The 144,179-nt window shown below is 42.5% G+C and overlaps 3 protein-coding genes across 7 annotated transcripts in view; 1 reads left to right on the plus strand and 2 right to left on the minus strand.

Moving 5' to 3' along the window:
* RNF145 (ring finger protein 145) overlaps positions 1-19,827 on the minus strand; it is a 59,985-nt gene extending 40,158 nt beyond the window's left edge. The window contains exons 1-3 of one of the 4 annotated variants that reach the window (XM_066342126.1): positions 19,700-19,827; positions 12,684-12,886; positions 2,384-2,492 (exon numbers count right to left, since the gene is read on the minus strand). In XM_066342126.1, the coding sequence (XP_066198223.1) occupies positions 2,384-2,492; positions 12,684-12,886; positions 19,700-19,716 (329 nt within the window). In that variant the 5' untranslated portion in view covers positions 19,717-19,827. Of the gene's footprint in view, positions 1-2,383; positions 2,493-12,683; positions 12,887-17,798; positions 17,819-17,930; positions 18,136-19,270; positions 19,608-19,699 lie in introns of those variants that run through there. The other 3 variants (XM_066342127.1, XM_066342128.1, XM_066342129.1) reach the window with 3 other exon arrangements.
* Positions 19,828-45,760: 25,933 nt separating this feature from the next.
* Positions 45,761-71,658, plus strand: UBLCP1 (ubiquitin like domain containing CTD phosphatase 1). 2 transcript variants are annotated; one of them, XM_066342772.1, is made up of 11 exons: positions 45,764-47,209; positions 48,985-49,179; positions 49,930-50,021; positions 50,407-50,492; positions 50,577-50,692; positions 51,669-51,767; positions 54,022-54,059; positions 54,526-54,624; positions 62,473-62,589; positions 68,820-68,947; positions 70,572-71,658. In XM_066342772.1, the coding sequence occupies exons 2-11, from the start codon at positions 49,026-49,028 to the stop codon at positions 70,597-70,599; spliced, it is 957 nt and encodes a 318-aa protein (XP_066198869.1). In that variant the 5' UTR covers positions 45,764-47,209; positions 48,985-49,025; the 3' UTR covers positions 70,600-71,658. The 2 variants fall into 2 exon arrangements, with proteins under 2 accessions (XP_066198870.1, XP_066198869.1); XM_066342773.1 differs by lacking the exon at positions 49,930-50,021 and having other exon boundaries at positions 45,761-47,209.
* Positions 71,659-84,470: 12,812 nt separating this feature from the next.
* IL12B (interleukin 12B) lies at positions 84,471-93,508 on the minus strand. The gene is made up of 6 exons (XM_066343028.1): positions 93,421-93,508; positions 89,871-90,146; positions 89,167-89,284; positions 87,461-87,678; positions 85,945-86,102; positions 84,471-84,590 (listed from the first exon to the last, which is right to left on the minus strand). Exons 1-6 carry the CDS (start codon positions 93,506-93,508, stop codon positions 84,471-84,473), a joined length of 978 nt encoding a protein of 325 aa, XP_066199125.1.
* Positions 93,509-144,179: the final 50,671 nt, after the last annotated feature.

Here is a 144,179-nt window from a genome sequence, read left to right on the forward strand (position 1 = left end):
AAAAAGCCTGCATGGTAACACCATAGATAAAAACAAGCGCTGCATGGTTTCAGGTATCACTATACCACAAACAATATGGAAACTAAGAAACCGTAAGGGAAAGGGCAGATTCATTGTTTGTTTGTTTTTTGAGATTTCTCTGATTAATCATCAAAATCTTAACTTTATAAAGCCATCTTTATATAGCTATAGCATGGAATATTCTGCCATTTAAAAAATCATTTTTTACCCTGGCTGGGTAGCTCAACTGGTTAGAGCGTCGTCTCAATATGCCAAGGTTGTAGGTTTGATCCCCAGTCAAGGTGCATACAAGAATCAACCAATGAATGTGTAAATAAGAACAACAAATCAATGTTTCTCTCGGTTTCTCTACCCTGCCTCTAAAAATCGATTTAAAAATTATTTATTAAGAACTAATGACATAGGAAAATGCTCATAAAACATTGCTGCATAATAGCGACATAAAAATGTCAGTTGAAATTTGCTGAGCACTTATTGTATGTCAGAAATTGGGCTAAGTCAAGACTTCTACGTGCTTTATGTTATTAAAACTTTACAACAGCCCTAAGATACTGTCACCATTTTACAAGTGAAGAAAACAGAAGTATTTTTCTGCTAGGGTGACCCTAAGGTTATGGATTAGTAAATAAGGACTGTGAAATTTTAACCTAGCCAATCACCTGTCCATTTATCCAAAAGATGTGGCAGTCTCAGGTGCTCAGGCACTCATTTACACCCTAAAAGTTTGACTTAGTGCACTATACTCTGCAGACACAATTTATGTTTAAAAAATGAATAATAAGATAGGGTGTTGTCTCTACTTTGAGCTTGAGCTGATTGTTAGGTGTCTGAGTAAGGCCACAGTAAGAGACTGGTGTTTGGGGGTGGTACTGGAATGGGAAGGCCAGCATGTCTTCTGGGCCAGTCACTGCCCTTGGGACCTATGATGGAGAATGATGCTACAGGCCCAAGTTGTACCCACGAAGGAGCCCAAGATACAGGGACATCTGTGTGACACCAAATTAGAAAAGTCACCGTCTCCACTTCAGAGTAAAACACAGCTTGATTTGAAACGTCGTCAAAATTACAAGGAATGCAGCACTACTCTAACAGCTCCAGTAAGTGCAACTCGGACGTGTGAGGACAAACCCTGGGCAAGACAAGAGTAAGTCACCAGCCTCCGGGCGTCACTCTGAGCAGAGGAAATCAACCAGACAGGCACAGAGGAGAGGAGTGTGAGAACACTGAGTTCCCGGGAAACACTCTGGGGCCCTTGAGAAGTAACTATTACAGACGAAATATTAAGGAGGATGACGCGGGACCCTTCCTGCTTCAACAAGGACCAAGAGTCAGTGACTAGCAATTATTTTCACTTTCTCAATTCCAAGGAAGTGGCGAAAACTGAAAGGTATTTAAAAAACTAGAAGGAAATACCAGAATTTTAACAGATCTATATCTCAGTGATATGATTGCAAGTGATTATTACTATCTTTATGTTTTCTATATTTCCCCAAAATTGTCTACAGTGAACAGTATTATTTTATTATAATCAGGGAGAAAAAAGAATTTTTTAAGTCAACCATTTGATTCTACTCATATGAAAATGCAATTTCTAAGATTAGACTTCAAGCCTACACCAAAATCTGTGTTTCAAACCTCTAGACAATTATATCTTGTTACAAATGCAAAGTAACTGTCATTCTACATAGACTTGGGAGTATATTTTATGGTTATACGTTTCAATCAAAACAGAAGAAATTAAACCCCTAAAATTTATTCTACCCCAATACATGTACTGTTTGGATTTCGGTTCATTTATATTTTAATATTCTTTGCCAAAGTAAGACACTCGTATTCATTGGCAGACCAGAGTCTTAAAATTTAGGATTAGCGGACCTAGACAAACTGTCACTCTTGCTAAAGAGGCAGAAGTTCTGAGCTATGTAATTAACCTCATCAAATAATTCCTATCATTCATCCGTTATACACGTGGTTGCATCTTATGCTGATTTTCAGGCATCATAAGCTGACTTTCCAAACCAATGAAAGTAATAAAGTCTGTAACTGTTCAAGTGTTCCTATAGCCTGTCTCTGGAGATTCTTTTCTCAGGTTATACAAACAAGCTCATGGACATCACTAAAAACAGAAGCTTAAGGCCTGTTTCATATCGATTGTTTTTAAAGCAGAAATAAAATTTGATGCAGAACCTCAGCTATTAATCCTATATGCTAATATTATTTATTTAGAAAACAAGTAATAAAATACTCTTTTGGGTACCTACCAAAGCCACAGTTTCTTAACAGTGTTCATGAAAAGTATTATATTGGTAAAGAAAAACTTGAAATTCAGTCATACATTTCAAAAATGGGGTCACACTCTTACCTGGAAATTTGATGTCCAGCATAGAGGAGCAGGGCAGTCAAAACATACAGGTAAAGCTGAACCAGGTACTGCCTGGGCAAGGTGAGTAGCACAACACTTAAAATATAGCCTGGAGTAAAAATGAAGAAAGATGTAAAAAAAAAAATGCTGTTCTAATTTAGTTTCTCAATTAATTACACCAATAAAAAGAGCTTGAAGTAATTTACTTGCCATTACGTTTTAACAACTTAAGGTTTGTTTGTTTTTTACTTCACTACCAAAGTAAGTTCAACACAGTAAAATCACTTCGGATATCTTTTTGTTAAAGATATGAAACATTTTTCCCTTTGTGGATGTTTCTCCTTTATAATCAAATACATCACACAAACATAGAGCAGACTCCTCTCATCATTGACCCTTCCTGACGTCGGCTCATCTGTTCTACACCGATGCTCTCATTCTCTTGTCCCAGGGAGAACTGGGCATCTTCACATCCCTCTGAGGCTGCCTTTCCATTCGATTCAAGATCTTACAGATTTTCCCAACTCCTGAGCCCTCTGTCTCCTCCACCTGCAATCATCTCTGACCACTGTCCTTATCCCTCTTTTCACAGCACCTGTATGCAGCGCTCTTTCCCAACTCCTAAGCCCTCTGTCTTCTCCACCTGCAATCATCCCTGACCGCTGTCCTTACCCCTCTTTTCACAGCACATGTATGCAGGGCTCTTTCCCAACTCCTAAGCCCTCTGTCTCCTCTACCTGCAATCATCCCTGACCACTGTCTTTACCTCTCTTTTCACAGCACATGTATGCAGGGCTCTTTCCCAACTCCTGAGCCCTCTGTCTCCTCTACCTGCAATCATCCCTGACCACTGTCCTTATCCCTCTTTTCACAGCACCTGTATGCAGGGCTCTTTCCCAACTCCTGAGCCCTCTGTCTCCTCCACCTGCAATCATCCCTGACCACTGTCCTTACCCCTCTTTTCACAGCACCTGTATGCAGGGCTCTTTCCCAACTCCTAAGCCCTCTGTCTCCTCTACCTGCAATCATCCCTGACCACTCTCCTTATCCCTCTTTTCACAGCACATGTATGCAGGGCTCTTTCCCAACTCCTAAGCCCTCTGTCTCCTCTACCTGCAATCATCCCTGACCGCTGTCCTTACCCCTCTTTTCACAGCACCTGTATGCAGGGCTCTTTCCCAACTCCTAAGCCCTCTGCTGTCTTCTCTACCTGCAATCATCCCTGACCGCTGTCCTTATCCCTCTTTTCACAGCACATGTATGCAGGGCTCTTTCCCAACTCTTGAAGAAAACTTTTCTTCACACTCATTCCTCCTCTATTGCCTATTTTTCTCATTCTGACAAATGTTATAAATGATCTGTACTGGTGTCTCTATTTTTCTAACCATCTATTATCCTCTCTTTATATTCTGCAATCTACAAATCCTCTTCCACTCCAAAGAAGACAGCCTGCTTTTCTTTGTCCCAGCATCTAAGGTTACTATTCTCAAAATTGTTATTTTTTGGCTTTGTGACGTGAATTTCCTTTTAACCTCTAAATTCTCCCCACCCACTTTCTTTTCACCCTCTCAAATGAACATAGAAAGCATAGTCTCTGAACAACTGCTTTTCTCTGTATAAAATATATAGCTCTAGCCTGACTAGGCAGTGGCACAATGGATAGAGCATCAGCCTGGGATGCTGAGGACCCAGGTTCAAAACCCCAACATTGCCAGCTTGAGCGTGGGTCACCAGCTTGAGTGTGGTATCATTGACATAACCCCATGGTTGCTGGCTTGAGCCCAAAGGTCACTGGGTTGAAGCCCAAGGTCACTGGCTTAAGCAAGGGGTCACTGGCTCAGCTGAAGCCCCCTAGTCAAGGCACATATGAGAAAACAATCAATGAACAACTAAGGTGCAACACAACTATAAGTTGATGCTTCCTGTCTGTCTGTCCCTCTCTCTCTCTCTCAAAAAAAACAAAACATGCAGCTCTAAGAATCTATTTTGTTGCTTCAAATATATCATTCCAGATGTATGTTATCTACAAATAGTTATTGAGAAAATAGTACAGGTAAGAAAAAGCTTAACTATTTCTTAATCTAAGTAAACATCTCATAGCACATGATGGCTGAGTTATATTCCAGTTAAATGTTCTCATACACAACAAGTACAAACTGAGCTCCCTCCTCTCTCAACAAGTGAGCTCACCCTCTCTCTCCTAAATCCCACTCTGACTCAAACCTGAGTCACCGTTTCTATTACCAAATCCTGCTGAGTCTTCCTCTGTGTCTGTCACATGTTACCCTTCCTTTCCAGTCCCTATGCCCAACCTAGTCTACCCTGTAATATAGCACCCTGTAATATTCCTCTTTCAGTCTCCTTTCATCTTCATGCATCCTGTATTTCATTACCAGGGCAGGAGTCTCAAAACCATCCCTTTCATCTAGACAACGCTCTTGTTCTAAAACTTTTAGAGATTCTAAACTTCTCAGTCTGACATTCTAGGTCTTGTAAGAACACGGTCTTAGTCTACTCTCTTGTAACTATTTTCAACTTGTGAACGAGTCTTGATTAGGACACAGATATCCCGTTGGCACCGAATGCCCCTCTCAGGCTGGCGCAACCTGCTTACAGCTACGGAAACGGGCAACGTGCTGGAGACGACAGAAGTAGAGTTCAGACTGCACACACACCCTCACTTCACGAACAATCCAGACCAAGCCAAAGATTAGTACAGTATTTCTACTGGCTTTTCATTTCTTACACAAATCACCTGAATTTATTTTGTTAATCCCTACCTCAAAGGACTTCAGAAGTGTTTTAAAGGATATGTATTATATTTAGCAAGCCTTTTTCATGTCTGTGCTTGAAGAATTTTTCTCATCAGTCTATTGCATAAAACTCCTTAAATTCTGTCTTTTAATGAACTATCAATTTCCTTCCAGATATGATCTTTCTCTTCTCCTGCACATCTTATAAAATCAGCTGTCAAAATAGCTAGACTGAACATTTTCAAAGAATTCATTCTTTCAGTTATCCAGTCACTCACCCAGCCAACATTACTACATGAAAAGTATGATCCTTATGTATCCCTATACAAGGAAGAGCCAAAGAACAATAGAGTAATACAGTCTAGTGAAATTATAAATATGGACAATACTATAATACAATTACTGGTGCTGTCATAAGCAAACATTAGATTAAGTGGTTAAGTTTAATCTAGACCTCAAAGGTGAACGGCTCTTTATACCAGGCTAAGGAAAGAAAAAACATTCTAGGAAAGGAGAATAGCAGGAACGAAACCATACAAACACACAGGATATCCTCAGGAGACAGTACATTCTATAGGCTGGACTAGAATGCTGTAAACTGAAAGGATACTGGGAGGGTAGTGGGGGAGGGTGCTGACGTACCTGGTGGCCACAAGAGTCTCAATACAAAGCCTTGGACATGACAATAAGGCGTTTAGACTGAACTAATAGTTCTCAAATTCTTTAGAGACCCATTTAGGTTAGGTAAGAAAACAAAAAACAAAACCCTGTGGCTCACCTACATACCATTTTCATACTCCACTGTAAAAACAATTGTGATAACATTATCGTACAAAGATCTTTGAAATTATGAGTACTTACGCAAAATGAGTATAGTACAAATAAGTCACATGAACTACAAAGACTAGATAATTCTGAAGTTCATATATAGAACTAACAACAGAAAAAACTTGGAGAAATCAAAAAATAATGAGGGGACTAACTCTACAAAACAGGAAAATATCTAAATCCTCAGTCTTTTTTTTTTTTTTTTTTTTTGTATTTTTCTGAAACTGGAAACAGGAGGGGCAGTCAGACAGACTCCCGCACGCGTCTGACCGGGATCCACCCGGCATGCCCACCAGGGGGCGATACTCTGCCCATCTAGGGCGCTGCTCTGTTGCAACCAGGGCCGTTGTAGCACCTGAGGCAGAGGCCACTGAGCCATCCTCAGCACCCAGGCCAACTCTGCTCCAATGGAGCCTTGGCTGCAGGAGGGGAAGAGAGAGACAGAGAGGAAGGAGACGGGAAGGGGTGGAGAAGCAGATGGGCGCTTCTCCTGTGTGCCCTGGCCGGGAATCGAACCCGGGACTCCTGCACGCCAGGCCGATGCTCTACCACTGAGCCAACCGGCCAGGGCTTAAATCCTCAGTCTTTAAATAAACCAAAAAGACAGGAAAAAAGTCTAGAAATGGAACAAAATGAATGTGATAACATACTATATTAGTAAGTAGTGTTTAGTACACATAGTACATTTATATATAATTTAGAATATAATAATCAAGAAAAGTTGGGGCCCTGTCTGACTGCCTCCCCGTTTCCAATTTCAGAAAAATACAAAAAAAAAAAAAAAAAAATTGAACTATACTGTTTGGTAAATACATCGAGACTACCAATTATCTGGAAAAAGATTATACCTATAACACATTGTACATGCATATAAATTACAAATGAAGCAAGGATTTCAACATAAAAAATAAAACCACAAAAGTTCTACAATAAAACATGAAAGAATATAAAATCAAGAGTAGGAAAGCTTTTCAAAATCCTAAAGCTATAAAAGTAACAATAAATTCAACCACATGAAAAGACAACTTCTACATGTCAAAAAAAATTTAGCAAAATCAAAAGAACTAAAGCTGGAAAAAATAATTTCAAAGGGTAAATTAATGTATACAAACTCCCACAAATCGGTAAAAAAAAAAAGGCTACCAATCCCACAGAAAAGTGGGCAGGGAACATTAACTGACACTCTCTCAAGAGAAAATATACATCTTTTTCTCAAATGTAAATAAATTAAATCTCACTCGTAAGAGAAACACAAATTAAAACATTTAAAAAAATCTATTTTTCACCCACTGATGTAGCTAAACATAAAAGTTTGCCAATACTGTTCTGAAAAGGCTATAGGACTACAAGAACTCTCAACCACTGTTTTTGGAGGTACAAAATAGTAAAACCCTATGGATAATGGCATCGGTCAATATTACAAATGTATATACTCTTTAATCCAGTAATTTTACTTCTAGCAAATTATAGAGGCAAATATAGCCTGATAAAATTATGGTTATACCAAGTTATTTAGTACAATTCTCAATGAAATATAAAAAGAAGACAGGAGCTATCTAAAATGTCCACTAATATGGCCTGGCCAAAAAGCTCGGTTAGTTAGTGTCATCCAGGTGTGCAGAGGTTGCTGGGTTAATCTCCGGTCAGTGCACATACAGAAAGAGAGCGATGTTTCCGTCTCTTTCTCTCTCCCTTACTCTCTCTCTAAAATCAATTAAATAAAGTTTAAAAAATAAAAATAATTTTTTTTAAAAGTCCACCAATAGAGGTCCAGGCCAGTTGGCTCAGAGGTAGAGCGTCAGTCCAGTATGTGGAAGTTCCGGGTTTGATTCCCAGCCAGGACACACAGGAGAAGCGCCCATCTGCTTCTCCACCCCTCCCCCTCTCCTTTCTCTCTCTCTCTCTCTCTCTCTCTCTCTCTTCCCCTCCCGCAGCCAAGGCTCCATTGGAGCAAAGTTGGCCCAGGTGTTGTGGATGGCTCCATGGCCTCTGCCTCAGGTGCTAGAATGGCTTCAGCGGCGACGGAGCAATGCCCCAGATGGGCAGAGCATCGCCTCCTGGTGGGCATGCCAAGTGGATCCCGGTAGGGCTCATGCAGGAGTTTGACTGCCTCCCTGCTTCTAACTTCAGAAAAATTAAAAAAAAATTAAAAAGTCCACCAATAGAGTAATTAGTTCAATAAATTATGGAACAGCCATACAAGGAAACTATGCTGCTATGAAACACTTACAGGGTGTGGGGGGACAGGGCAGTCTGCACATTATATCAGAATATTACTGTCTGGCAGAACAGAACACAAAGCTTTATTTCATGAATATCTAACACTAGTAGTTATAGCCCTAAGATATATCATTAAGTTAAAACAAACAAAAGGTTCAAGAGTACTATGCTATCTGTACAAAAAGAGAAAATGCAAACATTTAACCATACATATTTACATTTGTGTATCAATATATCTTTATATTTACTTATATATACATAAAAATATCTCTAAGATTATACAGAAGTAAATAAAAACAGCTGCTTATTGGAGTTCAAAGTGAGGACTTAATGGATGAAAATCTGATAAAGGAGAAAAATAGTTTCCACTGTATATTTTTTTTTTTTTTTTTTTTTTTTCATTTTTCTGAAGCTAGAAACAGGGAGAGACAGTCAGACAGACTCCCGCATGCGCCCGACCGGGATCCACCCGGCACGCCCACCAGGGGCGACGCTCTGCCCACCAGGGGCGACGCTCTGCCCACCAGGGGGCGATGCTCTGCCCATCCTGGGCGTCGCCATGTTGCGACCAGAGCCACTCTAGCGCCTGGGGCAGAGGCCACAGAGCCATCCCCAGCGCCCGGGCCATCTTTGCTCCAATGGAGCCTTGGCTGCGGGAGGGGAAGAGAGAGACAGAGAGGGAAAGCGCGGCGGAGGGGTGGAGAAGCAAATGGGCGCTTCTCCTGTGTGCTCTGGCCGGGAATCGAACCCGGGTCCTCCGCACGCTAGGCCGACACTCTACCGCTGAGCCAACCGGCCAGGGCCTGTATATTTTTTATGCTTGTTGATTTCTTAACTATATTACCAATTTTAAAAATTAAGAAATTTTAAAATGGGCCCTGGCCAGTTCGCTCAGTCAGTTAGAGCATTGTCCCAAAACGCCATGGCTGTGAGTTCTATCCCGTCAGAGCACATATGGGAAGCTACCAATGAACGCACAACTAAGTGGACCAACAAATGAATGCTTCTCTCTCTCATTTTGTCTCCCTCCCTTTAAATCAATCAAGAAAAAACTATTTTTATTTATTTTAAAGAAAGAGAGGGAGAAGGTGGGAAGGAGCAGGAAGCATCAACTAATCAGATAAGCCCAGGGTTTCAAACTGGCAACCTCAGCATTCTAGCTAGGTCAATGCTTTACCCACTGTGCCACCACAAGTCAGGCTGGAAGATTTTTTTTTAATGTGAGAGGAGGGGAGGCAGAGGCAGATTCCCGTTAGTTCCCCAACAAGGATCCACCTGGTGATGCTCTGCCCATCTGGGGCATTGCTTCATTGCTCAGCAACAGAGCTGTTCCTGGTGCCTGAGGCAGAGGCCACAGAGCCATCCTCAGTGCCTGGAGCCAACTCACTCCAATCGAGCCATGGCTGTGGGAGAAGAAGAGAGAGGTAGAAAGAGAGAGGGAGAGAAAAGGAGAAGCGAGAGAGGGAGGAGTGGAGAAGAAAATGGTTGCCTCTACTGCAGGGGTCTCAAACTCAACTCAGCATGTGGGCCGCGGAGCAAGATCACAGCCGTTCGGTGGGCCGCACTAGGTCTACAAAAGGCAACTGTTACGCAACACTTTTCTCACTGCAGTTGAAAACAAAAAAAAATCAGTACAACAAGCACAATCGTACATGCAGTTTACTCAGTGTCACAAAACGACCAGAAACTGTAGTTCCCATCACAACTGCTGTTAACTAAGCTAATCTCTAGCTAGGATGCTAGAGAAATGAAAAATACAAGTAGACCCCTAGGCTTACTTAATTTTATCCAAAATATTTTGAACTTCGTGGATTAGTCTGCGGGCCGCACAAAATTGTTCGGCGGGCCACGAGTTTGAGACCCCTGCTCTACTGTGTGCCCTGATCAGGAATCAAAGCCAGCACATCTACACACCAAGCCAACGCTCTAGCACTGAGCCAGCGGGCCAGGGCCTAATAACATTATTCTTAAAATGTGTTCAAGGATAAAATTCTGTAAACAAGAATATTACGTAAAACACTACATAATAATTTTAACACAGAGGTTTCTCCAACCAAAACCCTATACAAGCTGAAATTACCTACTTACCTAATCTCTAAGTTTACTCTACCACAGGGGTCTCCAAACTTTTTACACAGGGGGCCAGTTCACTGTCCCTCAGACCATTGGAGGGCCGGACTATAAAAAAAACTATGAACAAATCCCTATGCACACTGCACATATCTTATTTTAAAGTAAAAAAAACAAAACGGGAACAAATACAATATTTAAAATAAAGAACAAGTAAATTTAAATCAACAAACTGACCAGTATTTCAATGGGAACTATGGGCCTGCTTTTGGCTAATGAGATGCATCCTGTGCTCCTCTCACTGACCACCAATGAAAGAGGTGCCCCTTCCGGAAGTGCGGCGGGGGCCGGATAAATGGCCTCAGGGGGCCGCATGCTGGGGACCCCTGCTCTACCATAAAGCCAAGTTAAATTCACAGTTATGTCAGCCAGCATAAATAGCAACTGTACTAGAACACATTCAATTTCTAAAATTAATGTTTCTGGTTATTAGGCAGCTGTTTTTATAATAATATTTCAATCTATTCAGAAATAATATATATGGATAAGCACATTTTTAAAACCACTGTATAAATTACTTTGCTGATTAAGTTAAACATCTAAGCCAAGTACTCAACTGTTCTTTTACAAAAGACTGGAATTATTTCCCATAAATTGGCTAACATACAAACAAAGCCTTCAAAGGGCTGAGAATTACAGTGTTTTGCAGCATAAAAGAAACTTCTTATTTCGTACTTTCCCAAGGTAGAGCCACCAAAGGGAGATGAGTTTACAGTTCAGATGTTCTGCATCCAGGACACAGTGTCTTTTCTACTAGACCTTCGTCCCACAGTGACTTATTTGGTAATTTCTTAGAGCTGAAACGGGTTCTCAGGGCTAAGCTCTGGAACCCAGGAAGTCCTTATATAGGTAAAAATATATCTCAGAGAGAGAAAGAAGAACCCTTCACAATTTTATAAAAGATACAGTTAATAGGCAATTCTAATAAAAATATTAATAAAACTATTACAACATCATTCAAACCATGTCTTGACTTATGCAATAGCAATGTTAAATAAAACATATTGCTGCTATCATTACATGTAAACCAAAATTAACCAAAAAAATTAAGAATCATGACTTTTTTTTTTAAGATTTTATTTATTCATTATAGAGAGGGGAGAGAGAGAGAGAGAGAGAGAGAGAGAGAGAGAGGGAGAGGGAAGGGGGAGGAGCAGAAAGCATCAACTCCCATATGTGCCTTGACCAGGCAAGCCCAGGGTTTTGAACCAGCAACCTCAGCATTTCCAGGTTGACACTTTATCCACTGCGCCACCACAGGTCAGGCAGAATCATGACTTTTATTGTACATAAATTTTATGTTTCCTGCCTGTATTTCTTTAATTCCTTTAACCTCTCAACATCACTTTTACCACACACTCCATATCATATCAATAATATTTCAAGGAGTAGTTTTAAAGAAAATATTATATTATCATTTCTCACATTTCAGTTAACTGAAATAAATGCTTTATTTTCTTTTATTCTTAATTTTTTTTTTTTCTTTTTCATTTTTCTGAAGCTGGAAACAGGGAGAGACAGTCAGACAGACTCCCGCATGCGCCCGACCGGGATCCACCCGGCACGCCCACCAGGGGCGATGCTCTGCCCACCAGGGGGCGATGCTCTGCCCATCCTGGGCATCGCCATGTTGCGACCAGAGCCACTCTAGCGCCTGAGGCAGAGGCCAAGGAGCCATCCCCAGCGCCCGGGCCATCTTTGCTCCAATGGAGCCTTGGCTGCGGGAGGGGAAGAGAGAGACAGAGAGGAAAGCGCGGCGGAGGGGTGGAGAAGCAAATGGGCGCTTCTCCTATGTGCCCTAGCCGGGAATCGAACCCGGGTCCTCCGCACGCTAGGCCGACGCTCTACCGCTGAGCCAACCGGCGAGGGCAAATGCTTTATTTTCAATTGATACTAATGTTTCGGAACAATGAAGAATATTACACTTCAAGAAGCTTTCTTTCGTCTGACCTATCTATGGTGGCGCAGTGGATAAAGTGTTGACCTGGACACTGAGGTCGCTGGTTTGCAACCCCAGGACCAGGTCAAGGCCCGTGCAGGAAGAGCAGCTACTACTGCTTCCCATTTCTCTCCCCTCTTTCTCTCTCCTCTCTCTAAAAATCAAAAAAAAGCTTTCTTTCTGAATTACTACCAAACCCCAAAATTAGAACAAGCTAAATGTCTGCAAAGGTACTTCTCATTATTTACATTTAATCATACTGAAATTTAAGATGTTTTCTTCTGCCTTCTAGCTTCATCCAGTAAAATAAACGCAACACTATCTGTTTTCCTCTACCCCTAATGTGCAATGGTAAGACTTTAACAAGATTCACAACCTTCACCAGAACTCACTAGTGAAGATGAGGAAAGACGATGGTGTAGCTACTTACCTACGTAATGCATATTAAGAGCCAAATACTTATACTGGAAAAGAGGGTTGTTATTGAGGCTACTTCTTTGGATCTGCTGGAAGAAGGAGCTGACATCCCATCTGTACAGGACATCCAAGAGCATGATGCTTGGCACCCTCAGGGCCACATTTAACATTGCCTCCAGTTTCTCCTTTGCAGCCATGTTTTTTCTTGGAACAAACCTAAAATTCAGGGGACACAATTGATAAAAACGTCACCTCAAACAGATTTTAGATACCTTCTTATGAATCTAATGGATTTTTGCCTATTATTATATATTCAATGTTAAGGTTTCAAAACTTATTTTAAAAAGCCCCTAACTCCAAATCTAGGCACTCAGGAACAAAATACCCTAAAAGAACATTGTAGTTTTTGTCCAATTAACTTGAAAAAAACAATTCATTTCCATAAAATTATTTGAGATTTACATAGCTCTTATAAAAGAGGGCAAACATGAAATATTTATTATGCAAAGAAACTACACCATTCAATAAAAATTTGATAATTACACATTTCGTCTGCCATCCTCTCATAGTTTACCCTTTTCCTTGTCACTTACAATCAGAATTGAAAGTAATGACATTACATGATATAAATAAAATCCAGAGAACTCGTGATATGTAAATGTAAAGGAGCCATTATTTACAATATTGCTTCCTGGAATCAGTCAAGGAAGTTAAGCTCTTAGTCTGAAATTCTCGTAATTTGCCTTCAAGGCAGGAAAATAATTCAGATTCTTCCTGTGATACACACACATGCTGGCACACGAGAGAGGTCAGGCGCTGTGAATCTGCAGCCCTGTCTTTACTGAGCTGTTGATGAGTAGCAGAATGAAAAACAAGAAAGAAATGAAAGACCTCCTGGACAAATCTATTTAAAAGTACACTGCTTTATATGACTGAGCTGAAAATTATTCAAGGAATTTTAAGAAAGAGAATAGGGTAAACAAAAGTGGGTAAAGGGCAATTTTAAGAGTAAAGATAATTCTGGATTATTGGCTCTGACAATATCCTTTTAAGAATTTTGCTGAGAAAGCTAAACACATTTCTAGCTTTGGCAGTAATTTCAGACATTACAGGACAAATGAAAACACTTATTTCTGAAGTAAATTATAGTGACAGATTGCTATGCTATGGTTAAATATTTGTCAGTATTTCCATTTTACCCTCTAATTTTCATTGCTTCCTAGCTCAGACAGTTAAAAAATGGGATGGGCAGGGCAGCTTAACTTGGTACACTGTTATTTCAGGTTTTCAGGCACTGAAAAACTGATAAATTTTACTGATTGTTAACTAATCATGTATCATTCCTACTGCCCACACACATATTATATAGATCCTATCAATACTGCGATATTAAGTTTTACAAATACTATAATTCTGATTACTTTAAATGAACAGGACCACTTTAATAACTTTCCTACATAAGAAAAAAATAATACTGTGTGAAAATCAAAATCAAATAGCTGTGTCTTAAGGGGAGAAAAGCATTGAAATATAAAATGTCTCAACAACATTTCTTGCAAATTACACGTTCAGGAACCTAACTTTCTCAAAGCTCATATTTTAAGAAGAAGAAAAAAAAAAGCCTGGGAAGAAATACACCAAAATATTCACACTAACATCCCTTCAACAGTGGGGCTGGGGTAACTTTTATTCCCTTCTTTCTACCTTTTCCTGTTTGCCAAATGTTTCAGAATACCCATGTGTTATTTGGGGAGGTGGAAAGATGCATTTAAAAAAAGAAATTCTTGATAAAAAGGTAATATGCTTGTGCATTTAAATGACTTAAGGATATATACATGAAATAACAGCCTATTCTGGTGGTTAACCAGTAACTCAGTGTGTTCTTGGGAGTTTAACTATGTATTTTTCCATATTCTAAAATCTAGTATAAATACTACTTCTTTCGTAACCAAGAACAACAAAGGGAATATTATTGAGTTAAATTTACTTCATCTGATTTGGAGCCTTCCTGTTTTTTAATGGTTTGTTATTTTTAAATGTACCCACTTTCATCAGTCACTATAGTTCTCAATCGGGTAAAGAAAAACCTTGAAACAAGTAACCAAACCTGCATTAAAAATCAAGGTCTGAACTGCAAGGGAAAAAAAATCTCCCTAATTCTTAGAGGATCATCTCTACAAAAGAAGGCCATTAGCACAACAGTACAAGTTCCCTCTGAATAACCTGTACTCCTGTCTCATAAATAGAACAGAATAAAAAGAAAATCTTGGATCGCTAGAGCTGTCAATATCCAAGTAGGCAGATTACTACTTACTACTTAATAAACTCAAGACTCAAGCATCTGAATTAAGAAGGACCTTATGTAGAATGAAATATATCCACTTAACAAAACATCTAGGCCTTGCCCTGGCGGGTTGGCTCAGTGGTAAAGTGTTGACCCGGTATGTGGAAGTCTTGGGTTCGATTCCCAGTCAGGGCACACAGGAGAAGCACCCATCTGCTTCTCCACCGTTCCCCCTCTTCTTTCTCTCTATCTCTCTCTTCCCTTCCAGCAGCCAAGGCTCCATGGAAGCAAAGTTGGCCAGAACGCTGAGGATGGCTCCATGGCCTCCGTCTCAGACACTAGAATGGCTCCGGTTGCAGCGGAGCAATGCCCCAAATGGGCCGAGCATTGCCCCCTGGCAGGCATGCCAGGTGGATCCCAGTTGGGGGCATGCAGGAGTCTGTCTGCCATCCCCCACTTCTCACTTCAGAAAAATACAAAAAAAGAAGTTAAAAAAAAATTAAAAACATCTAGGCCCTGGCCAGTGGCTCAGTGGATAGAGCCTTGACCCCCATATGGATGTCCCAGGCTGGCGTTTGGATGTCCCGAGTTCAATTCTGATCAGTGCACAAAGGCAAAGTGATCATTTGCTTCTCTCCCTCTCCCACAGCCAATGGCTTAATTGGTTCCAATATGGCCCCAGGGACACTGAGTATGGCTCCCAGCATGTCAGCCTCAGGCACTAAAAATAGCTGGGTACTGGAGCATCAGCCCTATATAAGGTTGCTGGGTGGATCCCTGCCCGGGCGCATGAAGGACTCTGCCTCACTCTTTCCCCACCTCTCACCTAAAAAAATAATAATAATAAAATAAATAAAAAATCTATTGCTTATTAAATGTTCCGTTTATTTCTGTATGTAAATGATATTTCAGCAAGTAACTGGCGTGCTGACTATGTATCGGGGCATGGAGAAAATAAAGTTAATATGTAGAAAACCAAATCTAAAATGTCACCAACAGTAGATGTGGAAGGAGAAAAGAAAAAAATATATTTTCCTTAAAACTTAATAATTTTGGCCCTGGCCAGTTGGCTCAGCGGTAGAGCGTCAGCCTGGCGTGCGGGGGATCCGGGTTCGATTCCCGGCTAGGGCACATAGGAGAAGCGCCCATTTGCTTCTCCACCTCCCCCCCTCCTTCCTCTCTGTCTCTCTCTTCCCCTCTGGCAGCCAAGGCTCCATTGGAGCAAAGATGGCCCGGGCGCTGGGGATGGCTCCTTGGCCTCTGCCCCAGGCGCTAGAGTGGCTCTGGTCACGGCAGAGCGAAGCCCCTGAGGGGCAGAGCATCGCCCCCTGGTGGGCAGAGCACCCCCCTGGTGGGCGTGCCGGGTGGATCCTGGTCGGACACATGCGGGAGTCTGTCTGACTGTCTCTCCCTGTTTCCAGCTTCAGAAAAATACAAAAAATACAAACAAAACAAAACAAAAAAAAACCTTAATAATTTTGAATCTTTCTAAAGCAGAAACGCCACATGATAGGGTGGTGACCAGCACAAACACTACACTCTAGTACTACAAACTAAACCAACACCTAAACAAAATGTTGAAATATTTGGCATGTTTGCAGATACCTAAAATCACTCACACCTGCCAAATCTCTATATTACAAGCATGCAGTAAAAATGGGGCCTTCTCTACTGGAGTAAAGAGAGTATTATACCTGTATGCTGTTCGGTTCAAGCCTAATTTATCATTTTCCTTAGATTTGTCGGATACTTTAATGAGCATAGCATAAGTCAGAGTGAGCTCAAATTTTTAAAACCAAAACAGTATCAAGTAACCCTCAAAAATAGCTAAAGGCAAAGAAACTAAACATAAAACTACTTCCTGCCCAGTTCAGTTACAAACATTTTACTTGCAATGCAAAATTTTTAAATTTCTTCTGTGAACTATGAAAAGAACTGGAAAATACTCCAAAACAATGTCTCAGCAAGTAACATACACTAAATGTGACTCAAATTTAAAGACGCAGTAAAATAGCTTTAAACAGTAAAATAGCTTTAAACAAACCAAAAAAAGCCTCTCTGTCCAATAATGACAAAAAAGGTTCAACAAATGCTAACCAATACCAGGACAATGATTTCATTAAATTACTTTCCCAGGCCTGGAAGCAGTAATCACTACATACACAGTAATGTCTATACAAGTATAAGTTGCATGGCTCACCATTCATATTTGTGGGTTAGGAAACACAAGGAGTCTCATTCTACACTTTCCTGAAAACAAATGCATTGTTTCTGAATATGAACAAAACAAACAAACTATCATAAACAATGTAAAAACAAAATTTTACACTCATTGCTCATCTCAGTTTAAGAATTATGGTAAATATCAGAAACAGAATATAATGTGATCTTACCCCCAAAAATGAACAGTATTCACATCTTCCAAACCCCCTTTTAAAAAACAAAGCAAAAATAAGAATGCTATATAACCCAATTTAAAATATCTCCGTACAATACTTAGATAATTTAAGGCTGAGAGTTTCTACTCCTTTTTCCATCAAAAGAAAAACAAACTCATTTATCATTAATCTTTCTTTGTCCCATTCCATGGAAAATAACATTCCCCCATCAGCTAAAACCAATCTTAAATCTGGCAGATTTTTCTAGCTGTCCATATGTTAAAATGATAAACTCTAAAAAAATGTGAAAAGATAAAGCTAGAGCCTAAAATCTTAAGTAAACTCAGCCAAAAACTGATACCGGGAGAACGCACTTCTTCGCACTTCTTACATAAGCACGGGCACATGTTTTAAATAGAGCTGGTCCTCCCCACTCCCACTCATTGCTAGCTAACTTTGTATGTACCTGATTTCCACTACTAGCAGCCCTGTAGTTGCTCGTCATCTCAAAAAACAGCAAAGATACAAAGTCCACTCCGAACAGAAGGGCCATCTTTCAACTTAAGCAGCCAGAGAGTGGAAATATAAAAACTGCTACCTCTGCCATTCAGCACTCAGCCTGGGTCACGACTGCAGCACCAACAGCTCATCCTCTGGGCATGATTCAAGATTCCGAACTGCACACTCCGTATTTTTAAAAATAAAAAGACAGACCTCTCCTTTCCTCTCACTCTAGTTTCCTGTTTACCGTAGACTACGACGCAAAGCCATCCATTAACCTTTGATGCCTTCTCACTGCAAAGCCCCCTTCCTCTTTGCCTGCACCCTCCTCCCCCGCCCCGACGCCTGCGGCTCGCAGACGCGTTTGAACTATAGTAACCCCAACTCAGCTCGCTGCAAAGCAAGCAGCGGCAACAGCGGCAGCAGCAGCAGCAGCAGCAGCCCGGCCGCTGCCGCCCCGGGGTAGGGGATTACGTTCACAAAAACTCTTGCCAGGAGAGAGGCCAGGCCCTGCCAGGGAGCTCCCCTCCAGTCTAGCCAAAGGGTGCTGGCTCCGCCACGCCACACACCAGAAAGCTTCCTTAAGAAAGACGCGGGCGAAGTTCTTCATCCCCCAACAGAAAGGGTCTCATTCCTTTTGGGTCTTGGGGCCCTTGGGTGGGGAAAACAGAACTGCAGCAGGATGCAGAAGAAATGACAAGCAAGAGAGGAAGCGACAGGGATGAAAAGGAAGGGATGCGGAGAGCTCTTACAGTTAAAAAAAAAAAAAAAAAAAAAGACTAACAGACGGAATGCAGAGCAAATGGGTCCCCATTCGAAGAATGGCTTGGCAGGCCTTTCCGCAACCCCCAGACAACATCAACCCGCGAGAAAGGGGGAGGACGAGTCTGGGCTGCGTAGACCAAAGAAGGGTAAGGCGAGAGGAAAGAGGGAGGGAAGCCTGGGATCCAAGTGGACAAAGACGCAAAAGAGGGAAAGTTGGAAGTAGGAACAAGAGAAAAGAAACTGGAAAGGAGGAAAAAGGAAAGGGCAGCCCAGGCAGGGGCTTACAAAAGGCCTCGAAATGGGATGCTGGAGCGGCGCCGGGGGGCGCGGGGGAAAGCGCAGAGCGAGGGCATCTCAGGAATGCCGGGGAGGAGGGGATCTCTCCAGGGGGGTGGGAGCTGGGGCTGGGGGCTCCGTCTGGGGCTCGGAGTGGGCGCAGGGTCGGAGAGCGGCCGGAGGACCGCGGGAGGGCTGGCGCCTGGGAGGGAGGGGCGCTCCCGGGGAAGCAGGGATGGGGACGCCGCCGAAGCTGGAGGGATGAGCGGGGGAAGGGGCGCTGGGGGAGAAGAGGAAGGCGCGGGCGACGGAATGGGGGAAGGGAGGAGAGAGGAGGGAGGATGCGGGCAGCGGACCGAGGGCGCCGGGATGGGAAGGGGCGGGCGGCCCAATCACCTCGGGCTGCGGCCTCCGTGCCCGCAAGGCGGCGCCGCCGGCGGGCTGGCGGGCTCCGCAACTCCCCGGCTCTCTCGCCCGCCCTCCCGTTCTTCTCGGGCGGCGCCGACGGGGGCCGGGTCCGTGGGGCTCACAGCGGCGGCTCCTCCGCGCCGGGCCTTGGTTGCTGCGTCTCGGGAGGCGGCGGCAGCGGCGGCGGCAACGGCCCGGCCCGTGCGGTCACCATCGTCTGCGGCAGCGTGCGCTCGCGGGCCGAGCCTCTCAGCAGCCGGCGGCGGCCATGGCCTCTAGTGCTCGCTCCTCCCGCCCCCGGCACTCTGCGGCGGCCACGGCCCGGCTCTCGCGTTCTGCGCCTGCGCGCGGCGCCGCCAGCGCGGCGCACCCCTCCCCGCCCCCCACTCCCGCACCCGCGCGCCCTCGCTCACTCACAATCGCACGGGTCCCATAGTTCCCGCGCCGCCTCCGGTACCTGGGTGGGAGACACGCTTCCAGCCAGGCCCTAGCGGCTATGGAAACGCGTACCGCGACAGCATCTGTCCGTGCACTGTGACACGCGCCATTCTGACACACGTGCGCTCTCACACTCCCCAAACACCAGGAGCCTCACGCGCTCACACCCACACTCACCTGCCGGGACCACGTGGGAGAATTGGAGGGGCTGATCTTCACCCGGTGCAAACGCAGTAGCAATGATGCCAGAATGTGTTTTAACTCCCTCAGTGACTGGACTTGACTGTCAACTCCATGGCGTCAGGGACCACGTCTGTGATGGCTCGGCAGCGCCTAGCGCAGAACAGGTGTTGAGTATACCTCCGGTGAATAAGTGAGTGGATGAATGAGTAAATGAACTGGAGCTGTTCACTGAGTATCCTTAATTGAAAAATCCCAACCCTTTGATTTAAAGAATTTGCTCAAAGAATGTTACCGTAGTATGAAATTAAACGATATTTTGTGTGTGTCTTGTCTTTTGGTCTAAGGTTCAAAACGGGTTAGAGTACACACACCCCTTACCCAAGGTCGAAGTTCTGCGGAGTCACTGGCACTGACCAGCATTACTACCCTAATTTAAATGTCAACACACCTTTTAGGACAGGAACTGGGCCCCACTTCCCCACAATACAAAGCCTGAAGCACATTACCTGTGCACAGAACGAATCAAAGATGTCCCTAGTCTTTTCGGCTTTGGCAGGACTGTTAAAAACCCAGTTTTTGTGTGTTTCTTTCTGTCCTGCCTTACCAGGACCTTCCACAAACCCCCTCACCCCTGCCCATCACCCTCACAAAAAGAAACCTACATTGTTCCTGGAATGCAGGTCGCTACTAGAAACCAGTAGCCTTTGACGTTGTCAGTGTCTATTACAGAGAAGATACAGACCCGTAGGTAAAATGTTGCAACTATACAGGATCATCCAGAAATTGTGAAGCCTGTTAACAAGAGAAATTAATGTTTTTCTGTCTAAATTTCTGTGTTGGCGGCCCTCTTTGGAAATTCACGTGTCTGGCCTCTGTGCTTTAAATGGTAAAACCCCAATTCTGAGCAACCTTTGCATCTTGATAAAATTGCAAAAAGAAGATCTACATTTTAAAAATGTGATTACTGGAGGTATCAGTGAATCAAATTCAGAGTAACCTCCCTTCCACTAGTTTGATTTTTATAGAAATCAAGGCCCTGGCCGGTTGGCTCAGTGGTAGAGCGTCGGCTGGCGTGCAGGAGTCCCAGGTTCGATTCCCAGCCAGGGCGCACAGGAGAAGCGCCCATCTGCTTCTCCACCCCTCCCCCTCTCCTTCCTCTCTGTCTCTCTCTTCCCCTCCCGCAGCCAAGGCTCCATTGGAGCAAAGTTGGCCAGGGCGCTGAGGATGGCTCTGTGCCCTCTGCCTCAGGCACTAGAATGGCTCTGGTTGCAACAGAGCAACGCCCCAGATGGGCACAGCATCGCCCCCTGGTGGGCATGCCGGGTGGATCCCGGTCGGGTACATGCGGGAGTCTGTCTGACTGCCTCTGGGTTTCCAGCTTCAGAAAAATACAAAAAAAAAAAAAAAGATTCACAAGGCAAATAAAATCTTATTTAGAAATCAAGAGTGTTTTTCTTCTTTTCCAAGTGAGAGGAGGGGAGATAGACTCCCCCCATGCACCCCAATGGGGATCCACCTGGCAACCCCCTTCTGGGGCCCCAGTCCTCTGCCCATCTGGGCCAGAAATCAAGTTTTTAAAGTTTCTGGGAATTGTGTTAATAACTATAGCCACCTTTCATCGTGGTGACTTGGACTACTTTAGAATAATCATTAAGCCTGCCACATCCCAGGGAGGTCGTTTTTATAAGTCTCTTTATATAGCCTAGTAAGAAGAAATTACAGAGACCACGTGACTCATGACTGGAATAGGAAACTGCCCAAGATAGCAAGGCCTTATTCCTGGGTTTCCTCCCAGTTTTAACAACTTTATTACTGACTCATTAAAGAAAACAAATGGCCACAAACATTACAAAAAAGTCAAAATCTATATAATGCTACATTCTAATTAGTTTTCTTTATTCTTTCAGGGTGAATTGCAGAATCTAAAAAATATTACCTTGGTTTTGTTACCAGGTTGGTGTGTGTTTAAATAGAGGGAAGGCCTACCTCAGATCTCACCTTTCCTTTTTTTAAGGAGGAAAAAAAAAGGCTTCAAAGCCAGATAACCCGCACTGTAAGTACTCTGGACTTCTAAAATCAGGAAAAGGCACAGGTCGTTTTTGGCTTTTGAATTTCACAGCAGCTGCCTGTAAATGCCGAAGTTCAAAACAAGTAAAGAAAATTACTCTGGTAATGAAAGGGTTACTGCTATTATATTGCTGCAGATCCAGTTTTGGAAAAGCTCCACATTGCCTGAAGCAGGTAAACAAATCAAATGAAAAAGAAAAATAGAGAAAAAAGAACAGGCAAGGGGTAGTAGAGAGGGCTGCTCAAGTGAAAGAGACCAATCACAGTGTCAAGTACCATCGAGAGGCACCCAAACCCACCCAAATCAGGAAAGGTCAGGAGTGAGATTTATGGTAAGTACCTGGAACTAAACTTAAGGAAATACCCAAATGCCACAGCTTAGTCATAAAAGGAATTAGCACTGAGTGCTAGAAAAGGGTGAAGTGTTTGTGACCGTGAAAAGGCAAACCATTCAAGATTCTAAAGGTTACCTTCCTGTTCACTAAATGTATTCAACATTGAAGAGGAGGTCGGCATAAAGTTTGGAAGTATGCATATTAATTATAGCTCTAGCCACTCCAAGAGACTACTCTCTGAAAAGTCCTTATAAAACCCACTATTGCTATTAATCACATAGAAATAGTCCTTTGTTGCAAATCCTTACATAACTGATGGTCAGTTTGTTATGCACTACGCTTTAGATCCAGAGATAAAGTCTTATAACAGATTTCACAGAATGAGACCAGAAACCAAAGAACTTGGCTAGCCAATATTGAAAATACGGGGGAGATAGGGTAGGAGAGACAAGATGGCGCTGGAGTAGGCGGACGTACCAGCATCTACCTCCCAGAACCAAAGTGGATTACAAACTAATTTTATGAACTATCATCTGGAAAAACCAACTTTGGACTAAACTAAAAGGACTCTTCAACCAAGGAATGCTGAAGAAGCCACACAGAGACTGCTTAGTGTATCCCAAGGTTCTCTTTACCAGGCCACAGTCACAGAGCTCCAGGGAAAAGCAACCTGGTCTCAACTATCCAGGCAGAGGAGAACAGAAGCTCCATATCCACGCATGCTGCAAATGGCTTTTTCCAGTGTATCTGAATCATTACCAGCTAGAAGCAGCGGTCATTGGGACTTGGACATGAGCTGCAAAATATAGAATGGTAACAACAATTCCAGTGCCAGGCGGACTTTTCCTGTGGGGAACTTTCCTGGACTCCTGCTCCCTGTGACAGCTCCTAACAGACTGAACTGTGGTTGGGTTGCATTTTTCAGGGATTTGGCATGGTGATGGGGCCAACTTGGACTTGGGGAACATGTTAAGGACACTACTCTTTTAGGGATTCTTGCTGTATTGGCCAAGAGTTTGCTTAAAGGCTTTTAATCACTGTAAAAAAAATAGAGGACTGGATGAAGAAGATGGGGCACATATACACCATGGTATACTATTCAGCTAGGAGAAATGGTGACATCGGATCACTTATAGCGGAATGGTGGAGTCTTGGTAGCATTGTGCGGGGTGAAATAAGCGAATCAGAAAAAAACAGGAACTGCAGGATCCCATACATTGGTGGGACATAAAAGCGAGACTAAGAGGCATGGACAGGAGTGTGGTGGCTACGGGGGGGGGGGGGGGGGGGGGAGGGAAGGAGGGAGAGGGGTACAGAGAGAACTGGATGGAGGGTGGCGGAGGATGATCTCTCTTCAGGTGATGGGTATGCAACAGAACTAAATGACAAGATAACCTGGAAATGTTTTCTTTGAATGTATGTACCCTGATTTATTGATGTCACCCCATTAAAATAAAAATTAAAAAAAAAAAAGAAAATACGGGGGAAAGGAGAATGTTTATGTATTCATTTATTCACTCATTTTATTAGTTCCTAATATTTTCCGGGCACTTTGAGGTTTTCTCTATCCAATTCAAAAATAGTTCATTTTGTTGAATAGGAAAGTCTAAATGGTATATCAATACTCACTCGACCTAGCTATCCTCATGGTTTGATTTGAAAGCTAATTCTAAGAGGAAAACTATAGCTATCTAACTGAATGGCTTAATGGCAGGATACTTTCTTTTTTTTTTAATTATTAAATTTATTTATTTATTTTACAGAGACAGAGGGATAGATAGGGACAGACAGACAAGAACGGAGAGAGACGAGAAGCATCAATCATTAGTTTTTCCTTGCAACACCTTAGTTGTTCATTGATTGCTTTTTCATATGTTCCATGACTGTGGGGCTACAGCAGACCGAGTAACCCCTTGCTCAAGCCAGCGACCTTGGGTCCAAGCTGGTGAGCTTTGCTCAAACCAGATGAGCCCACGCTCAAGCTGGCGACCTCGGGGTCTCCAACCTGGGTCCTCCGCATCCCAGTCCAACACTCTATCCACTGAGCCACCGCCTGGTCAGGCAGCAGGATACTTCCTGAGATATGCATTGTTAGGTGATTTTGTCATTGTGTGAACCTCATTAGTGCTCTTACACAAACCTACATGGTATAACCTACTACATACCAAGACTACACAGTATAGCCTATTGCTCCTAGGCTACAAGTCTGTATAGCATGTTACTGTACTGAACACTGTAAGCAATTGTAATGCATTGAGCTGTGACATTCCAAGGACTAGAGTGTCACTAGGTGATAGGAATTTTTCCACTCCATTATAATCTTATGGGAGCACCATAATATATACACAGTCTGTCATTAACTGAGATGTCATTATGTGTCACATGACTAGTTTTCTTAGGCAACAGGGATAAAATGAGATTCATTCTTTCTGAGATAAAATTCACACATCATAAAACTATTTTAAAATGTGCAAGTCAGTGGTTTTTAGTATATTTATAGAGTTGTCCAACCATCACCACAATCAGTTTTACTTTTTTGTAACTTTTGTTTTTGAGAGGAAGTGAGATAGTGAGACAGACTCCCACATGTGCCCCTACCAGGATCCACCTGGCAACCCCTGTCTATGACCGATGTTCAAATCAGCCAAGCTATTTCAGCACCTAGGGCTGATGCACTCAGACCAATGGAGCTATCCTCAGCGCCCAGACCAGAAATCGAAACTGGGACGTCCATACACTAGTCCAAAGCTCTATCCACTGAGCCAATCAGCGAGGGCCTTTTTTAACTTTTATGTATTGATTTTAGGGAAAGAGAGAAACATCGATTTGCTGTTCCACTTATTTATGCATTCATTAATTGCCCTGACCAGGGATCGAACCCTCAACCTTGGCATATTCTGACAACGCTCTAACCAACTGAGCTGCTGGCCAAGGCCACCACAATCAATTTTTGAACATTTTTATCACCACCTCCCTTCCAAAAAAACCCTGTATCCATTAGTAGTCACTCTCCTTTTCCTCCCCAGCCTTAGACAACTACTCTTCCTTCTGTTTCTACAGATTTGACTATTCTAGACATTTCACATAAATGAAGTCATACAAGATGTGTTTTGTATGTGTGTGTGTCTGGCTTATTTCTCTTAGGATAACATTTTTAAGGTCCACCCATGTTCTACCATGTATAGGTACTTCGTTTCTTTTTATGGCCAAATAAAATTCCACTTTATGGATATACCACATTTTGTCTATACATTCATCAGTTTTTGGACACTTGGATTGTTTCTACTTTTTGGCTCTTGTGAATAGTGCTGCTATGAGTATTGATGTACAAGCTTTTGTGTGGACACGTTTTCATTTGTTTTTGCTAGATACTTAGGAATGGAATTGAATTGATGGGTCATATGGTGTCTAACTTTTTGAGGAACTGCCAGACTTTTCCACAGTGGCTGCTCCATTTTACATTCCCACCAGCAATATATGAGGAGAGACTTGCTCTTAGATCCCGATGGCCCCTTGTTAGCTGTGGGCCTCTGTGCCAATTGGACATGATTTATAAACACCTCTACTTGTCATCTGTGAAACAGGAATAATGGTAGTATCTACTCCACAGATTATAGTGAAAAGTAAGTGAAATGTATGTTAATAGTCCTAGTACAAAGTGAACCCTCAATAAATGTTGTTAGTTCCCTTCCCTTGTCTTGGGTATTTGGTTGGCAACATTTATTCTGTAGCAAAGTCCAAGATAAAATTATAACTCCATATTAACAATAAGAGATGTATACACATAGTTGGTTCTAAATAAACTTTTTAATGGATAATCAGAAAAGCAATAGAACTAAAACTGTTTTAATGCCAAAATAAATTTTCTTTTTCTGCCTTCTGTGGAATAAATACCTAGGTCTACAGGAGGAAAAAAACATAGAAGCAAATCAGCTTTTGTTTGGTTTGGATTTTTCAGATTTCCCCTAAGACTTTTTTTTTATTTCCTCAACTCTTTATTTGGAAGAGTTTCAAATATACAGAAGAATTAAAAGAATATTACCGTCATCACTCATATATCCACTGTCAAGATTCAACAATTGTTCAAGCTTTGAATATTTGTTTTATCTAAGTGTGTGTGTAAACTGTGAAGCTATTTGAGATAGCTTCAGTTGCAGATAGCAAAACACTGCCACCCGAAATACTCTAGCCTTCCTCTTCTAAAAATAAGAGCTCTCTCGGCCCTGGCTCAGTGGTAGAGCATTGGCCTGGTGTGCAGGAGTCCCAGGTTCAATTTCCCGCCAGGGCACATAGGAGAAGCGCCCATCTGCTTCTCCACCCCTCCCCCTCTCCTTCCTCGCTGTCTCTCTCTTCCCCTCCCGCAGCCAAGGCTCCATTGGAGCAAAGTTGGCCCGGGTGCTAAGGATGGCTCTATGGCCTCTGCCCCAGGCGCTAGAATGGCTCTGGTCACGGCAGAGCATCGCTCCCAGGTAGGCATGCCTGGTGGATCCCGGTCGGGCGCATGCAGGAGTCTGTCTGACTGCCTCCCCGTTTCCAACTTCAGAAAAATACAAAAATAAATAAATAAAAATAAAAATAAGAGCTCTCTCCAAATTACCAACGCCATTACCAGACCTAAGAAACAGAATTACAATTCTCTAAATCTTTTACTGTCCAATCAATATTCAAGTTTTCTCAGTTCTTCCTCAATTATCTTTTACAGATAAGTTTTCCCAACCAAGATCCAATCAAGTTTCCCTCACTGCCTTAGTTGTTATACCTTGCAAGCCAGCTTTGCTTTTAATCAACCTGAGTGCTTGACTGTTTTGAATCTCTAACATCAGCAGGGAGGGAAAAAAAAATGTATTGCTGCTGTTGTTTTTCCAATTTAAGATCAGTTGCTGTACCTCCATCCTACCCAGCCATTTTCTTTGTCTTGCTTCTGCTTAAGCCTGAAATGGGCAGTAGTACAAAATTGTGTATTGCTTTTCAAGCATGATATTCAGCAAAATAGAATGAATATTGATTGTCACAGACATTAGTTAGTTGCCTCCCCAGTATCACCTTGAATGATCTAGCTATATAGTCTATTGGTCATTGATCATGGATGAATCAAAGAGTTTATCCTCTCCCACAGTGATTAGTCCAGGGAAAATCCCACCACCCATATCAAGCCTTCACAATCAGGGCAAGACTCAACACCAGGGCTTTTGGCTGAACTGTGAAGGAGAACAAAGTTTCTCTTTTCTGCTCGACCTAAAGACGAAATCCTATCATTTCTGGGACTGCAGGCAGCCATCTTAGATACAAAAGGGAAGAGCCAACTTAAAAATATGCCAAAGCATGTAAAAGAACTCAAGACAAAAAATGAAACCAGGACCTGGTCACAGTGTGTGAGTCCTAACTTAAGCCTCATCTGAAGCCAGCATGTTCACCCCCTATTCTGTAATTATATCAGCGAATACATGCCTTTTTTTTGCCATAAGCCAGTTTGGGTTGTGTTTTCTGTTACTTGCAATTAAAAGAATCCCAAGGCATCAACACTTTTCATTTGCTAGTCAGTGCAATATGCTGTTACAAAGACGAGGAAGTAACTAACGACATGGTGATAAGTGCACAGAAACACAATTGTACAATTGAATGAATTGCTATTTAAAAAAACCATTTAACCACTATCCAGAAATAGAAGCTTGCTAACACCTCAAAAGCCCACCCCACATTCTTTTTTCACTGTCTAACCTGACTTTAATGTTGTCGTTTCCTTTTCTCTGTTTGACCACCTAAATATGAGTCCCTAAATGCGACAGTTTAGTTTAGCTTGTTCTTGAATTGTATGTAAGTGGAATCACACAATATGCATTCCTTCGTGGCTCGCTTTTTCTTCTTAACATTGTGTTTGAGATTCAGTTATGTTCTTGTGTGAAACGGCAGTTTCATTCATTTTCACTGCAGTATTACTTCATACGAATATAACATTATTAATTTACTCATTCTGCTATTAATGAACATCTGGGCTAACAAATACCCAAATTCCAGTTTGGGTCTACCACAAATTATGCTGCTATCGGTATTTTGGAACTTGTCTCTTGGTGCTCATGCGTACACATTTCTCTTGAAGAGAGCTGCTGGGTCACAGGGTCATAGGTATTCAACTTTCTTTCTTAGAATACTCCAACTGTTGACCAAGCTGTCCGCAGCAATATATACACCCCCCAACAGCAATTGGTGAGATTTTCTATTGCTCTGCATTCAAGCCTACCACTGGTATTTTCAATTGTAGCCATTCTAGTGGGATTTTTAATTTACATATCCCTAATTGCTAAGGAGGTTGAGTATCTTCTCATGTTTATTAGACTTTTAGACTTCCTCTTTAGTGAATTGCTCAAATCTCTTCCCCAATTTTCTCCTGGGTTGCTTATCTTTTACTTTTTGTTTTGTAATCCTTTGTATACTCTGAATGCAAGTCCCTTGTCAATTACATATGCTGCTAAAATCTTGCTCTATAGCTTCCTGTAGGGCCAGTAGCTAAGACCACCATCACAGCCGCCTGACCCGTGTAGGTTCCCATTTAATTCAGAGAGATCGTAAAGAAACTGTGGAGCCAAAAACTGGTGGGCCATTCTCCTTTATTCTAGACTTGTACTGGCCAACGAGTAAAAAACTAACACACGGGCACCAAAACCCATTCTTTCTGTTTTTTTTCCTAGAATCAAAGGCTCCCACCTCTGTTCGCCTCCATTTTGGCTACCTCCTCCTCTCCAAAAACATGGCCTCTCTGCCCTGGAACAATGTGGTCTTCTTCCTTAAAATGACCTCCTAGCTCCTTCTTTTAAAATTTGTCAGCGGGACAGCCCCCTCCTCCAGCACACATTAGCATAACCAAGCCCCTTCCCAAGCAAGAAGGGCAATTAGCTGTATCACGTGAGAGCATCACCACGTGAGAGCAGTGGCCATCTTTGACAATAAGGTGAAGGAAAACCAGAAAATACAAATTTTACAACTCATTCATCCAACACTTCCCTTTTCATTCTCTGAGTAATGAATGTAAAATTCTTAAATTTAATAATTTTTAAATGTTTTGATTTTTTTTTTTTTAGAGAGAGAGAGAAAAAGAGAGGAAGGGTAAAAAAGAAAGAAGAGCATTCATTTGTTGTTCTACTTAGTGTGTACTCATTGGTTGCTTCTCATATATATTCTGACCTAGTTTCAAACCGCAAAACTTGCCCTGGCCGGTTGGCTCAGCGGTAGAGAGTCGGCCTAGCGTGCGGAGGACCCAGGTTCGATTCCCGGCCAGGGCACACAGGAGAAGCGCCCATTTGCTTCTCCACCCCTCCGCTGCGCTTTCCTCTCTGTCTCTCTCTTCCCCTCCCGCAGCCAAGGCTCCATTGGAGCAAAGATGGCCCGGGCGCTGGGGATGGCTCCTTGGCCTCTGCCCCAGGCGCTAGAGTGGCTCTGGTCGCGGCAGAGCGAAGCCCCTGAGGGGCAGAGCATCGCCCCCTGGTGGGCAGAGCGTCGCCCCATGGTGGGCGTGCCGGGTGGATCCCGGTAGGGCGCATGCGGGAGTCTGACTGTCTCTCCCTGTTTCCAGCTTCAGAAAAATGAAAAAAAAAAACAAAAAACAAAAAAACAAACAAACAAACAAAAAAACCCAAAACTTGGTGTTTCAGGACAATGCTCTAATCAATTGAGCTAACCGGCCAGGGCTTTACATTTAATATTTTTATGCATAAGGATTCTTTCAGGACTGTTTCCCCCTGCTTTACAGAGCCATTTTATCATAAAGCAAGTGTGCATATCCAGGTAATCCTGTTTCTGAACTCACTATTCCATTACATTGTCTAGCCTTGTGCCAATACCAAACTGTCTCAATTACTCTAGCTAAATAAGAAATTTCCATATGTGGTAGACCAAGTCCTCAACTCTGTCTTTGTTTTATTTTCTTCATAAGGATCTTGGGCCCTGGCCGGTTGGCTCAGTGGTAGAGTGTCAGCCGGCATGTGGAAGTCCTAGGTTCAATTCCTGGTCAGGGCACACAGGGTGAGGGACCATCTGCTTCTCCATCTCTCTCTCCTTCTATTTCTCTCTCTCTCTCTCTCTCTCTCTCTCTCTCTCTCTCTCTCTCTCTCCTGCAGCCATGGCTTGAATGGTTTGAGCAAATTGGCCCTGAGTGCTGAGGATAGCTCTATGGCTTCGCCTCAGGTCCTAAAATAGCTTGGTTATAAAGCAACAAAGCAGGTGCCCCAGATGGGCAAAGCATCCCCTGGTAAGGGGCCTGCCAGGTGGATCCCAGTTGAGGCACATGCGGGATTCTCTCTGCATCCTCCCCTGTCACTTAATTTAAAAAAAAGGAAAGAAGGAAGGAAGGAAGGAAGGAAGGAAGGAAGGAAGGAAGGAAGGAAGGAAGGAAGGAAGGAAGGAAGGAAGAAGAAAGAAAGAAAGAGAGAGAGAAAGAGAAAGAAAAATAGATTTTGGCTCTTTGCATTTCCTTATTAATTTTGGAATCAAATTTAAAATTTTATCTTGACAAGTTTCTCAAGAACTCATTGAGACTTTTAGTTTTCAACATAGATATCTAGCATATTGTTTATTACATTAATTCCTATTTTCTGTTTTTAATGCTATTGAATATTACTAATGGTAATTTAAATGTTCTGTTGGTTTTTGAATAAATTAACAGTAAATCTCCAGAGTTTCTGTCCCCAAGAACTACCAATTTCTTGGGGTTGAGGACAGACACATAAATGATTTTAATACAAAGTAGAGTGGATTGGTTATGATAACGGTTTCCATTATTGGTTATGATAATGGAAATACAAACAGGAAGGATTAGTCTATTCTATGGGATCACAGGACGGAAGGAAAGGAAAAACATCCTAGGTGTTGAAACATTGATAGGAGTCAGTAAAGAATGAAGCACAGAGGGGGAGAATGGACACACAATTCACATACACATTTTAGGGGACGTTAACATGGGACACTTTCTGCCTCATTGTCAAGTGAAGCACCAAAACAGTAGATTCAGATGCCAGCATGGGGGGAATACAAACTCTTCTGTGGGCACAATTTACAAAAGGAATGTGAACACACTAGTTCCAAGACTCCCGGGCCCTTGTAGGCAGACGAGGTTAGCATATGGTGCAAAACAGGAGCAGAGAGAGGACTCGGGAAAGGTTTCTTTGGAGTGCTGTTGCTGTCAGTACTGCAGAGCGAAGAAGGCACTGTGGGGGCGGGGGGTGCCACCCTCTTCTGCTCCAGTCTAGTGGCTGTGACACCTTCCAAGAGATGGGATAGGGCGATCCACTCTGCTGCTCCTACACCGTGCTGAGCTATGGAAACTTCCCTGGGGGAATTCTGACACCTAACGTGTAATATCATATATATATATTTGGTCTTTGTTCCTGGTTCCTGGAGCAGAGCTTCTACAACCCACGGAATTTCCTGATAAAAGTTGCAAGCCCCTTTTCACCACACCTGAATTTATGCTAATAAGGTGATTCTTTGCTAACAGATAGCTTCAGGCTGGGGGCCAGTCACCATATTCTTGTGTAACCCCCTGGAAGCAACTTAAATATACTGTTCACAAAAATTAGGGGATAGTTCAGAATGAATATGAAGCTATAAAATATCCCCTAATTTTTGTGAGCAGTAAATATTACGAATGTCTTTCTCTCCCTACTATACATATGTTCTATTTTTTAAAGTTACATGACATTCCACTATTTGAATCTACTGTACTATGATTTATAAATTTTATCTCCCACTGTAAAACACTTAGATTGTTCCTCCTATCATACAATTATAAACACTCTTGCTGTCAATATCCCTATATGAATGCCTTTGCTCACTTGTGCAATTATTTTCATAGGATTAATTACTATGTATGAAAACTCTGGGCAAAGAGTACATATATTGTATTAATTTTCTAGAGCTGCTGAAACAAAATGGCTGGCTTAAACAGTGGAAACTTACCGTCTCATAGCTCTGGAGGCCAGAGGTTCGAGATCAAGATGTTGGCGGGGGTGATATCTTTTGGGGCCTGGGGGAGAATCTGCTCTCTTCTCCTCTCTTAGCTCCTGGTGGTTTGCTGGCAATCTTTGGTGTTCCTTGATGTTTTGCTGTGTCACTCCTTTCTTTCTTTCTTTTTTATTTGTTTATTTTAGTGAGGAAAGAGAGAGAAAGAAGGGGGGAGGAGCAGGAAGCATCAACTCCCACATGTGCCTTGACCAGGCAAGCCCAGGGTTTTGAACTGATGACCTCAGCATTCCAGGTCAATGCTTTATCCACTGCGCCACCACAGGTCAGGCGCTATGTCACTCCTATGTCTTAATTTTCACATGGCATTCTCCTTGTGTTCCTACTTATGTTAAATTTCTCCTTTTTCTAAGGACACCAGTCATGCTGGATTACGGATCCACCCTATTTCAGTCTGACCTCAGCTATAATGACTCTATTTCCAAATAGGGTGACATTCTGACATACGAGGCATTAGGATTTCCACATGTGAATTTCGGGGGATACAACTCAACCTACAATATATCTGTAAGACTGTTAGTATATGGTTGCCAAAGTTTTAGAGTGCACTTTTGAGAGATGTGCTAAGGTAGCGCTGACGGGACTTGGTGTGACTCTGCAGTTGGTGACGGTAGCAGAGAAAGGAGTAAAACTGGCTGATTTCTAAATATTGACGATGAGCAACTGAGTAAAATACAGGAGAATTATACCGGGAGAGGGACTTTGGCGGTTGAGGGGTTGAGTTTTAGACAGAGTCTGAGGCATTAGGAACAAGCCAGTGGAAATATCTAGTGAGTGACTATATATATTGGTCTGGAGTTTAGGAGACATAGGTTTGTGAGTCATCACTATTTAAGTGGAAGCTGAAAGTCATGCATGAGGATAGATACCATCACCCACTAAAATCACCAAGTAACACAAGATAAAAAAGAAAACCAAGGACAGCATTCTAGAAGTCTCAACAGTAAAATTCTGTTTGGAAGGTAAGGAGCTCATGAACGTGACTGAGGAGAAATGCTTCAAGAATGAGGACATAGGCCCTGGCCGGTTAGCTCAGTGGTAGAGAGTCAGCCTGGCGTGCGGGAGTCCCGGGTTCGATTCCCAGCCAGGGCACACAGGAGGAGCGTCCATCTGCTTCTCCACCCTTCCCCCTCTCCTTCCTCTCTGTCTCTCTCTTCCCCTCCCGCAGCCAAGGCTCCATTGGAGCAAAGTTTGCCCAGGTGCTGAGGATGGCTCTGTGGCCTCTGCCTCAGGCGCTAGAATGGCTCTGGTCGCAACAGAGCTACGCCCCAGATGGGCATAGCATCGCCCCCTGGTGGGCATGCCGGGTGGATCCCAGTCGGGCACATGCGGGAGTCTGTCTGACTGCCTCTCCGTTTCCAACTTCAGAAAAATACCAAAAAAGAAAAAAAAGAATGAGGACATAAAGTAATATTTGAAGGATGTGTAAGACTTCAAGGAATATAAGGAAGCATTCTAAACTGAGGGAATGGTCTGAACAAAGGGCTAGAGAGTGGGAATGTACATGGCACAGCCTGAAAATATCTGATAATCTGATGTGGCTGGACATAATAAATAGTACAAGCAGGGAGGGAGTGGTGGAATGAGCAAAAGAAGGTAAATTAGGGCCAGTTGTGGGAGGTGTCTTGTGCTTGTCATTGGCCTGTTAGCTCTCAGACCCATACCTGTTCTTTTCTGCTTACCTCTGTCTCACAGGGTGCTGACACCTGTACCTGCATTTCTCAAACCACCTTGCCCACTGGCTTCTGATTAGATTTGGCCAATGGGGGCACAGATAATAGTCCAGAGGGTAAGAGGAGGGGAGGAGGCAGAGTATTTCTTCCTTTCTCTCTTGGCTTTGGGCAGCGTCTCTGGAAGTGGCTGTGTCTCCTCCACGGTCCAGCTCTTGCTGGGCAGTCCCTACCATGGCACCAGCTCTTTCTGGCAACTCTGGCTGCAGTCTATCCAGCAGCACTGGAAGCTTTCTCTTCTAAGTTCAGGTCCTGCCATTCCCTGGTTCCTGGGCTCCAATGACACCATCCATTTCTAGGGACCCCCGCAGTTGCTGATCTCTGAGATGCCTCCTCTGCCCGCTGTCAGCTCTACCAACACTCAGTGAACAGTTATCCATATTAAAGTCCTTCTGTTGTTATCAGTTATTTTCCTGTTGTGAATAATGCTACAATGATGGCCCTGGCCGGTTGGCTCCGCGGTAGAGCATCGGCCTGGTGTGCGGGGGACCCGGGTTCGATTCCCGGCCAGGGCACATAGGAGAAGCGCCCATTTGCTTCTCCACCCTCCACCCCCCCTCCTTCCTCTCTGTCTCTCTCTTCCCCTCCTGCAGCCAAGGCTCCATTGGAGCAAAGATGGCCCGGCGCTGGGGATGGCTCCTTGGCCTCTGCCCCAGGCGCTAGAGTGGCTCTGGTCGCGGCAGAGCGACCCCCCGGAGGGGCAGAGCATCGCCCCCTGGTGGGCAGAGCGTGGCCCCTGGTGGGCGTGCCGGGTGGATCCCGGTCGGGCGCATGCGGGAGTCTGTCTGACTGTCTCTCCCCGTTTCCAGCTTCAGAAAAAAAAAAAAAATGCTACAATGAACATGTTCCTATATATCTTTTGGTGCATCTCCAAGAGTCTCTTTCTAGGGCATATACCCTGGAGTAGAATTGCTAGATTGACTATCTCTAGGTTTGTAAATGAGCCCATCTGATAATGGATTCCTACCTCATACCGTAGTCAATTTCAATGTCATAAGATCAAATATGGAAGTTAAACTTGAAAACTTTAAATGAAAATATAGACTATCTTTATGACCTAAGCTAGGGAAGGATTTCTTAGACAAGATACAAAAAAGCAATCCACCGGTTTGAAACCCTGGGCTTACCTGGTCAAGGCACATATGGGAGTTGATGCTTCCAGCTCCTCCCTCCCTTCTCTCTCTGTCTCTCTCTCTCTCTCCCTTTCTCTCTCCTCTCTAAAATGAATAAATAAAATTAAAAATGAACAAAAAAGCAATCCATAAAGGAAAAAAAAAAACCCCAAAAACATTATATATACATCATTGGAATTAAAAACTTCTATTCAACAAAAAATGATAAAAAGCAAAAGCATAACTAACGCTAAGAAGATAGTCATAACATATCTAATGCACAAAAAGATGAGTATCCTGAATGTATAAGCAATTTCTAAATAAACAAATAAGGAAAAGACCAACAACCATATAGAAAATAGGCAAAAAGATTATTTACAGAAGAGGAAATCCAAATGCCCAGAAACAAGAAAAACACACAAACAAAAAACACCTCAACCTCATCAGTCGTCAGTGAAGTGCAAATTAAGGAGGTAACGAGAAACCAGTTCAACTCACCAGGCTGGCACAAACATAAGAATGAAAGAGTACCAAGCTTTAGAGAATGTAGAGTGATGTAAACTCACACTTTCCTGGTGAGATGTAATTTGGTACAACTTTGGGAAGAAATTTGGCATCACCCAGTAAAGTAAGCACATATCATATACCAAGCTATTCTATTCTGAAGGCCAACTAAAAAAATAAAATCTGTGCAAATGTATAGCAAGAAACTCTATAAGAAACTCCAATGCATGATGGTCCATAATAGTTTCTAAGAGGCAAAAACATTAGCAAGATTCAAGTCTCCATTGACAGTAAATTGAGGGGGAAAATTGTAATCTATCTATGTCAAGGATTTTTAGTGAGCAGCGAAAATATACTACAAGCACACACTTAAAATGAGTGAATTCCAAAACAGAGTGAAAGTAATCACAAAATGCCATATATATGATTTAATTGATGTAGTTTTAAAAATAGACAAAACTGCCCTGGCCAGTTGGCTCAGCGGTAGAGCGTCGGCCTGGCGTGCGGGGGACCCGGGTTTGATTCCCGGCCAGGGCACATAGGAGAAGCGCCCATTTGCTTTTCCACCCCCCCCCCTTCCTCTCTGTCTCTCTCTTCCCCTCCCGCAGCCAAGGCTCCATTGGAGCAAAGATGGCCCGGGCACTGGGGATGGCTCCTTGGCCTCTGCCCCAGGCGGCAGAGTGACGCCCCGGAGGGGCAGAGCATCGCCCCCTGGTGGGCAGAGCGTCACCCCTGGTGGGTGTACCGGGTGGATCCCGATCGGGCGCATGCGGGAGTCTGTCTGACTGTCTCTCCCCGTTTCCAGCTTCAGAAAAATACAAAAAAAAAAAAAAAATTGACAAACCTGAGTAACAGTTGACAGGTGCATATCTACGTGGTGAGCTCTAAAGCATGGAAGGGCATGCTTAACGCCAAATTCAGGGTAATGGCTACCTCTGGGTGGAGATGGAGCATGTGGTTATGAATTCTAACAGGTCTCTGAAGGAAAAGACGGCTTCGCTCGACTTCATAGTCAATGACCTGACTTAGTCTGCAGGTTCACAAAAGCCTACCAGAAGAAAGGGCACTTGAACTGATGGCTGAAAAATTAGAATGAGTTAACTATTGTAGAATAATGCTTCTCAGACTGTAGGGCAAATTCCCAGGAGCTGTGAAATATAACAGTATTGGCAGGTGTCAGATTTTTAATTATTATTTATTTATTTATGATGGAGACAGATAGGGACAGACAGCCAGGAAGGGAGAGATGAGAAGCACCAGTTCTTCGTTGTGGCTCCTTATTTGTTCATCAATTGCTTTCTCACATGTGCCTTGACGGGGTGGGGGTGGGCTGCAGCAGAGCAGTGACCCATTGCTCAAGTCAGTGACCTTGGGCTTCAAGCCAGCAACCTTGGGCTTCAAGCCAGTGGTCTTTGGGCTCAAGCCAGCGACCATGAGGTCATGTCTATGATCCCATGCTCAAGCCAGCAAACCCGCACTCAAGCCAGATGTGGATGTGCCCTTACTCAAGCCGGCGACCTTAGGGTCTTGAACCTGGGTCCTCTGCATCCAAGTCTGATGCTCTATCCACTGCATCACCACCCATTCAGGCAGATTTTTAATTATCAAAAATATAATTTTACTCAAACAAAAATAAAGGACTAGCCATTGGAGTCTCCGCCCTCGTGCAGGAAAGACATCAATGTTTTTACAAGTTCACCCTCGTTAATATAGAATCTCTAAGGCTTTAAATCTTCTTTAATGTAAATCATATTTGAGAACAAATGATTATAGCACAAAACCTGGTGGCCATTAATAAACCTGGAAATATTTGACTCTATACTTGGGGCTAAAAGAAAGACTTTAAAGAGAAATTTAAACATTTGGAATGAGTTGAGCAGAAAGCTGACATTACAGGGGAGACCTGATTTTTTTTTTTTTAACAGAAACAGAGAGTCAGAGAGAGGGATAGACAGGGACAGACAGATAGGAATGGAGAGATAAGAAGCATCAATTATTAGTTTTTCATTGTGCATTGCGACACCTTAGTTGTTCATTGATTGCTTTCTCATATGTGCCTTGACCGCGGGCCTTCAGCAGACAAGTAACTCCTTGCTCAAGCCAGCGACCTTGGTGAGCTTTTGCTTAAACCAGATGAGCCCGCGCTCAAGCTGGCGACCTCGGGGTCTCAAACCTGGGTCCTCGGCATCCCAGTCTGACGCTTTATCCACTGTGCCACCGCCTGGTCAGGCGAGACCTGATTTTTAGAAAATGCATCATTATTGTCGGTGGTGCCAACTGGATGTGCCCTTACTGAAGCCGGTGACCTTAGGGTTTTGAATCTGGGTCCTCTGCATCCAAGTTCGATGCTCTATCCTCTGCATCACCACACAGTCAGGCAGATTTTTAATTATTAAAAATATAATTTGCCTGGCCAGGCGGTGGCACAGTGGATAGAGCGTCAGACTGGGATGCAGAAGACCCAGGTTCAAGACCCCAAGGTTGCCAGCTTGAGCCTGCGCTCATCTGGTTTGAAAAAAAAAAATAGCTCACCAGCTTGCACCCAAGGTCAATGGCTCAATCAAGAGGTTAGTCAGTCTGCTGTAGCCCCACGGTCAAGGCACATATGAGAAAGCGGTCAATGAACAACTAAAGTGCCACAACGGAAAAACTGACGATTGACGCTTCTCATCTCTCTCCGTTCCTCTCTGTCTGTCCCTGTCTGTCCCTCTCTCTGACTCTCTCTGTAAAAAAAAAAAAAAAAAAAAAAAAAAAAAAAGGAAATAAAAAAATATATAATTTTACTCAAACAAAAATAAAGGGCTAGCCGTTGGAGTCTCTGCCCTCGTGCAGGAAAGACATCAATGTTTTTACAAGCTCATCCTTGTTAATATAGAATCTGTAGGCTTTAAATCTTCTTTAATGTAAATCATATTTGAGAACAAATGATTATAGCACAAAACCTGGTGGCCATTAATAAACCTGGAAATATCTGACTGAAACTTTATAGAATATTAACAAATGGGTTTTTTTTATTGAGATAAAATTCTCATAATATAAAATTCCCCATTTTAACCATTTTAAAGTTAACAATTCAATTTTACTACATTCACAAGGTGTGCAACTGTCACCACTATCTGTCTAGTTCTTAGACATAAGATCACTTCTTATAGTGATCACTTCATGAGGGGTACAGTTGTCTAATCACTAAGTTTTACACCTGAAACTAATACAATATTGTATGTCATCTATAGCTGAAAAATAAAAAAAAAAGAAAATGGATCAGATCATATAAAGTTTTAATTAGCTGCAACCAAAACAGCTTTAAAAATATGTCAGCTAAATGAACAACTCAAGGTCACAATAAAGGATAGTTTGGATGAAAATGCTTATCTTAAAGAAAGCATAAATCTGCTTTCACAAGAAGCTAAAGGGTGGAAAGAAAGAATGAGTGAACTTAGAAAAAGATTGCAGAAGATGAGAGATTGGGCTGCTGTTCTTAGAGAAAAGAACACTAATGGGATCTTGAAATTATGGTCTACACTGTGCATCAGACTCTACAGTGCATCAGACCGTGGAAACTTGATAGAATATTAACAAACGGGTTTTTTTAATTGAGGTAAAATTCTCATAATATAAAATTCCCCATTTTAACCATTTTAAAGTTAACAATTCGATTTTACTACATTCACAAGGTGTGCAACTGTCACCACTATCTGATATTGGTATTGGCATGATCAGTGATTAGGAACTTAAAGGAAAGGGAACCAGCAGAATTAGCAAAGAGTAAGCTGGTTCAAAGAGATAACAGAACTGGAAGTGGGATGTAGGCAGTGATGCAATTCAGCCAGTTTGCACGGGTTCAGCAGAACCAATACCTAATTTTTTGTTGAGTTCAGTGAACCAGTTATTAAAATGGCAACTGTATTCAGGGTTCTAACGTGGGCCCCTGGGAAGCCGCCCAATGTGGAAATGACAAATTTACATTCCTTACTCATGTGCAAGGTGCGAGGCCTTGGTCCAGCAGACGGTGGGGGAGTGCACCTGCCGTGGAGTTCTCTGCACGGGGGTCCACAGCAGGAGGGTATCTGGCATCACCGTGGCCTTCGGAAGCATCTTATCCGAAATACCTGCTATGCTCTTCAACAAATGGTGCTGGGAAAACTGAAAAGCCACATGCAGAAGAATGAAACTCGACTACAGTTTGTACCCTTGTACTAAAATTAATTCAAAATGGATCAAAGACCTAAATATAAGACCTGAAACAATAAAGTACATAGAAGAAGACATAGGTACTCAACTCATGGACCTGGGTTTTAAAGAGCATTTTATGAATTTGACTCCAAAGGCAAGAGAAGTGAAGGCAAAAATAAATAAATGGGACTACATAAGACTAAGAAGTTTTTGCTCAGCATGAGAAACTGACAACAAAATAAACAGACAGCCAACTAAATGGGAAATGATATTTTCAAACAACAGCTCAGATAAGGGCCTAATATCCAAAATATACAATACAAAGAACTCATAAAACTCAACAACAAACAAACAAACAATCCAATAAAAAAATGGGAAGAGGACATGAACAGACACTTCTCCCAGGAAGAAATACAAATGGCCAACAGATATATGAAAAGATGCTTGTCTTCATTAGTTATTAGAGAAATGCAAATCAAAACTGCAATGAGATACCACCTCACATCTGTTCGATTAGCTATTATTAACAAGACAGGTAATAGCAAATGTTGGAGAGGCTGTGGAGAAAAAGGAACCCTCATACACTGTTGGTGGGAATGTAAAGTAGTACAACCATTATGTTAGAAAGTATGGTGGTTCCTCATAAAACTGAAAATAGAACTACCTTATGACCCAGCAATCCCTCTACTGGGTATATACCCCCAAAACTCAGAAACATTGATACGTAAAGACACATGCAGCCCCATGTTCATTGCAGCATTGTTCACAGTGGCCAAGACATGGAAACAACCAAAAAGCCCTTCAATAGAAGACTGAATAAAGAAGATGTGGCACATATACACTATGGAATACTACTCAGCCATAAGAAATGATGACATCGGATCATTTACAACAAAATGGTGGGATCTTGATAACATTATACGAAGTGAAATAAGTAAATCAGAAAAAACCAAGAACTGCATTATTCCATATGTAGGTGGGACATAAAAACGAGACTAAGAGACATTGATAAGAGTGTGGTGGTTGGGGGGGGGGGAGGAAAAGGGGGAGGGGGAGGGGCACAAAGAAAACTAGATAGAAGGTGACAGAGGACAATCTGACTTTGGTTGATGGGTATGCAACATAATTGATTGACAAGATAACCTGGACATGTTTTCTTTGAACATATGTACCCTGATTTATTGATGTCACCCTAATAAAATTAATTTAAAAAACCCTTAAAAACAAAACAAAACAAAAAAAACCCCAAAATACCTGCTATGCCTGGACGACAGCCTGGAGCACCCTGGGGGTCAAGAAGAGAGTCCGGCCTCACTGTGGTCCACTCCTCGGCCCCATCTGAAGGAAACTTCAAAGATTGGGCTGTTTTCCTGAGGCCCCTCTCCCCTCCCCTGCTCTCCTTTGCTCCCATGTTTGTGGAGTTCTTATCAAAGTATTTTATTCTCCCTAAATTTGTAATAAACTTGATGCTCCAGAGAGATGTGTCGGATACTCTGTTTTTCATCTCTGCACAGAACTGGGGCTGTGCATCCTCTGCTTCTTCGAAGCGTGGAGTGATGTGGTACGTGGACTTTATTCTGGGAACTCCCCACGGAAATGAATGTGGTTTCGAAGGGAAAGGCCAGCACCCAGCATGCCAGCTGGTTCCAGACACCAGGGCACAGCAGTGGGTGAGGCAGGCAGGGTCTGCATTCTCCTGCAGCTGGTAGCCCGGGCGCTCTGTAACATCAGCAGGAGTCATCTCTCCGGACTCTTGGCTTTGCTCACGTCCCTCTGTGCTGGTGCTGTTCTCAGTGGGCTTTTCGTTTATATAAGTCAGACTTTTAAGGTGCTGGAGGAAGAGGCTGCAGGCAGAGGGAACAGCAAAGCTCAAGCAAAGCGCTCCAGTGGGGAAGAACCTGGCATTTCTCACGGGGGCCACAGCTTGGTGAGCCGAGTGGGAACAGCAGGAGCTGTGGCTGCCGACGAGGGGCGGAGCTGTGGGCTGTGGGAAGGGGCGTGGGCTTTATTCCCAGAGCAATGGTCAGCCTGTGAAGGGTTTTAAGCAAGGAAGTAACACGATCTGATTTCTGTTTTACAACCATTCGGTTGTGGAGAATATCCTTCCTCTGCAAACATTTTTATCCGTCTCTACTTATTACAAGGTTCAGCAGGCAGAGCAGGTTTTCTTATCATCCCTGAAGAAGTAGGAGTTAAAAACTGTATGTGTGTTTCCCACTCGAATCCTTACCACACCAGTTCCCAGAACACCCAGAAAGCAAATGAATACACTGTTTTCGAAGGGAAAGACCTCCCCGCCTCTGTGGAGTGGTTCCATGGTTCTCACATGGCCATTAGCTGGTCTTCCTGCCCTTCTCACTGAGGAACCTGCAGGGTCCCTTTGATTCATCTGTCCTCCTCCCTGTGATGCTGACAGCATATGGCAGAGACCTGTGTGTGACTCTCATCACTTCGTGTTGGCTATGTTCCCTTTCTTGGCCTGACCTTCCATTCCCGAGCAATTTGGGGACTGGGAAGTGTCTTATTCACCTTTGTATTTGCAGTCATTCTCACAGAGCCAGGGCTAGGGTAAGGTGCTCAGAAAATGATGGATAGGTGAGCGATCAACCTGGTGACAATATAGTGGATTGTCCCAAATCAGGACATATTAGAATATAAGAGGGGATGGGAGTAATGACTATGCTGAGACAACGGGGTCAAGTTGGACTGGGATTTTACTGGGATGTGTGGTCATCTTGGTAACCACTGTAAAGAATCATGAACAGTATGTGGACTCTCTCATTCTGGAGATCTTTATTAACGCACTAGTACTCCACTTGCCTGAGTCGGTTAGACCAATAGTTCCCAAAGCAGGGAAGACACCAGCAGAGGAAATGTTTGTAAGTAGCAGGGGCATCGAGATTAAAATAGATTTACACTCTGATCATGTAATTCCCTTTTCAATTCTATTTTAGCATTTTTAATGATTACAAAGAGAAACTCAGTTTGGTGCTAAGTTATCTTTAACTCCCTCACACTTCCGCTAATCTTCCTTTAAAGACAAAATGTAAACACAACTCAGGATCAGAACCTTTGAACAAGAAAGGGGGTATCAAGGAGAACAAGGGGGGGAGGGAGGGAGATATACTCAGGGGTACACTTGTAACTATGTAAACAACAAATTAAAATCAATTAAAAATAAAAAAGAAATGGTATTTGGCTGGAATGTGTTTTTCTCTTTGCAAATTATGGTCACTTCTCACATGGTACTGGGATATAAAATTTTATTTTTAATTAATCTTTTGAAATAAAAAAGAGAAGACTTAAATATATACAAAACATATACAATAAAGTTTATACACAGATTTTGACAAAACAACAACAGGAAGTTGTTCTAAAAATGAGTGAAGTTTGGGAAACTAGAGCAGATGACTTCCAGACTCGTTACTGAGGGTTCACATTTAAAAAAATAGTCACATAAAATTATTTTAAATTAATTTATAAAAATAAATATATCATACTTTTTTTGTTTGTTTGTTTTTTGTTTTTTTCCTGTATTTTTCTGGAGCTGGAAACGGGGAGAGACAGTCAGACAGACTTCCGCATGTGCCCGACCGGGATCCACCCGGCACGCCCACCAAGGGGCGACGCTCTGCCCACCAGGGGGCGATGCTTGTCTCTCTGTTGCGACCAGAGCCACTCTAGCGCCTGGGGCAGAGGCCAAGGAGCCATCCCCAGCGCCTGGGCCATCTTTGCTCCAATGGAGCCTCGGCTGCGGGAGGGGAAGAGAGAGACAGAAAGGAAGGAGAGGGGGAGGGGTGGAGAAACAGATGGGTGCTTCTCCTGTGTGCCCTGGCCGGGAATCGAACCCGGGACTTCTGCACGCCAGGCCGACGCTCTACCACTGAGCCAACCGGCCAGGGCCATATCATACATTTTTATTTGTTTACAATATTTTTCTCATTTTAAAGATTCTGCATAATTATTGTTGGAATATAACCCTGGAAAATACATAATGGCATAAAGATATTTAAAAAATAAAAAACACAGAATAACATTATTCAGGGAAAAACACATTTAATAGGTGAGTTGTTTTTTTTTCTTATTGTGTGTTTTTAGATATATAATTTTGAATCTCAAATGTTATTACATTTGTAACTTGTATTTACAGAAAAGAAATAAAAGGTATTCGTTTTGTTTATTAAAAACAATTAAAAATTTTATCAAACTCTCCCTTGTGTACTAAAAACTTTAATTTACTCAAAATTTATATACATGTAATACTTAGTCCCATACTTATTCAGTAATTTAAGACACATCTTTACTAAATAAAATTTCATACAATTTCAATCTGTTATAATGAGATGAGTGAAGCTTCCTTTTGGAAATCATGCATTTAAACTCCTGCTTTTCTGACTTGGCAGAGATGTACACCTTCCAGCTCTTTGCAAACTTGGCTTTCTACTTTGCAAGAATAAAAACAGCAGATTGAGTTGTATTCTAAGTTCAGTGGGAGGCAATGGCTATGGCTCTATTCCCTACCAAGCCAACAGGCGGAGGGAGATGATATCTACTTATAAAAATGGTACAGATGCCCTGGCCGGTTGACTCAGTGGTAGAGCATCGGCCTGGCGTGTAGAAGTCCCGGGTTCAATTCCCGGCCAGGGCACACAGGAGAAGCGCCCATCTGCTTCTCCACCCTCCCCCTCTCCTTCCTCTCTGTCTCTCTCTTCCCCTCCCACAGCGAGGCTCCATTGGAGCAAAGATGGCCCGGGCGCTGGGGATGGCTCCTTGGCCTCTGCCCCAGGCGCTAGAGTGGCTCTGGTCGCAACAGAGCGACAACCCGGATGGGCAGAGCGTCGCCCCCTGGTGGGCGTGCCGGGTGGATCCCGGTCGGGCACATGCAGGAGTCTGTCTGTCTCTCCCCGTTTCCAGCTTCAGAAAAAAAAAAAAAAAAAAAAAAAAAAGACTCCAAAAATGGTACAGATGTTGAAAATATCTATTTACGTACTTTTTCCAAAGCAGAACATCAGCATAGTAAAACATTACTGCCTTAAACACAAACAATAGCAACAATAACAACCACTGCACACCAAGGTAGTAGCCTGCTGTTCCCGTGACAGCTGCCTGTTCCTTTCCTTCCCTGAGAATTTCTTAATTGAGAATGACTACACTGTCACTTAATTTTGACATCACAAAAATTAGTATTGGCTAATAAATATCTGAATAAGGCTGGGGACAGGGCTTCAGTCCCTGGATCTGCTGACAGAGACTATTGCCTCCCCTTGGCGCCTCGGAGCATTTCATCTGGTCCATTGTCCCTGCGACAAGTGGTGCCCCCTGTGAGGAATAGGACCCATACGACAGGTTTGCTACTCTGAGTAGTTAATTGTTGCAACAACAAGACCCTATATTTAAATCAAACCTGTTAATTTCAGGCTTAAAATTAAGTTTTAGAGATCTAGTGTACAACTTTGTATCTATCCTTAACAATACCATATTGTACACTTAAAATTTATCTTAAGAGAATAGATCTTGTGTCTAATTCAATAAAAAATTAAGCCTTGGCCCTGGTTGGTTGGCTCAGTGGTAGAGCGTCGGCCTGGCGTGCAGAAGTCCCGGGTTCGATTCCCGGCCAGGGCACACAGGAGAGGCACCCATCTGCTTCTCCACTCCTCCCCCTCTCCTTCCTCTCTGTCTCTCTCTTCCTCTCCCACAGCCAAGGCTCCATTGGAGCAAAGATGGCCCGGGCGCTGAGGATGGCTCTATGGCCTCTGCCTCAGGCGCTAGAATGGCTCTGGATGCCACCGAGCAGTGCCCCAGATGAGCAGAGCATCGCCCCCTGGTGGGCATGCCGGGTGGATCCCGGTCGGGTGCATGCGGGAGTCTGTCTGACTGCCTCCCCATTTCCAACTTCAGAAAAATACAAAAAAAAAAAAAAAAAGAGCAGGTAGATATTCATGCATCATCAGTGCAACAAAAATTAACAAAGGGAAAGAACGCATAAAACGGTGTGCCTTAAATATAACTTTGTTAAGAAACAAAACTTGGCTTTTTTTTTTCTTTTTCTTTTTCAAGTGAGAGGAAGGGAGATAGAGACAGAATCCCGGATGTCAGATTAGGGTCCAGCTGCAACCCAGGTCTGGGGCCAGGCTCACAGTTGTAACCAAGCTACCTTCAGCGCCTGCGCAGACACTCCACTGAACTATCCTGGGCGGGTGTGTGTGTGGAGGCATGAGATGTGTTTGATCCAAGAGCCATGGCTGCGGGAGAGGAAGAGAGGGAGGGAAAGAGAAGGGGAGGGGTGTGTGGAGAAACAGATGGCTGCTCCTCCTTTATGCCCTGACCAGAAATGGAACCTGGGACAACCATACACTGAGGATGCTCTACCATTAAGACAACTGGCCAGGGCCAAAACTTAGCTCTTCACTTCTCTTCCAAATAGCCAAAAGGGAAACATGAATGTTACATCGCTGTCAGGTACAAGTAAAAATACAGGTAATTCAAGGACTAGTACTTATTTGGGGGCCAGTATTACTTAACCTTCCTTTTCAAAACCTAAGTTTTGTTTGGCACCATATACAAACAGTAATCTAGCAACATTTGCACGTTGGTGGTTCGCTGTAGGAACCATACGGGGACCGCTCTGCATTTCCATTGAAGTCTGGAATTCTTTCGTCAGGGTTTGGCTTTCCTCGCTTTCGGAGAGAAGATGTAACGGGTGGGCATGGGCGAGCGGAAATACAATTTGATACAGAGCCTCCAGGGCGGCTCATAAATTGAGATTTGGTTCCTTCGTTCTAAAGTCACTTAGACCTGCCCCTTCCCCTTCCTAACAGTCCTGTTTCCCCCCATGGACTGGGTAAAATGGGTAGAATTCTAAGCTGAAACGACTCGTGTTGGTGGCCTCCGGTGCCAGGGAAGGGTCTCAAGTCTTCAGCCTCCATTCGGAACATGGACGAAGCAAACCAGTCCTAGTCTCGAGTTCCACAAAGACCTTGGCACCTGGGGAAGCCAGCGCGTCAGCCGCGACCACCTCAGACTCGGCGAAACAATACCAGAGCCGTCACACGCCAGAAACCATCCTCCCAGCTCCGACACTGCGAACGGGCGCATGCGCAGCACAGGCGAGGGACTGCCGTCACCCATCCCGGAATCGTCATCTACACGGACTGGCTCCCTCGTCTCAGGAAATCCCTGGCAGCTGCTATGTAGCATTACTACCCGAAGAAAAACAAGGGAAGCAGCTGTCCAATATCCAGCGCGTTTCCGTTTCAAACCCTAACTTCCGGTTCGTCAGCCGGTTCCGGCCTCTGCCTTTCACTTCCGGTGCCCTCTGTTCCGCCGCGGCCGGTTCCCGCGCCCGCTGCCGCCGCCGGTGCTGCCGCGCTTCAGGTGAGAGGACTTGGGGCACCGTGGCGTGCTGCCCGCGGAGACGTTGGGGGACCGTGGTTTCGCTGTCCCCCGGACCTCCACTGCCGCCGGCGGGCAGCGGGCTGCCCTGATCTGCAGCCCAGCCCTCCGGCCCTGGCTTGCGGGTCGCGGGGGCCGCCGCCGTCCCATCCGGCCTCCTCGCCTGGGTCTGGGGCTTCCCGCGCCCCGGTGGCCTTTGCGCCCCCAAACTTCGTTCCTCCCTTTTCTGGGGTTTGAGCATCTCTCCCCTTCGCTCTCCCTGTTGACACCTGGTCCTCTTGGACTTGGGGGTCTCCACATGCTTTCTACTTCCTTTTTGAGGTTTTTAATCTGTATAATAATAATATTAAAATGGTATTTCAGTTTGATCGAAAAGGTCCCTGTGACTTTTATTGAGGATCGTAACATTTATTAGAGCAGCTTTTCTCTAAAATGAAATACACTGCTCTAAAGTAACACACTTTATGTAAATATTTGGTAGAACAGGTTGTAAACCCGAGAGAGTAAATATAATTGAATATATGGTGCTCTCTGTTAACCAGCATGTGGAAGATCCCTGACACCTAAATTTTCAAATTGTTTTTCTGTAGGAAGACTCAGATTTCGCCTTCTTTCTTGCAACTGTAGTAATACATAAAGAGTACAGTCAAAGGGTTCAAAAAATTAAGTGACAGCATTTGGAAGTACCGGTCCTTTGCGATTTGAATAATGCAGTTCTCTGACCTGGGTATTTTGAGAGGAAACAAACTTAATTTATGAAAACCGGTAGAAAGCTTTACGGGGGAGGAGACCTACTGCTCTTGGTGATGAGGATAGCAGCTGCTGGCTCATCCTTGTGAGCTTACATATGTGCCTATGGGTCCAATTCAAGATAGACAGTGGTGGAATAGGGAAGAAACATGAACTTTAGAAGACTTGTTCTGTTACCAGTTTGATGCCCATGAACGGATTTTATAATCTCTCTGAACTCCCCTTTCCTTAATTGTAAAAGCAGGACAGTTGTTATCAAACAACCTTGTAAAATAAGATTCTCTCTATGAAAACCATCCAATGTATTAAGTGTGAAACAAATAATGGCCATTTACTATTTATTTAGCATAGCGCCTGGAACACTTAAATTCCAGTTTTTTTTAAAAAAAAATATTTAACCAAAACTTATACAGTATAATGCTTATTATGTGCCGGGTACTGTGTGACTTATAAATATGAACTAATTCATCTTCATGAGAACCCTAAGATGCAGGTGGTATTATCATTCCTATTTTGCAGATGAGGAAACCTAGGCACTAAAATTCAAGTAACTTTCCCAAGTCAAATACACTAGTTAGTAAGAGAGAGCTAGGACCTGAACTCAGGGAGTCTGGCTCTAGAGTTTATGTTCTTAATGAGTCACTCTTCTACTTCTCAAATGTTAATTGAACAATGGCCCCACAGGGCGAAACTTGCCTGTAGCATAAACCTGATCAAACAGAGGGAGGGATAAACAGCTCATTATTATTGCAGCTTTCCAGTTGAACAGAATCTGATGGAATATTAGGGAATAGTAACCCTAAGCCACAAATTGGGAAGGCAGAGGAATTTTAACTTTGAGTCCTAATAACTTTTGGCATTCTGGTAACGTTGCGGTACGAAACTCCTGTTTTTCTGTCAAGTTGTAAAATAGAACTTAAACTGCACAGCAATGAAAGTTAGAGGTTTGGATATATCAATATCTTTGATATATGTTAACTTGTTTATTGTATATGCCTTTCTTTTAGGGAATTTCTGAACAAAATCTGCCTCGACACATGTTTCAAGGATGGCTCTCCCTATTATTGTAAAATGGGGTGGACAGGAATATTCAGTGACCACACTTTCAGAAGATGATACTGTGCTGGATCTCAAACAGTTTCTCAAGACCCTTACAGGAGTGCTCCCAGAACGACAGAAGTTACTTGGACTTAAAGTTAAAGGTAATTTTTTCCTCATATCAGATGTTTTACATTGGTATGAATTTTTGTATTAGCTATTTATTCTCTTTAATAAGTCTTTCCTCTTGGAGATGTCTTTGATAGGGCTATTTCTGAAATTGCTTTATAATATAAGGTGGTATTGAAAATACCACCAGGATTAAGGATAACTTTTGATTTCTCTGATAGTTGGTGTTTGCTTGTTAAATGTTTGGCGCAGAAGTACCAGGTAAAACAGTATTTTTGACATTTGTCTTTTAGCGCAGCCTTTTCATTATAGTGTGGGCCTTGTACTCCCCCTGAATTATCTTTGAAAGTAATGATGATTAGCAATTATAGACAGTGTTCATATCCAGTCAAAAAGGGACTTTCATGGTGTCTGTGTTTGTCATATCATTGAAGGGCATGTTTTGAGTAGCATTAAATCTACAGTTATCTTAGGTGCATGATTTTCATGACTTTCTGGAAAACAATTATCTTCATCTTGAACAACAAAACAAACCATAAATTTATTTTGTTTATTGTGTTAAGGGTGTTCCTTAGATGGAGCTGGGGAAAATCCGACCGTTTATTAATTGGTACTTAGTGTGTTAGAAATTCCTAACTCAGCAGTAACAGTTTGTTAATTTGAAGGAGTAAAAAACGTGCTGTGTGATCTGTACCAAACCTTTTAATGTTAGGGTTTTGTATAATGGGGTAGTGAAACCAGCACCTGAAGTTTAGTGAGAAAACAGTCATTTGCTTGTATTGTAGGCAAACCTGCAGAAAATGATGTTAAGCTTGGAGCTCTCAAACTGAAACCAAATACTAAAATCATGATGATGGGAACTCGTGAGGAGAGCTTGGTAAATGTTTACTTTTGTTACCATTTGTCCCTTTGAAGATAATATGATTTATATTACACTTCTGTATCATAGTTTTAATTGTTGTCAACTTGTCAGTTTAGCAGTCAGTGAAAGCTGCACAGGGAATGTGGTATTAACTCCGCCGAAAACAAATATGTACTGGAAACTTGTTAGTATATGGTTAGCAATAAGTACAGCAGTAGTGCAAATGGTCAAATTTGACATGGCAAATCTGCCCAATGACACATTTCACACAAGTGTGACAATTTTCCCACGGTGTGTGGTTGAGAAACTCTTGAGCTCAGTCTCATTTGTTTTTTATACTATGTGTGCAGCTGTTATGTTAAAGATAATATGGTAAAACAAAACATTTTCATCTTAATAGGAAGATGTCCTAGGACCACCTCCTGACAATGATGATGTTGTCAATGACTTTGATATTGAAGATGAAGTAGTTGAAGTAGAAAACAGGTAAGTGCTTTCCACTATCAAAGCAAATTGGTTGTAATGTGAGAAAAAGTGACCGTTTCATCTGAGATTTTATTCTTCCATTAGGGAAGAAAACCTACTGAAAATTTCTCGCAGAGTAAAAGAGTACAAAGTGGAAATTTTGAATCCACCCAGGGAAGGGAAAAAGCTTTTGGTACTAGATGTTGATTATACGTTATTTGGTAAGTCGGCTAAAATTGTGCTTTATCTTCTGTTATCCACAACTTTTTTCCTTTTGTTTTTCTTTTGTAATGTGAAATATTCGAAAGCTGTTCTTATTATTACAAAAGTCATTCATTGTAGAAAACATACACAAGAATAAAAGAAGTCATCTGTAATCCCGAGACCCAGAGATGACCACTCTTAAATTTTTGTGTATCTTCAAGGGTGTGTTTGTATGTATTTATTACTTTTGCTTAATGATATATTGAACATCTTCTTGCTCATTTAATGTTATTCATTGTGAATTAAATTCTAGTTTATGGGTACATCATAATTTAACCAAGTCATTACTTAGTAACACTTAAGTTTTTATGAGAATTATTTAAAAACCATTTTTGATATTTTATCCCTGGTTTTCTGTTTAATTATGTTCAGGGAAGATTCTTTAATTTAAAATTTCTCAGCAGTAGAAAAAATGTCCATTTCATCCTCTAATATTGTCAAGAAGTGATTAGTTAACTCCTGGTTTTAGAATGAATTTACTTACCTCTAATTCTAAACTTTAAGTACATGTTATAAGTTAATGTACATTTATTCTAAAATTTGATTATAAGTTAATTAGACCTGTCATTTTGGTGAAATGTGATTATATCTGGAAGGTGAATGTCAAAGTGAATATAAGTGGCCCTAATTTGTTTTTTATGTTATAAAGTAACATCCGCACTTTAAAGGCTAGGTAACAAAAAAGTGCTCTTTACTATATAAACCTGAGTTCTGGCTGTTGTTCCTCACAAACTGAGCAGAACTGATCGATTAAAATTAGATTGCACAGGTACTGAATTGTGTGCTTTGAAAACATCTCTTTGTCAGCTAATGTAATTCAGTCTAAAGTAGCTTACATTTGAGTGTTTATATTACATTCCTAAATTTAATTGATATTAGGTACTTGTCCACCATAATAAACTAATACTCAATCTATGACTGGTTTTCTTTTAGACCATAGGTCTTGTGCAGAGACTGGGGTAGAATTAATGCGGCCATATCTTCATGAATTCCTTACATCTGCATATGAAGATTATGACATTGTTATTTGGTGTAAGCTGTCTTTTTTGTTTGTTTGTTTCTTTAGATTTCCATGGAAATAAGGTTGTTCCTTATATTATTCTGCTTTATAAAATGTTACCTAAAATGACCTAAGTTTGAATATGATACATTTTTTATTTGTTTTAGCAAAGTTTAAATAATCATGTTTGACTTTCTTGCATCACAGTATAAACTTAAACACACAGTTGCCATATAACCACTGAAATAGTTAAATATAGGAAGAGAATAGATTATGGTGTCAGAATAAAGATGGACTTATTTTCATAAGACACCCCCCTTGATTAGGAATTTTTATTTCTGATCTTGACTGTAGAATCTTTGATGCTTCAGGATATTGTTGCTCTTTTCTTCATCACTCTAGTTTCAAAACACTTGGAGAAAGATATGTAATTTTTAAAAAATCACAGTAATTTGGTTCTTCAGAATAAAGAAAGACAGTGTGAATTTACTTAAGGAAAATTAATGAACGGACGAAAGTAGTATAACTCAAATTGTGGTCTATGGACCATTCCAGGAACAGGGGTCTGTGATAAGATGAAAGTAGTGTGTGTTTGCTCCAGGAAGCAAATTTGCTACATTACCGAGCACATTGTTTAGTTCAATTAAAAATTTTTTTGTGGCAAGACTTTCTTGAAAAGGGAAACATTGTATTGATTTTCACCTTACCTCCCCACCAACATTTAAATTTAAATTTGTTTAAATTTGCTGATGGCAATATTAAGAGCTCCATTTAATTGTATTAGAATTTTGATGAGAGGCCACATGGTTGTATTGCAGTCTGTAAATTTCCTTTGTACTTTTCCTTGTAATCAGAGTATCTCCATTGTTCAGTGATAATATGAGTTTCCAGCCATTAAGATTAAATACTTAAATACATAATTTTCTGGTTTGTAAGACAGAGAAGAAAGCTTCCTGAGAAACAAATTTTTGTTTGGTAACTGTGATATCTGAGATGATAGTTGAAAAAAATGTTTATCTTCCTGATGTTAAGCTAAACATAGAAATTAGAGAACTTTTTGCAATCATATGTTTAAAATAAGTTATTTTTATAAATTATGATATTTCATGGTAACATGTTGAAAAGGGCACCTCAATGTGGAGCTAAATAGAGTAGGGTTATAATTTTGGCTGTCTTTACTCTGTAATACTGGGCAGGGCAGTTAATCTGTCTAAGCCTTATATCCTCATCTGAGAATGAAAATAAATCAGCCTACATTACAGAGTATTTGTAAGAATAAAAACATCGGGGATAGCACCTAATACTGTGTCTCGCATATAGTGGTTACTTAGTAATTATAAACAGTTTTTATTAGCTGTGAATCTTTTGGTTTTCATCTGAAAATCATAAAGACAAAATAGATACTGAATTTAAAAAATTGTGGTTTTCTCTTGTGATGGTTGTTGGAGATACATCAGTCAAAAGTTTTAGATCAGTTGGCTGGTTTACCGTGGAAGGCGATTCTTTTGGTTGTTGTGTGTGTGCGCGCTAAAGATGCTTATTTTGAGAATGCAGGTATCTCTATTGCCCTTAAAAAAACAAATATACACACTTGAAATAACTGAACTCCTTTTCCATTTTTAAACATTTTGCTTGGTAATATCTATTTGGTTCAGTCCAGTAACTGGAGACCAGGAGGCCACACAAAGCTGAGGGTTGAATTTTAATAACAGTGATCTTAAAACTGGCTGGTGTCTGCCAATGAGAAGATTGTCACTATGTCAGTTTATGAATTTGGTTGTCTCAGACTCCCTATTAAAAGCTGCTAGACTCAGCACTGAGTTAGCTGAGCCTGTCAGAGTGCATTGAACCAATCTCATCTTTAATGTTAACTTTGGACATGTACTGTTAATGTGCTTTTAGTGACATCTATACTTGTGCACATTGCCTGGATGGAAGAAATGGGCATGTAGATACCTTCCATTTGAGTTTGGAACTGATACAGAATAGTATCAGGGCTGTTTTTAAAGAGAACTTTGGTCTTTATTTATAAATTTCCTAGGTTCATAGTTCCTTTTAAGCATTGGTTACCTGTTTCTTTTAGATAAGCTGTTTAAATTTTATTCTGTCTTGAAGACCCACTAAAATAAGTTTATTTTTAGAATTACCATAAATTTTAGGATTACCATGAATATGTAATTTATTGAACTTTTAGTCTTGTTTAGAAAACTTATACAGAAGGTTGTTTTTTTTAAAACGAAATTCAGGCTTTTCATATATCTTGTATTATCATTCCTCATGTTTTAGCCGCAACAAATATGAAGTGGATTGAAGCTAAAATGAAAGTAAGTGTCAGAAAACAATCCATTTAAGAAAATTTTGAAATCGCATTTGTCTTTTAAAAAGTTTCTAATTGAATTAAGTTAGTTCTCACTGGAGGGCATTTAGTAGATAAGTGAACAGTATCAGGAGTTAAAGGTGTGTTTCAAGTCTGACCATGGACTGTATTGAATACCCATGCCTTTTTCAAGAAAAGGTGCAGGAGAGCTCCCTTTCCTCATCCCTCCCATTTTACTGTAATGCTCTTCTCAAATAGTGAGTTGGGAATTAATCTGTTTCTAGTTTCTTTTCTGTGGAATACCATTTATTGACTTAGCTAAGTGAAACTAAACTACTAACCAGCTGTTAAGTAAGAGGTGGTGGCCCAAGGGGTAAAAAGTTGGCATTATGGGAAATTGTAGCTAGTATATTCAGAAAGCCTGAATTTCCCATGTTATTGTAATTTACCCACATGAATGTTTGTATTTATAGGAGCTGGGAGTCAGTACAAATGCAAATTATAAGATTACCTTCATGTTGGACAGTGCCGCTATGATAACAGTACATACGCCAAGGAGAGGATTAATAGATGTAAGAAATCATTTTACTTTTATTTAAAGACTTGTTTATTTTCTAATGTACTTTTGTATTTATGTTGATGGAATAAACTAAAAGTTTAGAAATACATCTGAATGGATAGTTTTGTATCAACTGAGTGTTCACATTGGAAGATGAATTTAAGGCTAATAGATTTTTTTTTAAAATAATTTTATTTTTTTAATGGGGTGACATCAATAAATCAGGATACATATATTCAAAGATAACATGTCCAGGTTATCTTGTCGTTCAGTTATGTTGCATACCCATCACCCAAAGTCAGATTGTCCTCTGTCACCTTCTATCTAGTTTTCTTTGTGCCCCTCCCCCTTTCCTTCTCCCTCTCCCCCCTCCCCCTGTAACCACCACACTCTTATCAGTGTCTCTTAGTCTCACTTTTATGTCCCACCTACGTATGGAATAATGCAGTTCCTGTTTTTTTCTGATTTACTTATTTCACTTCGTATAATGTTATCAAGATCCCACCATTTTGCTGTAAATGATCTGATGTCATCATTTCTTATGGCTGAGTAGTATTCCATAGTGTATATGTGCCACATCTTCTTTATCCAGTCATCTATTGACAGGCTTTTTGGTTGTTTCCATGTCCTGGCCACTGTGAACAATGCTGCAGTGAACATTGGGCTGCATGTGTCTTTACGTATCAATGTTTCGTAACATTGAGTTTTGGGGGTATATACCCAGTAGAGGGATTGCTGGGTCATAAGGTAGTTCTATTTTCAGTTTTTTGAGGAACCACCATACTTTCTTCCATAATGGTTGTACTACTTTACATTCCCACCAACAGTGTATGAGGGTTCCTTTTTCTCCACAGTATCTCCAACATTTGCTATTACCGTCTTGTTAATAATAGCTAATCTAACAGGGGTGAGGTGGTATCTCATTGCCGTTTTGATTTGCATTTCTCTAATAACTAAAGAAGACGAGCATCTTTTCATATATCAGTTGGCCATTTGTATTTCTTCCTGGGAGAAGTGTCTGTTCATGTCCTCTTCCCATTTTTTTATTGGATTGTTTGTTTGTTTGTTGTTGAGTTTTATGAGTTCTTTGTATATTTTGGATATTAGGCCCTTATCTGAGCTGTTGTTTGAAAATATCATTTCCCATTTAGTTGGCTATCTGTTTATTTTGTTATCAGTTTCTCATGCTGAGCAAAAACTTCTTAGTCTGATGTAGTCCCATTCATTAATTTTTGCCTTCACTTCTCTTGCCTTTGGAGTCAAATTCATAAAATGCTCTTTAAAACCCAGGTCCATGAGTTTAGTACCTATGTCTTCTTCTATGTACTTAGTTGTTTCAGGTCTTATGTTTAGATCTTTGATCCATTTTGAGTTAATTTTAGTACAGGGGGACAAACTATAGTCCAGTTTCATTCTTTTTGCATGTGGCTTTCCAGTTTTCCCAGCACCATTTATTGAAAAGGCTTTCTTTTCTCCATTGTGTGTTGTTGGCCCCTTTATCAAAAATTATTTGACTATATATATGTGGTTTTATTTCTGGGTTTTCTATTCTGTTCCATTGGTCTGAGTGTCTATTTTTCTGCCAATACCATGCTGTTTTGATTGTTGTGGCCCTATAATATTGTTTGAAGTCAGGTATTGTAATGCCCCCAGCTTCATTCTTTTTCTTTAGGATTGCTTTGGCTATTCAGGGTTTAGTTCCATATAAATCTGATGATTTTTTGCTCCATTTCTTTAAAAAATGTCATTGGAATTTTGATGGGAATTACATTAAATTTGTATATTGCTTTGGGTAATATAGCCATCTTGATTATATTTATTCTTCCTAACCAAGAACAAGGAATATTCTTCCATCTCATTATATCTTTTTCGATTTCCCTTAACAATGATTTATAGTTTTCATTATATAAGTCCTTTACATTCTTTGTTATGTTTATTCCTAGGTATTTTATTTTTTTTGTTGCAATCGTGAAGGGGATTATTCTTTTGAGTTCGTTCTCAAATGTTTCATTGTTGGCATATAGAAAGGCTATTGACTTCTGTATGTTAATTTTGTATCCTGCGACCTTACTGTATTGGCTTATTGTTTCTAGTAGTCTTGTGGATTCTTTGGGGGTTTCGATGTATAGGATCATATCATCTGCAAAAAGTGATACCTTTACTTTTTCTTTTTTGATATGGATGCCTTTTATTTCTTTGTCTTGTCTGATTGCTCTGGCTAGAACCTCTAGTACCACATTAAATAAGAGTGGAGAGAGTGGACAACCCTGTCTTGTTTCTGATTTAAGGGGGAAAGCCTTCAGTTTTGTGCCATTTAATATGATGTTAGCTGATGGTTTATCATATATGGCCTTTATCATGTTGAGATATTTTCCTTCTATACCCATTTTGTTGAGAGTCTTAAACATAAAATTATGTTGTATTTTATCGAAAGCCTTTTCTGCGTCTATTGATAAGATCATGTGGTTTTTGTTCTTAGTTTTGTTGATATGGTGTATTACGTTAACCGTTTTACGTATGTTGAACCATCCTTGAGATTCTGGGATGAATCCCACTTGATCATGATGTATTGTTTTTTTAATATGTTGTTGTATTCGATTTGCTAGTATTTTGTTTAGTATTTTAGCATCTGTATTCATTAGAGATATTGGTCTGTAGTTTTCTTTTTTTGTGCCATCCTTGCCTGGTTTTGGTATGAGGGTTATGTTGGCCTCATAAAATGTGTTTGGTAGTATTGCTTCTTCTTCAATTTTTTGGAAGACTTTCAGTAGAATAGGAACCAAGTCTTCTTTGAATGTTTGATAAAATTTACTGGTATAGCCGTCTGGGCCTGGACTTTTATTTTTGGGGAGGTTTTTAATGGTTTTTTTCTATTTCTTCTCTACTAATAGGTCTGTTTAGGCTTTCTGCTTCTTCTTGACTCAGTCTAGGAAGGTTGTATTGTTCTAAGAATTTATCCATTTCTTCTAGGTTGTTGAATTTAGTGGCATAAAGTTTTTCATAGTATTCTACAATAATTCTTTGTATATCTACGGTGTCCATGGTGTCATTTTGGATTTTGTTTATATGAGTTCTTTCTCTTTTTTCCTTGGTACGTCTTGCCGAGGGTTTGTCAGTTTTGTTGATCTTTTCAAAGAACCAGCTCCTTGTTCTATTAATTTTTTCTATAGTTTTTCTGTTCTCTATTTCATTTATTTCTGCTCTGATTTTTATTATCTCCTTTCTTCGGCTGGTTTTGGGTTGTCTTTGTTCTTCTTTTTCTAGTTCCTTAAGGTGTGAAGTTAAGTGGTTCACTTGGGCTCTCTCTTGTTTGTTCATATATGCATGCCTGAAGTGATATGAACTTCCCTCTTATCACTGCTTTTGCTGCATCCTATAGATTCTGATATGTCGTATTGTCATTTTCATTTGTCTGTATATATCTTTTGATCTCTGCACTTATTTCTTCTTTGACCCATTCATTTTTTAAAAGTATGTTGTTTAGTTTCCACATTTTTGTGGGATTTTTTTCCTCTTTTTTGCATTTGAATTCTAGTTTCAAGGCTTTATGATCAGAAAATATGCTTGGTACACCTTCGATTTTTCTGAATTTGCTGATGTTGTTTTTGTGGCCCAACATATGGTCATTTCTTGAGAATGATCCATGTACACTGGAGAAAAATGTATACTCAGTCACTCTGAGATGAAATGTTCTGTAGATGTCTATCATATCCCGGTTCTCTAGTGTTTTGTTTAAGGCCACTATATCTTTGTTGATTCTCTGTTTGGATGACTTATCTAGAGCCATCAGCGGTGTATTGAGGTCTCCAAGTATGATTGTATTTTTGTCAGTTTTTGTTTTAAGGTCAATAAGTAGCTGTCTTATATATTTTGGTGCTCCTTGGTTTGGTGCATATATATTAAGGATTGTTATGTCTTCTTGATTCAGAGTCCCCTTAGCCATTATGAAATGGCCATTTTTGTCTCTGAGTACTTTTACTGTCTTGTAATCAGCATTATCAGATATGAGTATTGCTACGCCTGCTTTTTTTTGGGATGTTATTTGCTTGGAGTATTGTTTTCCAGCCTTTCACTTTGAATTTGTTTTTATCCTTGTTGCTTAGATGAGTTTCTTGTAGGCAGCATACAGTTGGATTTTCTTTTTTAATCCCTTCTGCTACTCTGTGCCTTTTTATTGGTGAGTTTAATCCGTTTACATTTAGTGTAATTATTGACACTTGTGAGTTCCCTATTGCCATTTTATAGATTGCTTTCTGTTAGTTTTTTGTCTTGTTTGATCCTTCTCTTTCATCTTTCTATCTTTTATTTTTTATTTGGTTGTATTCCATACATCTTTCCTCTGTTGCTGTCTTTTTTAAATCATGTGCTTCTGTGGTGTTTTTTTCAATGGTGGTTACCTTTAAGTAATGAAAAGGGTTCCTACCATGTTCATTGTAGTGCACTATTTTGTGAGTACTTTTGCACTCCATTGTCCTTTGCTACTGTTAATCTCCATCCTCTCCTCCCCCTTTCTTTTTGTTGTTGTCACAGTTTAAATTTGGTTTTATTGTGTTAGGCTCCAAGGATAGGTTTTTCTGTTTCTGGTTGAAGATCTTGTTGAATTTTGGGGGAGATTTATCAGTATCGCTTCCTCAAGGCTAATAGATTTTAATTTTATTTTATAGATTTGAGTTTTAATTATAAAACTGAGCATCGTAATGCAGGAAAAGTCAAGAAAGGTCATAGGTAGTTGTTGCATGATGGGGGCAGCCCAAAGTTGCTAAAGACAGAGTAGGTGAGAAGAAATACTGACCGTCATTTAGGGAGATACTAGAAACAAACCAAAACGTACTTCCTGCCCTATGTGAAGACACACATCGTGGAGCTTGTACTTTGGGGTGATGTGTGTGAAGCCCCAGAGAAGAGGACTGGGCTAAAAGGGTTAGGGCTCTTCACTGTGTTACTTGTCAGGTTACTAATCATATTCTTTTTTGTGTATGTGACAGAGAGGGACAGACAGGGACAGACAGACAGGAAGGGAGAGAGATGAGAAGCATCAATTCTTCGTTGTAGCACCTTAGTTGTTCATTGATTGCTTTCTCATATGTGCCTTGACCAAGGGCCTTTAGCAGACTGAGTAACCCCTTGCTCAAGCCAGCAACCTTGGGCTCAAGCTGGTGAGCCTTGCTCAAACCAGATGAGCCCGCGCTCAAGCTGGCAACCTTGGGGCTTCGAACCTGGGTCCTCCGTGTCCCAGTCTGATGCTCTATCCACTGCACCACTGCCTGGTCAGGCACTAGTCATATTCTTGATCTCCTACTATTTATGAGTTACCTCATATTACAAAAATGAGCAAGGCCCTATGATAGGCTCTATTGGGAATAAGCCATGAGGAGACAAGGTCCATGACTTTTGGAAACACACAAACTAATAGGAATTGGGAATAATTTAGTATGCTAGGGAAGCTTAGGGGAGATGATATTAAAATTGTCAGTCATAAATAGAATAGTTTAAGGCATGAGGATTTGCTCAATAAAGGAAATACTGCATGGATTAGGGGGAAATTAATTATTACTTACTAAAGTGGTACATTTACAAAATCTAAACAATAAAAAAAAGTTTGGGAAATGTTAAAGATAGTGTTTATAATAATGACAAGAGGAGTAAAAATCTTTGCTCTCTGACATTAGGAAATTGAAATATTAATTTGTATTTACCCATATAACGAGACACAGCTAAATCATATGATATAGTATATCATCTAGTGCTTCAAAATTTTTTATGATACATCATTAAAGTGAAAGAAGTATTTTACAGAGCAGTGTTTGTAAACTGATAGAAAATAGTTCTTAACCTTTGTTTGGTTCGGGGTTCCCCTTAGCTTAACAAAAGATCTGTGAACTCTGAGGCTGCTGCTGTTTTATAAAAAAGACTGAAGGTAAACAATTTTATCAGACTATCTAGTTCTCTTTAGTACTGACTGGATTATAAGTAATATAAAACTCCTTTGTGCTTTTTCTGTGTTTTCAGTTTTTTTCTATAGTCGGCAATATTACTTCTCTAATTGAGAACAAAATAGTCCATGTTTGGGGAACAGCGGGTGCTTGACCTCGCTGTAAAATGACAACACTGTTTAAGAGGATGTAGTATTCCTAACCCTGGGTATCACATAAAGCTCTTGTCGTATTTATTGAGATGGTGTTAGCCAAGAAAACCAAGAATCTGGCTTATTGTTTTAGCTTCTGTGTATTTGTCTTCAAGTTTAAGGATTGTATTTCAGCAGACAAGTAGGACAAACAAATTTAAATAAATAAAATTTTAGTAAAATTAAAATATTTCAGTAGTGTTCTTTGCCATAGCTAGGGCACTAAGAAGAAAATAACCCCCCTTTTTTCACATTAAAATAAATTAGAGGAGAAAAAGAAAACATTTTTAAGTGACAGCCCGTGTCACCATTTACTTACTACCATTTCATATATAATTATTATTACCATATAGTCTCATATTGCATAAGTGAGACTCCTGCCTTTGTCAAAATGTACTTTCACCACTAAAAATTAATTTAAAAATCTTTTATAAATGTGTAAAATATATTCACATTATTCAAAATAAAATGTACATAATGAGAAGTCTTCCTCGCACTTGGGCCTTCGAGCTACTTAACTCCTTCCCGCAGGAAATGACTTTGTGGTCTTACAGACTTTATGCAAGTACCAACAGATATGACTGTATGAGGAATTAATCTTTTTTTTTTTTCTGTATTTTTCTGAAGCCGGAAATGGGGAGAGACAGTCAGACAGACTCCCGCATGTGCCCGACCGGGATCCACCTGGCACGCCCACCAGGGGGCGACGCTCTGCCCACCAGGCGCGATGCTTTGCCCCTCTGGGGCGTCGCTCTGTTGCGACCAGAGCCACTCTAGCGCCTGGGGCAGAGGCCGAGGAGCCATCCCCAGCGCCCGGGCCATCTTTGCTCCAGTGGAGCCTCACTGCGGGAGGGGAAGAGAGAGACAGAGAGGAAGGAGAGGGGGAGGGGTGGAGAAGCAGATGGGCGCTTCTCCTGTGTGCCCTGGCCGGGAATCGAACCCGGGACTTCTGCACGCCAGGCTGACGCTCTACCACTGAGCCAACCGGCCAGGGCTGAATTAATCTTTTTTGAAGACACATTTTAATAATTCAGAAATAAAAGCAAGAACTTACAAATTATGGTGCTTTTGAAGGTAAGCAGTCAGAGCCCTTGAAATTATGCACCTCTTCCGCTGAATTAAAGACATCAATTTTTCTGTAATATTTAAATTCTGTATTAAAACAGATAAATATTTAAATTCTGTATCAAAAGAGGCAGCTACACTGTCCATCACTGAGGTTTTCTAGTTTTGAGAACAGACCCCTTTCTGTGGCCATGCCACTCTGAACACACCCAAGCTCATCGGATCTCGGAAGCTAAGCAGGGTTGGGCCTGGTTAGTACTTGGATGGGAGAACAGACCTCATGTGACTCTCAAGCTCTGAGGGGGGTAGTATTATTAGCCCAGGAAGTCACGTGACCTCTCAGCAGACATTTAAGCAATTACTTTAGATTTTTAAAAAATTAAATAATTAACTCTTCCTTTGACCCCAAATCTTCATGTTGAAACCATGGAAAGTCTTGTAAAGGGGTTTAGGTCATTTGGACATGGACAAATCTTTCAGAAGGTCACATTTTGAGATACATCATGCTTTCCAGTGTGTGGCATCTCAGTTCTGGTTGCTCACAGCCAGCTGTCCCTGTCTACAGAGGGAAGGGGCGTGCTGCATGGCTCTGCAGGGCATTTTGTATTATCTCTGCTTTTAAGTGGTAATCTATTGATAAAACCTGAGTTAAATCTAAACTTTTATTCTAAGGTAAAGCCTCTTGGTGTTATATGGGGAAAGTTTTCGGAATTTTACAGCAAGAAGAACACTATTATGTTTGATGACATAGGAAGAAATTTTCTCATGAACCCACAGAATGGACTAAAGGTAAGATAATTTTACCTGCTATGCTTATGTAACTTGGAATATGTGCTAGAACTTTAAGACTGCTGAATTTCATAAATTTTTGGAACTACTTTATTATAGCCACACAAGAAAAGCTTAAATATTTAGAAAGATTTATATGAAATTGAACACTTTCTTGTTTAGCCAACTCATGCAGGTATTTTATTTTAAATTAGCTTTGTGGAGCAATATCTAAAGGACTTTTAGCATCAAAAGTGAAAGCATCAGACATTTTATCAATAAGGGATACAGCCTGATCTGTGGAGACGCAGTGGATAAAGCATTGACCTGGAACACTGAGCTCACTGGTTCAAAATCCTGGGCTTGCCCAGACAAGGCACATACTAGAAGGAACTACCATGAGTTTATGCTTCCCACTCCTCCCTTTCTCTATTGTGACAGAACAGTATGAAGATGGAAAAGATAGCTCTGTATTATGGTAGTAATGCAGATGGAGTCTTCCATTTGAAGTGGAAATCCTGAAATTAAGATCTTTTTATTTTCAGTCCTGAATTTTTTCACAAGCTAGGTTTGATAAGGGAAAAACTTGAAGAAAGTATATTTCATAAGCTTTCCTTACAGACTGTTGATATGGTTATGAGTGTCCAGTGAGGATAGTGTAGGGACAGAATGCTAATGTAGGTAGTGAATTGCCACAAATACCATATAAGAGCTGGTGGCCCCTGGTGGGGTAGCTCAGTCAGAGCCTCATCCTGACACACCAGGTCGCGGGTCCCTCCCCAGGCGGCAGGGCACGTCCAAGAATCAGCCAATGAAGGCATAAATAATTGGAGCAACAAATCAGTGTTTGTTTCTCTCTCTCCCTCCCTCCTCCCCTCCCTCCCTCCCTCTCCCTCTCCCTCTCCTCCCTTCCTCTCGAAAATCAACCTGTGAAGAAAATAAAAATTTTATAAGTTGGCAACTTGGAAGCAAGTATTTAGGATATATGAATAGTTATGTCACCCGTTAAAAATGGTTTCTGTTTGAGGCTATGGGAGAAGTGCTTTTCCTGTGTGTAATTTACCAGGTATAAGATACAAAAATATATTCTTCAGTCTTAAGAAAAAATGTAATCTAAATTGAATCCTATATGAAACTAGTGATTATTACCTGTACTGGAAAAGAGGTTAAGTCATGATAGTCAAGGAATGATTTAAATTTTTTTAATTGAGGTATAATATTGGTTTTAGGTGTCCAACATAATAATTTGGTATTTGTATCTATTGCAAAATGATCACTGCAGTAAGTCTAGTTAACATCTGTCACATACATAGTTTTGGATATATTTTTTCCTTCTTCTTTTCCAAGTGAGAGAAGGGGAGGTAGACTCCCACATGTGCCCTGAACAAGATCCACCCGGCAACACCTGTCTAGGGCTGATGCTATGCCCGTTTTAGGCCATTCTCACAACTGAGCTATTTTTAGTGCCTGAGGCATAGGCTCTGCAGAGCCATCCTCAGTGCCTGCAGTCCAGCCATGGCTGGGGAGAAGAAGAGAGAAAGAGAAGGGGGAGGTGGAGGGGTGGAGAATCAAATGGTCACTTCTCCTGTGTGCCCTGACTGGGAATTGAACCTGGGAGTTCAACACGCCAGGCCAATGCTCTGCCACTGAGCTAACTGGCCAGAGCCAACATTTTTTTTTTCCTTGTGATGAGAACTTTTAAGATCTTTCAGCAACTTTCAAATGTGTAATACAGTGTTATTAACTATAGTTGCCATGCTGTACGTGACATCTCCATGACTTATCTTCTGACTGGAAGTTTACACATTTTGATGCCCTTTACTCATTTCTCCCACCCCACCCTCGCCTCTGGCAACCATCTGTCTGCTCTCTGGATCTGTGAGCTAGCTTCATGGCTCTTTATTTTCCCAAGCCAATATTTGGGCCCTGCTCATCTTGGATACAGAGATAATACACATTTCTAGTTTTTCATGTTATTTTAGAGCAGGATTTTTTTTTTTTTCCTAATCAGACTACTAATTAGAATCACTGAAGGGATTCCTAAAATACATAAGTCTCCACCCCCAAAATTCTAATTCAGGAGAAGTATTTTTAAATATACCACAGGTGATCTCTCACATGTCTCCTTTTGAAAACCTCTTTTAAGAAGGTAGTTATTAATCATCTGCCCACACTGATGTAGAAGCAGTTTTGAAATTGAGAAATATCCTGAAATACTGTATTTTATTGTCATGGTGTCATAACACTTTTGGTAGAAATCTCAAAAGAAAGGCTTCAGAGATCTTAAACTTAACACTGCTTATCTTAAAAAGTTACCTTCTAATAATATAAGCTCACTGATCTTAAGGTTTGAAATATAATACAGAGAGCATTGTGAATTATGAATGTTGTACGGAACTAGAAGAACTTGAGTTTTGGCCATAGATAAACTGATACTCAGAAAACTTCATTTTTATTATCTGTACAAGGATATGATGTTATAAGATAATGGGATAATCCAGACATTCTTCAATTCCTAAAAATGTTGCTTCCACTGCCAGTGAGCACTTAGATCAGTTTTGAAGACGGGAACAATAGTAAGCAGTGATTATACTGGAACAGTAAAGTCAATTAAATGAATATTTTTCCCCACTTATCTAGTTTAACTTTTACACTCAGAATCATTGCGCATTTTAGTTTTCTCGCATAGTAGTACCCAAGACCAAATGTTTAGAAAGTAAAAGTAATTGACCAGGACCTTGGGCTGGAGATACTATTTTCCAGCCACTGCACTGGATTTTCTCTTTCAGCTTAAACACCTTCCTGCTTTTAAACTTGTAATCACTTTGGCACGTTGTATATTAATAGTTTGAAGGTTAACATGTTATCTTTACAATCTTTAGTTGAGTGCAGGAATACAGTAAAACAGTACAGTATTACTCCTCACTGCACTACATCACGATATTGCGCCTGTTGACTCCCGGCCCCAGGGCTGTGTCTCCTTGACCTCCACCATCTGTGCTGCTGATGTTGGGAAGTAGGCTCCCTACAAGTGTTGCTGCTTTGCAGACTCTGAGAGCTGTCTGCTTTTCAGGGTTACTATAAATCTTTATTATTATTTTTATTTATTCATTTTAGAGAGGAGAGGGAGAGAGAGAGAGAGAGAGAGAGAGGAGAGACAGAGAGAGAGAAGGGGGGGAGGAGCTGGAAGCATCAACTCCCATATGTGCCTTGACCAGGCAAGCCCAGGGTTTCAAACCGGCGACCTCAGCATTTCCAGGTCGACGCTTTATCCACTGCGCCACCACAGGTCAGGCTTCAGGATTACTGTAAAAATTAGTAACTACTGACCAGTTTGCACTTTTTAGATTACATTAAGGCTATATCAATACTTAACTATTATTTATTCAGTCCTTATCTGTGTCTTTCGTGAGTATGAGATTCTAATATTTTGTATAATGGAAAATCCATGTATAAACAGCACTATATACAATTATATACCGAGACCTCCCATGTATGCATCATCTCCAGTTTAAACAACTAAACAACTTACTGATTTATGGATGATTATGTTTGCTCTATATCCTGCCTACTTCCCTCTCTAATATTTTGAAGCAAAAGCAGACATCATTTTTTCAAAATTAATTTTAAAATTTTGTGTAAAGATATTTAATCTGATGTGTTTGTTTATTTTTTAAAAAGATTTTATTTATTGATTTTTGGGAGAAGAGAGAGAAAGGGGTGGGAAGTAGCGGGAAACATCAACTCTTTGTTGCTTCTCATATGTGCCTTGACCACCAGGCAAGCCTGGGGTTTCAAACCAGCGACCTCAGCATTCCAGGTTGATGCACTACCCACTGTACCACGACAGGTCAGGCTTGAGCTGGTATCTTTTTTTTTACAGAGACAGAGAGTTAGAGAGAGGGACAGATAGGGACAGACAGGAAGGGAGAGAGATGAGAAGCATCAGTTCTTCATTGCGGCACCTTAGTTGTTCATTGATTGCTTTCTCACTCATATGTGCCTTGATGGGGGGGGGGGGGGTTCCAGCAGAGCGAGTGACCCCTTGCTCAAGCCAGCGACCTTGGGCTCAAGCCAAAAGCCCCGTGCTCAAGCTGGTGAGCCTGTTCTCAAGCCAGATGAGGCCATGCTCAAGTTGGTGACCTTAGGGATTTGAACCTGGGTCCTCTGCGTCCCAGTCAACGCTCTGTCCACTGCGCCACCGCCTGGTCAGGCAAGCTGATTTTTTTTTTTTTACAGAGACAGAGAGTCAGAGAGGGATAGATAGGAACAGACAGACAGGAACAGAGAGAGATGAGAAGCATCAATCATTAGTTTTTCGTTGTGCGTTGCGACACCTTAGTTGTTCATTGATTGCTTTCTCATATGTGCCTTGACCATGGGCCTTCAGCAGACCGAGTAATCCCTTGCTTGAGCCAGTGACCTTGGGTCCAAGCTGGTGAATTTTTGCTCAAACCAGATGAGCCCATGCTCAAGCTGGCGACCTTGGGGTTTTGAACCTGGGTCTTCCGCATCCCAGTCTGACACTTTATCCACTGCGCCACCGCCTGGTCAGGCCAAGCTGATATCTTTAAAAAAGCAAACCTTTTAATTGGAATTGTAACAAAGAAAAGTGCACAGAATTTATAGTTTAGCAAATTGTGATAAAGATAATATAACTGCCGCTCAAGATATAATATTTCGTAGCAATTACAGTCCTTCATCGTGCCTACTGTCCTGCCTTTTGTACTTTTAAAATGAATAAAAATATATCAGCTTTAACAGATGGGGTTTTTCTTGAGTTGTGAAACCTGAATGGTTTTGCAAGCCAATGTCACCTTAATAAATTCAATTAACAAATTTATCAAAATATATCAATCACAGAATTTAGAAAATACGACTTTTTATGGGAAAAGTCTTGTATAATTAAAATTTTTTTTTTTTTTTTTTTCTGAAGCTGGAAACGGGGAGAGACAGTCAGACAGACTCCTGCATGCGCCCGACCGGGATCCACCTGGCACGCCCACCAGGGGCGACGCTCTGCCCACCAGGGGGCGATGCTCTGCCCCTCCGGGGGGTCGCTCTGCCGCGACCAGAGCCACTCTAGCGCCTGGGGCAGAGGCCAAGGAGCCATCCCCAGCGCCCAGGCCATCTTTGCTCCAATGGAGCCTTGGCTGTGGGAGGGGAAGAGAGAGACAGAGAGGAAGGAGGGGGTGGGGGTGGAGAAGCAAATGGGCGCTTCTCCTATGTGCCCTGGCTGGGAATCGAACCCGGGTCCCCCGCACGCCAGGCCGACGCTCTACCGCTGAGCCAACCAGCCAGGGCCTAATTAAAAATATTTTTAAGGAGACTTTAATGATAGATGCTTAAGGTAAAATGAGAAAGGAAACATTACAAAAATATATGCTATCTTAGCAAATATAAAATTTTCACAGAAAAATACTGAAATAAAAATTGGCCCTGGCCGATTGGCTCAGTGGTAGAGCGTCGGCCTGGCGTGCAGAAGTCCCGGGTTCGATTCTCGGCCAGGGCACACAGGAGAAGTGCCCATCTGCTTCTCCACCCCTCCCCCTCTCCTTCCTCTCTCTCTCTCTCTCTCTCTCTCTCTCTTCCCCTCCCGCAGCCAAGGCTCTATTGGAGCGGAGATGGCCCGGGCACTGGGGATGGCTCCTTGGCCTCTGCCCCAGGTGCTAGAGTGGCTCTGGTCGCAACAGAGCGACACCCCCTGGTGGGCAGAGTCGCCCCCTGGTGGGCGTGCCGGGTGGATCCCGGTCGGGCGCATGTGGGAGTGTCTATCTCTCCCTGTTTCCAGCTTCAGAAAATACAAAAAAAAAAAAAAAAATACTGAAATGAAAATCAGTGTTAAAGTTTTTCTCTCTTAAATCAAGCTTATGTTTGGGTTAACCTTATGAATGATGTGAATGAAGTTATTCAATTAGTAAGAAGCAACTGGAGTGATAGAAGGGGGAAATGACAACTGATAGCAGTCATGCGAAGAAGAGAAGCCAAGTAGGGTCAAGTGCTGTAAGAAAGCCGACGTTTCTGGTTCAGACTGTAAAGCTAGCATAAGGTAAATTAGGTAGAAGAGCTCTTGTACTACAAATATCCCATGACTGTCAGTTTATGAAACCGAGGTAATACAAAAGTAAATTTTGGTGTTGACATCCATGGTGATACTTGATCTCATTAACTCTAAGTGATAGAATAGTGCAGATCTCTTCTGGTGTCCGCAGTGCAGTGTGAAATGTTGGGTCTTGTTTGTTCCCTAACAGATAAGGCCTTTTATGAAAGCACACCTAAATCGAGATAAAGACAAAGAACTCTTAAAATTAACTCAGTACCTCAAGGAAATAGCAAAATTAGATGACTTTTTGGACCTAAATCACAAATATTGGGAAAGGTAAGTTCTAATTGCTTATTAATTTTTTTTTCATCCTTGAATGAAAAAATTCACGACTCTGGTTATACTCATAACTCTTAATTTTTATTTAAAGGGGGTAAATCCTAGGACTATTTTCTCATCCTGTGACATCTCCCCCAAAAGAATTTTTCCTTTTTGTCTTAACCTTTAACTTGTTCGTAAACCCTCGACGTAAGATCTTTAGTACTTCTTATGGAAGGACTTGAGAGACTGGTACATGTTTGTGATGCTACCTGTAAATTATTTTGTGACAGGTCACTCTTCTATGAATCACATGGGAATGTAATTTCTGTTTTCATACTGTAAAATAATGTCAGCATAAACTAAAATACTAAAAATTTTCCTGTTAAAAATTAATCTACAATTAATCTATAATTTCCCTCTGTAGCAGAAAAATTAGAAAACTTTATTCCACTAGGAAAACAATTACTTTTGATTTTCCTTTCCAAAGATAACCTGTTACTATCTTGGTCTATAGAGTCTTCTGGTCTTTCCTAAGCTCAAACATGCACAGATCTACATACAGACTGCATAGAACCATCAAGATTTTGAAACAGGAAAAACCTGAGGAGTGGACAGGATTATTACGTGCTACAAGTAGTTAATACCCGATTCCACTAATACAACAACAGGAAAAACTTTAATTATAATGCTTTGGGGCTTTTCAGATTTCACTTTTGGCTTTCATATTACTTTGACATATAGCCTCTTATTAGTCTCATAATCCTATTAGGAAGATAACCTTGACATTTTAATTCCATCTCCAAATTGTAGAGGATGTCATCACATACATGATAGGTATACCACAGTGCCGCAAAAACAAGTTTTTGCTTCAATACTTGTTATGATTTTAAGAACTCTTTCCTCTCACCCTTACTACTACTGAGTATAGTAATTTTTTCTTTTTTTTTTTGAGAGGTTAATTATTCCATTTTTAATAAGCCAGCCCTGCAGCCTAGAGGCTGGGAGGTACGGGGATGAGGAATGGGGCAGGAATGGTCAAAGAGCGGAAACCCAGGCCCGAGTATAGTAATTTGTAAATGTGAAATAGGGATATATAAGTTTTAATTTAGTGGTAGAATCCTGTAAAAGAATATGAAGAAAAATTTGCTTGATTAGTAAATTAATGTCTTTGTGTTTTTACACTCTTGGTCAGAGTCCCTTAGCATCTTTGGCCCACTGTCTTTGTGCAGGAAAAATAAGATCTCTAAGTGTAGTTTGAGGTTTTTTTGGAAAATTACAATACTAATTATTTGGAAGTAAGGCAGCATAGTGGTAACTTCCAGGGCCTTAGTTTGAATCTGAGTTCTGCCGCTTTCTGTGTGAACTTGGGCACATTGCTTAACCTCTTAGTCTCTATAAAATAGAAATAAGTTCTAATTGAAAACTCTTCATAGAGCTGTTGTGAGGACTTGAATGTAGCATATATATTTAGAACAGTACTTGGCAGGTAGTCAAAAGATGTTAATGTTTCACAGTTATTACTCATCTTAAAAAGTATTGTTACTAAAATCAACTACTTTCCTTTGGGGAGAGGGTTAAATTGTTGTTGCAAATTTATTAGCACGATACTGCTTAGACGGCTTTCCTTTATGCCTTGTAGGTATCTCTCAAAGAAGCAAGGACAGTAGCTCCAAGTTACGCTGGCATGACGCTGCTGAAGATACTTGAGATCCATGAACTCTTGCTTTTCTGCTAGAAATCACTCTAATAGTGCTGGATACTGAAGCGGATGCTGCTTACACTTGGTCTTCCAGTTCTTTTGTAAATTTAATTTCCTATTTTTTGAAGATCACAGCAATATGCTAAAAAATAATCTTTTTCCCCTATGTGAATACACTGTTATTTTTGAAAAGTGTTTTCTCCATCATTGAGTACTGAGTTTTTTCCCCCCACACACAAGAAAAGCGGACAAAAATGTATACTCAACAGTGTTATTTTGTGACTTCGAAAACAAGTTATGTCTTGTGTTCCTGCCTTATTGTGTTGTTCGTTTGACTAAATCTAAGACCAAACCCATCTCGAAATGACTGCTTTTCCTTTAAAAAAAATTTTTTTTCCCCAGTAAGAAACCTAGTTTGGTATGCTTAAAGTTACCAAAAATTTTTTTGTTCCATTGTCATAGTCACAGTTTCTCTTTTTACTCCACCATTTACGTCTCTAAATTCTGAGCTGTCTCAGCTTGGTTGTATGTGTGTCAGTGTTCTTGGGGTAATACTGGAACATGTCAGCTGTGATACCGATATGTTATAGTATGAGAAATAGAAAACATAAGATTAAAGAATGAAATTAAGGAACAAGAGTGTTTCTTTTTGGTGGCTAAGTAGAAACATTTCTGCCTAAAACCATTGTCATAAAAGCAGTTAATGGCAATACATTTTAAAATGGGACGAATCTCTGGCTTGGCCATCAAAAGCATGAACAAAAAGGTTTTGTTCTGTTCTAGCTATATCTTGTCTAAGTGCAGACACTGTGTTTCAGTGAAAATATCTAACCATAAGCTTAAAGGAAATTATTTGCAATACTTAAGCCTGCAGATATGTAATGTGACCACTGTTTTGTGTTGACAGTATTGCTTAATACAGTTCTTGTATTTGAAAGGAATCTGATCCTTTCAAATGAACATGGTGTATATTGTTCTTACGGGACTATTTCAGTGGTGTAAATAATAAATATCTTTTCTTAAAACATTGGTTGTCTGCTCTATGTTATACTGAATACTTTGCCTCTGTTGAATCACAAAACAAACATTAAGTTCAGGCAAGTACATCTTGAAAAAAAATGTGTATAGTTTTAAATGTGTATTTCACTATTCATGTATTCAGAATTGGTTTTCATAATTAGGTATGTTAAATTACTTAATTCTAATAAGCACTATGTTTCCAGAAAGAAGCTATTTTCTTTGTGACAGGTTATTATAAGGAAATACAGTGCAGGAGAGTCTTGAGTACCTTTAACTATAATTATTCAGTTAAAATATGTTTCTAAATTATGAATCCAAGTTTAAATATTTAAGGATGGAATAGAATATTCATTTCATCGCTACATTTCCCACTGTAAAAGGCAGTTCATTTCAGAGTAGGCAAGGAAAGGGCTTAATTGTTTTAAGATAACTGAACACTTAAAACTATTAAAATAGGTCAAGAAAGAGCAGATTTTTTTTAAGTAGACATTTTCTAAATCATAAACTAAAATACAAAAATTGGCAAGCCTCAGGAAACCAAGCAGTATTTTTAAAGAACATTTTTGCCATTAGGTGGCGCCCAAACCAAGGATGACTAGCCTGTGTGCTAAACAGAACAGTTCTGAGAGGATGTCATGGACAGTGTATTGAAATCACAGGTGCTTGTGTTACTGCTACATTCATAGAGTATGGAAGTTTTGGGTTCTCTGCATTTTTTGATTTATTAAATTTATTATTGGTGTTACGTGTATGTATTTTTGATGTATGTGGCACATACAACAGGAACCAAGACATGACTTAATTTTGATGTATCCCTGGCCGGTTGGCTCAGTGGTAGAGCGTCGGCCTGGTGTGCAGGAGTCCAGGGTTCGATTCCCAGCCAGGGCACACAGGAGAGGTGCCCATCTGTTTCTCCACCCCTCCTCCTCTCCTCTGTTTCTTCCCCTCCCGCAGCCAAGGCTCCATTGGAGCAAGGTTGGCCTGGGCGCTGAGGATGGCTCTATGGCCTCTGCCTCAGGCGCTAGAATGGCTCTGATTGCAACAGCGAGGCCCCAGATGAGCAGAGCATCGCCCCCTGGTGGGCATGCCGGGTGGATCCTGGTAGGGCGCATGCGGGAGTCTGACTGCCTCCCGTTTCCAACTTCAGAAAAATACCGAAAAAAAAAAAAAATAAAAATAAAAATTTTGATGTATATCCTGGCGAAATAGCAAGTTATTTTGATGATACGGTGGTGACCCCTTACCTGTGGTTTCACTTTCTCTGGTTTCAGTTACCTGCTCTCCATCGTGATCCAAAAATATTAAATGGAGAATTCTAGAGAGCGTTCAGAACTTAGCCTTTTGGAGTTGTGATGAAGTCTCGCGAGGAATCATCCCGCGGCCAGCGTCCCCACGCTGTACGCTCTCCGCCCCTCAGGCGCTTAGTCGCCATTTTGGTTTTCAGACCTGCTGTCCAACTATCGAGGTGCTTGTGTTCTCAAGTCACCCTTATTTTTATTTCATAATGGCCTGAAAGCTCGGGCGTGGTGATGCTGGTAATTTGGGTATTCCCGGCAGAGAAGCCGTAAAGGTGGAAGTTCTCCACTTAAGGGGAGAAAAAATAGTATAGCCTGAGGTTGCTAAGGCCTAAGAACGCATCTTCCACCTGTGAAGTTGTGAAGAAGGAAAAGGAAATTGTGCTCGTTTTGCCGTTGCACCCCAGACTGCAGAAGTTAGGGCCACAGTGCGTGATGTGATGAGTGCGTAGTTACTGAAAGGCGTTGAATTTTTTTTTTTTTTTTTTTTTTTTGGTATTTTTCTGAAGCTGGAAATGGGGAGCGACAGTCAGACAGATTCCCGCATGCGCCCGACCGGGATCCACCCGGCACGCCCACCAGGGGCGACGCTCTGCCGCGAGTGACCAAAGCCACTCCAGCGCCTGGGGCAGAGGCCAAGGAGCCATCCCCAGCGCCCGGGCCATCTTTGCTCCAATGGAGCCTTGGCTGCAGGAGGGGAAGAGAGAGACAGAGAGGAAGGAGGGGGGGTGGAGAAGCAAATGGGCGCTTCTCCTGTGTGCCCTGGCCGGGAATCGAACCCGGGTCCCCCGCACGCCAGGCCGACGCTCTACCGCTGAGCCAACCGGCCAGGGCCTGAAAGGCGTTGAACTTGTGGGTGAAAAATGGCATCGTCATGGCTCGATCCTGACGTACTGTCAAGCTCTAGTGTAGCCTCACCATACGTCACAACGTACGTCATTCGCCTGTCTCGTCACATGGCTTTGTGTCAGGCCACCAGAAGGAGGGTGAGTACTTTACACAATATTTTGAGAGAGCAAGCACACTTGCAAAAGTTTTTTATAGTATATTGTTATAATTGTCCTATTATTAGTTGTTAATCTCTTTGTCTAACAAGTTAAATCACATGTGCTTGTGTTATTGATACATTCGTAGAGTATTATATATAGTTATGTATGTATAAGAAAGAACAGTATGTATAGGGTTTGATATTCCTGGTTTCAGGCATCCACTGGGGGTCTTGGACCATGTCCCCCACAGATTAGGGGGAGACTACTGTATTTATATTCTATACTTTTGAACAGTTAGTACCTAATAAAGTATGTGTAATCTAAAAATTGCAGAACATTGTTAAATCTTTGATTTAAAGGCTGTTTGCTGTCTAGTAGTAGACAGTCCTCTCCTTTGTGAAAATCAGTGGCCCTGGCCAGTTAGCTCAGTGTGCTAAGAGCATCATCCTGAAAAACAGGTGTTGGTTCGATCCCTGGTCAGGGCGCACAAGGGAAGCAACCAAAAAGTGCATGACTGAGGGGAACAACAAATGCTCCCCTTCCCCCTTTCATCTCTCTTCCTTTCTGTTTCTCTAAAAATCAATAAAAGTTAAGCGCTGGCTGGATACCTCCGGAGCACGGAGGTTGCTGGTTTGAGTCCCTGGTCAGAGAACATACAGGAGCAGCTTGATGTTCCTGTGTCTTTCTCCCTACCTCTCAAAAAATAAAAAATAAAAGGAAAAGAAAAAAATATCAGTTATTGGGCTAATGATATTTATATGAGGCATTCCGTTTTAAAACTAAACAGGTTATTAGACTAAGCAACTAACACGTTCCTCATTTGGAGAAAGTAAAATGCTTACCTTGGTGGGGAGGAGGTGTAGCCACGCAGGGATAGGGCCTGAGAAGGATAAATAAAAAAAGGGGGGTGGGGTTGAAATTACTTCGGTTATTGTTTGATTTTTAAGAATAGAATAAAATGTGGAAAAATCATCTGAGGTGTTTTCTCATCCCAGAATCCTTTCCAGGAACAAATTTCCCGGAAACAAATACAGTTTCCCCTAATGTATTTATACATCATAATTAATTTCATTATCATTAATCTCATTATTAACTGGAATAGCAGCCCGAAAGGTGTCTCTAAAGATTAAACCCTTACGTATGTATGTAAGAATGTACTCGTTTTTGGAATTGCTTTGGTCTTGGGAATGCTAAGCACTTAGACCTTAAGGAGAAATCCTTGGAGATTAGTTTAATAGATTTATCGAAGACTTCTGAGACATTAATGCATAATAGGAACTGGAACAGGTCAATATTAGGCATCCTGTGGATCTAGAAAAGGGTGTCAGTTATCTAATAATGGAGATGTAGTTCCCTGTGGAATGTATTGTAAAATCTTGAAAACCTTCCTTGAATAATTTTTTTAAACTTTGGAAATATGCAAGCACTGAAATGCTAGTGTAAAGATGTTTTCTGATATCAAATATCACTTATTAAAATGCTGCTTTCCTTCTGAAAAGCTTAAAGGTTGAACCTGTGGTTTGTTAGAGCATTGATAAAGAGTGGGAATGCAGTCCTTAAAGATATCGAAGAAGGATTGATTACGCATTAGTGATACTCCCACAAAGCAGTGACTACAGTGAACACAAGTTAGATTGTTATGTGTATAATTTGTGATACTAAAGGCCAAACTGATGACTTTTCAAGAATATATAGATTATTAAAATTAGGTCAATAATTTTTAATTGAATTTAAATCCTTCTTAATCCTATTCCAATTTCTTAATCCCTGGAGCATTTTTTTTTATTACTGTCACATCTTGTTGCATAATCTGTAAGGAAAATAGTTACAGTTTTCCAAATGAGGCCTAAAGAAGAAAGGGCAAGTGACTTGTCAGAAAAACACTTGGCTGGACTCCCTTCTTACCAGTGGCGGGACCCTGGGCAAGTTGAACTCTGAACTTTTGCTTCCTGCTCCTTAAAAAATACTAATAACACCTGTCTTTCTCATTGGCTGTTCTTTACAACTTGGCTCTGTTGCACAATAGATAGTGCATTGGACTATCTAGACAAGGTCAAATGAGACAGCTCACCTTGAAGTACTTTGAAGCAACAAAGGGCTATGTGAGTGTAAGATGTTATTAAAAGTGGTTCTCTGACCTTCAGTTTCCCAGTCTATAAACCTAGAGGCTCTCAAACTGCTCTGCAGAGTTTAGGGCTAACGAGGTGGCCCCAAGGCTCTCAGTGGTGAATAGGGTGGGGGACTGAGTGGTGGGAGGCTTCAGCCAGAACAACTCTTTGGACTGTTTTACATATAGGGCTTTATAAAAAGTTAATATTTAATTATGCAGGAAATAGATATTCTTGTAAGAAATCAGACCATTGCATATATGAGTAAAGCCCCTTTGGCTACCATCCTCCCCAGTCCCTCAGTGTGTTGGGACTTCATTTAAAATTTCTATTTGAACAAAGGGACCCTAGCGCAAACAAGTTGGGGACCACTGGTCTGCTTAGCCATTAAGGACCCAGAAAGTACAGAAAAGAGGGATTTCAGAGAAAAGGGAAAGTCATGGCTGAAGAACGTCCTATACGGTTGAGCAGAAGCCCATAGCAATGGTTTGCTGAAATGGAGCATTGCTCTGGGTGCAGTGATCTGGGGCAGTGCCACTGCAGTGTACTTACAGTGTACCCAGGAAAGGGATGGTGGGCAGGGGGCACAGAAGACTTGGGTACACATCCCAACCAGCCCTCATCTCCACGGGGAGGGAAGATGATGTGGGATTGCCTCTCTTTTTTGGTTTGACTTTAGAAAACCACCAACTGCCACTAATATTTGCAGGGCACTAGCTAGGTGCTGGGTGCTGTGCTCCTGGGAGGTGATGGCAAGGCTAGCCTACTTGTTTGAGAAGTGAGGAGGCTGAGGCACAAAGGGGTTACGGAATCGCCGCGGGGGCCCACAGCTGGTTGGTGAGGAGGAGGTGTTTGAGCCCAGGGCTCCTTGCTTCGAGGCCTGGTGCACCGTGTGCTCTGGACTCCTCTTGGGCAGTGCTTGCTGCCCTTTGAGCTCCAGTCCACCTGTATGGGTGGTGGCTATGGGAAGGAGAAAGCCCGCTGGACACTAGTTTGTCTAAAATTTGTCCCCCAACTTTCCCTCTCCTTCAAACCCAGGGCCACTGGCAGAATGCTCAGTTAGTTCCATGGAACCCTCTGGTCCCCCGTCCTCAGGTTAGCAATGGCCCTTTTGCAAGCTGCCAGAGAAGATGGCAGGTGCGCTGCAGGAGGGCAAAGAGAGACCGCTGGTGCTCCCTATGGAAGGAGACAGGGAGATTAGCAGGCAGCCGCGTTGCCCTGCAGCCCATCACACTGGCATCCACTGGGGGTGGCGGGTGGGAAACTGCGTGGTGGGGGTGGCGGGTGGGAAACTGTGTGGTGGGGGTGGCGGGCTGCCAGGACACCCTGGGCCTCTGGACCCAGGCCTGCGTGAAGGTAAATGCAAATGAGCTGCTCCAGACCAGGGAGCGCATTCTCTGCAGAGGGAGGGCTGTCAGTCTGAGCGCCTGGTTCCCTTTCTGCCTGCCAGAAGACTGATTTTATTTTTGCATTTTATGAGCTTGAGAGGGAATTCATTTCCTTGGTATAATATGACCCTCTGGAGAAGGTCTCGTCCAAATATATTTCGCTCACAAATTCTTTTCTGGAAGAGGGGCCATACTGAAATGAAACAAATGATTAAAGTCTGATTTATAGGGAAGGTGAATTGGTAGGTTGATGGCCAAATTATTGCGCACAGGAAGGTGAAAGGGAATCAAAGGACTCTTCCTGGGAGCTGGAAACCGTTGTAAAAATACTCAGGGTGCACGTACCTTGATCCCAGCCAGGCTATATTTCAGTATGTTCACATTTGTGTCCCTTCTCTCTCTCTCATTGGACTGTACATCCATTTTTTTTAAACAACATTCTAACTATTTTATTAATTTATTTTATTTTTCAGAGACAGAGAGGGATAGATAGGGACAGACAGACAGAAACAAAGAGAGAGAGATGAGAAGCATCAATCATCAATTTTTCGTTGTGGCACTTTAGTTGTTCATTGATTGCTTTCTCATATGTGCCTTGACCAAGGGGCCACAGCAGACTGAGTAACCCCTAGCTCAAGCCAGCAACCTTAGGTCCCTGCTGGTGAGCTTTGCTCAAACCAGATGAGCCCACGCTCAAGCTGGCGACCTCGGGGTCTTGAACCTGGGTCCTCTGCATCCCAGTCCGTCGCTCTATCCCAGGGGTTGGGAACCTATGGCTCGCGAGCCAGATGTGACTCTTTTGATGGCTGCATCTGGCTCGCAGACATATCTTTAATTAAAAAAAAATAACGTTAAAAATATAAAACATTCTCATGTATTACAATTCATTCATTTCCTATCGCTCATGTTCATGGTACATGGGTCGTTGTATGGCTCTCACGGAATTACATTTTAAAATATGTGGCGTTCATGGCTCTCTCAGCCAAAAAGGTTCCTGACCCCTGCTCTATCCACTGTGCCATCACCTGGTCAAGTGGACTGTACATCCTTGAAGACAGGAACTGGCTTCATTGCCTCTTGCTTTTTCCGTACATGGGAATGTTTTTGCAATTTTATTTATAAGAAAGGGATTCTACTCTGAAGAGGCTTTTAAATCTCAACTAAGTGAGCCATCCCTTTCTTCCCCATCTGAACCCAGTCGTTAGAGGTATCAGGACCTCCTAACAGAGACCCTACCAATCCCCACCTCACCCCCCAAAACACAGGGTCCAGAATTATGCTTCTGTCAGGTTATAAGTAATTAATAAGAATATTAACAATAAGGTTTGACTGAGGACTTACTACGGATCAGGTATTTTTTTAAGCACTTTCTAAGTGTTATTCCACTTAATCCTCACAACTACCCTATAAGACATGTAATGTTAATACATCATCTTACAGATGGGCAAACTGAAGCTTGAGGTGCTTAAGTAACTTGCTAAACATCACAGAGCTAGCCAGTAGAAACAGCTACTGTTTACTGGGTGCATACTGTGGGCCAGGTGTTGTGCCAGTCACATTAAAGCAACTATCTCCTTTCATAGTGCCCTTAATCCTCAAGAGGTGGCCTCCAGTGCTTAGAATTTCCAGCATTTTGTCCTTTGAAGACTGAAAACCATGTGGGGGCTAGGTCTTGTGCCAGAAAGGTGCTGGTAGTAACGGAGTAGTAAATAAACAATGTTTGTGGAGTGGCTTTCCCATGGGAGCTGCTTGCCTGGACCCCGTGCCCACCAGGTGCCCCGGCTGCCCTTAGAAAAGGCTTCTTGCCCCTGCTCCTCTCTCCCCGGGAGGCAGGCTCTCATCAGGTCCCCACTGGCATCACTGGAAAGTGAGGACTCCGGGGCTTCCCCAGGGTTGTGCCAGCTGTGAGGGGCAGGGCCAGGTTTTCCGATGCCAGTTCCTTCCTTGCTGACCTGGCTTCTTTTTCTGACTTGGCCAGCAGCCTTTCATCGATGGGGAGCCGGTTGTTTAGAATAATGTCTGTATTTAATTCAGGTTATTCACTTACTGTCTTAAAAACAAATCTGGAGGGAGTCCTTATTTAATGGGTGCAGAGCCTGTTTGGGAAGACAAGCTCTGGAGATGGAGCGTGGCAGTTGGTTGCAGTAACAAGGTGAATGTAGTTCGTGCCACTGAATCCTACACCAAAATATGGTTCAAATGATAAATGTTATGTGTTTTTACCACAGTTCCCCACCCCCTACAAATATGGGTCTGTTTAACATAGGAAGTCTGGGCTAGGTAGTTATAGGGGTTGGTTTAGCTCCTTGATGATGTCCCCAATGTCCCCAAGTCTTTCTTCACAGTCTCAGCGTGATGGTTTTCATTCTGGTCATAAGGCAGCCTCTGAGACTTCACCTTCCCCTGCTCAGGAGAGAAAGAGGGAAGAGTGCTGCCGCTTTCCGTACCTCTCAGCGGCCAGAGGTGGGGCTGTGGCCTTGCTGGGCAGCAGGGCAGCTGGGGATGTGACTATTTAGCTTCCTAACCTTAGAGCTGGGGGCATCAGGGGAGAAGGAAGTTGGAAGTGAGGACTGATTGGACAGCCAGTGGTGTGTGTCCCATGTGCTGCTGAAGGTCACATTGCCTACGACTCCATGTTCTGGTTCCCAGTCCTGAGCTGTTTTGGTAGGACATACATTTTGTGGTGGATAAAAAGGGCCATCTTGGAGAATATCTTTCAGAGAGAAAAACTCTCCATTGTATGTACTGAAATTCTTTTTATTTTCCTTAAAAAAAATTTTTTTTTTTTAAATTTAGTGAAAGGAGGGGAGGCAGAGAGATGCCCACATGCACCCAAACTGGGATCCACCTGGCAAGCCCACTAGGGGGCGATGCTGAGGCGTTGCTCCCTTGCTCTGCAACCGAGCTCTTCTCTGTGCCTGAGGTGGAGGCCATGTAGCCGTCCTCGGTCCCCGGGGCCAACTCTCTCTAGTCAAGCCATGCTGCAGGAGGAGAAGAGAGAGAGAGGGGGAGAGAAAGAGAGAAGCAAGAGGGGGAAGGATGGAGAAGCAGATGGGCGCTTCTCTGGTATGCCCTGACTGGGAATCGAACCTGGGACATCCACACGCCAGGCCGATGCTCTACCACTGGGTGGGCCAACAAGCCAGGGCCGCCATGTACTGAAATGAACCACAATGCCAAAGGCTTGTGTCAAAGCACTGGGCATGGTGGAAAGCAGAACATCGGAGCTCGGCCCCGGCTGGCAGGAAGTTTCGGGAAAGGTCCCCAGGCCACTGTGCTCATGAAATGTGATTATTTTCTTTTTCTTGGTTAGTGTTATTTATTCAATCCCCAATAATGTGTGTTGATATCTCTAAGTGACAGACCCAGTAGGAGACTAATAGCTATTAACCAACCACATGTTTCCAGTGTGAGCTTATAACACAAAAGAATATGTTTCAAATGTTGGAATTACGAAGACAGAAACTTCCCATTATTTCTCCAGGTCCCAGAGCAGAGTATAATAAGGGTTTCGGGGGACACTCAAGGAGTGTAAACAGACATCCCTAGCATAATTATCTTGCCATTACAAGGAAGCCTGGATGTGCGCATTTGCTTCTTGAGGATAGTGAAGAATGGACTCCATTCTCTCTGATCCCACCACTTGCTCTTTCCATGGGAGGCTCCAAGGGGAATGGGCAAGCCTTGCCCATTGAGCCAAAGTGGGGACCTCCTCTTCTCTCTGGAGTCTTCCTGGGTGACTTCAGGTCACACTGATCCTTCTCCTTTGTTCTCACCGCAGGGCACCATATACAGTGTGTCCGTAACGTCATGGTGCACTTTTGAATGGTCACAGGAAAGCAACAAAAGACAATAGAAATGTGAAATCACCAAATAAAAGGAAAACCCTCCCAGTTTCTGTAGGATGATGTGGCAGCATGTGCACATGCGCAGTTGATGACGTAACACTGTGTATACAGCGGAGCAGCCCACGGCCATGCTAGTCGAGATGTGGATGGTACAGAGGAAAGTTCAGTGTGTTCTGTGGCTCGCTAAATTCGAATCCGTGACCAAAGTGCAACGTGAATATCAGAGCGTTTATAACGAAGCGCCACCACATAGGAATAACATTCCTCGGTGGGCTAAGCAGTTGAAGGAAACTGGCAGTTTGGTGGAGAAACCCCGTTCTGGTAGGCTATCAGTCAGTGATGAGTCTGTAGAGGCTATACAGGATAGCTACCTAAGTACCTAAGAGCCCTAAAAAATCTGTGCGTGAGCCCACATCGAACTGCACTGAATAGGTATGAAACTGGGAGAGTTTTCCTTTTATTTGGTGCAGATTTCACATTTCTATCGTCTTTTGTTGCTTTCCTGTGACCGGTCAAAAGTGCACCATGACTTTACGGACACACTGTATACAAAACATTTTAGCATTTACTGGTATTGAAGTTAACTTTTCATCCCTGTCTTATAAGCTGCGCCAGGGGTGGGCACTGTTTACAGGAGGCAACCTGAGGATTTGTTTTGGAACTCCTTGACCCCAAGGGCTAGCACATGTCCAGATACATGGCAAACCCTCAGTAAACACGAGCTGGACCTATGGGATGGGATGCTCATGGCTTTACCAGGTTGGAGTTTATTTCACGATGTTTGGGAAACTAGGAGAGTGACTCCAGGATGGAGGTTGGAGGGAGCAAGAACACCCCAACCCCTAAGTCAGGACCCGATACAGTCCAGTGTCCTTGTAGATTCCCCATGGTCAGGTCACAAGGACAGTCCCTGAGCTCAGCAAGACACTAACTTTGAGAATCCTATAAAGGGAAAGAACAACTCTGCAAAACTGGAAATGAAATTGCTTTAAGGAGGGGCAATTCTTCCATGCAGGGGGGAAAAAAACTGCAACCCTGGTAAATGTCGGAACAGGATACCGAGTCAGCTGAGAAAGCCCCAAATATTATTGCAAAGAAGAGTTACATATTTATTAGTTCACAGTCCGAATATAAAAATAAATAAATAGAAAATACATGGAATCACTTTACAGAAAGCAGATTCATTACTGAAAGTAGCACCTGAATGGCTTGGCACTTTCTGGTCATATCTGCTTGTCAGGTTCACCCACGGTGACCAGTGAGCGATTCCTGATCATTTCCTGGCATCTGTCTGCTTTTCTTGCATGGCTATTAAGGAGCAACCTGCAATTCTGACAATTTTGTATCTTTAGCCATCTCTACACTTAGCCTTTCTCTTGAATTATAAAATCTTTTTACTTTCTAGACATGTACAGTGTCTCTCTGTATTACTCTCCTATGTCTTGCAAATAGGTGGGGTGGGGATTGCCACAGAGGCTGAAGCTGAATTTATATATATATATATATATAAATATATGTATGAATGTATGTGTGTATACATATGTATATGTGTGTATGTATGTATATATGCGTGTATACATATGTATGTGTGTATATATGTATGTGTATATATATGTATGTATGCGTGTATACATATGTATGTGTGTATATATGTATGTGTGTGTGTATACATATGTATGTGTGTATATATGTATGTGTGTATATATGTATGTATGTGTGTATACATATGTATGTGTGTATATGTGTGTATGTGTGTATATGTGTGTATGTGTGTATACATATGTATGTGTGTATATATGTATGTGTGTATACATATGTATGTGTGTATATATGTATGTATGTGTGTATATGTATGTGTGTATATGTATGTGTGTATATATGTATGTATGTATATATGTATGTATGTGTATATATGTATGTATATGTGTATATGTATGTGTGTGTGTGCATATACATATATATATATTTTTTAATTTTAGCCCTTTCTAAATTTAGACATCCAAAGACTAAACTTGCTTAGAACTGCAGGTGGCCCTGAATTGTCACCACCATTCAAGTAAGTCTTCATGGAAATAAGAAAGAACTAACATCTTTCCAGGACCTCCTCAAGGGGGTTCCTGTCTCATATCTCTAGTTAATTATCCTATCCATCACAAATATATTATGGCACTGCCACCAAAACATTGTGTTCTTGCTGGTTGTCATAAAACTGAGGCACTTGCATTCTCAATTGGAAATTTGTCAGTATAAATGACACATAAATTCACATTTTGCATAACAGGACCCATTCCTTATGGATTAGGTCATGAGACTGTGAAACATACAAATCTTGGCACAAATATGTTAAATAACCATAATAAATTAATAAATACATAAATTACATAAATATTTAAATAGCCATTGCCACTTGCTAGCTGGAAAGTTCATAAATAAATTATCTGATTGTTTCAGTGGACAGTTAGCATTTCAATATAAAACTACAACAAAGACATCATTATGATCCTAAAAAAAAAAAAAGGGCAAATTAGGTAGAAAATATCTGGATCTAGTGCATCGTGTCTTTTAAACGTTTTGCATATCTTCCTCCTTTCCTCCAGGTCTCCTCCCGGGCAGCACCTGAAAAAGAACGCCCAGAGTCTATGAGCATTAGAAAGGCAGCAAGCAGTCCTTTCACAGTTCACATGACACATTGTCCGGGCAACTGAGTTGTGGGGCTTCCATGTCGGAAGTGTCTGGCCCTTCCTCATGTGTTATGTGTCTGGGATTTGGCTGGCACCTTGCTCAGCAGAGACTGTCTTGAAAGTTTTCTTAGAAGAATATCTGATCATGTCATTACCCCGCTGAAAGCCCTTCAGAGGCCCCCTCCCCATTTACCCTGTTGGACGAGGTTCTAATTCCCAGACACAGCTTGTAACCACCCTTGCTCTGACTCTTGGTGCCTCTTTTCCATAGAGCAGGACCTGTGCTTGTTCTGTTTACTGCAGCCCAGCCAGTTCTGTCCCTGAACCCAGCCTGGAGCTTGGAACAATGTGAACAGCAAGTAAATACCTGTTCACGAACAGTTGTATGCTTCTGACTCTGTTGGCGACTGTGCAGGCGTCCCCTCTTTCCTCTCCTGCACTGCTGTCCCCCACCTCATTTTCCTGACCCGGGGTGCACTGAGTGTGCAGGTCTAGGCTGGGTTTGCTCACCTAGTTGCAGGACACAGATGCCCATTCGCTCCAGGATGAGCTATAGTATCGGTCTCGGGCTCGCACAAGGATCTTGGCATCCTTGTGACATGTGACTTCATCTGAGGTCTTGTCTACTTTCTGCAAAGTAGAGAGAAATCGGTAACACAGTCACGAGGTGGGCTGGGCATATTTCTGCAAAGCCCGATCTCCCAAAAGAAGCACACCTTGGTTGTAGGGCACTTCACAGGGGAATATGTAGTACTTGCGCCACCTACTGACAGAAGCTGTAAGCACAGTTGCAGCTTTGCTACTTTGCAAACCCTGAGGGGGCAATTGGTCCAGTTTTCATTCTTCTGGCACAGCTGCCTTGACTGAAGACCCATGTGCTCTCACTCCAGCACAAGGCTGATGGTAGGACTGGGATATATTTATTCTAATTGTCCCGTGGTTATTTGGAAATACCACAGTCTGATCCTTTCATCAGACAAACTTATGTTCAAATCCAGGCATTGCTACTTATTAGCTGTGTGACCAGAGAAAAATGTCTTAGGCTCTCTGTGTCTCAGTTTCCTCACTTATAAAACAGGGATAGAAATCATGCCTCCATAATAGAGTTGTAAAAGTTAAAGGTAAAAGCATGTAAAACTCTTAGCAAAATTTCTAACAAAATAGCACTCAATAAATATCACCTATGAATGATACAGATCTTAAGTAGGGTAGATGCATATCAAGATTTTAAAAAATATTTAGGTGAAATTGACTCCAGAATAGCCCTTGCCCCTCTGCAAAACAAATTCTCAGGGAGTGATTGAATCACCGAGTTTCTACCAGATGTTAACTGTTATGCTGAATAAGGCCTTTGTCCAGTGATTTTAAAACAGGGGTCCAAGGAGGCTAAAGCTCAATAAAATGCCTCTGGGACCTTGGGATTATTGATGCCAAGAAATAAAATTCAGAAGTCGTCATCTTAACCTATGCGAATACCAACACTGTTATTTAATAAAATAATTTCACCAAGAGTGTAGAACAGCCAAGAGTTACACATTTTGAGTGAGAGATACATGCGTGTTTTATCATTCATTATATTGACTCAGTCGAAATAATGGTTTTTGGTTCCTGGAGTCCAGCTCTTCTCCCTCAGGACCAATTCTGAGTGCAAGAATTGATGACCAGCCATGCAGGCGGTGTATAGCCTTTGTGTCCAGCAGTCTGAGTCTGTGTCCTGGTTCTGTCACTTCCTAGCTTGGTTACCTTGGGCAAGTCACTTAAACTCTGAGCTTTAGTGTTGTCACTAGTGAAGTGGTGACCGCCATACTGCCTTTGTAGAGTTACCGTGAGGATTGGGTGAGATACACATGTAAAATGCTGAGCATGGTTTCAGGCACAGAGAAAGTGTGAAATACACGTTAGCTGTTTTCATCGTTCCTTTCCTCCCTGATGTGGGCCTGCATTAACCTGCCACAGAGTATACGGCACCCGAATCACATCTTACCCTTTCTCTCTTATTCTTGCCCTGGACCTGGAGAGAAAACGTCAGGGAGAAGTAGGAATGTGGGGTGCTCCAGGTGTCTGGGTACTCCCAGCTGACCTCCACACGCCGGGAATTCTGTAAGGGCTTCAGCTGCAGGTTCTTGGGCGGGTCCGGTTTGACTGTGGAAGAAGGTAAACACCCTTTATTTTCCTAGTGGGGCTTTGGAGCAAGGTGGTTCTGGCTTCTGATTCCACTGTCACCTTTGACCAACTGCGAGTCTGTAAGATAGTTATGTGACTTCTCTGAGCACCTGGTTGGGCCTTCACTCGGGTGCCTGGGGAAGGCAGCCCCGCCTTGCGGGCTGAACCTGAGGGAGGCTCGGATTCCCTCTCACTGCCCGGTCAGGTGGGCCCTGGCTGTGGAACCACTTCTGCGTAGTGCTCAGAAGAAAGTTCTTGGAGACAACGAGACTCTCACATCTGGGCTGTTGTGAAGGACCACCCTCTGTGTGGTGAGTCCCCTTCTTTGCACCAAACTTGGAACCGGGCTGAGCCTCTTGCTGGAGAGGAGGTGAGAGATTTTCACTAAGTGCTCTTTTATCTCTTCATGGTGTCGGACACTGATCTGTCTTGTAGCAGTTATAGTCAAATCGTCTCAATGCTCAGTCATTCGTTCAATGAATAATCACTGAGCAACCATACGTGCCAGCTGCTGGACTGCATGTGGAAGGTACAGCAGTGCGTGTGCCTTCTCCTCAGGAGGTGAGGAAGACAGTCTAAATGCTTGGGCTCCCGAGCCCAGCACCGCTCCTGAGTCCCCGGTTTCTACCAGATGCTTCATAAATAGTCTTCGCTCTGTTCTTAACACAACTGACACCTTCTCTCCTTTAGAACTCCACTGGATGTCACCTCCTCAGTGAGAACCTCAGTGGCCACCCTCTGTGAAGTAGACCCCACCTTCCCCCAGCCCTCCTCGCACCATCTCTCCCCAGATGCTAGAGCACGTGCTGTGGCTTTCTCACACTTTATGTCAGTGGGTACATAGTAAAGGAAATGAAAATCTCCATCTACAAGTTAAAAAACAACAACTGATGTCCACTTGGAGGGGTTTTTATTCTAATAAAGAAGTCTTTTCAAATGCTAGAGAAAGATGGGTTGGGAAGAATTGTGATTGGTGGGCAAGTGCTGATTCTGAATAGAAACAGGCTGAAGGGGCTGCTCTTGGAGCCATTCATCACGGAAGCCGCCTGGGCAGCAGAGCGGAAGTTTAGCCAATAGTCTGCTTTTTCCAGTGGGGCTGATATGGGTCTGAATTGCCAGCTGTAAGATCTAGGACCAGTTGTTTTACTTTTTTTTTTTTCAAGACTCAATTTCCTCTCCTTAAAATGCAGGTCACAGTATCTGCATTGTACTTTTTTGAGGGATGCTGAATAAAAGAAGTAATGCATGTAAACCCCCTCCGCCAGTGCCTGGGGTGTTGTGAACATGTGACGAACGGCATCTGTCTTTATTAAGCCCAGGTAATCAAGCAAACTCACTGATGTCCCTGATGAAGAAGCTGCTGGTGTAGTTCTCATACTTGAGCCTGTGAACAGCGCTCAGCACGACCTCAATGGGCAGGCTCTCCTCGGCAGCTGGGCAGGCACTGCCCTCCGCGCAGTCCACGGTGTACTTCTTATACTCCCTGTTGTCCATTCTGACCCTGTCGGCCGAGAGCGTGGCTTCTCCACACGTCACTCCTTGGGGGTCGGAGGAGCTGAAGTCAAAGACAGACATTTCCTGTGTCACACGTTTGCGGGCAAGTTCCTGGTGCTCGTAACTGTCTGAGATGACAGTTTCTCTCGCTGGTTTGATTTCTCCCCAGGCAGCAGGAGACTGCCCTCCCCACGAGAACACAGGTTTCAGAGGTAGTACACGTGTTTTAGAAACAACTCTGAACTTACGTGCTTCTGGCCAAAATGAATTTGGCAAATTTTAGATCCACAGCCCCTGGTGACATCTCCGTCTTAAAATTTTTATTTCACTTTCCCATTTTAGTTACAAAATCAATATATGCTAATTTAAAAAAATAAAAAAGATAAAGATGCATATAAAGGAAATGCGTCTGCCTCTTTAACTCCAGCCCCTCTTCACCTTAATCTCACTGCCCAGGTACAGATATTATTTATATCTCGTATCCTACCAGAAGTTTTTCTATGAATATTCAAAGCAATCACATATCTACTTGTTTTTATGCGTGTACAGATATTTTGTCTATCTGAACACACATAGACTTTATTTTTATGAAATAAGGATCAAATTACATAGACGTGGTTTTGTTACCGTCTTTCCCGTCTGAACATGGTATGGTAGTGCTCCACGCCCGCCCAGACAGATTAGGTAGCATTTTGATAACTGCACGTTGCGCCCGAGAGTATATATACTGTGCCACACTTTCTTTGCCCTCTCCCCTGCTGATGACCAAACACATCACGATGGCTGTTGGTGTCTATGTCTTTGTGTGCTTCTGCAAGCATTTCTTTAGTGAGCAGTTTGATTCTAAAGATGGAAAAGGGGGACCCCAAAGGTTATTCCGGTAAATAGTGGCAAGGCCAGGATGATCACCGAGGGCTGGCTTCATTCTCCTAGCCTTGATTGGGAACCTCAGTGATGAGTGAAGTCACGTGGTAGAGGAGCTAACAGAGGTTCCGTGGATCCATGGGAACTGGTTTCTTAGGAAAAGTCCAAGAGTACTGGACAGACAGTGAACTTTGGACAAGAGCTGTTGGCAGAAGAAAAATTGAAGTGGTCCTGGGAACATATCTGGAGGCCTCAGTTTTGGAGGCGACTTCAGGGCTTTCAAGGTCCATGCCCTGGAGCTCTTGTTTCTATTTTTGATTTCAGGTGCAATTTTGGCAAGTCATTTGTAGCTTTGATTTCCCCTAGTATCCCTCCCCACGGTGCTATGAGCCTTAATGATGCTTTGCCAGGCAGTTGGGATGAGTGGGTTCAAACTCAGTAGAGGCTGTGCCCAGGCCCAGATAAGATCCTGTTCTAACGCATACATTTGTTCAGGCAATTAGCTTAAATCTCCGTGTTCTTTCCCCAACTTAGACGGGGGAGGGGAAGACATTGAAAAAATATGGGTTTGACTTTGTTTTCCTCCCTTATCATTAACTGGAAGGCCGCTGCTAGGTCATCCTTATTTTCTTAATGAAATAGTAGTTCTAGCAAAACACCGAGAAAGCAGAGTGGTTTCACTTACCCTCTGTTGCTTTTCACACTGAACTTCAAATCAGTACTGATTGCTGTCAGCCACCAGCAGGTGAAATGTCCTGAATAATTCTTTGCTTCACATTTTAGAAAGGTCTTATTTTTGGGTTCTGGATTTGAAAAGAACAAAAATTCAATATTTAGGTTTTTTTCCCTCCAGAAAGATTTTGATTGTGATTAATCACAGGTCCCTGAATGGTACAAGAGTGAAGATCTTCCATTTCATTATTTGGAAAATGTTGCTGCTCCCTCCCCCTGGCAGGCAGTTCAGTGAGGACTGGGAGTGTCCCAGTAGGCAGCTGACTCCGCAGAGCATGCTGCACATCTACTCCCCTACCATCCTGAAAGGGTGCTATTAATTTTTTCCAAGGCTATCACCACAGTGCTGAGTTATGCACTGTACACGTTGGTGAACATTTGTTACTCTGAGTAATATCACCGTTATTTAAAGGTGACCTCGGATAAAGCATCCAGGATCACCACAAACTCTCTCAACATGAGGTTTTGATGGTTGATAAAGTGTCTAGCAAAGGAAAAGCAAAGCAAAGGAAACCAGGTTCCAGGCAGTGTCAGTAAGAGACTTGATTACTTCGTTAACTGCACTGGGCATGCCTTGCCTTTTATGTTTTTCATTTTTGTATTTCTTACGGAGAAAAAGAGAAAACTGGCTGACATTGTCCAAAGGAATGGCATTACCTTTCTGGTCCTTTAGAATATCAGTGGACCAAATTCCGTCTTCATTTTTGTGAAGCAGAAGGAGAAAATGGCTGAGAACCTCGCCTCCCTTGTGACAGGTGTACTGGCCAGCATCTCCAAACTCTTTGACTTGGATGGTCAGGTTTTTGCCAGATCCTAAGGCCTCGGCACTCTGTTCTGAGGTCCAGGTGATGCCGTCTTCTTCAGGGGTATCGCAGGAGAGGACCACTGTTTCTCCAGGGGCGTCAGGATACCAGTCCAGCTCTACAACATAAACTGGAGAGCACAGACATGGAGAACTGTAATGTAAGCTCCACAAACTCTGGGGCTGTGCTTTTTTTTAACTACTGGGCACCTGCACCGCTGAAACACAGCTTGTTCATAGCAGCAATTGCTTGCTGAGATGATCTCAGGGTACTGGGTCCCACGTGGGCTCAAGGTCGTGCAAGAGAGAAGCAAAGAGTTTTATAGACGCCATCGATTCATTAATTAGCAGGCTGCCATTATTAATTAACCTCTGATTAGCTGGCAGATGAGGAAGGCCTTGATACACTGAAAACGGCAAACAGCCCAAGACTCTTTGCTGAAGGCCTGGTGGAGATAAGAAACTTCCAGCACAGTTTCAGTCTTGTATGGAATAAGGCAGGGCATGGAATGTCCAGAAAGACTGACCAAGACTGAGATCTTATCACCACTAGCTGCCTGGAGGATTTGGAGGAAGGTACTTACTCACCATGAGACTCAGTTTTTCACTGTAAAATGACAATAATAATAGTATAGAGTCGGCTGGGGGCTCAGTGGATATAGCGTTATCCCTGTGCAGTGCTGTTACAGGTTTGATCCCGGTCAGGGCACATATGAGAAGCAACCAATGAATGTACAACCAAGTGGAACAATAAGTTGATGCTTCTCTCTCTCTCTCTCTCTCTCTCTCTCTCTCTCTCCCCCTCTCTCCCACTCTCGCCCTCCCTCCCTCCACCTCTTTTTCTTTCTCTCTCCCTCCCTCCCCTTCTCTTTCTCTCTCCCCCCTCCTCTCCCTCAAATCAATGGAAAAAAAAATAGTATAGCCATAAGTTTGGCTCTGAAGATGAAATGAAAGAAAGCATATAAAGACTAGCACAGTCTGCCTCAGTAGACTCAGTGTTAGTTGTTATTGTTAGTCACAGAGCAAAGGGCCAGGTGATTGCACAGAGAAATTATCTGACAATTTTCTATGCTGATTTTAAGATTTAGTTTCTACTGCATGAGACTCACCATGGACATTTCTATTCTCTCTGTATTTTTAAAGCTATTTTACACTCTTACAAGGCAGTTAAGTAGGTCTTAGTCTTCCCATTTTTATAGAGGAGGGTACTGAGACCAAGAGGCTAAGCACCTTAGAAACGGAAGAGCTGTATCTATCACAGGCTGTTTGCTGCCCCGGCTTTGCATAGGGTCTCTAAGACCAGCATCTAAATTTTCACTTCAATAATGGCTTAGTACATAATATTTCAAAGAGGGTGTCACATCAGAACTTGATTCATGCATCAATTATCAATTAAACTGAATTACTTAATGCAGTGGTTCTCAAACCATGATTTTCAAACCACCATCAGCAGCATCTACTGGAAATCTGTTAGAAATGCAAAACTCAGTTTCTGAGCCAGGAACTGTGGGATGGGCCCTGCAACCTGTTTTTCCTGATGCTCTCCAGATGATTTTGCTGCCTGCTGTGGGCATCACAGAGGTTTAGGAGTCTGCCTTTTGGAGTCACATCCATCTGGGTTTACAGTCAGCTCCGTTTCTTAAGCTAGCCTGTGGCCTTGGGCAGGACAATTCAATTACTTTAAGCTTTGGCATCACTGTCTTTAAAATGAGCAGAATATTAGTACTTGCTTCAGAAGGTTAAGATGTGGATTACACAAGCTTATTCCTATGAGAGCCTAACACAGTGCCCATACATGCTGTGTAACCGGTAGCTCTGGTTATTAGTGTCCAAATACGAAGGATGGTAGAATGTCAAGTTCTTACAACTCCTGAAGGGGTAACAAAGGCAAGAGGTAAAAAGCATTTGGGGCCCAATGCTTTGGACAAGATCAGCTGTGCTTCTCTAGTTTTTCTTTGTCTCACTGGTGCCTGACCACCATGGCTATTTTGTTTTGTTTTTAATCCTAACTAAGACTCAGAAGCCCTAAAGCACCCTTGCTCATGGGCAGGTGAAAACAGCTTGAAGAGAGAGCATCTAGATTCTAGAACCTAGAGCTTGGCTTCATCTCATCTGTCTCAATCACAAGCCCTCTCTGGGTTTCTTACATTGACTTTCTGGAATTTCTGTGGTTTACCACATCAGAAGTAATGAAAAGTTAATCATGCAAGGGCCAAGGGTCCCGAGTTCACTGAAAATCCCAGGGTTGGAAGGGATGTGGCTCAGGCCTTTGCCTATACTCAGGGGAAGTCTAAAACTCTCCAGCCCTCCGAGGACAGAAGGGGGAAGGCTGGATTATTGTCTTCCTGGAATTACTAAGAATGGAGGAACAGTTCAGAATTTCTTTCTGTGTTCTCCTGACTGTACAGAAATTATTTATGATCATCAGCTGAAAACTCTTCATTTTAATTCATGCCTGTTTTTTCTTCCTCAGTTCTCTGGACAGTACGAAACAACTGGTTCATGTCTGTCTTGTAACGTCTTCTTCAAATACTTAAGTGCTCACACTTGGAAGAGACACAGAATTAGGATCAAGTCCCTGTTTCATGCTTACCAGGTATGTGAAATTGGGTAAATCACCTAATCTCTGTGGCCTCTGTTTTCAACATCTGTAATATGGGGTACAAACAGTTCCTATTTCATATGGTGGTTGTGAGCATTAAATGAGATACAGTGTATGATAAATATTAACTATTATTATTATACAATTAAAGACAATATTGTCAACATTAGTATGTTGGCTTCAATGAGAAATATCTGAGGGTCTTTCAGGCACAATTAACAATCAGTTAATACATTAATAATCCATAAAGAATGTATCACTTTGTAATCCCTGGTCTACACTTGAGGAAACTCAGGCTCAGTGATGACCCTGCTCAAGATCACATAATAAGCAGCAGAATCAGCCTTTGAACTTAAGTCAGTGTGAATCTAAATGCTATACTTTCCCCAAAGTGTGTGGTCAGAGATATGTCATCCAAGTGCCAACCAAGAAGGTGATATCATGTGGTAGAGTGGGAAATGGTAGAACATAGTTCTTATACTTTTCAAACCTTCCCCTTTGGAATTTTAATTGTATGATACAGTTGGTTTTTATTAATACTGGCAAAGTTCATATCTCTTTTCCCACCACAGTCCACAGAAATTTCCTTCTCTGTCATCTAGTGTGAAAGTCAAATAACAAATATCCTCACCAGTGACAGAAGGATATATGGGCCATGTTTTTCCAGAGTGGTGACTCTGGACAGGAGGCCCCAATGCATGGTTGTCCGTTTCAGTCTGATTTCCTGCCCCCGATCTAGTGGGACTGCCCGAGAGTCCTGGCCTCGATCTGGCTTCCATCGAGAGTAAGGAGAGTCTAGTTACCATCTTTCTCCAGTTCCCATATGGCCACAAGGGGAGACGCCAACAAAACCAGGGAAAAACAGGAGAGGACCATCTGCTGCCGATGCATCTGTAGGAGGGAGAGAAGGAGAGGAGGAGAAAGAGGGAAAGAAAAAAGAAGAGAGAAAAGAGAAGAGAGAATGTCACTCATTATTCAGTCACCTTTGGAAACCATATTCACATTCTGTGCATGTTACCCTTAATCTTTATTTTCTTCTTCTCTACACTGTCAGGTTAATGCTAAGTGAATTACAGGAATCTTTATCCCAATCTTTGGGTGAGCACATCTCCCAGTAGAGAACTATAGACTATCTGAGGCTGACAGAGACGTCAGGCCAGCCTGCTGATACAATCGTCCTACTTTTTTTCTTTTTTTTTTGTATTTTTCTGAAGCTGGAAACGGGGAGAGACAGTCAGACAGACTCCCGCATGCGCCTGACCGGGATCCACCCGGCACGCCCACGAGGGGGCGATGCTCTGCCCCTCTGGGGCGTCGCTCTGCTGCGACCAGAGCCACTCTAGCGCCTGGGGCAGAGGCTAAGGAGCCATCCCCAGCGCCCGGGCCATCTTTGCTCCAATGGAGCCCTGGCTGCAGGAGGGGAAGAGAGAGATAGAGAGGAAGGAGGGGGGGGGTGGAGAAGCAAATGGGCGCCTCTCCTATGTGCCCTGGCCAGGAATCATACCCGGGTCCTCCGCACGCCAGGCCGACGCTCTACCGCTGAGCCAACCGGCCAGGGCCACAATCGTCCTACTTTTAAGATGAGAAACCTAAGGCTCAGAGAAAGAACATGACTGTCCGGATCAACATTCGGCAGCTGTTTATTTGTACATGTTATGTAGAGGACACTGAGCTGGGGAGGTTGGGAGTGCAAAAAAAGTTTTTACCTGGATCCTGTCTTTTGGGAGCAAATGCTTACGCTCAACAAATATTTATTAAGTCAGCATGTTAAATGCCTCCCCTCCAGTTGGAGAGATGTGCTACACATGTGTATCATGGTAGCACCAGGCGGTTTGCGTGGTGACAGCTAGGGATAAAGAACTCGAGGTGAGGAGAAAAAGGTCATCTAGAGGCGATCTTTCAAATTCTGGCAGTGGCCTGGTTACAAGGATTTATTTCTTTTCTTGTTTAAACTGTAAGTGCTCCAACCTCAAAGATTACTTCCTTCTGCATAATGTAACCCAGTGCTTCTCAAACTTGAGCGTTTGTCAGAATAACCTGGATGCCTTGCTAAAACATTGATTGCTGAGTCCCACCCCGGAGTGTCTGATTCAGCAGCTCGGGGTGGGGCCTGAGAATCTGCATTCCTTAAAATGGCTCCAGGAGAGGTTGATGTTGCTGGTCCAGGGACCACACTTTGAGAACCACTCATTTAACCTGTGTTTAGGTTCCATAGCCCTGGAGAAATCAAGACATCTCTTGAGAGGAGACTGTCACATAGGGACATATCCACCATGAAATAACAAAGTGCATAATTTTATGCTAAATCAGGCACCATCTTATATTGAAACTCAGTCTAGAGAGGTATCCAGGATTTCTGAAAATCTTTCAGACTGTGAAAATTAACCCTCCTGCCCCCCATGAATTAGGTAGAGATGATAATTTAATTTCAGTCTGAAACATCTCTCTGCATTTTGGAGAGCACCCATGTTCTGCAGCAACATAGTTTCAGAAACCACTGTCTAAATCATGTGAAGAACAAGACGCCATATTTTCAGCCAAATACCTTAAAAATGAGCATCCCTTGATTGGTGTGACTGAATGCTGACAAATCACAGCTGTGTCACAGCTGCTGCTGATCCTTCCTTTTGATTAGAGAGGTTTTGATGGCAGCGACAGGACTGGAAGGCAGACCTTCCTGTACATTGTCAGTGCCATTGTCCCTGCAGCATGGAGCTTTCTGGGGCTCGTCTTTCAGTTTTATCTGAGCCATGACTGTAGCAAAGTGCTAGTTGGCACAGAGCATCAGCTATTGCATTCATAGGCCTGGAGTCAAGCAGCCATGGCCTTCAATTCTGGTTCCACCACTCACTAGTTATGTGATGCCAGCCAAATTACTCTCTGCACCTCAGTCTCCTCATCCATAAAATGGACACAATACTCACCTCAAAGAGTTGTTGGTAACATGCAATGAGATGATATATTGTAGTATAGAAGGCAACCAATAAGAGGTGAGGGGAAAGAAGAGGTAAAGGAAAAAGTTGGTATCTCTCTGTTCCATATGCAATGTATAAAGAAAAAGTGTGGCCTGACCTGTGGTGGCGCAGTGGATAAAGTGTCAACCTGGAAACGCCGAGGTTGCCGGTTCAAAACCCTGGGCTTGCCTGGTCAAGGCACATATGGGAGTTGATGCTTCCTGCTCCTCCCCCCCTTCTATCTCTCTCTCTCCCCCCTCTCTATAATGAATAAATAAAATCTTTAAAATAAAAAAAAAAGAAAAGAAAAGAAAAAGTGTGCCTTGCCCTGACTGGATAGCTCTGTTGGTTAGAGCATCATCCTGAAGTGCAGAGATTGCTGGTTTGATCCCTGGTCAGGGCACATACAGGACAGATGGATGTTCCTGTCTCCTTCTGTCTCCCCCTTCCTCTCATGCTAAAATCAATCAATAAAAATTTTTAAAAAATAAAGAAAAAGAAAAATAAATGTTGACCTTGGCCAGTGGCTTAGTGGATAGAGTGTTAGCCTGGCGTATGGATGTCCTGGGTTTAATTCCTGGCCAGGGCACACAGAGAAAAGTGACTATCTGTTTCTTCCTCCCTCCTTCACCCCCTTCTCTCTCTCTTCCCCTCCCACAGCCAGCTCAGTTGGTTCAAGCATGGCCCTGGGCACTGAGGATAGCTTGGTTGGAGCGCATCAGACTCAGGTGCTAAAAATAGCTTGCTACTTGAGCATCGGCCCTAGATAGGTTTGCTGGGTGGATTCCAGTAGGGGCACATGTGGCAGTCTGCCTCACTATCTCTCCTCTCACCTAAAATAAATAAATAAATAAATAAATAAAATAATAGACTATCAAAAAGAAAAGAAAAGAAAAAGTCATACCTGGCTATAGGGAAATGCCATAGAGGTATTGCAATTACACAGGCCTGTAAAACTCAACTGTCAGCACTCTGGAAACAACAGAGATTCCTGGCATCTCCTGGAATAATTTCTTGCAGCTGGGGTTTTCCTTTCTGCTCTGTGCCCAGCACTTCCTCCCTGGATCTCAGATGCATTTGAGAATTTTAGGTAAATTGTACTTTAGGATCAAAGGAGAGCCAGTGATGGTTCTAAGAAACAATGTTCATTTTAGTATCATCTACATTTTAAAACACAGAACACTGGCAGGGTGTGGGACCTAGAGAAAATCAAAAAGGGGCAACATGTAGTCGCCCGTGGTTCTCTGGACCAGCTCAGAGCGGGGCTGCATGCCACAGCCTGCATTTCCCCAGCATGTAGTCGCCCGTGGTTCTCTGGACCAGCTCAGAGCGGGGCCGCACGCCACAGCCCGCATTTCCCCAGCGTGTAGTCGCCCGTGGTTCTCTGGACCAGCTCAGAGCGGGGCCGCACGCCACAGCCCGCATTTCCTCAGCGTGTAGTCGCCCGTGGTTCTCTGGACCAGCTCAGAGCGGGGCCGCACGCCACAGCCCGCATTTCCTCAGCGTGTAGTCGCCCGTGGTTCTCTGGACCAGCTCAGAGCGGGGCCGCACGCCACAGCCCGCATTTCCCCAGCGTGTAGTCGCCCGTGGTTCTCTGGACCAGCTCAGAGCGGGGCCGCACGCCACAGCCCGCATTTCCTCAGCGTGCTAAGTTTGAGAGTCTTGAGGGTTAAAAACATTTTTTCCATGTAATTTCATAGGTTTTCTAAACTCTTGAAACCCTATATGAAAGATGCAGGGAGTCCATGGTCTCTGGTATGTGAAGGCTCCCTAATGCTGGTGCCAACTTGGGCGTGACCATGATACTTGGGTGGCCATCTTTTTTCGAGTTTTACTTTGTTACTTTTTAATTAGAGAAGAAAATTATTATCTAAAATTAAAAAGACATAGTCACACAAGGCACCGGTAGCGCCTGCAAAGGGCCCCAGTTCTAGAGCTGCTGCTCATTAGTTGGATGACTCTGGGCAAGCCACTTGTTAAACCTCACCCTCTTAATCTGTAAAATGGGCATCCTGCCATGGTGAGGCGTTAATGCAATATAATTCATGGAACGTGTCCAGCATGGTGCCCAGGTGAGGTTCTCGCAGAGCCCTGTTCCTCATTTTGTAACACTTCCTACAATAGTCACTTGTTTAATGTACAGTTACTTCCCTGCCCTCTGAGCTCTCTGATGGCAGGGATCATGTCTGTCTTACTCCACACTATATCCCAGACTTTAGCATATAGGGCTTTCATTAATTATTAGAAAAATAAGTGAATATGCAAAAATCATATAATTTTAGATCCTAGTAAAATGAACTCTAAGAGGCTGCTTTCTAACATCTTGAAATTAACTCAATTGAAAAAAAGTGAGCAATCAGCTGAGTTTTGGTAATCTGTTAAAATAACATTTTTAATTTTATTATTTTTCAATATTTTATCATTTTTTCTTTTTTCTTTATTACTATCTGAATAAAAATATTTCAGATTTTAATCTGAAAATTATAGCACACAATTTACCTGGGCAAGTATAAGATACCAGTATAATTAAGATTATCTTTCTTCTCACATATTTTATAATTCTTCAGAAAGCAGTTTTAAACATAGCAGTTGCTTTTCATTTTTTTAATTGGGCTCCTGTTAGTTAGTCCAAAAGAGCTAATACCCCAGTTATCAATTGGTTTGATTGTCACACTGACCAGAAAGCCCATCACAAATATGGAAGCAAGTATGCTCTGTGACATTCAATTCTGAGGTACTATTCAGTTCATTAAATTGAATTCATTACTATTTAATGAATGAAAGGCTTTTAAAAAGTTTATCATACTAAGGCAAGCAACACTTATAACTCCTCTATACAGTCTTTTAGCTAATGGTTATTAATACCGAGAAACACACTTTTATATCCATACCACTTTTAAACAAGATAAAACAAACCTTTCTATAAAATGTACCTTAGTTCACAGACCTTGGTAGACAATTATTATTAGTTGACTTTCTAAATTAATACTTTATACATGAGACCCCAAAGTGTCCCAGCAGTAAGTAACCAAGAATGCTTCCAAAAATCCACCTGCTGCACGATGCCAGGTGCAGGGGTAGCACACACATGGTGTGGGCCTGAGGGAGGGGTGGCAGGGGCCAGGGAAGTGCTTACCTTGCTTCTGGCTGAGCCCCGGAGTTCGCTGGGACTGAAACCGTTGTTTCTTCTTCTGCTGTTGCTACTACTACTGGAGCTTATATACCCTGGTCCCACCAAGCTTTCTGATGGAAACTTAAACTAGAAGCTGACTTGTTCCACGTTGCAACACTGAAAACAACTCTCAGAACCTTCTGGGGGAATTTCAAGAGTTCCTTTTTTTTCCCCCTGCGTATATTAATAATGCTGAGGGAACATAGCATCAAAATCCCAGGTAATGAACTAAGAGGAAATGACTTTGGGTGGGGAAAAAGGAAGGAAATAGGACTTTGTCTTCTCTGGGTTGACATCATGAGTAAGGTGCTCAGAGATAGCAATAGTCAGCTTTCTGGGCTCCACAGACTGGAGAAGAGGGAAGGCCAAGGATTGGACATGAAGGTTATGGACGAGGTTGAGTTCAGGTCAGGATGGGGCAATTGTATGCTAGAGCAGTGGTCCCCAACCCCTGGGCCGCGGACCGGTACCGGGCCGTGGGCCATTTGGTACCGGTCCGCAGAGAAAGAATAAGTAACTTACATTATTTCTGTTTTATTTATATTTAAGTTTGAACGATGTTTTATTTTTAAAAAATGACCAGATTCCCTTTGTTACATCCGTCTAAGACTCACTCTTGACGCTTGTCTCGGTCACGTGATACATTTATCTGTCCCACCCTAAAAGCCGGTCCGTGAAAATATTTTCTGATCTTAAACCGGTCCGTGGCCCCCAAAAAAGTTGGGTCCCACTGTGCTAGAGAGACCCAAAGCAAAATCTTTGGTTCTCTTAAAGTCAGAGGATGAGATCAAGGGCAAGGGGTTTAGTATATCTGGGGCACCATCCCCCACATTATTCCTTTAACATCTGGATTTCAGGGATATACTGTTACCACCCATTGTGGCTCCATGCACCTCTCTCTCTCACTCACCTTCGCCCCTGCACAGACACAGCCCTGGGGAGAGGATAAAAATGTGTGTACTACTAAGACGACTCAGATGTGTAAAGGGACACGGCCTATGCCCATAGGTACTCACAGACAAGAGCAGAGAGGGAAATATCCACAGGCAGGCAGAAAGACAGACAACCCAGGCCTGGCACCTTCAAGACATACCCCCCAGGCGCCCAGAGTATATACCCTCACACTTGTTTGCATATAGATCTGTGGTCCTGGCAACTCTATGCATATGCACAAAATTAGCCGCATTAGCTAAAAATTCCTAGCAGAATTTAACATTCCTAAGAGGGGCGCAAAGGGGTACACAAGTCTTAGATACTGCTACCCTATCTTGACACCATCGTGACCACCACCAAATACAGGCCGACGGGCGCAGGCCATACCCAGAGCCGTGGACAGAGGGCGCTGCTGCGAGGCGGTCCCTACGCAGCGAACCCAAATGGGCGACTTCTCCATCCCGGTGTCTGGACCCGTGTCCTCACTGTCGCGGGGAAGTTCCTGGGACCGGGCCGGTTTCAGGTGGGCGCAGATTCCATACGAACTTTCCTTTCAGTCTCAGTGCGGGGAAGTGGGAAATCCGAACGAGAGTGGCGGAGCTTCCCAGTCGCACACTTCCTCCCTCCCCTTGTCCTGGCCGCTGCGGGAGGGCGGGGCCCCTTAACTGGCAGTCCCACTAGTGATCCGACCTAGTGCTCTGGCTTGGGCAGAGAGATTACCTCCAGCTCAGAGTGCCTTCTCCCATCTCTGTCCTTTAGGCCTCTCAACATTTTGCCTCCTAGGCTTCCAGTGAAAGGGAAGTTCTCACAAGACATGTTTCAAGTGAACAGAGGAGGTTGTATTGTTGGTTGGTTGTAGGATACCATTTGTGTGTGTGTCTGTGTAAGTGCGTGTGTGCTTTTTACAACGGGCATCACTGGGGAGAATAACTAGAGGTGACCGGAAGGGCACCTTTCTACTGTTTACTTTAAAATTTTTTTATAACAGTTGACCCTTGAGCAGCATGGGGGTTAGAAGTGTCCCTGTCTTCTCCTCCAGTCCTATAACTTTTGACTCCCCTAAACTTTACAGTTGGCTCTCTGTGTCTTCTGGGACTGGTTCCAGAATCCCTATGAATACCAAAATCCATGGATGCTTAAGTCCCTTTTATATACAATGGTGTCGAACCTTGATAAGTTGGCTCTGCACATCCGAAGATTCCCAACCAGTGATGGGAAATATTGTTTTGGGTTGAAAAGGGCCGATTCCCAGGGTTGACTCTATTTACTGAAAAAAAAGTCTGTCTGTAAGTGGATTTGTACAGTTCAAACTTGAGTTGTTTAAGGGTCAACTCTATGTGATATACACACTTTTATTAAAATATGTATCAACTTGGGGAGGGGTTCTTTCTGTGAAAACGTCTTCACTTCCCCCAATAGATCACTTAATATGAATAGAAAATGTAATATGAAATAGTTTTATTAACTCATTTGCAGTGGCTGTGTCACTACAGATGAGCCCTTCTGTAACCCCCCCATAAATACATACCTATACATAAAATAAGACAAAAACATTTTATGAATGTGTTCATAAAATCATTTTCAAAACAAAAAAAATGGTTTGGAACACAAAAGCTAAGTAAAAATTGTATGCTAATAATGCAAAAGAAACTTTAAGGTCAGCTCCTGGCCCCCCTTTTCACTCACATCGCAGCCCCAGGACCAGCCCTAAAGAAGTCTGGGGCTACCAATGTTTACCTGTGCCAGGGACAAGTAGGAGGTGTTTAAGAATGTGAGGTCAGGAATTAGTCACCTGAATTCTAGTACCTGCTCTGTGAAATAACTTGGCTTCTCTAAACCTCAGTTCCCAAATCTGTAAAATGGGATTAATAGTAGTACCTGATCATAGGTTTGTTGTGAAGATTGAGATATGATGTAATGCACTTAGCTAAGTGCACTTGGCTAAGAGCTTAATAATGGCTGATTTTATTCATTTACTTATTTACCCTGACTGTCCGGAGAGCTTTAGCTTACTAAGGGACATCAAAGATGACAAGAGGAGTGAAAGAAGACAGAATTAACGTGAGCAGCCGAGTAGGGCTCCTAGTCTTTTACCCTGAAGCCACATGGCTACAGCTGAAGCCACTGATTTGGCTCTGAGCCTACAAGTAGCCAAGATGAGAAAGAAGAAGCTGTACCTGTCCCATCACACTGACTGTTTTGATGAGTCCAGTTCACCCACTGGACTCACCAAGAGTAAGAGAAAGTAGTTCTCTTACTTTATGAGCAGATAGGGAAAAAAAATTCAGGTTCTTGGGATTGTGATTCAGACCTGGGGTGGAGCCCTGAAACTTGCATTTTAATAAGCTTTCAGGTGATTCTGATGGGACTCTCGCCTGAAATTTGAGACACCTTGCACAGCCTCTGAGCTCCATTGCCTGGAGATACATCCTATGCCATACTTATCATTGGAACCCCACAAGGCTGGACAGTGCTCTGGCAATACCCACTGACTGCCCATTGTTGTGAGTTCACAGAAGGGCTTGATCACCTTGCCCCATTTCACAATCCAGGCCCTGACCCGAGACAGACTGCACTATGGCTCTTCCTGTGGGAAAGGAGGGTGTGCTGAGCTGTAAGATGGAGTGGACCCCCTAGAACTGAAAGTAACTTGAAGAGTTCTTTGACCACAGCACCTTTTTATTTTAAAGCATGCTCCAAGCTTCTAGTACACATTTCAAATAAAGGGGAAGCTGCTGTAGGCTTTAAAATTAAAATGTTTTAAAAAATATAGAAACAATATATACTTGCACACTATTGCAGAAATGTTGAACAGTACAAATATACATAGAATAAAAAGTTGAAGCCCTGATTCACATGGTTCCCATGTGAATCTCTATGATTCATATGGTTCCCATGTGAATCTCTATGATTCACATGGTTCCCAGAGGTCACTATTGCCAACATTTCAGTCTGCTCTCAACCCTTTTCTATATATTTATATCTATATATTTATCTAGCTTGGTAACTGAGTAAATGCTGTGTATGTTCTTCTGCAAATTGCTCTTTTCTCACAACGTCTGTTTTGTGTCCAGTGGCTTTTTGTATCTTACTAGAGGTCATCTGAAATATTCTATGTTGATCATTCAGAGTGCTTTAGGCTTTGTTCTCCAGCTAGCTAGGTTCCCACAACGGCTCCACAGTCCCAGGCATCAATCCACACTGGATAATGAAAGACCATTTTTTCTTGTGTGTCTCTCTAAGGAGACAAGTATTTATCCCAAAGCTCCATAGTCTTCTCAAGTCTTCATGGTCACCCATAAACCAATCACTGAGACAGAGATGGGCTTACAGTCAGAGTGTCAGATGACTCAGGTTTGCCCCTGAGTTGTGGAGAGGATTCAAATCCCAGAGGAATGGATACCCCAATTAGGTGGAAATGGGTAGGCGCTTGTCTGCTCAGTAAGCCCAAGTAGTTACTGCTGCCAGTGAAGTGAAGAAATATGGCAAATGTGTGAATACTGAGGACCCAGATGGTCAGTTGCTTTTGCAGGGACACTTCTAGTTTAGGGGCATGGGCAGTAACTCCCACCTGCCATCTCAGAGATGCTTATTTTTACAGGGAAAAACAACGAATGTTCTATAGACAAAAATTTAATAGTGTATATCTGAGTGGTATGATTGTGGACGATTTCTGTTTTCTTCTCTATGATTTCCTAAATTTTCCAAAATGTCAACAGTAAGCTTGTATTGCTTTTATAATTGGAAAAAAATGTTATTGAAATAAAGAGATGAATAAAGTACACACAAAAAGCAGCATATGTAGGGGTTAGTGTTGGGCAGATAAAATATATTATGTTCACTTTGTTAAAGATGGCACTGCCCACGTGGAAGCCCGTCGTCCAGGTGATATTAGTTGCCCTTCTTCTTGGGATGGGCATGATTATATTAATGTGTGTTGGGGGCTGTGGGCAGGCAGGATCCTTGTAGCCTGGGGCTTGGATTTAGCCTTTCCCACGGGTTTTGATGTAGGGTGGTGCACTCATGAGGAATCCCATTATGCCTCAGATAAGTGACTTTGTATCAGAGACTTCCTTGTTTGTATATTGGATAAAAGGTTTTGAACCTACACTATAAAGTGGGGCAGACCGGGAGCTTGCTCTCTTGGTTCCTGAGATTAGCATTAGAGAGGAGAGCAGAGTAAGGCCATGTGGAGGAGGCCAGAAGTAGCCAAGATGGTGGAGTGCTGTGGGAGAAGCCAGTTTGTACAGAGTTTGTGCAGAGAGAAGGAGATGGGGAACAGAGGTGAATAAGTCTGGTGAGCTAGAAACCTTTGATTCTAGGAAACTCAGATAAGTCAGTGGCTTTGTGAGCACTGAATGATTGGGTTTTGGAGCCCAGTGTGTGTTTTTACTTGCCCGCCGGGTGCAAGCTGGGATTAAAGCTAATGGCCCACCAGTTCTTGGCTTCATTGTTTCATTACTAATCTGAATCCAGTGCGAACCTGCATGGGCCAGGCAGCTGTGATGGTGGCTGTGGCAACTGGCTTTACATTCTAGAACCAGATAGTTATAGATTAGACCAGGGGTAGTCAACCTTTTTATACCTACTGCCCACTTTTGTATCTCTGTTAGTAGTAAAATTTTCTAACCACCCACCGGTTCCACAGTAATGGTGACTTATAAAATAGGGAAGTAACTTTATCAAATTTATAAAGCAGAGTTACAGCAAGTTAAAGCATATAATAATAATTCCTGCCCTGGCTGGTTGGCTCAGTGGTAGAGCGTCGGCCTGGCGTACAGAAGTCCCGGGTTCAATTCCCGGCCAGGGCACACAGGAGAAGCGCCCATCTGCTTCTCCACCCCCCCCCCTTCCTCTCTGTCTCTCTCTTCCCCTCCGGCAGCAAGGCTCCATTGGAGCAAAGATGGCCCGGGCGCGCTGGGGATGGCTCTTTGGCCTCTGCCCCAGGCGCTAGAGTGGCTCTGGTCGCGGCAGAGCGATGCCCTGGAGGGGCAGAGCATCGCCCCCTGGTGGGCAGAGCGTCGCCCCCTGGTGGGCGTGCCGGGTGGATCCCGGTCAGGCGCATGCAGGAGTCTGTCTGACTGTCTCTCCCCGTTTCCAGCTTCAGAAAAATACAAAATAATAATAATAATAATAATAATAATAATAATAATAATTCCTTACCAAGTACTTTATGTCAGATTTTTGCTAAGTCTGGTAGAATAAATCTTTATAAAACAACTTACTATAGTTAAATCTATCTTTTTATTTATACTTTGGTTGCTCGCTACCACCCACCATGGAAGCTAGAACGCCCACTAGTGGGTGGTAGGGACCAGGTTGACTACTACTAGATTAGACCATGACTCATTTCAAGTATAATTGATGCTCCTAGATTAGAACCTTTTCCTGGAATGAGAGTTGCCAAGTCACTGGTGAAGGGCAATACTTGATGGGTGATGATGGCAAAGTATCTGTCCTAGGTGTGGTCAGTCCTAGGTATGTTTTCAGAAGGCAGAGGACTGCCTCAAGTGATCTCATTCCATTTTTCTTGTGTCCTTCAAATATGTATCCTTTGTTTTAATGCTTTGTAAAAGATCCCTAAAGTTACCTTCCATTTTTAAGGGACTAAAATGTCTTCACTGGCCTCCTCCTCTTCTTCTTTTTTTATTTTAAACTTTTATTTATCGATTTTAGCTAGAGAGGAAGTGGGATAGGGAGGGCGTGGGAGAGAGAGAGAGAGAGAAACATCAGTCTGTTCCTGTATGTGCCCTGACCAGGGACTGAACTGGCTACCTTCTGTGCTTCTGGATGACACGCTCCTCCTCTTCAACAATGGCTCGAATCACATGTCTATGCTGTCGTCCTTCCATCCTGGGCCCATGCTAAGAAGGCAGGGGTTGTCAGGTGCAGTCACTGCTAAAGTTCATCATCCAAGTGAACATCTTCGGCCTGGGATGGACCAATTGCAGAGTAAATCCAGTGCTCCACTTTGATACTGATATTTTTCATTTGCATATGGAAATCTTTCCCCGCTTCCTCTCTGAATGCAATTTTATGTTAATATCAGTGAAAGGAATGAGTGTGTAGGCAACCAGAAGGAAGTGGGTGTGTCCTAGACTGCAGGATTATGATGTTTAAATGCTTATGCTAGAAAGGTGTGGAAACACTGGGTCTGCTCTTGCTGTCAGCAGAGACAGGTCCACCTTGTCCAAGTGGGACAAGGTGGAGAGGGCGGGCATGCTGGGTGACCATCTGTTTGATGGTCCCTTTCCACATCAAGTCAAACTAACGAACAATTGCTGCCCAAACTGGCCAACCTATTTGTGGGATGAATTGTTAAACCACATTCAATAAAGCGTATTACTGCTGCTACTCACCCTGAAGCACATAGAATTCTCTAGGCTAGAAATAGCTTGACCCACAACCAGGGCCTGTGCTTTGGAGTGTCTTCTGTTGTGACTGTAGTTTGGAGCTCACGTTCAGGGCTGCATTTGTTTCTCTACTCATAGGAATTTATATTCATCCTGGATTTTATTGTACCTTACTGTAGAAATCTGCTCTGGAAGATAGCTCTTCACCCCAGGTCTCCTGCCCTATCACTTTCCCTCTAATTTTTGGCTTTAAAACTATCTATCTATCTATCTATCTATCTATCTATCTATCTATCAATCTATCTTTCTGTTTGGTGCTACATTTAAAAATAACTCATGCCCCTGGTTAAAACAAAACACATGATACAAAGGTATTATGAAATATATCTGCCTTCTTGAGGTGCCTCCCGGTTTCCCTAGTGTGAAAACCCTTTATACCACACATCCAAGGCAGGCTTTCCTAAACTTACCCTTCAAGTTTGGTAATGGTCTTTCTACTTACATATGCAACAACCAAATAGACGAAAACTTAATTTTATGTATTTATTTATTTTACTCAGTGAAAGATTCGGTTCCTTTAGGTCTTGGGAGATAGAATCGTAAGACTTGGGCACTGCCACCATCGAGTTACACTCAGGTTGGAAAGACTTGACAAAGCATGGAAGTTAAATAATGCCAAGACAAAAATGTGGCAAGCTAGTGGGAGATTAGTAACCAAATGAATTTACACCTGAGGCATTAACGTGTTTAGGTTGTAAGCACCAGTAATGAAACGCCACTCTACTATTTGGGAAGCCAGAGAAATTTAGCCAAAAGGAAAGGCAACATCCTCAGTGATATCAGGAAGCACCAGAGCAAACAGACCGTGGAGCTGAACAGTCTTGGTTTTGGGTCTCAGCTTGGTTCTGCTAGCTGGATGATCTCGGGCAAATTACTTTAGCTTTCTGAGCTTCAGTGCCCTCATCTGAGGAAGATGGAACTGCTGATAGGCCCTACCTCAGGGAGTAAGTATAAGGATCAAGGTAGCCTGATTGATAATGGCACAGTGGATAGGGCATTGACCTGGGATGCTGAGGTCCCAGGATCAAAATCCCAAGGTCACTGGCTTGAGCATGGGCTCACCAGCTTGAGTGCGAGGTCATGGGCTTGGGCGTGGGACCATAGATATGATCCTATGGTCCCTGGCTTGAGCCCAAGGTTGCTGGCTTGAGTAAGGTGTCACTGGCTTGGCTGGAGCCCCCCCACCCCCATCAAGGCACATATGAGAAGCAATCAATGAACAACTAAAAATGACGCAACTATGAGTTGATATTTCTCATCTCTCCCTTCCTGTCTGTCTCTCATAAAAAAATATAATAATAATAAATTATGCTAAGTGAAACAAGCCAGGCAGAGAAAGACAAATATCATATGATCTCACTTATATGTGGAATCTAATTAATAAAGTGAACTGAGGAATGGAATAGAGGCAGAGGCAGGGTCACAGGGAGCAGGGGGACAGCTGTCAGAGGGAAGGGGGGTGAGGGGATGGGATCAGAGAAGGTGAAGGGATTAATGAAATTAAATATACATAACACATAGATACAGATAACAGGGCAGCAAATCCCAGAGGGAAGGGGGGAGGGAACTTGGGGGAGAGGGGCAAAGGGGGTGTAAATAGGGACATGGGGGTGGGGGATTAGGGTGTCATATTTAGTGGGACACTTGAATCCATATAAACACAATAAATTAAAATAAAAAAATTAAAAAAATAAAAAGATCAAGGTACATTCTGCATTGAAGGTGAATTGATAGATGGTAACTGTTATTAAAATTAAATGATATAATAAAAGGAATGTGGTTGGTTGCAACATTTGTCTCTGATCTTACAATGGTGTGATTTTTTATGTCATATAAACACAGCAAAGTTTTAACAATTATTTGTCTTTACTTGGTTGTTTAGTTAATTAATTACTTTTTATTTGACCAAATGTTTCCTGAGTCTCTTTGTGCCAGGTGCTGTGGCAATGTAGAAGGAGTGCTGTCCCCATCAGTGGTGTTCCCAGGAGACAGTCAAAGGCCAAGAGGCAATGGCAATGCAGTAGGACATGTGTTATGATGATGATCAGGACAGGGTGCTTTAGAAGCCCATGTCTTTGAGGTGGTGGTTAGGGAAGGCTTCTCAGAAGAGGTGATGTCTAAACTGAGATCCAAAGAATGAGGAGTTTGTATGAAAAGGAATAATAGCTATTATTTTTGTTTCCCTATCAGGTACCATGCTGTATGTTTCATGTGTGTTTTCTCATCTAGTACTTACCACAAAATGATGGTAGGTACTATCTTGTGCACTTTACAAATGAGGAAACTGACGCTCATAGATATAAAGTTAACTTGCCATAGAGAATGTAGCTAGTAAGTGGAGAAGCTGGGAGGGGAAACACATCCCATGCTTGAGTCCGTCAGTACCAGCTCTCATGCAAAGCCACAGATGTTATGTTTATAAAGTGAAGGCAACTCAGAGTAGCAGGAAAGGCATTACCTGGCCTTACGTAGGAGGCCAGAGGGATAAGTGGTTTTCTGGGACGTGGGTACATGTGAAAAAGGGGGTGCAGACAGCTTCTGGGGAGGAGAATGATGTGATTCCAGTGGCTTCTGAGAAGGATGCTTCCAGATATGAGGGTCAGGTGGGGAGAGACTGGGGGCAGGAGGCTCCAGAAATGCGGTGTGAATGGATAAAGACAGTACTCCTTTCTCCTCTCAGTGCAGGGAAGGCAGTGACATGGCACTTCCCTGCTGTAACTGTGCGTCCCAGGTACCACCGGACAGACACCACGGTGCACTGACTGACTTCTAAGCCTGGAACAGAACAAGGGCTGGTTGAGAGGGAGAAGGCAGAGGGTGGCGAGGACCGAGCACACACACTCAGCCGTGTGCTTAGGGTCATAGCGAAGGCCACTCAGGACCAGTTAGCAGCGCTTCAGCAAGGACTCTGCATTTCTATCATCCTGCTGCATGATCAGAGTTCCGCCCTGAGTCTTTGGGGTTCCAAGTATGAGTGGAGCCAGGAACACCAAAGGGTCTAGAAGTTCATTGCCCGGGTGTCACTGTTTGCAGCGACCCACGTATTTTATAGGAAGTGAGATGTGTTCGTGGCATTGGAAGGAGGCGGGTGTGAGCAGAGCATGGAGGACAGAGCGGGGAAATGCCCGCGAGGCGGAGGCCGGCACTGTGGTTGGAAAGGCCCATGCACTGGGCACTCTCAGCCCCGAAAGGTGGGGAGTCACTGGGCTACAATAGCTGTGACACCCAAACAAGACCCAAGTGTGCTTTGTAGTAAGATCAGGCACAGATGAGATCCCTAGGAACTGTAAAAACATTACTGACTAGACCAGAAGTTCAGAACCTTCTCAGCCTTGAGTGCCTTCGTGATCATTTTCCCCCCATGGTGCCTTTCGGCAAAAAACAAACCAAAAAACAAAAACAAATTACCTAACAGTTCTATTTATTAAGTATTTAGGTCCAAATGACTTAATAAGTATTTATGTCCTAATTACTTTTTAGTAGGCATTTGAAAAGATGATACATGCAGATGGAAAGAAAAAGATGTTTTTAAATCACATTCATAAATTATTCTGTTACTAATGGGATGTTTGTGCCTATACAACTCCTCAAGCTTTGGAATCAGTTTGGACACTACCACCTTCATCTCCTGCCCACACTGATTTCCTTATAGCACTTGCTTTTTATCACAATAGCTGCTGAAAATATGGCTTTGCAAAGATATGCCACCATTGAAAAGAATGTGGCATGAGCTGTTTTGACACTACGAACAACCCTGGGTTGGGGCACTATTCAACAGATGTTGAGTATTCTGTGTTTCCCTTGGAGAATTTCAATATCTCACAGCACTTCTGTGGATTTACAAGGTACCCTGGGGTGACATGGTATACAGTTTGGGGACCACAGAACTAGACCTACTAGTTTCAGACTATGGAACTAAGATACTCCTTTGCCACTAAATCCTTTCCCAAAGCCATATTTGAGCACATAGTTAAATTTTGTGTGAGGATTCAGGAAGTTGTCACTCTTTCTGAAAATTGTGTTCTCCTTGCCCATAAGTCAATAGGGACAGTCCCAGAGTACTGGCCCAGCCTGACGACTTTGGAGAGGAGAGCAGGGAAAGGGTGAGAAAGGCGCACAGGTATTTGGCAATCGCATGAAAGCCCGTACTACTGTACAAAGAGGAAATGAGTATGTGGTGTGCAATGGTGACTTGGGGGCCTCAGTGAAGAAATGAATCTTGAGATTCTGAAGGGTTGGTTGGCAATTGTGGGAACATGCAGTTAAACTGGCTAAGCTTTGGGGCATTGCCCTTTGTAATTGGGAACATCCTACTGGAAGGCAACAATGGAACTGTAGAGAAGGAGTTCAACACCCAGCTCTACCAGCACATTCCCTTGGTTACTCTCATGTGTGTCCTTAGATGGATGTCATTTTTGGTGAGTGAGATAAAGTGGGCGAAATATGAGCAGATCTGTCTTTGAAATGCTCTAGAACCTTGATGCAATAAGGTTGAACCATGTTGTCTCAAAGAATAGTAGTCAGCAGAACCAGCTGACTCGTAGGCAGTTTAACTTTCTCTCTCTGCATGACATCATGTATGCAGATTTTCCAGTCTGATTGAGACACTGATGGAACCAGTTCTCAGGGCAACTGGAAGATATCCTTACATCATCCTTGTGATGGATGATGGATCCAGGAAATCAGCCAGAGAACCCAGTGTCACTCAGAGGTAGTATTTGTCTTTATTGGTCAATATTTTAGGCATGAAAAATATACACTCTGAATGAAGAAGAGCTCTTAGGATGACTTAGGCTGTCTCTTTTTATTTTGGTGAAGACCAGAGAGAGATACTTACATGGGGAAGTCCTAGCCTCGGGCATTTTTACACGTGTAGCCATCACATTGAATGGTCCAGGGTCTCTTTGCAAGGTGTAGCCATTTGAGTTCCCTCCTAGATCCACTGACTTTTGTTGTGGGATGCCACATGGAGAGTGGTTCTAATGGTTAATTTATACAGAAAAAGCAGGGCTCTATTGGCGGGGGTGGGGATGAGAAACAGGGATATATACTTTCAAACTCGGATGACCTGGACTGGAGCCATCTTTCCTCACTATGTATTACATTTAAAGTAAACTCATGCTACATTTTGAGGTGGAATATAGGGCATAAACAAAATAGTCTCTTACGAGCCCAGATGCTTAAACACTGACTCTTAGCATTTATTGTTTAGATTGCCTTGTGAAAAGTAATCGATCTTCTCTGCAGCAATTTCCTTATGTTAAAATGAGGGTGATTTTTTTTCTAGTTGTGAAGATTGAAGGAGATACTGCATAAGTACACATAAGTTTCTTTGAATCAAAATGCCAATTATTTCTCTTTTAAGTCAGTCTTTGTGTGTGTGTGTGTGTGTGTGTGTGTGTGTATTTTTTTTGTATTTTTCTGAAGCTGGAAACGGGGAGAGACAGTCAGACAGACTCCTGCATGCGCCCGACCGGGATCCACCCGGCACGCTCACCAGGGGCGACACTCTGCCCACCAGGGGGCGATGCTCTGCCCCTCCGGGCCTCGCTCTGCCGTGACCAGAGCCACTCTAGCGCCTGTGGCAGAGGCCAAGGAGCCATCCCCAGCGCCCGGGCCATCTTTGCTCCAATGGAGCCTTGGCTGCAGGAGGGGAAGAGAGAGACAGAGAGGAAGGAGGGGGGGGTGGAGAAGCAAATGGGCGCTTCTCCTATGTGCCCTGGCCAGGAATCGAACCCGGTCCCCCGCACGCCAGGCTGATGCTCTACCGCTGAGCCAACTGGCCAGGGCCAAGTCAGTCTTTAGAGTAATATTGGGCACAATATTGGTGCCATTGATTAATAAATTATAAAAATATTGCCTAATACTAATTTCTGAAAGGCCAGAAACCCTCAGGGCACTTACTCATGAAACTAACACATGAAGAATATCCTCAAATTATGGTTTCAGATGTTTATACCTCAGTTTCTGCTAGATCCACTTGGAATTATTGTATTTGAGCTGAATAGGTCTTTGTTTAGATTTTCTCATTGTTCTACTGCAACTTTCTGGAGCTGAGCCTTGACGTAAGGCCCTTTATAATGCTAACTTTGCTGGGGTAATAAAATCTAGGGATTTTAGGAGCCAGGTAGGAAATGAAAACAAGTGAAGAGTGCCATGTATATGATGCTGATGGCATTGGAGACATCAGAATACTAGGGTGGTCATGTTCCATTCACGTTCAGTTTTTGAATGTGAAGACTTTATCTATGTATTTACTTATTTTTAGCAGTTTAAGGTTCACAGAAAAATTAAGAGGAAAGTACATAGATTTCCTTTATACTCCCTGCCCCTACACATGCACAGTCTCCTCCATTATCAGCATCCCCCACCAAAGTGGTGCATTTGTCACAATTGGTGAACCTGCATGGGCACATCATTGTCACACAGTTTACACTAGGGCTCAGTCTTGGTGTGAGGGTTTTCACTGCCCTAAAAATCCTCTGTGCTCCACCTCTTTCTCCCTCTCCTCTCCCTACTCCCCAACCCCTGGCAACCACGGATCTTCTTACTCTCTCCATAATTTTATCTTTTCCAGAATGTTATGTAGTCAGGATCATACAGTGTATGGCCTTTTCAGATTGGCTTCTTTCACTTAATAATATGCATGCAAAATTTCTTTGTGTGTTTTCATGGCTTGGTAGCTCATTTTATTTTTATTTCTAAATAATAACCCATTGTCTGAATATAGTGCAATTTATTTGTCTATTCACCCACTAAAGGACATCTTGGTTGCTTCCAAGGCTTGGCAATGATGAACAAAGCTGCTGTAAACATCCATGTGCAGGTTTTTGTGTGGACATAGGTTTTCAACTCCTTTGGGTAAGTAAATAACTATAGGAGTCTGATTTCTGGATTGTATGGTGAGAGTATATTTAGTTTTGTAAGGAACTGTCAAACTGTCTTCCAAAGTGGATGTACCTTAAATTCAATTAAAAAAATATTGTAATCACTATGACAAACATGCCTGAGGGTTTAGTTTGACCATAGTGACTGATAGCAACTTCTAGAAAGGGTGCATAAAACTTGCCAAGGTATGCTGTAGCTTAGAATTCTACACTGAGTCATAGTGAATATGACTTTTCTTGATATCTCCTTGATCCGCATAGCAAAGAACTCAGGGCAAAAGTGCTTTCAATGCAGTGCAGACACCAATCACTCCCCAGAAGCCGGGCATCCTCTCCAAGGTGACATTGAAACCAGCGCATTCCTTCCTTCATTCACAAATCCATCGCATCTTTATTGGCTGCCTAGTGCATTATTTGGTTGAGAGGAAATCTATTTTCAGGAGTTTACTACAGTTTAGCAGGGGGAATAAATAGGTCAAGTGCTCAGATGGCTGTTAAACAGGACAGGATGAGAGAAGTGCTCAGAGTCTAAATGAAGTGCTGGGGGAACTTAAGGGACAGACGGACCACCCCCCCGGGGAGGATGACAGCAGAAGGAGCAGACAGTCACAGTAGATTTGAAGGAAGGGGCTATATTGTGATAAGGAGAAGAGGGACAGCTCAGGAGCAGGCAGTGAGGTAAGAAAAGGCAGGGGCCGAGTGGCCAGGAGACAGCGATAAGCCCTGCTCCCTGGAGTGCAGCGTCCACCAAAGGGAAAGTAGAGAATGAAGCCGGAAAGATGACAACAGATACACAAATACAGTAATTGACAAGAATCATTGAGCACTAGGAGCAAAGCCCAGCTAAGGCCAGAGAGAAGGTACTCATTGAACTTGGACTGTTTACCCCAAACCCTCTGTGCCTTGGTTTCTTCACCTGTAAAATGAGGACAATGCTAACACATTTTTTTTTTTTAATTTCTGGTAGATTTCTTACCAGAAATAATTCTGCTTACTGAGCAAACACCATGTATCAGATGCTACCTACAGGCTTTAGATGCTTTAACGTATCCTCACAACAACCTTAGGAGGAAGGTACAATATATTATGATCCCCATTGATGTCTGAGGAAAATTAGGTACAGAGAGAAAAGGGAACTTGACCTGTGTCACAAAGATAGGAAATGGCAGGACAGAGATAATGAGATAGTTTAGTGTATGATTTCGTTGAAACCATGTTTGTGAGCTCTTAGCTTGGTGCCTGTCTATAGCAAGCGCTCAATAAATGCTAACTAGCCTGACTAGGCGGTGGTGCAGTGGACAGAGCATCGGACTTGGATGCAGAGGACCCAGGTTCGAAACCCCAAGGTCTCCAACTTGAGCGCAGGCTCATCTGGCTTGAGTGTGGGCTTACCAGCTTGAGTGCAATAAGTTTGCAGGGCTGGTGCATGGGGGGATAGGCCTCGGGGCTGGCTTGAGCGTGGGATCATAGACAGGACCCCATCCATGGTTATTGGTTTGAGCCCAAAGGTCACTGGTTTGAAGCCCAAGTTTGCTGGCTTGGGCAAGGGATCACTGGCTCAGCTGGAGCCTCCAGTCAAGGCACATATGAGAAAGCAATCAATGAACAACTAAGCTGCCACAGTGAAGAATTGATGCTTCTCATATCTCTCCCTTTCTGTCTCTCTGTTCCTCTCTTTGTCTTTCTCTGTCTCTGTCACAAAAAAGAAAAAAAGAAATGTGAATCATTGAGCACTAGGAGCAAAGCCCAGCTAAGGCCAGAGAGAAGGTACTCATTGAACTTGGACTGTTTACCTCAAACCCTCTGAGCCTTGGTTTCACAAGGGAAATATTAATATTAGTTACATTATTATTAATTCTATTACCATTATTGTTTATCTTAAGGAATCACCTTAGGTTTCATAGAGGCGGTGACATTGCTGTCAGCCCTGAGAGTAGGTAGGCTTTGGGCAGGTGGGGATAGGCGAGAGGACTTGTTAGACCAGGAGCATAGCAGGAGCTGTGCAGCTTTGGGATGGTGCATGGGAGGATAGGCCTCGGGGCTGGTGCATGGGGGGATAGGCCTCGGGGCTGGTGCATGGGGGGGAGGCCTCATGGCTGGTGCATGGGGGGCAGGCCTCGGGGCTGGTGCATGGGGGGATAGGCCTCGGGGCTGGTGCATGGGGGGGAGGCCTCACGGCTGGTGCATGGGGGTATAGGCCTCGGGGCTGGTGCATGGGGGGCAGGCCTCGGGGCTGGTGCATGGGGGGATAGGCCTCGGGGCTGGTGCATGGGGGATAGGCCTCGGGGCTGGTGCATGGGGGGATAGGCCTCGGGGCTGGTGCATGGGGGGATAGGCCTCGGGGCTGGTGCATGGGGTATAGGCCTCGGGGCTGGTGCATGGGGGTATAGGCCTCGGGGCTGGTGCATGGGGGTATAGGCCTCGGGGCTGGTGCATGGGGGTATAGGCCTCGGGGCTGGTGCATGGGGGAATAGGCCTCGGGGCTGGTGCATGGGGGCAGGCCTCGGGGCTGGTGCATGGGGGGATAGGCCTCGGGGCTGGTGCATGGGGGCAGGCCTCGGGGCTGGTGCATGGGGGGACAGGCCTCGGGGCTGGTGCGTGGGGGACAGGCCTCGGGGCTGGTGCGTGGGGGACAGGCCTCGGGGCTGGTGCGTGGGGGGCAGGCCTCGGGGCTGGTGCGTGGGGGAATAGGCCTCGGGGCTGGTGCGTGGGGGTATAGCCTTGGGGCTGGTGCATGGGGGTATAGCCTCGGGGCTGGTGCATGGGGGGCAGGCCTCAGGGCTGGTGCATGGGGTATAGGCCTCGAGGTTGGTGCATGGGGTATAGGCCTCGGGGCTGGTGCATGGGGGTATAGCCTCGGGGCTGGTGCATGGGGGTATAGCCTTGGGGCTGGTGCATGGGGGGCAGGCCTCGGGGCTGGTGGATGGGGGCAGGCCTTGGGGCTGGTGCATGGGGGGATAGCCTCGGGGCTGGTGCATGGGGGGCAGGCCTCGGGGCTGGTGGATAGGGGGGCAGGCCTTGGGGCTGGTGCATGGGGGATAGGCCTCGGGGCTGGTGCATGGGGGGATAGGCCTTGGGGCTGGTGCATGGGGGGATAGGCCTCGGGGCTGGTGCATGGGGGGATAGGCCTCGGGGCTGGTGCATGGGGGGCAGGCCTCAGCGCTGGATCTTAGGCTCTAAGGGAAACAGAAGAGAAGGGTTCAGCTGACAAGACAGTAAAATGATCTTGCCATCTGGTCATAGTTTGTTAGCATTTGCGGTTTTAAATATGGGAAGTGAGGAGGTTGGAGCTTTGCTAAACTTTGTGTAGTGACCCAAACTGCCCGCTCTTGAGGCCAGGCTGACCTCTGGGGGAGCCCTTCAAACCTGAGTCCATGCAGGCAGTTCCCCAGTTCTGGGGTGATGACCCACGCAGAAGAGGAAACGAGGTCTTGGAGATCAGGAGTCTACTCAGAAGTCCAGCTTTCATTCTAGACTCTTCCCTTAGCCGGGAACAGCTGTTGTTGGGTGCCTGTGTGCGCTCAGAGACGAGAGGAGAAAGAGAAACCGAATAGCAGAAGCCCTCTGCGAGTCATGTGGCTTTCTGCACTGTCCCCTGAGTCTCCTTCTCTGTAACACTTCCTTTTAAGACCCAAGCGCTGCATCGCTGCCTTCACCCACCTCCAGGGCCAGACGGTCCTGGGGGGAAAATAAGGGGCTTCTTGGGAGGAAATGAAAGGAGACAGAGATGTGGTTTTGCCCCAGGGTTTTCTAATACGAACCACTGGATGGATTCATTTGGAAATACAGAGATGGCCTGAAAGTGTGATGTGAGGGCAGGCATTTGACATCCCTGCTGGAGAGCACAGAGGTAAGCAAGGGCTCTCCAGAATTCTCGCGGTGCAGTCTTTGGTTGGGAAGGGGGCTGCTGGAGTGGAAAACACATAGAAATAGAAACCAGACCACGTGGGCCGTTTGGTCCTGTGTTTTCCAAGGGACAGGCGCCATGTGAGATGATTTGAGTCTGCAAAGGAGTAACACATCAAACAGTTACAATTTAAAAATGAGGACTTTCCCCTATCTCGCCGTTACTGTTTTCAGTTCTTCTGATGCCAGCAAGGGGAGAGTCAGCGCCAGGCTGCCGGCCCCGAGCATTTCCCGTCACTGTGGTCTTTCTCAGGGGCCGCCTCAGGCACAGAGGCTCTAGGGCAGTGGTGTCGGCTCTAGAGGCTCTCATCCTCGGTCACATGGCTCCTTCCTGCGAGAGCTGTAAAAAATTCAGTCCTCTATCGAGGGACACTGGTTGTTTCCATGTCTTGGTCACTGTGAATAATGCTGCAGTGAACATGCAGGTGCATGTGTCTTTAAGATGTGGTACATATATGTAAGGGAATACTACTCAGACATAAGAAATGATGACGTAGGGTCATTTACGACAACATGGATGGACCTTGATAACATCATACTGAGTGAAACAAGTACGTCAGAGAAAGCTGAGAACTGTATGATTTCACACATAGGTGGGACATAAAACAGACTCGTGGACGTAGATAAAAGTGAAGAGGTTACCAGGGGGAGCGGGAGAGGGAGGGGTAGGGGAGGGGGTGGGTGAAAGGTTTAAGAAGGGACAAATATAAGGTGACAAAATATGATTTGACTTTGGGGTGATGGTTATACAGTTCAATGCTATAGAAATGTTTACCTGAAACCTCTGTGATCTTATTAATCCATGTCACCCTGTTAAAGTTAATTTTCTAAATAAAAAATAAAAATAAAATTATAAAAACAAACCAACAAACAAAATTCCTTGTGCTTGGTCTCCTCCTAACCCCCAAGGAATTCTGACTTAGTAGGTCTGCGGTATGGCCTGGGCATTGGGACTTGTAAAAGCTCTCCGGCAAGTTTCTAATTAGCATTGCTTTATGTTGTCTTTATTAATCTATTTATGGTGAGGGATACTGGTTTTCTGTTTATGGTAATAAAGTAAAATGTCTTTAGGTAAAAATGGAATAGCCTGACCTGTGCTGGTGCAGTGGATAAAGTGACATCCTGGAATGCTGATGTCAACAGTTTGAAACCCCAGGCTTGCCCAGTCAAGGCACATATGAGAAGCAACTACTACAAGTTGATGTTTCCTGTTCCTCACCTCCCCTTCTCTCTCTCTCTCCTCTCTCTAAAATCAATAAAGTCTTAAAAAAAATGGAATTGTGCAGGTGGTATTTGGATGTGACAAAAACAAAATATGCCCTGAGGGAACTTTGGGAAACTCTCTTTGGGTCCTTGCTTAATTAGCTCTACAGTTTCTGACCTCGTGTAGGTCTAATCTTCTCAACAATAAAATGGGAATAGTTATCCCACATCATCTTTTTATTTTTTTCACATTGATTTGAGAGAGCAAGAGAGAGAGAAGAAGGGAGAGAGAGAGAGAGAGAGAGAGAAGCATCAACTTGTTCTACTTAGTTCCATTTAGTTGTACACTCATTGGTTGCTTCTCATATGTACCCTGATCAGGAATCGAACCTCCAAACTGTGCGTGCCAGGATGACACTCTACCCACTGAACAATCCAGCCAGGGCCCCACATTATATTTTTTTCTGTGGGTTTACTATGGATGTCAAATGACTGAGCTTTTTTTAGTTTGGTTTGCTGAACAAATGTGAGGAAAGGAATGATAAGATGATCTCACTGCAGAGAGAGCTAACTGGCAGATTTACACAGGACTGAATTTGGGGCATTTTAGACCAGGGTATTTGGAACTACTGATTTATTGGTATGATGATCTGTCCCCATGCCCCCTCAGGATGACCAACTGGTCTCCATTAAAGATATCATAACCTCTAGCAATGATTGATTTACACCAGCAGCAGTAAACCAAAGAATAAAAAGTCTGACCAAGAGATTTTAGAGGCAGGGGGCAGAGAGAGCAAAGGAGAGAGATTTGTTGCATTCATTGCTTGATTCTTTTTTTTTTTTTTTAGAGAGAGAGAAAGAGAGAGACAGACAGGGACAGACAGGCAAGAAGTGAGAGATATGAGAAGCATCAGTTCTTCATTGTGGCATCTTAATTGTTCATTGATTGCTTTTTCATATGTGCCTTGACCAGGGGGCTCCAGCTGAGCCAGTGACCCCTTGCTCAAGCCAGTGACCTTGGACTTCAAGCCAGTGGTGGGCTCAAGCCAGTGACCATGGAGTCATGTCTATGATCCCATGCTCAAGCCAGTGACCCTGTGCTCAAACTTGGTGAGCCCATGCTTAAGCCAGCAACCTTGGGGTTTCAAAGCTGGGTCCTCTGTGTCCCAGGCCGATGCTCTATCCACTGTGCCACTACCTGATCAGGCTTATTGGTTGATTCTTACCTGTGCTCTGACCAGGGATCAAACCCACAACCTTAGCTATCAGGATGATGCTCTAACCAGCAGAGCTACCTGACCAGGGCTTATATTGTAGGCTTTAGTGCATCACTGTTCATGAGTGAGATTAGTTTATAACTTTTTTCACTCAGAATACCCTTGTCTGTTTTTTATATCAAGGTTATGGTGACCTCAAAACCAGTTGATGAGTGTTCCCTTTTATTTACTATATAGAATCCGACATGATTGCTTCTTTAAATGCTTGGTAAAACTCACAAGTAATGCTATATGGGCCTCCAGCTTTCTTTTGGGGAAGATTTTAAATTATGTATTCAATTTATTTATGATTACAGTATTATCTTGATTTTCTATTTTATCTTGTGTTCGTTCTGTTAAGTTATATTTTTCTAGGAATTTGTCTAATTCCTCTAAAATTTGAAATTTAGAAATATATATTTTTAGTAGTATCCCTTATGAGTTTTTAATATCTAAAATACATATCTCTATAGTAATGTCCCTTTTTATTTCTGATATTGGTTATTTGTGCCTTCTTTTTGATTTTGATTAGTCTCATTAGGGATTAATTTTTTATTTAATTATTTTCTTTCTCCCACTTTCTTTGAATTAATGTGTTATTTCATGTCTAACTTCTTGAGATGGAAGCGTAGATCACTGTTTTTTTGTTCCTGGCCTTTCTTCCTTTTAAATATATGGGTTGTAAGATTATAAATTTTACTATAAGCATAATCTTAGTTCGAAGATTAATTAATTAATTATTGGTTATTCATTGTTACAGCAACATCTCCTATCAGCATGTCCCGTCTTCCCTGTGCCTGAAGTGTTCCATAGGCTAAAACCCTTGCTTTGGCACACCTGTCCCTTCGTGAGCTGCCCTACTCCCTCACTGGTTTCATCTCCTACAGCTCATTTCCACTGCCATCTTGCTCCAGCCATACTGGCCCACCCTCTTACTGTTTTTCAGAAACATTGTACAGTCTTGTCTCAGGGCCTTGCACCTTCTGCCGCCACCTTTATCTGTAAAGTTTATAGTTCAAATAGACAAATGACTTTCTCCTTTCCTTCATTTAGGTCTCTGTTGAAATGCACCTTTTTATACAGGCCATCGATGGCTACCCTATGTAAAATAGCACCCTTTAGCAAATACTGTATTCTCTTTACCCTGGTTTATTAATTTTTTCCATTATACTTATTGCAAACTGACTCAAAATAAATTAAACTGTTTATCATTTGGGACTCCCTCTCTTTCCTCTCTAGAATGTAACCCCCAGTGAGAGCAAAGATCCCCCCCCCCCTTTTAGTGTGGTATCTACAAAACCTGGAATAGTGTGCGGCATATAGTAGAGAACCTTAAAATAGTCACTGAATAAATAGACTCTGTGTGGAGCCATAAGACCTGGATTAAATATTCTGGAATCTATCATTTATCAGCCATGTGACCTGAAACAATCAAATCAAACATTCTAAGCCCCAGTTCCTTTATTTGTATAATGGGGATAATTATTACTCCTGACATACTGAATATAGAAGTCCTTTATGAAGTATAAAAAATTAAAGTGGGTTCTTTTTAATATTATGGTAAAAAATGTCTTATATGTCCCAAATTTCTTTCTCTTTGGACTACTATGGTGTTAAAAATGTACCCTTTTGAGATAAGACATTTTATTGTGTTTGGCTGTAGTTAAAACAAGTACTTTTCCTGGAAAGGATAATGCTTTTACACTCCATAGCCGTTAACATGTCAGCAGGAGTTAGTGTGGAATTCATTGCACTGAAGGCATGGGATATAGGAGAGGTGTGTTAGGATGGAGAAAGCAGCAAGTAAATATCTAGAGCATGAAGAAAGGAAGTTCTGGAAGGGCAGTTTTACTTGGGTGCTGGGGAAAAAAATGAAGAAGTTCTTTATTAGGTTAGACTTGGTGATGCTACAATAAAAAACCACCTCAAATTTTTAGTAGTTCAACCCAGGAAAGGTTAGTTTCTTGTCCATATAGAGTCTGTTGTTGTCATGGTAATCTCCAGTGGTTGGGTCCAGGGGCAATTGTGTTATTATACATGTCTGTGTGTGAGATTTTATAGAAAGTCTTAAACAACCATAGTAAATTTAATAAATAAAGACTGCCTGACCAGGCGGTGGCGCAGTGGATAGAGTGTCGGACTGGGATGTGGAGGACCCAGGTTCGAGACCACAAGGTCACCAGCTTGAGTGCAGGCTCATCTGGCTTGAGCAAAAAACTCACCAACTTAAGCCCAAGGTCGCTGGCTCAAGCAGGGGGTTACTAACTCTGTCTGCTGAAGGCCCACGGTCAAGGCACATATGAGAGGGCAATTGATGAGCAACTGAGGTGTCGCAACGAAAAACTGATGATTGATGCTTCGCATCTCTCTCTGTTCCTGTCTGTTTGTCCCTGTCTGTCCCTTTCTCTGACTCTCTGTCCCTGTAAAAAATTAAAAAAAAAAAAAAAAAAAGATAAGACTATTGTAGTCCTATGTCCTGGAAGAAGATTTCACAGAATTTATGTAGGAATGTGTTTGAATATACTCTTGTGATTCTGTAGCCCTTCCCACATAGAGTTTAGATATAATTATAGCATTCTCTAACAAAAAGTTGCATTGTGTGGTTTGATGAATAATGTGTTTATTAGGGAATAGGGCACCTACATTAGTTGAATTAGAACTTTTAACAAATGCTACCATTTATTGAGCATTTCCTGCGTACCAGGTACAATACTAAGGGCTTTAGATATCTTATCTCATTTAGTCCTCAAAATAGCACCATGAATTAACTACCATTACTATACTCATGTCATAGTGAAGAAATTGATATTCATAGATGTGAAGTGATTTCACTTTAGTCACACAACTAAGTGGCAAAATTTAGATCAAATTCAGGTCTGCTTGGCTGTAGTCTTAACTACGGTGCAATGCTACCCACCCCTCCTCACCTCCAGATAATACATCCTGAATGCGTAACTGCCGTAAGTTTATCAAGAGACCAAAATTGATCACCACAACGACAACAACGATGATGATGATGATGATTATACAGATGGTAGTATGGTGGAGGTCATATTTGACTTCATAGCATTTGGGCCCTAGTTTAGCCTATTAAAGATGTCCTGCTATACGTGTGTAACATTCCCAACATTGCAATCACTCTTTTGGGCTAAGACATTGCCTGTGGTAGACCCCAGTTCAAATATAAATCATTCCTGGGAACAATAATAAATTAACACCAATCATTATGACTGTATCAGCAAGAAACAATCAGTTTCTGTCATTAGAGAACAATAAAGTGGAGAAGACAAAATTTAATATAGTTTTAGAAAACAATTTAATGTAGTAAATAGTCAAGTGAAAAATTAAATATAATGGAGCGGAAGGTATATTTTACATAAACATAATGAGTAGGCCACTGAGAGAAGGGTTACATAATTGACACTAATTTTCAGGAGAGAACTTGTTGAAGTCAGTGGCACTTGGTGTAAGTCTTGAAATCTTGATTGACTTGAAAACAATGTATTTGTCTAATAATACAGATTTCCTAAAATCTTCCATAATAATTTTTTTTCTGCCCATTACAATCTATTTTTCTGTACCTTCTCTTTTTTTTTTTTTTTTTTTTTTTTGTGGGGGTAAATGCTTCTTCCTCTAATTATTTGACTTTAGTGGACGCTGCCATATTTTTAAAGATCTCCCTCCTAGACAGTATTGATTGGCTTAAAGATAGGCACTTGATCTAGTCTGGGCCATTCATAATACCCAAACGTATGTATGGATGGGTAAGTTCAATGATGGGTACCTGGCCCAAGATTAGTCAGTCAATTCTATTTGTAGGATTTTTGAGTTTGGGGCTAGAGAAAGTGAATCTCGGTTCCTTTGTGGGTTTGTGCATTCATTGTGAGTTCTGAGATACTGGAGCTATGGGTGCTCATATTCCTGGCTGAGCTATTTTATATTTTAAGAAAGAATGAAGTTGACCTGAAGAATGAACAGAAATGAGAGTCTTGGTAAGTTTCTGATTGCAGAGGTCTCTGAAATTGACCTTTATGCACGGATTTGTTTGTCCAATCTCCATGTGAATAACTTCTAATAATGTCACCACCACCACCATATATCTTTTGTCCTTTGCTAATTTGAATTGACTTTTTTGTCACATGCAACAAGAATTCTAATATTTCATTGTGACCTTGTGTTGAAATAAGGCAGAATAGGTATCTTTATTTTACAGAGGAAAAAAATGAAGTTCAGGAAAAAGAATAATGTAACCAAGAACCCGGTGTTCTCTCACTGGAGCAGACATTGGTTAAGTACCAGCAGATGCAGACAGGAGAAGGCTACTGGTATAGGAGACTCGGTATACAAACTATGATGAAATAGCTTTCCATTGCTGCAGGCATTCTGACACCAAATTCTGGTAATTTGGACTTGGTTTTTTTGTTTTGTTTTGTTTTGTCAGCAAAGCATTGGCTTTTGAGGAAAAAGGAGGAAGCCCAGTTCCACCACAGCATCCACTTCCTATTTTATTTTAGGTCTGTGGGGTTACCCAGGTCTGAAATCAGTCATAACTGTTTGTACGTTAGTGAGGTAACAATTTAAAGGATGGCTTTTGATAAGGACTATTTTCAGAACAAAAACAAATGATTGACTGTCTTTCTCTTATCAAAGCACACTGAAATACACATTAACCTAGGGATACAAAAAGATTCAGAGAGAGCTCTCTTGAGTTTAAGGAAAAGTTTTGCTTATGCCATCTATCTATCTATATATGATATATATATATATAAATATCATATATATATAATATAAAGGAACTTAAGACATTTAAAACTTTATATCCTCTCTTATTTCAAATAAGATTTAAGGTAGCTTAAAAGGACACAAGATAAAGGAAGCCAATAAGTTAAAAGCAGAAGAGAAATTTCAAAATGACAATAAAGTAGGGACATTAAATAGGGTTAGGAGTCAGGCTAATAAACAATGAATATGATACAGTCCTGTACATATTTGACAATTGGTCCTCAAAATGGGCTTTAAGCTTATTGCATTATTGTCGATGCCAATGAGAAAACCCAGTCAATTACACACTTTGCAAAGCCTATCAGATAAAATAAACCAACTCCTTAAAAAGAAAACTGTGTCTGATTCTATGAGCAAAAAGCCTGTGTCCCTGTGTTCTTAGAGAGCAGTGTGTTATACAGTATAAAAGGCCTCAGGGCTTCCTCCAGGACACCCAACGATGAGATTCATGGCCCTGGTCTCATAGTTGGGAGTGTTAGTTCTCAAATTTTAATTGTCATTATGATTTGTGCCATATCTACTTATTACATTAAAAATTAATTGTTTTAAATTGTTTATTTTTTGTGTGTGACAGAGATAGAGAGAGACAAAGAGAGGGACAGTTAGAGACAGATAGACATGAAGGGAGATGAGAAGCATCAATTTTTTGTTGCGGCTCCTTAGTTGTTCATTGATTGCTTTCTCATATGTGCTTTGACCAGGGGGCTACAGCTGAACGAGTGACCCCTTTCTCAAGCCAGTGATCTTGGGCTTCAAACCAGCGGCCTTTGGACTCAAGCCAGTGACTGTGGGGACATGTCTATGATCCCACACTCAAGCCAGCGACCCCGGCTCAAACCGGTGACCTAGGGGTTTCAAACTTGGGTCCTCTACTTTCCAGTTTGAGCTCTATCCACAGAGCCACCACCTGGTCAGGCTAAATTGTTTATGCATTGATTTTAGAGGGAAGAAGGGGGAAAGAGAGAGAGAGAAACATCAATTTGTTGTCCCACTTATTTATGCATTTATTGGTTGATTCTTGTATGTGCCCTGACCAGAGATTGAACCCTCAATGTTGGTTTATTGGGATGGTACTCTAACCAACTGAGCGATCTGGCCAGGGCAAAAAATTAAATTTATATATATTTTTTCTTAAAGATTTTATTTGTTGGTTTTAGAGAGAGGAGAAAGAGAGAGAGAGAGAGAGAGAGAGAGAGAGAGAGGAGGAGGGAGAGAGAGAGAAAGGAGAGAAAGGGAAAGAAGAGAAAGGGGGAGGATAGAAGCAGGAAGCATCAACTCGAAGCTGCTTCTTGTATGTGCCCTACCTGGGCAAGCCTCAAGTTTCGAAGCAATGACCTCAGCATTCCAGGTTGACGCTTGATCCACTATGCTACCACAGGCCAGGCTATATACATTTTTTCAAGTCAAGTTTTTAGTTTATTTTAATTTATTTAAAAAATTTAATTAAAGTATAATTGGCATACAATATTATATGTGTTTCAGGAGTACAACATAATGATTCAACATTTATATACCTTATGATGTGATCACAACAATAAGTCTAGTAAACATCTGTTACCATACACAGTTATTATGATATTATTGACTATATTCCCTTGCTGTACAATCCATGCCTGTGGCTTATTTATTTATAACTGAAAGTTTGTACTCTTTATTCCCCTTCACCTTTTTACCCATCCCCGACCTTAACCTAATTCGTTTTTTTAATGTAGATTTTACTTGGATGCAATTTTAAGCTTAATTTTATCTTATCAAGGTAGATGGGCTAGTTCTCTTTTCCTAATGCTCTTTAAATTAAGTTTCTAAGTATTAAAAGTCTATTAGAGCCTGACCAGGCAGTGGCGTAGTGGATAGAGCATTGGACTGGGACCTGGAGGACCTTAAAACCCTGAGGTTGCCAGCTTGAGTGCAGGCTCATCTGGTTTGAGCAAGGCTCACCAGCTTGAGCAAGGGGTCACTCGGTCTGCTGTAGCCCCCCAGTCAAGGCACATATGAGAAAGCAGTCAATGAACAACTAGGGTGCTGCAGTGAAGAATTGATGCTTCTCATCTCTCTCTCTTCCTGTCTGTCCCTATCTATCCCTCTCTCTGTCTCTGTCACACACACACACAAAAAGTCTGTTAGAACCTAAAATTTTCTTAGTGATATGTGGACTACATCTTCGGAAACACTGGTTTAGGGGGAAAAATCCAACATTTGAATAACCATGACCTCATTACATCTTAATATCTCTCTCGTCAAGTATTATTACCACTATCAGTGGTGAGAAAACTGAGGTTAAAGAACTTACGCAAGGTTCCACATTAACCAAGCTGAGATGAAACTCAAGTCTTCTGATAAAAGTCAAGTTCTAGCTTCTAGATGAATGCACTGAGGGCCTTTTCCCCAAACTGAAATCCAGAGCCTCTTTGACTCTGCCCTTTTGATTCCTGCCTGAATACTTCACCTCCCGCTTGATAGGTAGTGATGCTTACCTGTGGTTGTGAAACCTGGTCAGCTGGACCAAAGGGAGGAAGTTTACCAGACAGATGTGAAACCCAAAAGAGGAACTTTACCAACTGCTATGGACAACTCGATGACTTTGTGCCCTGTGGATTTTGGGGAAGTTTTTTGGGGGCTCATTAGGCAGAGTTCCTTGTCCTGGGCTGGCTTTCTCTACTGGTGGAAAGTACGGCTGGAAGATATAGAATGGTTGCAGTTTTGACTTTAATCCTTGGCAGGTTCTGTGAACTTTTTTGCTAAGACTTCAAGCTGAAGTTTGTTGTTGAGGATTTTAGAATTCCTCCAAATCTAGGTGAACATTTTGAGTCATAACTGGCAGTGGCTTTTTTTTTTTTTTAAGTGAGTGGAGGGGAGATAGACTCCTTGCATGCATCCCACCTGGGATTCACCTGGCAACCCCTGTCTGGGGCTGACGCTCAGACCAACTGAGCTATTCTCAGTGCCTGGGGCCAACACTCAAACCAGTCAAGTCACTGGCTGCGAGAGGGGAAGAGAGAGAGAAGGTGGAGAGGAAGGGGAAGAGAAGCAGATGGTTGCTTCTTACGTGTGCCCTGACTAGGGATTGAATCCGGGATGTCAGCATGCTGAACTGATGCTCTATCCACTGAGCAAACCAGTCAGGGCCAACAGTGACCTTTTTATGACAACTTAAGCAAGTTCAGAATGGGCAAGCCATCTCTGTCTCTCATATGAATATGACTTTGAGTAAATAATGTGGACCTGTGGACCTGTGGGAGTGAACTATGCTCTTTCTGAGCCCTGAATTACAGTGTAAGCCTTTTTCTTCTTTTTTTAAATGAATAGAAGTAATACTTTTTGCTTCATTTTTCTTTTAAAGAGATTTAAAAATTTCTTTATAATTTTAAAATGTCTATCATTTAAAAACTTTTATTTGGTGATAATTATAGATTCACATGCATTTGTACAGAATGCTATAGAAAAATCCTATGTAGGGGTCCAATGTGGCAGCAGAGTAGGTGGATGTTACACTCACTTCATCCCAGGACCAAACTGGAATTATAACTAAATTTCAGAACAACCAAACTGAAAAACTAACTCCAGACTAAATGAAGAGGAGTCTTATAACAAAGGATTCACAGAGGAAGCCATATCAAGACTGGTAGGAAGGGTGACGACGTGGAAAGGGCTGGCCCTCCTTCTATGGGCGACAGCTGAGGTTCTGGAGGGATATCTCAGCTGCTGGGGTGGGGGTTAACCCTGAGAAGTGTGGGGCCTAACCCCCAAGCTGATCTTCTCAGCCTAGAGCAGCAGAGGTAAAAAGAGGCACCCACAAACCATTTGGCTATGAAAAGAGATGAAGTTTCTGTCTTCTAGAAAGAGACTGAGGTCCACAGAGATGTGGCCATCCCTTTAAAGGGCCAACACACAATATCTCATTCACAACCACTTAGCCTGAACTCCGGCAGAGGGAGGGCTGAGTGGACTAAAGACATGAGGGGAAAGTCTGAGATTTGTGGCTCTGGGGAGAGACGTGATGAGGGACAACCACCAGGACCCCTGTGCTGAGTCATTCTCTAATACATTATCACAGTTACTGTCTTTATTGGGCAGAGCACTGTCTTCTGTGTGCCATCAGCCTGAGGAAAATCAATTGATCCACCCTCGGGAATTGTTCTCATCCCACCCTTTGGAGATTAGGCCCCACTGAGGAATCAGTGGCCTTGGTTAGGGAGTAGAGGGCTGGACAGACTCGGGGTGACAGTGGCTTGATTGTCTGACTTTGAGGTGGGAGCTATCCCCCCACTTTCATCAACAAAATATTAGCAAACTGATCTAGCACTATATTACATAGGTCATGTACCACGATAAAATGGGATTTATCCCAGGGATGCAAGGTTGGTACAACATCTGCAAATCCATAAATGTGATGCACCACATAAACGAAATGAAGGATAAAAATTACATAATCATATCAATAGATGCACAAAAAGCACTTGATAAAATCCAAGATTCATTTATGTTAAAAACTTTCAGCCAAGTGGGAATTGAGGGAACATACCTCAATGTAATAAAGGCCATATATGACAAACCTATGGTCAACATCATACTCAATGGGCAAAAAGTACAAGCATTTCTCTTCAGAGCAGGAACAAGACAGTAATGTCCATTATCACTACTCTTATTCAATATAGTACTGGAAGTCCTAGCCACAGCAGTCATACAAGAGGAAGAAATAAAAGGCATCAGAATTGGAAAGGAAGAAGTCATATTTGCAGATGACATGATACTATATATAGAGAATCTTAAAAAGTCCATAATAAAACTACCAGAATTGATACATGAATTCAGTAAAATAGCAAATACAAAATAAATACCCAGAAATCAGTTGCATTTTTATATACCAATGATGAACTATCAAAAAGGGAACTAAGAAAACATTACCATTTACAATTGCTTCAAAACAAATAAAGTACCTAGGAATAAATTTAACGAAGGATGTAAAAGACCTGTACTTGGAAAACTATAAGACACTGAAGAAAGAAGTCGAAGGAGACACAAGTAAGTGGAGGCATACACCATGTTCATGGATTAGAATTAAAATAATTAAAATGGAAACTAAGAGGACTCTTCAACCAAGGAACACTGAAGAAGCCACACTGAGACTGGTAGGAAAAGCGGAAACACAGAGAGGGCTGCCCAGCTCCCTGGAGTGAACGGCAGCAGGGAGAGACTCGCGTGGCGGGAGGTGAGTTTAGCAGAGAGAGGAGGGTCCTGAACCCCAGGAACAAAGCCCCAGCCTTCAGCCCCAGAGCCCAGAAGAGGCATAAGGACAGTATTTAGCTGGAAACAAGTCAGGATACTGTTTGTGAGAAAGAGTCTGATTTCTCAGACCCAGGATCCTTCTTAAAGGGACCGTGCAGAACATCTCTCTCACAACCACTCACCCAGGGCTCCTGGGGATGGGGAAAGAGGAGAGGACCAGAGTAACAGGAAGAGAGTGTAATCTAGGAGGCACAGGGAGAAACATTTTGGGAGATAGCCATCCTAACCCTTGGGACGAGTCACTCCCCAAAGCTGAAGTGAATATTTCCCCCGGAAACAGCAATACCAGCAAAGGGAAGCAGGAGAGCAGCCAAACAAGCTCCCCCGTGGCACTCAGAGCAGAGTCGCATAGAAGGAGGGAGCTTTTGGGTCTACAGTAGTGAGTCTTAGGGTCTGAGCTGCAACGCCCCCACCCACTCGGCTGAGGGCTTGCCGGAGGGCGGGCAGCAGTGGGAGACAAAAGAGCGGTTCTGCTGGCCGGGGCGGAAGCTGGCTGGCCACCACTGGGCTCAGGTGTGAGCTCAATCTTGCCCGGCTGGGGAAAAGGGGGCGTGCAAAAGCGGTCAAGCTCAGCTGCTGGCAGCCTGTAATCCAGCCTGCGGGAGAAGGGCGGGAACCCTGGAAAGGGTGGAGATCAGCCCCTGAGCAAGGGCACAGGAGCACAGCCTTGCCCCGCCCCTGCAACCCAGGCTTGCGGTCTGACTTGGGAGCCGGCTCCTCCCGTGGGGGTGGAGCCAAAAGCCCAGAAGAGGCAGAGTTCTGCTACTGAGCTGAGCTTGAGCACGCAGTCCTGCCCGGCGGTAGAGCCAAATCTGTTCCTCGAGCGGGCTCCTCCTGCAAGGGCAGGGTGAAAGCCCGGAAACAGGCGGAGACCCGCAGCTGAGCAAAGGTGCTCTCCAGTGCCCTCAGGACCAAGCATAACGTCACACACGGGACAGGGCAAAGGCCAAGGCCACCAATGCTTGTGCACCCGAGCGCGTGATCACAGCCACTCCCGTGAAGAGAAAATGTGGAGGCAGAGAAATACAACACAAATAAACCAAGAGAAATCCCCAGAAAAGGACCTAAGTGAATCAGATATAACCAAATTACCAGATGCAAAGTTTAAAATAACGATTGTTAGGATTCTCAAAGATATTAGAACAACCATAGATGGCCATTACGAAAACCTAAATAAAGAGATAACAAATATAAAAAAGGACATTGAAATAATAAAAAAGAATCAGTCAGAAATGACAAATACAATATCTGAAATAAAGAATACAATGGAAGGAATTAAAAGCAGGATGGATGAAGCAGAGAATTGATTCAGCGAGTTAGAGGACATGATAAATAAAGGCACGGAAGCAGAGCAGAAAAAAGAAAAGAGACTCAAAAAGTCTGAGGAAACTCTAAGAGAGCTCTGTGACAACATGAAGAGAAATAACATCCGCATCATAGGGGTTCCTGAAGAAGAAGAGAAAGAACAAGGGATAGAGACTTTATTCAAACATATCATAGCGGAAAACTTCCCCCAATTAAGGCAGGAAAACATTTCACATGTTCAGGAAGCACAGAGAACTCCATTAAGGAGAAACCCAAAGAAACCAACACCAAGACACATCATAATTAAAATACCAAAGCTAAATGATAAAGAGAAAATATTAAAAGCTGCTAGAGAAAAAAAGACTATCACCTACAAAGGATCCCCCATAAGGATGACTTCTGACTTCTCAACAGAAACACTTGAGGCCAGAAGGCAATGGCAAGAAATATTCAAAGTAATGCAGAACAAGAACCTACAACCAAGATTACTTTATCCAGCAAGGCTATCATTTAAAATTGAAGGAGAAATAAAAAGCTTTACAGACAAAAAAAAACCTCAAGGAACTCACTGCAACCAAACCAAGGCTGCAAGAAATGCTAAGGGACCTGTTGTAAACAGATCAAAGGAAAAAAAGAATATAGCAAAAGAGGAATACAGTTTTAAAGAAAAAAATGGCAATAAACAATTACATAACAGTAATAACCTTAAATGTTAATGGATTAAATGATCCGATCAAGAGACATAGGGTAGCTGCGTGGATAGGAAAACTGGACCCATACATATGCTGTCTACAAGAGACACACCTTAAATCAAAAGATGCACACAGACTGAAGATAAAAGGATGGAAAAAAAATTTCACGCAAATGGAAATGAAAAAAAAGCTGGGGTAGCAATACTTATATCAGACAAAATGGACTTTAAAACAAAGGCCATAGTTAGAGATAAAGAAGGTCACTACATAATGATAAAGGGAGCAATCCAAAAGGAAGATATAACCATTATAAATATCTACGCACCCAATATAGGAGCACCTAAATATATAAAGCAGACTTTGATGGACTTAAAGGGCGAGATCAACAGCAATACTATAATAGTAAGGGATTTCAATACCCCATTAACATCATTAGATAGATCCTCAAGAAAGAAAATTAACAAAGAAACAGCAGACTTAAAGGACATATTAGATCAACTCGATTTAATAGGTATCTTCAGAACCTTTCACCCTAAAACAGCAGAATATACATTCTTTTCAAACGCTCATGGTACATTCTCTAGAGTAGACCACATGTTAGGGCACAAAAGTGGTCTCAACAAATTTAAGAAGATTGAAATCATATCGAGCACTTTCTCTGATCACAATGGCATTAAACTAGAAATCAACCACAATAGAAAAATTGAAAAACATTCAAACACTTGGAAACTAAATAGCATGTTATTAAATAACAAATGGGTTAACATTGAGATCAAAGAAGAAATTTAAAAATTCCTAGAAAAAAAAAATAAATAAAAATAAATCGCCTGACCTATGGTGGTGCAGTGGATAAAGCGTCAACCTGGAAACACTGAGGTTGCCGGTTCAAAACCCTGGCTTGCCTGGTCAAGGCACATATAGGAGTTGATGCTTCCTGCTCCTCCCCCTTCTCTCTCTCTCTCTTTCTCTCTCTCTCCCCCCTCCTCTCTAAAATAAAAAAAATAAATAAAAAAAAAATTCCTAGAAACAAACAATAATGAGCATACATCAACTCAAAATTTATGGGACACAGCAAAAGCAGTCTTGAGAGGGAAGTTTATAGCATTACAGGCATACCTCAAGAAGCTAGAAAAAGCTCAAATAAACAACTTAACCCTGCATCTAAAAGAACTAGAAAAAGAACAAGTAAAGCCCAGAGCTAGTAGAAGGAAGGAAATAATAAAGATCAGAGCAGAAATAAATGACATAGAGGCTAAAGAAACAATACAGAGGATCAATGAAACCAGGAGCTGGTTCTTTGAAAAGGTAAACAAGATCGATGAACCTTTAACGAGACTCACCAAGAAAAAAAGAGAGAGGACTCAAATAAATAAAATTAGAAACGAGAGTGGAGAAATAACAACTGACACAACAGAAATACAAAACATTGTAAGAAAATACTATGAAGACCTGTACGCCAAAAAACTAGACAACCTAGATGAAATAGACAAATTCCTTGAATCATATAATCTTCCAAAAATCAATCTGGAAGAATCAGAAAACCTAAACAGACCAATTACAACAAATGAGATTGAAACAGCTATCAAAAAACTCCCAAAAAAGAAAAGTCCTGGGCCTGATGGTTTCACAAGTGAATTCTACCAAATATTCAAAGAAGAACTAACTCCTATCCTTCTCAAGCTATTGCAAAAAATTTCAAGAGGAAGGAAGACTTCCAAACTCCTTTTATGAGGCGAGCATAATTCTGATTCCAAAACCAGGCAAAGACAACACAAAAAAAGAAAATTATAGGCCAATATCCCTGATGAACTTAGATGCAAAAATCCTCAACAAAATATTAGCAAACCGGATCCAACAATGTATGAAAAAAATCATACACCATGATCAAGTGGGATTTATTCTTGGGAGGCAAGGCTGGTACAATATCCGCAAATCAATAAATGTGATTCATTACATAAACAAAAGAAAGGAGAAAAACCATATGATAATTTCAATAGATGCAGAAAAAGCATTTGATAAAGTCCAGCACCCATTCATGATCAAAACTCTCAGCAAAGTGGGAATACAGGGAACATACGTCAACATGATAGGCCATCTATGACAAACCCACAGCCAACATCATACTCAATGGGCAAAAATTAAAAGCAATCCCCTTAAGATCAGGAACAAGGCAGGGGTGCCCCCTTTCACCACTCTTATTCAACATAGTTCTGGAAGTCCTAGCCACAGCAATCAGACAAGAAAAAGAAATAAAAGGCATCCGAGGCCCTGGCTGGTTGGCTCAGCGGTAGAGTGTCAGCCTGGCATGCGGGAGACCCGGGTTCGATTCCCGGCCAGGGCACATAGGAGAAGCGCCCATTTGCTTCTCCACCCCCCACCCCCTCCTTCCTCTCTGTCTCTCTCTTCCCCTCCCGCAGCCAAGGCTCCATTGGAGCAAAGATGGCCCGGGCGCTGGGGATGGCTCCTTGGCCTCGGCCCCAGGCGCTGGAGTGGCTCTGGTCGCGGCAGAGCGACGCCCCGGAGGGGCAGAGCATTGCCCCCTGGTGGGCAGAGTGTTGCCCCTGGTGGGTGTGCCAGGTGGATCCCGGTCAGGCGCATGTGGGAGTCTGTCTGACTGTCTCTCCCGGTTTCCAGCTTCAGAAAAAAAAAAAAAAGGGCATCTGAATTGGAAAAGAAGAAGTAAAACTATCATTATTTGCAGATGATATGATATCGTATATAGAAAACCCTAAAGTCTCAGTCAAAAAACTACCAGACCTGATAAATGAATTCGGCAAGGCGGCAGGATATAAAATCAATAGTCAGAAATCAGAGGCATTTTTATACACTAATAATGAACTGTCAGAAAGAGAAATCAAGGAATCAATCCCCTTTACCATTGCAACCAAAAAAATAAAGTACCTAGGAATAAATCTAACCAAGGAGATTCAAGACTTGTACTCGGAAAATTATAAAACATTGATAAAAGAAATCAGGGAAGATAAGAATAAGTGGAGGCATATACCGTGCTCATGGTTAGGAAGAATAAACATCATTAAAATGTCTATATTACCCAAAGCAATTTATAAATTTAATGCAATACTGATTAAAATACCAATGACTTACTTCAAAGATATAGAACACATATTCCAAAAATTTATATGGAACCAAAAGAGAACACGAATAGCCTCAGCAATCTTGAAAAGAAAGAATAAAGCGGGAGGTATCACACTTCCGGATATCAATTTATATTATAAGGCCATTGTACTCAAAACAGCATGGTACTGGCATAAGAACAGGCACATAGATCAATGGAACAGAACAGAGAACTCAGAAATAAACCCACAGCTCTATGGACAACTGATATTTGACAAAGGAAGTAAGGAAATACAATGGCGTAAAGAGCCTCTTCAACAAATGGTGTTGGGAAAATTGGACAGCTACCTGCAAAAAAATGAAACTAGACCACCAACTTACACCATTCACAAAAATAAACTCAAAATGGATAAAAGACTTAAATGTAAGCCGTGAAACCATAAGCATCTTAGAAGAAAACATAGGCAGTAAGCTCTCTGACATCTCTCGCAGCAATATATTTGCTGATTTGTCTCCACAGGCAAGTGAAATAAAAGACAGGATAAACAAATGGGACTTTATCAAACTAAAAAGCTTCTGCACAGCTAAAGACAATAAGAACAGAATAAAAAGACAAACTACACAATGGGAGAATATATTTGACACTGTGTCTGATAAAGGGTTAATAACCAAAATTTATAAAGAACTTGTAAAACTTAATACCAGGAAGACAAACAATCCAATCCAAAAATGGGCAAAAGAAATGAATAGACACTTCTCCAAAGAGGACACACAGATAGCCAATAGGCATATGAAAAAATGTTCAACATCACTAATGATTAGAGAAATGCAAATTAAAACCACAAAGAGATATCACCTCACACCAGTCAGAATGGAGCTCATCAATAAAACAACACAGAATAAGTGCTGGCGAGGATGTGGAGAAAAGGGAACCCTCCTGCACTGCTGGTGGGAATGCCGACTGGTGCAGCCACTGTGGAAAACAGTATGGAGATTCCTCAAGAAAATAAAAATCGAACTGCCTTTTGACCCAGCTATACCACTGTTAGGAATATACCCCAAGAACACCATAGCACTGTTTGAAAAGAAGAAATGCACCCCCATGTTTATGGCAGCATTGTTCACAATAGCAAAGATCTGGAAACAGCCCAAGTGTTCTTCAGAGGACGAGTGGATTAAAAAGCTTTGGTATATATATACTATGGAATACTACTCAGCCATAAGAAATGATGACAGGATCTTTTACAACAACATGGATGGGCCTTGATAACATTATACTGAGCGAAAGAAGTAAATCAGAAAAAACTAAGAACTATATAATTCCATACATAGGTGGGACATAAAGATGAGACTCAGAGACATGGACAACAGTGTTGGGGGTACAGGGTGGGGGGAGGAGAGGCAGGGGGTTGGGGGAGGGGAGGGGCACAAAGAGCATGGCTTTTCAGCATTTGCCATATTCCCCCTTTAATGTATAGACAGACAGCAAATATTTACTTATGGTGTTTCCACTATAAAGACTGCTGTCTTAGGGACAAATGCTGATGAACTATTTCAGCAGTTCCTCCTTCTTCAAAGACATATATGTCAACATAAAGCTCCATGTTTCATAGGACATACTCAAGCTCACTCCATGCTCCCTGGAGCTTTAGCAAAAGGGAATGCCCCCTTTTTCTTTTCTTTTTTTTTCTCTCTCTCTTTTTTTTGTTGTTGTATTTTTTTCTTTTATTTATTTATTTTTTGTATTTTTCTGAAGAAGGAAATGGGGAGGCAGTCAGACAGACTCCTGCACGCGCCTGACCGGGATCCACCTGGCATGCCTACCAGGGGGGAATGCTCTGCCCATCTGGGGTGTTGCTCTGTTGCAACCAGAGCCATTCTGGCGACTGAGGCAGAGGCCATGGGACCATCCTTAGTGCCCGGGGTGGCTTTGCTACGGTGGAGCCTTGGCTGCCGGAGGGGAAGAGAAAGACAGAGAGGAGGGAGAGGGGGAGGGGTAGAGAAGTAGATGGGCGCTTCTTGTGTGTGCTCTGACTGGGAATCGAACCCGGGAATCCTGCACACCAGGCCAAGGCTCTACCACTGAGCCAACCGGCTAGGACCTAGGAATGCCCTTGTTGATCAAGCTACCCAAAAGAAAATTATATGGAGCAACCATGACAGACCGAGCAAGTCTCATACTATTCATCACCAGAACGCTGCAGCCCGGTGTAAACAGTTTCAACTTTCTCGGGAAGCAGCACGGTAGATTGGGAAATCCTGTCCAAGGGGTCCTATACTGCCCCTTCATTTGGAGTTAACCCTCAAGGACCCCTACCAGGACAACTTTGGCAGATGGATGTTACTCATATACCTTCATTTGGCAAACAGTCATATGTCCACATTACAGTGGATACATATTCCAGATCTCTAGTAACCTCTGTCAGAACAGGAGAGGCTGCTAAGCATGTTATAGCTCATTGTCTGTATGCATTGTTCTATTATTGGATTTCCTAAACTGGCTAAACTGAAAATGCTCCTGCATATGGAGCAAAAGCATTTACTGTATTTTGTCATGCTTACAATCTTTAAAGTTAAGGTATTATTAAAGTGTACTCAGCAAACATTTTAAGGTCAATTAAAAAAATTTTTTTTAAGGGGGTAGTCATATCCTGGAACTCCTACGGGTCTACCATATCATACTTTTTACTTAAAAAAAAAATTACATTTCTTTTGAATGCTGATGAACAGGAGACACCAAATCTTTTTCGCCTGCAAACTACTACCTTCTGTATTAGATCCAGCTAATAACACTGTTTTGTCTTTTTCCAAATAGCTCCAGATATATGGAAAAGATTTATATAGGTGGATGGGGATCCTCAAACCCCTCAGCGAGATCTTCTGAGCATGGCTTTTAAGATACCTAGAGGCAGAAAAAGCCCAATAGAGATCAGAGGAACTACCAGCTTTTAGGATACACCCTTAAAGGCTCCAACGCCCCAAAGGGGTCTCATAGGATGCCATCTGGGTCCTGCTTCAATAGTGGAAAGGAAGGTCATTGAGCTAAAGCCTGCCAGGCTTATATGCCTCTGCTGTGAGGAAACAGGGACACTGGAATGTAGGCTTCCCCCTTGCTCCTCTAAGGGAGGGTTCAGTCTCTTCCAGCCACCTATGACCTAACTGTGCCCAGAATGCTGGGGTTTGCCACTGAAGGCTGAAGGTGTCCAGGGCCGTCGGCCCCATCTACGACACTGTGGATGAGCCTAGGGTATTTCTTCCAAGAAGCAGGTAAACTGATCTCATTTGCACAAGGGCCACTTAACTATGTTTTGCCTGAATAGTCAGGTTTTTTATTCTTCCCTCAAAGATCTCTGTTGTGGGTGTTGATAGTCCTATTTTCTGCTGCTTTGCCTAATATATAGTATTTCCTTTATCCCTCCTACCTCAATGCCCCACTCATATTTCAGGCTGGGACCTACTCCTAATTTAGAGCTCTCTTTCCCCCTTTTGCCAACTTTATTATGAATCTACCTTTGCCACCCAGCTTAGTGTATCCCAAGGTTCTCTTTACCATGCCACAGTCGCAGAGCTCCAGGGAAAAGCAACCTGGTCTCATCTCTCCAGGCAGAGGAGAACAGAAGCTCCATATCCACGCATGCTGCAAATGGCTTTTCCAGTCTACCTGAATCATTACCAGCTAGAAGCAGCGGTCATTGGGACTTGGACATGAGCTGCAAAGTATAGTATGGTGACAACAATTCCAGTGCCATGTGGACTTTTCCTGGATATGGACTTTTCCTGGATTCCTGCTCCCTGTGACAGCTCCTAACAGACTGAACTGGGGTTGGGTTGCATTTTTCAGGGATTTGGCATGGTGATGGGGCCAACTTGGACTTGGTGAACATGTTAAGGACACTACTCTTTTATGGATTCTTGCTGTATTGGCCAAGAGTTTGCTTAAAGGCTTTTAATCACTGTAAAAAAAATAGAAGACTGGATAAAGAAGATGGGGCACATATACACCATGGTATACTATTCAGCTAGAAGAAATGATGACATCGGATCACTTACAGCAGAATGGTGGAATCTTGATAACATTATGCGGAGTGAAATAAGTGAATCAGAAAAAAACAAGAACTGCAGGATTCCATACATTGGTGGGACATACAAGCGAGACTAAGAGACATGGACAGGAGTGTGGTGGTTACGGGGGGTGGGGGTAGGGAAAGAGGGAGAGGGGGAGGGGGAGGGGTACAAAGAAAACTGGATAGAGGGTGACGGAGGACGATCTCTCTTTGGGTGATGGGTATGCAACAGAACTAAATGACAAGATAACCTGGAAATGTTTTCTTTGAATATATGTACCCTGATTTATTGATGTCACCCCATTAAAATAAAAAATTATTTATAAAAAAAATCATTAAAACGTGCATATTACCCAAAGCAATCTATAGATTCAACTCAATTCCTATGAAATACCCATGATGTATTTCACAGAATGAGAACATATCTTCTAAAAATTTATATGGAACCACAAAAGAATCTGAATAGCCACAGCAATTTTGAGAAAGAACAAAGTTGGAGAAATCATGCTACCTGATATCAAACTACACCACAAGGCCATAGTAATCAAAATAACATGACACTTGCGTAAAAACAGACATATAGATCAATGGAACAAAAGAGAGAGCCAAGAAACCAACACGTACTTATATGGTTAATTAGTATTTGACAAAGGAAGCAAGAACATACAACGGGGTAAAGACAGTCTCTTAAATAAATGGTGTTAGGAAAACTGGAAAGATACATGCAAAAAGTTGAACCTAGACCACCTTCTTATACCATACACAAGAATAAACTCAAAATAGATTAAGGACTTAAATATTAGACTTGAAACCATAAGACTTCTAGATGAAAACATAGGCAGTAAAATCTCAGATATTTCTCATAGCAATATTTTTTTTGATATATCTCCTCGGGCAAGGGAAATAAAAGAAAAAAATAAACAAATGAGATTACATTCAATTAAAAAGTTCACACAGCAAAGGAAACTATCAACAAAATGAAAATACAACCCACTGAATGAGAGAACATATTTGCTGATACATCCGATAAGGGATTAATATCCAAAATTTATAAAGAACTTATAAAACTCATAAAAAATGGGCAAAGAACTTGAATAGACACTTTTCTAAAGAGGACATACAAATGGCCAATAGACATGAAAAGATGCTCAGTGTCATTAATCATCAGAGAAATGTGAATTAAAACCACAGTGAGATACCACTTCATACCTGTCAGAATGGCTCCAATCAAGAAATCAACAAACAACAAGTGTCAGGGTGTGAAGAAAAGGGAACCCTCAATCTTCCATTTACTACCTTTGTGAGAGGTCCATTCTGTTCCAGTTACTTATTTATAAAGTAAGAATTATAATTTGACCTATTTCCGAGGGTGTCTGTGAGAATCATAAAAGATAATAAATATTAAATGACTTGAAAAAATAATCTGGCATATAGTAAGTGCTCTCCAAATGTTAACTTCATATTTCTTCCTTCCTGGCCCTTCTGTTGGAGGCATTTCTCTGCTGCTTCTGATGTATTGGCCCCCTGGGAAAGTTTACTTGGTGTTGCCCAGAGTCCTCAGGATGCTAAGGCTGCAGTTACTCATTCATTAAAATGTTGATTGAGTGCCCATTATGTGCCAGGTTCTGTTCCCGGCACCAGAGAATTATTGACTGTAACCACAATAGAGAAGGAGCTTGCAATCTAGTGCACAAGACTAGCAATAATGGTGAAACCAATAAATGAGCAAAACAGTTTTCAAGTGTTTACTGCTGTGGAGAACATGACCATGGTGATGTGACAGAGAGTGAATAGACTGCTTTAGACTGGGTGCTCAAGAAAGGCGCTCTGAGGGGTCATTTGACCTGAGGTTTGAAGGATAAGAAAGTATCTTTTCATTTAAAATTCAGAGGAAGAGTGTTTCAGGCTAATGGCACAGTGAGTACAAAGGCCCCTGAGGCAGGAATTAGCCTGGCTGGTTGAGGGATCAGGCGAAAGGTCAGAGTGGCTGGAGTTCAGAGAATAAGGGGATAAGGGGAAAGCGGTAAGTTCACTATGCTAGTCAGGGACCATTCCACAGAGGCTTGGTTGACCAAGACAAAGATTTTGGTTATATTTTAGGCCCTAGGTGGAGGGCTTGAAGCCGAGGAGAGACAAGACCTGATTTATGTTTCAAATGGATCACTCTTGCTGTTACATGGCAGATAAATTGAAGGGAGACAGAAAGGCAGGCAGAAAGACCATCAGCCCCATTGTGGGCTACTGTGGACTAGGTAGGGCAGGCAGGGAGAACGGCTTTTCCCCAAACTTATTTTCTGTTCCTTTCTTTCCTTTCTTTCTCTCTTTCTCTTTCTCTTTCTCTTTCTCTCTCTCTCCCCCCCCCTCTCTTTCTCTCTCTTTCCTTTCCTTTTCTTCCCCCCTCCCCCTCTCCCCCTTCCTCCTTTTCTCCCTTCCTCCCTTTCTCCCGTCCTCCCGTCCTCCCTTCTGTCATGGGTCAGGACTGTGTTAGACCCTGGGAATACACTGATATGTAATATTGTCATGAGCTCTGCTACCATTGAGCTTTCCATCAAATGTCTGTCTTAAAACCCTGGGTCCTCAAGCAGAGCTGTCTGTATGCAGCATCTTTCATGAACACTAATCCCACAGTGGTTCACTGGAACCACAGGTGCTTCTGCGTGAGCTCACCATGCAGGATTCTCTACTCGGCACTTTCCCCGCAACTCCCTACCTCCCTTAGGAAAACACAGGGATGTACACGTGGGGGTGCAACCTGGATATGGGGTGGGCTGCGGGGGAGAAGGAGACCGGAAGCCTAGAACTGTGTTGAAGCCTGCACACATGTTTGTGCACATCAGGTAACGAGTCTCAACCTCCAGGGGATCATTGAGAGAATTACAGGTCAGACAAATGACTTTTGTTTTTGGTCTGCTTTCAGTAAGGTCAGGCTTTTTTTTTTTTTTTTAAGACAAAAATTTTTAAGGTAGTGAAACAATATTGCCTAGTATAGAGAACACTTTTTCAGGTTCAATTCACTACCACCAAATCTGGTGTGAAATTCTGGGTGTAACCACATTTGTCAAACAGTAAAGCAAATGTGCAATCAGCTTTCTTCAAACGAAACCAAGCACTTAATAATGGTCTTCCGCTATCTGATTAATCAGAGGCCTGTGCAAAGAACCTGCAAGAAAGTCTGCTGGGTGAGCTAAACTTCTCTACATCTTTGCAGAGAGGGGAGCTTCATGTTGCAAGAAAACAGCAGTGTGTAGGACAAACTTTAGTAGGCTTTATGTGTCAGGAACTACTCATTTGGGGTAAACAAAGATAGGAGAATTTTGGCTCTAGCTGGGTGGCTCAGTGCATAAAACATCATCCCAGCACGCCGAGGTCACAGGTTCAATCCCCACTCAATGAGTGCACAACTAAATGGAATAACTAAGTGGAATGGTGAGTTGATGCCCCTACTCTCTCCACTTCCTCCTCCTTCAATCCCTCTCCCTTTTTCTATCAAATCATTGAAAGAATTTTTTAAAAAACCTTTAAAATTTTTTTAAAAGGAGAATTCTGGTAGAAGGACAGATGAAAATCAGCTTGAACCAGACCAGTTCCAGGATTTTTTTTCATGGCATTGGAATCTTTATTTCAAAATATTATTCAGAGACCCAATATATAAAAGAATGAAAACAGCTGTTTTGAAAGTGGGAGGTTAAGTAGGGCTTAGCCTGTTGCCACCTACCCCACACCTTCCCATTCCTGGAAAGTTGTGGAGCCTTAGTTCTTCAAGGAACCCATTTGGAGCCCTGTGAATTTAAACCATGATAGAAAACAAAGATTGAATTAATACATTTTTTCCACTAAGTTAAGTTTTATTTAGAATACATCATATACTAGGCACTTCACTAACAAAATAATTTACATACATAGTATTACACTTGATCTTATGAAATGAGTATTATTACACCTGTTGTCAAGATGAGAAGATTGAGAGGCCCTGGCCAGTTGACTCAATGGTAGAGTGGTAGCCTGGCATGTAGAAGTCCTGGGGTCAATTCCCAGTCTGGCCACATAGGAGAAGCGACCATCTATTTCTCCACCCCTCCCTCTCCCCTTTCTCTCTCCCTCTCTCTCTCTTCTCCTCCCACAGCCATGCCTTGAATGGTTTGAGCAAGTTGGTCCCGGGCACTGGGGATGGCTCCATGGCCTCACCTCAGGTGCTAAAATGCTCAGTTTCTGAGCAATGGGTCAGCGGCCCCAGATGGGCAGAGCATCATCCAGTAGGGAGCTTGCCAGGTGGATCCTGGTCGGGGTGCATGTGGGAGTCTGTCTCTCTGCTTCCCCCCCTCACTTAATAAAAAAATGAGAAGACTGAGGTTCAGGGTGGCTGGATCATGTGCCCAAAGTTTCATAGTTATTAACTTTTGACTTTAAGCTCAATGTTGACACCAAAGCTGCTGCTTTTAACCGATAAACTCTCCTGTTTCTCTTTGACAGATTTCTTCAATTCTTATAAAGAGCAGAAGAGTATCAAGGGATCTTTACAGGAAGGAAGGAAGGAGAGAGGGAGGAGGAGGAAAAGGAGGAAGAAAGAGTAATGTGGAGGAGGCAGAGGGAAGAGTAAGGCTTAGGCTAATGACAAAGAGGAAATTAGTGTGAAATGACAAAAACCCAAGAATCAACTGCTAAGAAAGGAAACTCCATGGAAAATCCAAAAAATAATATCACAAGGAGAGTGAGAGAAAGGAGGTGGGGCTCAGATGTAAGATCACTGCTTACTACTGACCAAAATGCCAAGATTTCAGTTAGAACCAGACCCACTGGTTTCTATTCTGATTGCTTAGTCATTTAAAGCCAGATTAATGTTCACCAATAGGTTGGCACAGGAGACCAACCCAGAGCACAGGAGTCCATTAAGTGGACCAGCCAACTGGAGCTGAGCAGTCTTTCGGGGCACCAGGCTCATGCGGCCATATGGTGCCCAGTCCCTGGATGGTGGCTTTCCATGACGTCAAATGATCATTTTGCCCCCATTGACTGAAGTTTTAGCTAGGTTGCTAAGATGACTGGGGTCCATGGGCCAACAGTGAATTAGGGGACAACCCAAAAACCAAGAGTCTGGTTATAGGATAGGGATGTATTGTTCTCCATCATTGGCTGGTTCACTTGTGTGGAATCAGTTGCCAATATGAATAGTATCACAGCCTGGTCTTGGAAAGAGTTGGTGGTGTAGCTCCTACTGGGTAAGTGGGTGACAGCTGGAGTGGAACACCTGCCCTGAGTGACGGGGGCAGATCACTTCCTAATTCCTGCCACTGATCACGTCTCTGAAGCACCTTGATCCTCTTTCCTCCTTACCTACTTCTTCGAGTAAGGGATGTGGAGTTACAAGGCAGGAGTGTTAAAAAACGTCCTGAGTCTCCTAGGTAGTAAAGGAAACAAACCTTCATTGAGGACTTTCGGTAGCCCAGGCAATTCACGTCTTCTCAGGTCACATCTTCCCCAAACTCTGCCGTTGGCAGTATTAGCCCTTTTTTTGTAGAGGACATTCAGAGATTTCTGAGATTTGGAGAAATTCTGCCGGTTGTCCAGTCCTTCTCCACTCCTTTTTGCATCTCCTTTTCCTCAGGTGCCCTGTATTCTTGTGGTAAAACTTTTAGA

This window comes from Saccopteryx leptura, chromosome 6, assembly GCF_036850995.1.
Source record: "Saccopteryx leptura isolate mSacLep1 chromosome 6, mSacLep1_pri_phased_curated, whole genome shotgun sequence".
NCBI lineage: Eukaryota > Metazoa > Chordata > Mammalia > Chiroptera > Emballonuridae > Saccopteryx > Saccopteryx leptura.

Coding starts and splice junctions, on each gene's coding strand:
- UBLCP1 (XM_066342772.1), top strand. CDS start 49,026: ATGGCTCTCCCTATTATTGTAAAATGGGGTGGACAGGAATATTCAGTG. Junction 62,590..68,819: donor ACCCACAGAATGGACTAAAG/GTAAGATAATTT, acceptor GTTCCCTAACAG/ATAAGGCCTTTTATGAAAGC. Junction 68,948..70,571: donor AATCACAAATATTGGGAAAG/GTAAGTTCTAAT, acceptor TATGCCTTGTAG/GTATCTCTCAAAGAAGCAAG.
- IL12B (XM_066343028.1), bottom strand. CDS start 93,508: ATGCATCGGCAGCAGATGGTCCTCTCCTGTTTTTCCCTGGTTTTGTTG. Junction 90,147..93,420: donor ATGGGAACTGGAGAAAGATG/GTAACTAGACTC, acceptor TGTGCTCTCCAG/TTTATGTTGTAGAGCTGGAC. Junction 89,285..89,870: donor TATTCTAAAGGACCAGAAAG/GTAATGCCATTC, acceptor TTTCAAATCCAG/AACCCAAAAATAAGACCTTT.